At 43.5% G+C, this 102,500-nt stretch overlaps 9 protein-coding genes and 2 non-coding genes across 17 annotated transcripts; 6 read left to right on the forward strand and 5 right to left on the reverse strand.

Annotated features, from left to right (window-relative positions):
• Positions 1-11,557: 11,557 nt before the first annotated feature.
• Positions 11,558-15,161, forward strand: hsd17b14 (hydroxysteroid (17-beta) dehydrogenase 14). The gene is made up of 9 exons (XM_029159286.3): positions 11,558-11,851; positions 11,930-11,968; positions 12,120-12,217; positions 12,399-12,465; positions 12,552-12,643; positions 12,961-13,065; positions 13,146-13,213; positions 13,546-13,642; positions 14,728-15,161. The coding sequence occupies exons 1-9, from the start codon at positions 11,770-11,772 to the stop codon at positions 14,875-14,877; spliced, it is 798 nt and encodes a 265-aa protein (XP_029015119.1). The 5' UTR covers positions 11,558-11,769; the 3' UTR covers positions 14,878-15,161.
• Positions 15,162-15,279: 118 nt separating this feature from the next.
• bcat2 (branched chain amino-acid transaminase 2, mitochondrial) lies at positions 15,280-23,370 on the forward strand. 2 transcript variants are annotated; one of them, XM_029159283.3, is made up of 11 exons: positions 15,280-15,440; positions 16,932-17,006; positions 17,398-17,598; positions 17,759-17,869; positions 18,740-18,859; positions 18,974-19,137; positions 20,186-20,328; positions 20,408-20,493; positions 20,666-20,806; positions 21,476-21,550; positions 21,971-23,370. In XM_029159283.3, exons 1-11 carry the CDS (start codon positions 15,423-15,425, stop codon positions 22,010-22,012), a joined length of 1,176 nt encoding a protein of 391 aa, XP_029015116.1. In that variant the 5' UTR covers positions 15,280-15,422; the 3' UTR covers positions 22,013-23,370. The 2 variants fall into 2 exon arrangements, with proteins under 2 accessions (XP_029015116.1, XP_029015117.1); XM_029159284.3 differs by lacking the exon at positions 15,280-15,440 and adding an exon at positions 15,506-15,635.
• A 418-nt stretch (positions 23,371-23,788) lies between these two features.
• On the reverse strand, positions 23,789-26,717 carry ifi35 (interferon-induced protein 35). The gene is made up of 10 exons (XM_029159285.3): positions 26,622-26,717; positions 26,281-26,307; positions 26,046-26,126; positions 25,406-25,564; positions 25,177-25,293; positions 24,943-25,087; positions 24,758-24,867; positions 24,493-24,676; positions 24,231-24,337; positions 23,789-24,124 (listed from the first exon to the last, which is right to left on the reverse strand). Exons 2-10 carry the CDS (start codon positions 26,293-26,295, stop codon positions 23,933-23,935), a joined length of 1,110 nt encoding a protein of 369 aa, XP_029015118.1. The 5' UTR covers positions 26,296-26,307; positions 26,622-26,717; the 3' UTR covers positions 23,789-23,932.
• Positions 26,718-28,052: 1,335 nt separating this feature from the next.
• rpl27 (ribosomal protein L27) lies at positions 28,053-30,472 on the reverse strand. Its single transcript, XM_029158128.3, has 5 exons — positions 30,349-30,472; positions 29,767-29,849; positions 29,295-29,464; positions 28,345-28,455; positions 28,053-28,145 (listed from the first exon to the last, which is right to left on the reverse strand). The coding sequence occupies exons 2-5, from the start codon at positions 29,845-29,847 to the stop codon at positions 28,097-28,099; spliced, it is 411 nt and encodes a 136-aa protein (XP_029013961.1). The 5' UTR covers positions 29,848-29,849; positions 30,349-30,472; the 3' UTR covers positions 28,053-28,096.
• Positions 30,473-30,752: 280 nt separating this feature from the next.
• rundc1 (RUN domain containing 1) lies at positions 30,753-34,938 on the reverse strand. Of its 2 annotated transcripts, XM_029158117.3 has the most exons (6): positions 34,367-34,938; positions 33,763-33,771; positions 33,422-33,580; positions 33,116-33,314; positions 32,946-33,035; positions 30,753-32,818 (listed from the first exon to the last, which is right to left on the reverse strand). In XM_029158117.3, exons 1-6 carry the CDS (start codon positions 34,751-34,753, stop codon positions 31,956-31,958), a joined length of 1,707 nt encoding a protein of 568 aa, XP_029013950.1. In that variant the 5' UTR covers positions 34,754-34,938; the 3' UTR covers positions 30,753-31,955. The 2 variants fall into 2 exon arrangements, with proteins under 2 accessions (XP_029013950.1, XP_029013951.1); XM_029158118.3 differs by lacking the exon at positions 33,763-33,771 and having other exon boundaries at positions 34,367-34,937.
• Positions 34,939-35,292: 354 nt separating this feature from the next.
• grna (granulin a) lies at positions 35,293-44,770 on the reverse strand. Its single transcript, XM_029158116.3, has 20 exons — positions 44,641-44,770; positions 44,080-44,220; positions 43,459-43,596; positions 43,238-43,366; positions 43,015-43,096; positions 42,139-42,245; positions 41,790-41,943; positions 41,555-41,680; positions 40,734-40,831; positions 40,415-40,651; positions 40,068-40,304; positions 39,721-39,957; positions 39,176-39,412; positions 38,829-39,065; positions 38,482-38,718; positions 37,937-38,173; positions 37,346-37,684; positions 36,977-37,213; positions 36,597-36,845; positions 35,293-36,062 (listed from the first exon to the last, which is right to left on the reverse strand). The coding sequence occupies exons 2-20, from the start codon at positions 44,218-44,220 to the stop codon at positions 35,919-35,921; spliced, it is 3,603 nt and encodes a 1,200-aa protein (XP_029013949.1). The 5' UTR covers positions 44,641-44,770; the 3' UTR covers positions 35,293-35,918.
• An 817-nt stretch (positions 44,771-45,587) lies between these two features.
• On the forward strand, positions 45,588-51,917 carry slc25a39 (solute carrier family 25 member 39). Of its 5 annotated transcripts, XM_029158122.3 has the most exons (13): positions 45,592-45,795; positions 46,552-46,616; positions 47,164-47,269; positions 47,456-47,515; positions 47,727-47,777; positions 48,303-48,412; positions 48,524-48,591; positions 48,750-48,874; positions 48,968-49,141; positions 49,399-49,508; positions 49,853-49,934; positions 50,245-50,325; positions 50,426-51,917. In XM_029158122.3, the coding sequence occupies exons 3-13, from the start codon at positions 47,173-47,175 to the stop codon at positions 50,542-50,544; spliced, it is 1,077 nt and encodes a 358-aa protein (XP_029013955.1). In that variant the 5' UTR covers positions 45,592-45,795; positions 46,552-46,616; positions 47,164-47,172; the 3' UTR covers positions 50,545-51,917. The 5 variants fall into 5 exon arrangements, with proteins under 5 accessions (XP_029013952.1, XP_029013959.1, XP_029013955.1 ...); XM_029158119.3 differs by lacking the exon at positions 46,552-46,616 and having other exon boundaries at positions 45,588-45,795; positions 47,168-47,269; XM_055510621.1 differs by lacking the exon at positions 46,552-46,616 and having other exon boundaries at positions 45,592-45,818.
• Positions 51,918-52,120: 203 nt separating this feature from the next.
• On the forward strand, positions 52,121-55,782 carry rpl3 (ribosomal protein L3). The gene is made up of 9 exons (XM_029159652.3): positions 52,121-52,272; positions 52,768-52,960; positions 53,327-53,495; positions 53,824-53,959; positions 54,144-54,330; positions 54,438-54,700; positions 55,060-55,155; positions 55,244-55,363; positions 55,659-55,782. Exons 1-9 carry the CDS (start codon positions 52,270-52,272, stop codon positions 55,701-55,703), a joined length of 1,212 nt encoding a protein of 403 aa, XP_029015485.1. The 5' UTR covers positions 52,121-52,269; the 3' UTR covers positions 55,704-55,782.
• LOC114861174 (small nucleolar RNA U83B) lies at positions 53,997-54,073 on the forward strand. Its single transcript, XR_003786725.1, has one exon. It is a non-coding gene; the product is annotated as a small nucleolar RNA U83B (small nucleolar RNA).
• LOC114861171 (small nucleolar RNA SNORA54) lies at positions 55,459-55,592 on the forward strand. Its single transcript, XR_003786722.1, has one exon. It is a non-coding gene; the product is annotated as a small nucleolar RNA SNORA54 (small nucleolar RNA).
• Positions 55,783-60,389: 4,607 nt separating the features above from the next.
• cacng2a (calcium channel, voltage-dependent, gamma subunit 2a) lies at positions 60,390-96,338 on the reverse strand. The gene is made up of 4 exons (XM_029159055.3): positions 94,339-96,338; positions 73,753-73,836; positions 63,047-63,187; positions 60,390-62,347 (listed from the first exon to the last, which is right to left on the reverse strand). The coding sequence occupies exons 1-4, from the start codon at positions 94,562-94,564 to the stop codon at positions 61,812-61,814; spliced, it is 987 nt and encodes a 328-aa protein (XP_029014888.1). The 5' UTR covers positions 94,565-96,338; the 3' UTR covers positions 60,390-61,811.
• Positions 96,339-102,500: the final 6,162 nt, after the last annotated feature.

A 102,500-nucleotide genomic window follows, 5' to 3' on the forward strand; every position in this document is an offset into this window, starting at 1 on the left:
ACGCTTTATTAAACAGTTAATATTAACTCTAGTGTCAACACTATCTTGAATAACTCAGCAAATCACAACCTAATCTTATGGTGTGTTCGTCTGGCGTTCTGTATGTGTATGCGCGTTACCTGAGATAAGAGGGGTGTGTGTGTGTGTGTGTGTGTGTGTGTGTGTGTGTGTGTGTGTGTGGGTATGTATGTGTGAGGGAGAGAGAGAGAGAAAGAGAGAAGAGGAGGAGGAGGAGAGCGCCCCCCTTTAGGGGCGTGGTGAGATGGCACAGCTGCGCGCGTGTGCCGGCGAGCCCTTTGAATGGAGCGCGCGTGTCTGGCGCTCACAGGGAAAGAAGCGTGTAAAGGAGTGTGAAGTGGGACTAGCGTGGATAAGGCTTGTGGTCACACAAACACGTGGGGCTATATTCTGCGATATAGTCACGTGATCGCGGAAGCTTGCAGTGGTTGAAACGTGCGCTTGGCGTGGTCGCAGCCGAAACAGAGCACTACACAGTAACACACTACAGCACTTAAGCTAGTAAAATCACAGATTACAACACTTAAATATGCACCTCTTAGATTCACGTAGATCTGTAACAGCGTTACAGTCACGTGATCGCGGAAATACACAGCGGTCAGATCGCGTGTGCAGGAAAAGAAACAACACAACAATAAAACAATTACTGATACCCTAAGAGTTCTACTCTGCTCAGACCTAAGTATGCCTCTGCCTTACTGCTCAATCCTGGTAAGAAGCTCCGGCGTTGCGTGCGTGCGTGCTTGCGCTGTTGCGGTCCGGTCCGGTCCAGGTGTGCGTCGCGGTGATCGCGTCGTGATCAGCTGATGCGGCGGCGAGTGAGGCGGTTACGCTGGCGGTTTCCTGCCGTGTGGCTGGAAGTAGATGGGTGATCAGGCCCGTTCTCTGTGACGATGTCTCCTTTGGTTCAGCTGCTGACTGCGGTGGAGGTTCCAGTCGTGCCGGTGCAGAGGGAAGCTCCAGGTGGGGCAGGGAGCGGGTCGAAGAGAAGAAGGGAGAGAACAAGGGGGAACGGGACAGGGTCGAAAAGAACAAGGGAAGGAGAGATCGAAGAGAACAAGGGTCGAGTCTTCGGTCACGGCGACTTTTATAACCGTGTTTTTGGTCACGCCCGTCCTATTGTTTGGTCCAATCAGAACGGCTGACGTCCAAGTTTCTCCTCCGTTTGTCGCTTGTGTCAGCGGGAGTTGGATGTCAGCGGGGGAGCCAGGTATGGGTCCCCAGCCTGGCACCTGGTTTTGGCGCTGAGATTTGAAATCTCTTTGTTCTCACTCACTACTATCAGGACGAGGACTTTACATGCAGGCCGCAGTGCCTCCTTTGTCTGAGCATGTGGGACCTTAATAATACTTCTGTTAATAACAGATTATACATATGAGGTCCCCCAACAATTGTCAACAATGCACTCTGGTCAACTTTTTAATCTTTGACATCTTTTTACCTTGGTCAACTTTTGAATCATTGTCATATTTTAATCTTGTCTTAGTATGACCTTGGTCATCTTTTTAATCATCATCTTTTTAATCGCCATCTTTTGTCATCGTTTTAATCTTTGTCAACGTTTTCTCGTTTTCATCGTTTTGCCGTAGTCAACTTTTTGACGTCAGCACGTAATTTCTCGATTACTTTTTCTAGTTTCTACTTGAACTCTGACCTTCCGCACCAGACCACCTTCATCTGTACATACGTCAAGAACTCTTCCGAGTCTCCAGTCATTACGCAGAACGCCTTCCTCCTTGATAATAACAACATCTCCAACCTTCACATTCCGCTTTGGAGAGTGCCAGCGCTGTCTGAGGGTGAGGTTTGCCAGATATTCTTTCCTCCATCTGCACTAGAATTGCTCTGTCAAGTACTGAACTCTACACCATTGTCATCGTCATTGATATTATCAACAGTAAGTGGACGACTATTCACGATTGACATGGCTTCATATAGGAAAGTCCTTAAGGAAGCATCATCCAATCTTCCAACACTCTGAGAGAGGGCCCTGCTCAGGACGCTCCTCACAGACCTAATCTGCCATTCCCATGCACCTCCCATGTGACTGGCATCAGGTACATTCATAGTGAAATCACATTGGTTTTCTGCTAGGTAAGCTGTGACCTTGTCTTTGTCCATCTTGTGCAGAGCCTTTGTAAATTCGTTTCTTGCCCCAACAAAATTTGTGCCTTGATCAGATCTAATTTGTCTCACACTTCCACGAATTGCTATGAAACAGCGTAAAGCATTTATGAATGCATCGGTTGACAGATCTCCCACCATTTCAATGTGCATTGCTCTGGAGGATAAGCAGGTGAATATTAGGCCATACCTCTTATGCTCTTTACGACCCTGCTTAGTGTAGAATGGCCCAAAACAATCCATACCACAATAAGAAAACGGTGGAGAAGGGTTGACTCGTGCAGTAGGTAGATCTGCCATTTTTTGCATCTCTGTAGGCCTTCGAGCACTTCTGCATGTAATACACTGGTTGATGTAGTTTGCTACAACTTTGCTGCCCCCAACAATCGAAACAACCATTTGCTCTCAGTTCATTGAGGGTTTGCCCTCTGCCTTGGTGCTGGGTTTTCCCATGACAGTAGCCTAAGATGAGGCGGGTTACCACACCATTTCTTGGTAGAATCACTGGGTGCCTCACGTGCAAAGGTAAGGCAGCCTTTCTCAGTCGACCCTTAGCACACCATCCTCTAAGACAGGATCAAGCTGAAACAGTTTGTGGCTCTGTGGAAGTTTTCCATGTCTTGTTTCAAGTACTTGCATTTCCTCTTTGGTGGAAAGGTATCTTTCTGCGCTAGTTCGATCAGTGCCAGACCAGCTTTCCTTCTGTCTTCAACAGTGACGGGTTCTGTAGGTTTTATTCCTTTTGCTAGTTTCTGGATCCGAACAACAACATTTATTGCTGTATGCCATTTTGAGAACTGTTCAAACCTCTCTATAAACCTGTCCTCCTTTTCAGCTTGTGTTTGCAGTGCCTGTATTGTCTTGACTTCGGGATCCCCTATCAGAATCTTTGGAGTAGATTTTGGTGTGACAATTTCTCTTTCCCATAGGAACTTGGGACCAGTGAACCAACTCGAGTTTATCAACTCTTCCACCTTAAGCCCTCTGGGGGCGTGATCTGCTGGGTTCTGATCAGTCTCGACGTAGTACCCCTGTGCAGGATTAATGGTCTCTCTGATTCGTTGAATGCAATTTGCTACAAACACATGGAATCTCTTCGCTTCATTGTTAATGTAGCCTAAGACCACCTGGGAATCTGTCCAAAAGTATTGCTCATCAATTTTGAGCTCCAACTCCTCCCTCAACATGCTGCTAACTGCTACAGAAACCACTGCTGCAGTTAATTCCAACCTTGGTATAGTTACAACCTTTGTGGATGCCACCCTGGCTTTACCAATGACTAAGGAGCAATCCACCCTGTCTCCACATACTACTCTGATGTAAGAGCACTGACCATATCCATGGCTACTTGCATCTGAGAAGTGATGTAGTTTAACTCTCAGAACCTTGCTAGGGTCTTCCAAAACAAGGCATCCTGGGATTTGAAGTTGTTGTAGCTTCTTAAGGTCATTAAGTCAACTGTCCCATTGTGGCTTTAATTCTGTAGGGAGTGGTTCATGCCATTCAATGCCCCTTTGACACATCTCCTGTAGTACTTGCTTTCCCAGCAGAAGAAAGGGGGCCAGGAAGCCAAGTGGATCAAACATTGAGGCTACAGTTGAAAGAATCCCACGTCGAGTTGTTGGGTTTTCATCTAGAGCAACCTTGAACGTGTCTCTCTTCACATTCCACCTTATTCCCAGCACAGTTTGGATTGGAAGTTAAGTTCTCGTTTAGCTCGTTTAGTGTCAGGGACAGACTCCAAGACTTCTCTGCTGTTGGAGATGAACTTGTGAAGATGTAATTTCCCCCTTGAACACACGTCTTGTACTTCTCCAACAAGTCGGATGGCTGCTTCCAGAGAATCTACGCTGATGAGGTCATCATCAACATAAAAATTCTTTCTGATAAAATTGTCTGCTGCAGGATACTCGTTTTAATTTTGACTGGCCAGATACTTCATTCCATAATTCGCACAACCAGGAGAAGATGCTGCTCCAAAAGGATGGACTTTCATGCATATGGTTCATTGTCGCCTCCCGTGATGACCCGTCATTGTGCTATTGCTCTGGAGCAATCATAACCGAGGAGTCCGACCTTACAATCCATCAGCTCTGGAATTTCGTGTGTTATAGGGATCAGGTGTTTCCACCTTTTGGCTGTTTCAGAGGTGGGAATGTGGGATGGCTCGAGAGGGATAATGTCTCTAGTATAGGCAGGTGGTAAGTTGATAAAGCTTTGGGAGTTGAAAGCTCTTACTCTAAGCTCACTAACCCTTTCACTATGGACAAGGGAGTCTCTGCCCATCATGGTGGTAAGTTTCAACTTAACTGGCTGTTAATGTGCACCTATACTCTGGCATACCTTTTGGTCTACAAAGGTGTTGCTACTTTGTGTATCCAGTAGGGCATACACTAATGTCTCTGTTTCAGGAGTTGTGGTTGTAGAGAGCCATATAGGTACTATCATTGATGTACTCCCACCATAGCTTCTGTCCACACAGCAGGAAAGAGACGACATTTTCTCATGTGACTGCGTAGCCTGAGATGGCATGTCTGCTGCAGAACGATTTTCGTGAAGTGCTGTTGGATGAGTGGCCTTATTCTGGCAATCTTTTGAATTATGCCCTCTTCAAAGACAGCCGAAGCACAATTTGTTGTCTAGTATGAACTTTCTTTTGTTTTGGGGGAATGACTGGCAAATATCTGGCATTTGTGGATGTAGTGGTTTTCTCCACAGTACACACATGCGATTTGATGTGGAGCATTTGTCTATTTGGATTCACCTGGATCCTTGGAGCTCTCTGCCATGTCAGATGGTTTCATCGCTGTATTTGATTTGTCGGACGCTTCCAGCTTCGTGATGAAGACATCAGCCTTTGGGCGCTTGCCATCTTTGAGGGGCCTTTCTTCACTGGATCTCAAAGCGGAAAGGGATGTTACAGGATTACATGCAATTTCTGCTTCTTGTGCCAGGAAGTCAGCAATCTCCTTAAAGCTTGGGTAATCTTCTGTTCGGCGTAGCTGTTTTGTGACATGACGATTCCACCGAGAGGTCACCTAGTCAGGGAGTTTTTGTAGCATCCTCTGATTCTCTTCACAGTCATTTAAAACTTGAAGTCCTTTAACATGTGGAATGGCGTTGCTGCAGGTTGTCAGAAAATCACTGAGTTGTCTTAGCTTAACTGATTCCCTGGATCCAATTTTTGGCCAGCTACTTAATTTCTCTCTAAATGCACATTGAATGATAAAGGAGTGACCGTACCGAGCGTTTCTTACCTTCTTTATTTTGGACTGCAGAACAACTGGTCACCTCACAGTGGGTTGTTCTGTTTTCATACCACTTCTCATTTGAATCAGCCTCAGAGTATGCCTTTAGTTTTGCAGCTATTACTTCAAGATCTCTTTGATTTTCTAGCCTTTTAAGCTCTTGTCTTTGTGCAGCAATTGCTTCTTCTCTTTTAATTTCTGCTTCCTTTGCAGCTAACTGCGCAGCACACTCTGCTCTTTTGGCTGTTATACTTTGCTCATCTGATGAACGGCTCGAACTCTGTCTATGAACAATAGATTTGGACCTCATAGTCCTAAATATTGATTCTGCATACTCCCTGTCAAGCACAATGTGAAGCCTTGCATTTTCTGCACTTGCATCAAACTCATCTTGTCCAACTTCACTCATGCGTACTTTCATTAAGCCCATTAAAACTTTTGTAACTGCTGTGCAGGAGTCCATTTTTCCACGAATATCAGTAGAAGGTGCTAAATGAGATCTTTTACTTTCATAAGAGTCTCTGACTCGTGTCTCTAACTCTTCAATGGCGTCCATCAAGTTACTTAAATCTTGATCAGAGCACTCTTCCTTAAGATTCATACGTGTTGCTCTAACTTGCTCCTTCCAGCTTTCATATAGCTTGATGAATTTACTTTCTCCTCGGTTAGTCTCTTGTTGCTTTAACTCTAGCATCTTTGGGGTTAACTTCCTTTCTCGTGCGGACTTCCTACATTCAGCTTGTAGAGGCTCCTGCTGTTCAACAAGACCATTATCTTGTTGTGTTTCTCAGTCAACTGACATTTTGCAAAATGCTGTATCTCTATTTGGATATAATTTGAAGAAATTAAACCACTACATGTTCTTTTAAGTATAAACAGAATATAGAGACAGACTACTTATTCTCTCCTTAACAAAATAGGCATTCTTATCAACACACTCTACAACTACTTATTTGTGTATTTAAGAATGTCCATAATGTTGCACTGCAACAACGGGTAAGTCAGACCTAATACCTTTGGAAGTGCCAGAGCCTAGCGCTAGAAGTCCACAATTAAATCAACAAGTTTACACTCCGCAGCCACTAGGAAGGATATCGTAATGTTGCCCTCTTGTGGTGGATTCCGACGTTGTCAACCATGCGACGTCAGGTGTCCAGGCGCGAGTCGCTGAACCTCTTCTATGACATTTTTCACGGATGTTCACCGCTCCAGCGACCAGGCTTCCTATTCTGAACGAGCGCGTCTCTTAGCGTTGTACTGTCGGCCGGGTTGGCGGTACGTTTTCACTGTAGCTGCACAGATCCGCAATAATGGCCACGCATCGTACTGATGTCTTTGACGTTCTTTATTTACTCTTCTTCATCATCAGACACCGTGAAAACTACAACAATAAAATGAAATAAATGCTTTGAACATGTACACGACAAATAGCGTCGACAACATTAAACCACAATTACCGTGTGCGCCTCTGGGATTGTGCGCAGAATTACCAGCAGTTAGTGTCTCTCCTTTGCCCTCATGCTACTGACCCACAATGCTCCTCGCAAACTCCCGCCTGTCAGAGCTTAAGGTCTACTTCCTGTTTTAGAACAGTAGTTTCGGTTTCTTGCATCATTCTGTTCACGCTAACTTTACTTCCGGTTTTCAGTTCACGCACCTGTGTCTCATTTGTCATTACTCACCAGGACATTTAAACACCACCTGTTACATTAGTTATCCGCCAGATTGTTTGTACGCAAGTCGTCACTTTCCAGCATTCAGTTGTCAGCTTACCTTGTCTTTGACCCTGTTCCGTGTTCCCGATTTCTGATTCTCTCCTGATCCTGACTGGTACCGTATGCTGTAGATTCTGTTATCGAACCTTGCCCGTTTACTGGAAGTGACTAAGCCTGCTCCTTCTGTGCCTCAATCTTCGTGCTTGCAAGTGTATGACCTGGACTGTCTGAGACTACGATTCCCGTATTAAAGCCCTTTTTACTCATTCCATCTGTCTGCTGCATTTTCGCTGTGCATGTGGGTCCGATCTCTGCCAAAACCTGACAATGCCAGTGACCCGTACATTAAAATAAAGGCTTGGACATACTTTCAAAATAAGAACATTTTGTTTCAGGAAATAATTTTAAATTAAATATGTGACACTTACATAAATGTTAAATGTTAAAATCTAAATGTTAAATCTAAATGTTAAATATTAATGTTAAATGATCAAACTGAATATTTAAGTAGACTCCACCCCCTAAGATCCTAGATCAGTGACGCGAACTCAAACACGTCAAACAGTAGCATAGCTCCGCCCACATCTGACTCTGGATCGGTGCACGAAAATACTGGAGAGAAACCTGAAGTCGAAGCCATCATGGCCGCCAGCTCCGACTCCCTCGGAGCTGTAACGGCAGGTTTGCGGGCTGAGGCTCCGCTTCAAACTGCTGTTCTGTTGTAAACACCATTAATGGGGAGTTAAGTAGGTTTAAATAGAATATTTCTGTGGCGCTGGTGGAGAATTAGTTTGCTAACTATACTAGCCAGGCTAAAAACAAAAGTTTCCAGATCAGACGTAGGCGGGGTTTGCGCACACTGTTTGAGGTGTTTGAGTTCGCGTCTGGGCGGCACGGTGGTGCGGTGGGTAGCACTGTCGCCTCACAGCAAGAAGGTTGTGGGTTCGATTGTCCTTTCTGTGTGGAGTTTGCATGTTCTCCCCGTGTTTGTCCCCACAGTCCAAAGACGTGCATTAGGTTGATTGGCTTCTCTCCATTGCCCGTAGGTGTGAGTGTGTGAGTGAATGGTTGTCTGTCTATGTGTTGCCCTTTACCCGTCCAGGGTGTACCCTGCCTCTCGCCCATAGCCAGCTGGGATAGGCTCCAGCACCCCCTGTGACCCCGGTTTAGAAAATGGATGGATGGAGTTCGCGTCTCTGATCTTAGACCAGCTCTGTTTGAGGGTAGGGGTAGAGTCTACTTGCACATTCATGAATATTCAGTTTACACTCGGCTAACATTTAACATTTACATTTATATTTAACATGTACATTAAGACTTTTGCACATTGAACTAAATGTGAGAAAACAAGTTATAGGTGCTCCTTTTACATTCGGCACCCCATAGATAGGAATGTCCTGTGTAACAGGATAAACGACAAGAACACTTGTTAGTTTTCCTTTTTATTAGTTCACATTCCTGGTTTATGATCCAGATCTCCTGGATCTCCTGCTAGTAGGAGAGTGAGTCTTAGTAGAGAAGTTATGAGACAAGTCTTGGTCTGGTTACTGATAAGGCAGAGGAGGACCCTGGTGAGATTTAGGTTGTGTTACCTAAAAGTGTGTTCACGGTTCAAGGAAAGGAGGTAGAGGCTCTTCAATGAGGGAGTTAAGTTCACATGTACACTCTCAGACTTTGCTGTTAATTTACGTATAAAACTACTACTACAAAGTTGTACACTACTACAAAAACAGAATATTACTGTAATTCTGAAATGCAGTACATTGCTGTAAATCTTTTTCTTGAAATGTCTTTTACCAGTTTTCTACAGTATTAATACTTTAAGGAGAAAAAAAACAGTACTTTACAATATTTTTTGCAATGCATCATGGGAATTAAGAAACTAGCGAGCCCACATGCTTGAGAAAATTGTCCATTTTCCCCCATCTTCACTCGTCAGTTTAATAGGTAAGTGCCTTTTTTTACTTGTTGGAATTAGCAAAGTCCATAACATTTAAAAAAACATTTTGAGGCTCAGTTATTTCAAATTACACTTTTAAGTCACAATTTTACTGTGTGTAATGTGGGAGAGGGTAAGAGTGAGAGAGAGAATTTAGATAATAATTTGATAATACTTTAGAATGTAGTGTATTTAATTTAAAAAAATAAAATCTGTAAATATACATCTTCTGGAAAAGGTGTGAATAAACAGTAATTAATTGCTAAATCTTGGCCAGTATTTTACTGTTATAGTACAAAATCATAGCTTTTTGCTGTATTTACTAAAACGGTACTAAACTGTAAATTCCAGCCACATTAAAGCACTGTTAGTCTACAGTTACATAATGGCAACTATGCTGCCTGTACTTTACTGTTTTTAACAGGACAAAGTCAAAGAGTGTAGGTTAGGTTACATCAGTCCAGATGTGGATTGCTACAATTTTGTGGATAATGATACATCAGTTAATAGAATGGAGGAGGTAGTAAACAAGTTTAATAGGTTCTTTGTGAATATTGGTCTTGGTTTAGCAAGAAACATTTGTACAGACAAAACATCTGATTGTATAAACAATAATACAATTGAAAGAAACTTGAGTTTGTTCTTGAAACCTATAGATGAAAATGAAATAGTGAACAAATGTGGTAACAAAACATCTACTGATAGTGATGGTATAAAATGGTATAAAATCCTCTCTGATTGGTTTGGTTTATGGTTTTAGGTCAAATCGATTAACATCATTGAGAATTATTGACCTGATGGAGGACGTTACAATTTTGAAAAAATCAACCACAAAATATTAATGGATAAGTTAGAAAGATATGGTATCAGAGCAATGGCTCTAAAATGGATCAGATCTTATTTGTCACAGAGGCAGTAACAAAAAAGTTGGGTGAATATCCTTCAAGTGAGTTTGTGGGGTGCCAGCCTTCACTGTATTGTTTTTCTAATCTTTATTATTAGTGGGAAAGCTGACAACAGCTCTCACATTGTAATATAAATATATGTAGTAGTATATATGTAATAGTATGAGACCTGGCAAGAGCGGCGGCTATTTTCTTACGTTTTTCGGCGCGCAACTAGTCCCGCATACTTTAAGCTACAGGAACCATTCAAATATCTAAAATATTCCGCTTTTAAGGAGACGTGGGCTATTATTTTTCTCATTTATATGTTCAAGTTATTAAGCTTTTTCCAACTTTTTTGCACCACTGAAATGAATGGAAAACCATTTTCAAATCCTCAGCTTTTTCTAATTTCAGCTTTAATTACTGCAGCACACTTTAAGCTACAGACACCATTAAACCTACAAAAACATTCTTCAACTATTGAACTATTAATCTATTGTTCAGCTTTTTAATATCTTTAATACTTTCTGGGTTATAGCAGTTTAAGCATAGGGTGGCTTTTGAGAAATTCTAAGCTTTTCAAGCTAGTGTGAGGTAGAGTGCGTGATGTCACAATTAGAGCGTGAGAGCACGCAATTATTTTGCAATGATTTAGAGGAAGTGTGTGTGCTAAATTACAAAAACAATTAGTGTAAGTGGTTGATATAATATAAGTATAGCTAAATATACCAATAAGGTAGTATAAAAAAGCAGAATCTGTGATCAGGAATTAATAGTGTAATGAACTCATCCGTAATGTGCATAGAGCTGCTGTGGCCACTGAGCAGTAGGAGTTGGACCTGTCAGTCAAACTGTTCTGAGCTGAATTACTGATCTACTGCAGCTGCACCGTTGTCATGGAGATGGTTCTTCAAAGGCAGGAAACTCCACAGATCAGCTCAATTAGTTGTAGTAAAGCTGATTTCCACCCCTGCTTAACAGGCTTGTTTCAGCAATTCCTGCCTCGATCAGGAATGGACATTGTAATGAACTCATCAGTTATATGCAGAGAGCTGCTGTGGAGACTGAACAGTAGAGAGTTCGAGCGACAGAGTTTGATCTGTCAATCAAACTGTTCCTGAGCTCAATCACTGATCTACTGTGCTGCGCCGTTGTCATGGTGACGATGCTCCAAAGGCAGGAACCTCTACAGCTCAGCTAAGTCAGTTGGGCTGAAGCTGATTTGATTAAAGCTGAAAGTAGACAAAGCTAAAGAGGATTTGAAAACGGTTTTCTATTCCTTTCAATGGGGCAAAAAAAAAGTTGGAAAAAGCTTAATAACTTGATATGAACTAAATATGAAAAATAATAGCCTGCGTCTCCTTAAAAAGCGGAATGTTTTGATATTTTAATGGTTTCTGTAGTTTTAAGTATGCGGGACTAGTTACGCGCCGAAAAATGCAGAAAATGGCCGCAGCGAAAATAAATTATCAATAAATTATTACAATAAATGCATTATTAATGATAATGATTAATGATGAATAATGAGAGACAGCTAAATAAGTTATATTCGGTCTTAAAGGAATGACATTTTAAAAGTTCTTCTTGACAGTTGGATAAATTATCTGATTTCCAATTACACATGAAGGTAGCAGAGCAAACTTCACGTTTTTAAGGAACTTTGAACTGGACGCTCAAATTGCGCCGATAAACGGTTTTGACCTCATCGTCTGAGAAGTTGGGAGAACCGAAACAGACGCACGACTGCACTGGAACACTGAAACCAGTGTCAAAAACGTTTCCGGGTCTGTTTTGCAGCAGCGCAACGTTGTCGTTTCTCGAGCGGATCTGCAGAAGAAATGTCTCTTCGTTACCACAACAAAGTTGTCATCGTCACTGGAGGATCCAAAGGCATCGGCAGAGGGATCGTCAAAGTGTTCGGTATATTCATTCATGTTGTTAATGCTGCCTGTGATGAACAGAAAGTGGCGCAGTAAAACATTGAGTCTCTTGTTTTAGTGGAGAATGGGGCCGCAGTGGTGTTTTGTGCAAGAGGAGGTTAGTGCAATTTAATTGCATATTAGTCGATAACATCTGAATGAGCGCAGAGACGTGTCCTCTGTTGTTCAGATTACACTTAAACCATATTCACTTGTTGGGCGTGAACACAGTTAGACTGTGACTACTTCATGGTCCTCTGGTTTTCTAGGTGCACCGGGCCAAACGCTGGAGGCACAGCTAAATAAAGCAGGACCAGGAAACTGCAAATTTGTCTCGTGTGACATGTCCAGAGAGGAAGACATCAAGGTAAAGTATCCCTGTCTATGCTGCGGGCAGATTTACAGTCACGGTCACAAGACTGTGCTTGTGTTTCCTACATCACATGACTTCTCATGGTCAAAATACAAGTTTTGTTTTTAAAGAATAATTAACTTATTTGCCTTTTTTTCTGTTGCTCATCTGTTCTGATTCCTGTTTGTTTCTGCAGAGACTGATCGCTGTCACGGTGGAGACCTACGGACGCATCGACTGTTTGGTGAACAACGCAGGCTGGCGTGAGGCTCGCCGTCGTTTCATTTTAACTGCACCACAAACAATGAAGTTGCTTGATCTCGGTCTTCTTTCTAACGGCTCTCTTCAGACCCGCCTCACAAACCTACAGATGACACCACAGCCGAGGAATTCAGGGACCTGCTGAATCTGAACCTCGTCAGCTACTTCTTGGCCTCTAAAGTAAAGCGTCCACGTTGTGTGTGTGTGTGTGTGTGAACATGCAAAACACGGTGACCCCATAAATGACATATGTGAAGGCAGAGACAGGCAGTAAAGATTTGATCACCCCTTCAAATATAATCTGAATGCTTTATTAGTCAGAATAGAAAAAGACGGGGTAGTAGCCTAATGCTATTTTTCCTAAATTGTATTCATTTAAATCTGTAAAATATTTCATTTTAATTTTCAGTGATTATAAAATTCCAAAAAAACAATATATCCTATATGTGGTATGGTGTGTGGCATGCTTTCATCTGCTTTCATTCGTCTGCCTGCAGTATGCGCTGCCGTACCTGCGAACACATCAGGGGAACATCATTAACGTGTCCAGTCTTGTGGCGTCCATCGGGCAGAAAGATGCTGCACCCTATGTTGCCACCAAGGTGAGTTATTGCCACTGTGATGTCGTTTCATTGTAGCGTGGGCTGAAAGGGGAGCTGTAATGCTGGGTTTTCTCCACAAGGGGGCGATCATCTCCATGACAAAGGCCATGGCCGTGGACGAGAGTCGCTACAACGTGAGAGTCAACTGGTGAGAACAACTGGTTTCTTCTTTGTCTTGTCTGCTACAGTTTCATGTTGCCAGGTTTTCACTGAAACATCTGGTGAGATTTTTAACATTCAATTACATTTTAGGTAAATACATAACAGCAGATAACACATAAAATGTCCTAATTTGACAAAGAAAAATTAAAAGCTCTTAAACTGGAGCCGCTGATCATTAATGTTGACACCAAATAATGACTAAATTGGTCTTTACCAATTTTAGCATAGATGGATACATTTTCTCATAAGATGTTTCTGATTCTTTTCATTTTAAGTTTGTACCATGTGTGTTTAACAACACTGTCCGTTGTGTTTTAGCATCTCTCCAGGCAATGTGATGACACCCTTGTGGGAAGAATTAGCAGGACAGACACCAGATGCTGCAGCAGCCGTAAAGATGGGAGAAAATGCTCAGGTAAGTTCCCACACACACACAGTTGCTCGTTTATTGCCCTAACACTTCTGGGTGTGACCTTTTCTGTAGTAGCAAAGTTTCATCCTGAAAAGAAAAAAAAGAATGAGGACAAAAGGTTTTTCAGCAGCAAGAAAATGCGAGTTAAGAAAATGCAGCATGGTAATAACAGGAACTTTAAGTTTCTACTCCATGTAAAATGTAACACAACAAAGGCTCAGTATAAACTCACTCCAAATTTTTATGAAATAGCCTCCCATTCCTGTAAGATTTGTGTTAATGAGCCCAGCTAGAAAGCATGCTGATCTCTATTGAGTTGTAGATGTGGATATTTCTGTGAGAACCTGTTTTTTTGCTATGCAAATCAAAGCTTCAGTCACAATGAAAAACAAAAGGAGTGACAATAGAGAGACACTAAGTCTATGTTTACATGCGCTTCAGTAACCAACTTACTGAGAGAAAACAGGCTTCTCAGCGAACTAGTTAGAATTTTAGAAAACCTGCAGCACATGAGTAATCTGAGTTTCACCTTGCACTTTCATTCATAGAGGAATAAGAATAATCTGATTGTAAAGTGTTCAATTATAGCGACAAAAGCATTCTTGTCATTTAATCCCATAAAGTGTCCTTTGCATGTTTAAAATTATGTCCTCATAGTTTTTATCAGTTGTTAAATTCAGTTATTCAAGCAACGCTTAAAAATGAAAACCCAAATAAATAAAACCTTTATTAAGCGCAGGGTTCACTGAGGTCAGATCAGGGACTTTCCTGTTAATTTACATACATTTGTCTGAATGCAGGTAATGATGATGAAATATGATCCAGGAAATTTAATTAGAGGAATTAATTTGTTTGTTTAGTTTTAGTTTATTGGGCGCCAAACACAGCTCCGTGACCTTTAACACTAACGATCCTGGAAAGTTTTTATGCCAGTGTTTTTGGTTGTAACTATTTTAAGGTTAGCAGTAGATGTAATATTGGTCCTTCCTCATATTCAGATCATATTCAGTTTAGATTAGTGACCACAGTTGTAGGGCAACCACAGACCGAGCAGTGCATAAGAAATGATGTGGTTTGTTTTTGAACAGCTGATGGGCCGGATGGGGACCGAGGCAGAGTGTGGACTGGCCGCCCTGTATCTCGCTGCTGATGCCACTTTCTGCACTGGCATTGACCTACTGCTCAGCGGAGGAGCTGAACTCAACTATGGCTTCAAGAGTCAGATATGTCTCAGTTGAATGCTTCAGTTGGCCACGTTACTGTAATGAGTACTCGATGCTTTTAAAGCAATTTAATGCAATACAATAAGCAGTTATTAATTCATTCAGTGAGCTATCTTGAATTCCTGACCAACTGTAGCAGGACAGGGTCCACTCCCCTCCGATGGTCCAATCAGAACCACTGTCTTTGACCTCTAATGACCTCCCCCCAAGGTGTCCACCAATGACACGTTAGGCTTTTGTCACGCCTCCAGTGACTTTTCTGAATCAGAGTTAACTAGTTAATAAAACGGTCAATCAGGTGCATGTTGTGAATTTCTTTTCGTGTGTCACTGACATTCTTTGCCTACATATTCCACCAAGGCACATGGAAAACGTTTACAAAGTCACAAAGTGTTAAAAACAACCCGACGACATTAAGTGTTGTTCTTGGAGGACTAATATCCCGAAGCTTATTTTGTGGCTGGGGGATTTGGGACTGGAATTTCAAAGCGGAACTCAAGTTGACTTTGTTTGTTTCCACACGAACAAATAATCTCGTCTAACATTGTCACGTAGAGGAGATGGCAGCTCTCCGGACGGTGAGTTCATTGACTAGTGTCTGTGTTATTTGATGTGTTATCTTTTAGGAGCCTCTGAGTAAATGAGTCACCCGAATGACTGATAAGTGATCCGACCGAGCGATAATAAGTCTTTACAGCTGAGCGGCTCACACGGGCCGGTGAGTCTGTGCCACCAGCAGCGAGGACACTGAAAAAAACTGGAAATTATTTTGGGTAAAACCGAGTCATTCCAAAATGTGTTGGATAAATCTGTTTTCCTCGTCAACAAAAATGGACAGCTCGAAAGAGACTTATTTATAGCTTGCGTTTAATGGGTTTTTACAAGCCGAACATACCAATAGCTCAAACTGATACCGGTTTCGTATAATACATGTTTTCGTTTGTCGCGCGGGCTGCGCATTTAGCATGTGTTCCCTAAAAATATCCAATGGCTTAGTAGAGTTCGGCTTAAGACTTAAAACGCGTGTCCGACTGTTCAGGAGACTTGGCATCGGACTCAAACACGCCACGTTTATGCGTATGTTATTATCGTGTTATTATACCACTTGGTTATTATTATACTTTAACTTAACCACTTTAACTAAGTGAAGCTGCTGCCTCGGCTCACGTGTTAGCTTATTTTAATGCTAACGCCTGTAGGTACGAATGAATGAAAACCTGGCTCGTGCAGCGGGTTTCTGCAGACGTGTTGCAACAAATGCTTTTCTCTTCACAAGCTCGGGAAAACTTGCATCATGCGGTCACATGCACACACGGGCTCCTGTCGCTTTTTGCAGGATGCCATCAATTCATTTTAGTGTCATTCACGGTGATAAAAGTATGACAATCATGATTAAAAACTTGGCAAACACAGTAACACGTCACTGTATTTATTATGTCAACTCATTCACTGTATCACAGCACTGTTGTATTTCAAAGTTGGATTCATTATTGCGAGATTACCAAGAAACCAAACGACATCTACTGTGTATGCAAGTTATAAAAGGTAACAGTGATATGGCACCCTGTCCAACTAAGATAAGAGAAGAATGTAGTGGGAAGACAGTGAAACCAGGGGCTGAAGGTGGTTTAGAGGAGCTGAGTGTGGACATGGACTGATCGCCTTCTGTGTACATTTCCAACAGCAAACCACCCTTGTTGCTGGTTCCGTGCTAGTTTAGTGTTAGAGTAGACACTGTTTTCCATTCTGCTCCTTCCTCCCCTCAGCTACTCCCCCAGCTCGTTGTCAGCGCCATGAGATCTATGCACCCATATATCTCACCTTGTTTTGCAGTCTGGCCTGGCTGAATTCGCGCATGACTCTAGTTAGAGTAGAGCACTTTTAGTGATGTGTGATCACATTATTTACCGTGTTGCCTAGTGAAAACCCTTAACTTGTGGCTAGTAGGGCGCTCAGTGGCCAGTGTATTGTCCACACAGCGAGTCAGGAGTGTTGGGCTGGAGTGCGGGTAGACTAGACGTCCACAGTGACCGTAGTGTGTAAAGAGCTTCGTCATGTTTTGTTTGCAGGCACTCCATGGACGATGGGTGGTTCAGGCACTCCCTTTTTCCTGTGGGTCACTGCGTTTTGCCAGTTCCTTTAAGGTAATGAGAACAGTATTTCAGATTAGATCTGTTTCTTTGTTGCCGAGCATGGCATGTATAGTGTGCAATGTGTTTATAGATCATAAGCAAAGGCAAGACCGCTGTCAGATAGATGGATTTTCTAAAAAATGTTGTTTCTCTTGTTGTCTTTCCCTCGTTTTCTGCTTGTTGTAATGATTTAATTCAGTTTAATAATTTTAATTTATTGTGTCTAATTGATCAAATAAGTCAGCCTATAACTGACTAAATAACATTCGACTAATTATCTTATTAAAGCATGCACTGTCAATAACGACAATTTAAAAACAATCACTGTATTCGTCGCTTGCTCTGCTCCTGTCCCGTCCCCTTCTTTTTTTTTTTCCTGTCTCCTCCTCCTTGTCCATCTCAGGCAGCTGACCTCACCTTTGAACGCAACCCATCATGCCATCCGAAGCCGGACCCATCCAAATTGGTGTTCGGCAAACATTTCTCTGACCACATGTTGACCATCTACTGGTCAGAGCAAAATGGCTGGGAGGCTCCACAGATCAAACCTTTCCAGAACCTGTCGCTGCACCCAGCCAGCTCTGCCCTGCACTACTCCATAGAGGTGAGCGCTCTGCCCACATGATTCAGACCTGTCACATGTTTATCTGTTTTTGTGTTTAGGACAGGGCAAAATCTGAAAGGTTTGGGAGATTTAAGAACCCATGTGTGGTTTGGCTGCTCTGTCCAGAGATAAAGTGTGTTTTTGCCTGTCTGCTATTCAGCTGTTTGAAGGCATGAAGGCGTTTCGTGGGGCCGACAACCGCATCCGCCTCTTCAGGCCCATGCTGAACATGGAGAGGATGCATCGCAGCGCAGAAAGATGCTGCCTTCCTGTGAGTTTTAAGCCAGCAACCGTTTATTATCTTCACAGAAACTGTCCATAGACCAAAACGAGACACTAGCATCAAGTTCAGCCACTGTGCGTGAAGTAAACTGACCCACATCATAAATTTTGAATGGGAATACTGTTGGCTTGCAGGTTCTTTCTGGACAGTCTAGATTGTTTGTTTGTTCTAAAGCAACACTTCTTCTGATTTCTGTCTGAATCCAGACCAAACGAAACAAGTTTACGGACGTCAGTGAAACTGTTGCAATTAACTCAACAAAAATAAACTCCATAAGGAGTTGAAGAGTTTAGTAGGCTTTGTCTTGCAGCACTGTGTTAATCTACCATTGTAAGGTTCTTTATAGTTGTTCAGTTCAGCCTTAAACCCTGTCACAAGTGTTGAATTAGCAAACGTCCTCATGTATCTTTTTTTTTTCTTCAATACCTGTAGTAACACGTCCAAGCACAACTCCTTGCTATTTCACTGACTGTTTTAAATGTATAAATTCACAGGGTTTGTCAGGGTCCTTTTACAGACCGACGCCATCTGCAGGGTTATGTAACACTTAGCAGCATGATGCAAGAGTTCAGTTACTCCCTGGAAGGCAGGGCCAGTGAAAACATTTAAAGCATGTTATTCCCTTTTGAGATAGCGATTTATTGTTTTGGTTTATTTAACATAAGCATAAAATATATATCCATCAGTCAACAGAAAATTTCACCAAAAAATATTATATAAAAAGAAATGAAAATAAAACAATGTCTCCCTTAAACAGCTTATGTGTTTAATTGATAATGCATTGTGAAGTATCCAAGACAGTGACATAGCCTGAGCCACAGGTGACCATTGGTGTCGTGGTGTTGTTTTTTCTTGTAGACATTTGATAAAGGTGAACTGCAGGAGTGCATCAGAAAGCTGGTGGAGGTTGACCAGGAGTGGGTTCCTTACTCCCAGGATGCTAGCCTCTACATCAGACCCACCTTCATAGGAACGGAGGTGAGCAAAACCCATACAGTCATAGTTTTATATGTGACTGCTGGCTTTCTGGAGACTGGGTACATGTATAAACTAAAGTCTAAGAGTAAAGTGCTCCTTCTCCCTCTGCTGCAGCCGTCCCTTGGTGTTTCTCGGGCAGGAAAAGCACTGATCTTCGTGATAATTGGACCTGTGGGCCCTTACTTTGCCACCGGGTCCTTCAACCCTGTTTCCCTGCTGGCAGACCCTTCATTTGTCCGAGCTTGGAAAGGAGGTGTGGGGGCCTATAAGATGGGAGGGTAAGTGTGATTTTGTTTTTCTTTTGTGTCCAATAAAGCTGTGACAACTAATCAAACTGCTCCTTCAGTAACTAAAGCGGTCCTTGTCCTTGCCCTAGTTTCTAGGCACAATCAGCTAACCACAAACTGCACCAAAGCCTTGCACAAGGCTACAGGTGCGGTTGTTTTTCTGACAGCGAGCTTCAAGATTTGTTGACCTCAATAATAGTTTTGTTTACTGTAGTTATATTAGAAGGACCTAAATCGAGAAGCAGCTCATAAACAGTGGAATCCAAGCTAATCAGCCACAGTGCAATATGCCAATAAAACAGTAAATGATGTGTTGGTAAACTTGCAGGTTAATTCGAAAAAGATATGATATGAAAAGCAAACAGTGTGAGACTGGTTTCACCGTTCTGTAATCAGTAAGTACCAGTCTGCTACAGTAGCAGATCTGCTTTGTTGTGGGGTTTTCATTCTGCTTGTGAAGCCTAGAAAAGCAGAACAAGAGTCGGCTAGCACTTTATCATTTAAACAATGTCTAGCTTCACAGACAACAACACTTCAGCTAGGCTCTATTTCAACAGAGGCTGTCATATACTGGATTCCCCTACAGCTGCTGGAAACTCTTTCTGTGCACAGCCCTGTGTCCATACGTCCTCATAACGTGGCACCTGTTCAGCTCCGCTGTGATTACATAACACCACTGAACACCCACTCAACTCGCTTAGCCAACAAAATCTGCTCGCCTCTGCTGAAGAGCGGCTTTAACTATGGAGCCCGATTTAGTATCAGGAGCCACAGATTACAGATTACAGTGGAACATGTCATGGTAGTTGCTCTGTACACACAGCAAGTGATACAATAGCATTTCTTAGTTTGCTGTAGGAAATAGTTTAGTATGTGGGAGTTAATTGGAAATCAAAGGAAGTCGCATTCACTTTAGACTGTTGCTACTGTGTTTGTGTCCTACCCTCTGACTTTGTCTTTTAGTGCCTTTCTCAAATCCCTCTAAAATCTGTATTCAACATAAATACACTAGAAATAACCGGTCTGTCTCTCTGTCCAGTAACTATGGGCCCACGATAGCAGTGCAGAGCGAGGCAGTGAAGCGAGGCTGTCAGCAGGTTCTGTGGCTGTACGGAGATCAGGAGGAAATCACAGAGGTCGGCACCATGAACCTGTTCATCTACTGGACCAACGACAAAGGAGGTTGGACTCTTTCTTCTAATGTTCTATGTATGAATATTTGGTAGCGTTTGGTATTGAACACGTGTTTTTGTGTATGCAGAGAGGGAGTTGGTAACTCCTCCACTGGACGGCCTCATTCTCCCTGGAGTGACTAGACAGTCACTGCTGGACCTGGCCAGAGGCTGGGTAAGAGAAGAGACTGATTATTGTGTTCACAGTAACATAGGTCACCTGCAGTGATGAATCTGCAGCTTCTTTCAGGCTCCATATTGAGTTTATAGTATGCTGTAGCTTTGAGATTCTTTGCCTGGTTTGTAGCTGTACAAACCTGCCTATAAAAGTTCACTATGTATTTCAGGCCGAGTTTAAAGTGACCGAACGAACGATGAGCATGAAGGAGCTGCTCACAGCTCTGGATGCTGGAAGGGTCCTGGAGGTGTTTGGAGCAGGGACAGCTTGTGTGGTCTGTCCTGTCGGCAGCCTCCTGTATAAAGGAAAGGTACTGTATCTCCTTTCATACAAGGTGCTTAGTGTTGGGGAAAAAATTGAAAAGGACACAATCAGTTGAGACTTTTTAGGTTTTTTAGTGAGCAGTTTACAGCGAAGGCAACTTCCTCTCACTCAAAGGGAGTGCAGCTTATTTGTAAGGATAGTTCAACCCTGGGGCAGTGCATAGTCACACAATACATGTGAAAATATTTCCCACATCAGATAAAGATACTGTACTACTGTACACACAGGTACTCCCTTTTCTTGCAGAGCAGAAAGGAGAAAACTTGTGAGCACACCAAGGTCACAGCAAACGAGGCTACAGCAAATCAGCTAAATAAATCCCAACAATGTTTCAATGATTAAAATGCAGTATTTTTCCAACAGTTAGATTTTTTTCATTGTTTTAGTTTTCTATGATAATGTTGTCTTTCTTTTTTTAATCATGGTTCATTCCCAGACACCTGCATTAAACCAGGTGTAACCGGTAATTGCCACTAATGTGGTTACTGTAAGTCCACAGCAGGTCGATAACTTCTTACCCAGTACCCCTAGTCTCAATTTGGAAGAGTATTAGTTAATGCTTATTATGTTAAAATTTTACTAAAAAACAAATTGGCTGTCATATTACTACAGTGCGTTACTCTGAGGCTGAAATCCTTTTCTCCTGTTCCCTCAGACATATAATATCCCCACCATGAAGAATGGTCCAGACCTGGCAAAGAGGTTCTACAAGGAGCTTACTGATATTCAGGTAAGTGTGCTTTAACTTCATGCGACACACTTCAGTGACACACAGAGTCTGAGTCTAGCGCCTTCTTATTCATTAAGTCTAAGCTAAGAAAACAAGACCTCTCTAGTGAAACCCAGCATCATCATGTAACATTTAGTTAACGCACAACTACACTAACTGGTAACAGTTCTAAAGTTTTAGAAAATGTTGTGTGTAGAGATGTAGTGTAGCACCTAGAGACAAAGATTTGGATTTAGTTTCATGGTATTTGTTAAAAAGTACCAACACAATCCCTATCTTTGTTATAAGCAAACTTTAGCAGCTCCTAGTGGCAGCAACAGGAATATGTTTGCAAACCAGTTCACATTGGGTTGTCGGGAAATCAAATCTGTTTAATTAATAACCTATTAAATGGTTCCCTCTCTTCTCTGTTGCCCTCAGTACGGACGCACACCTAGTGACTGGGCACCACTGGTCGTTTAAATGGCCCTTTTTGCACACGCCAGCTGTATCAACAGTTAGTCACATAATTCCTGTGTGAACGACCAGCAGCCACCCACTAATGCACTCCTGCTTACTCACCAACCTGAAGAAGGTGGACACTCCTCTCTGCCAGCTTTTAAAAGACTCTCCTTTTCGTGCGGACTAGCGTAGGAATATTGGTGAGTTGAATGTGACGACTTTGGGAAGAATATTTGGGAAGCAATATTATGAAAAGTATGCAGCGGTTTAATTTGATATGACCCCAAAACAAGAAAAGTAAATGATAACAGCCTGGAAAAAAAATATTGGTGATTGATGAAATTATTTATTGCACTAGTATTTGTGCGTCTTTCCAGCTGTGAGTGTCTTCTGCAGGTCACAGTCCAGATGTTGCTTCCTGTAGTCACTTGCATTCATTCATAGTAATGACAGTGGTCATATTAACACTACAAAGAAGCAGTTTCATCAATATTTCATTCTCGCGTTAACAAAAAAAAGCACAGGCGAATATTAGCAATATGTGTCTAGAACCTATTCTGTAAATGCAGTATCTCATGTACTACAAAAGCAAAAATGTAACTAACCTGTAGAACTTGCAACAATCAGTGGTGTTTTTTCTCCTAAACGTGTAGCTGTTACATGTGAGCAGTAGTCAGTGAATGCAGCGTGCGGCTGGTTACCGTCGTGTCTCCTACTCAGTGATGAGGGACTGTTACAGTACAGTAGTCGTCATGGGGCCACGTCACTTTGACACTGATGTTTGCACTGACTTTAGTTAAGGTACGTTACCTGAGCTTTTATAGGAGGAAACGCAAGCGTTTTTATGTTTATTGGGTTTTGTTTGTTAAGAACACGACAGCACAACAACTGAAGATGGAAGCTAAGACAAAGACATGCGAGTGGACGATGGTATGCACACATGCGTAGGATGACCGAAGGGCTCAGACACAGTCACACCTGCACTAGTTACTGTGTGATCCTTATGAATCAATGTATAGTGACAATTGGATTGTGTTATATTAGAGATTTTTAAATATTTTTGTCCTTGTTGTCACATTAGGTCAAACGTCTTCCAAAGTAATGAGACAATGTGAGTGGTGGCTTGCTGTTTCTTAGCTTTACGTCCTTCCTTTGCTGGTTTTCCTGTATTTTAATGTGTTTTATCTTTTCCACACGTACTGTACATCTGTTCGTTTCTTCTAAGTGCCTAACGTCAGTCTGTGCATCTGTAGCTGCTGCTTGTTTTCGGGCGATAGCTGGGTTCTTTCAGTTATGTCAGATTGGGGATTTTTAATGTGCTGTAAGTTTTACTTGGATGTTATTGTTTTTACAATAAATCTCATCTGGGTCAAACATTTGATGCAGTGTTATGCTCATTCAATACAACTTAATACAGATAATACAATAACATAATACAAACTTCTTATGCAACAATGTCTAGACTCTTTTGTAATCTGCTCTACAGGTAACAATACTGACGAAGCTTCCATTAGTATTCAAAATGATAACTGGTACTAATGTGAGTATAAGCACAATTAGAGAAAGGTTCTAATTTAACACAAATAATCTATGAATCAACTATTTAGATGTGGCCATTATTAAAGACATTTCTAAACTGACAAGGCAAATTATACCAATTACATCAAGAGATAATTACACCATTTTTAATACTAATACCTGCAGAGATCACTATATCTGCCTATCTAAGCTACTCATATGTTCATACTTAGCTATTGATTTTTATATCAGAAAGCCAGTGATTGTAATAATTAAACATGTGGGTAACATCTTTATTTCATCTTCTGAAACATGACAACTTGCACTTAGCCCAAAAGGATATGTCAAGACTTTCTTTCCTCGGTTATTAATATGTAATGGTTGGTCTGATAAATGGTAACACCCTGAACCTGACAGTTTTTTTTAAGTGGACACCTCTTCAAACACAGCAGAGGTCTTCTGACCCATCGGGTTGTAGAGGAAAGCTTCGATTTCTCCACCGCCGTTGCCCATTTTCTGGAAGTGTATTTCCAACACATCCTGCAGCGTGTCCTGTTCCATGACATTGGGGATTCCTGTTAGTAAGACCGTCCGAGAGCACGCCGACATCTTGGTCTGGAAGGAAATCACCACACATTAATGTGGCCTTGTTTTACAGAAGTGTTACAGTTCCAGTAAAAAGCATCTTGTGGATGATGAGCTGCCTCTTCTCTGCACTTACCTCTAGATTTGTAATCTTTCCATTTAGAAAAGGAGTCACTCTCACTCTGTGATTATTTTCTTGGAGCTTGACTTCATGGTATTCCACCTCCGTCAGACGTTTGGCAACTAAAGAAAGTAAAAACAGTTCATCATTTGGGACTTCAATGGAAAGAAAAAAAATCAAGTAATCTTTGTCTAATCACCTAGATTTCCTTTCAGTGACCACTCTAGGTTGAACAGGTTAAACTACAAACACAGTATCATTTAGAGAGTTTGCTTACTGTCTTTGTCTAGGAACGCAATAACCACAGTCCCCGAGTCAGGCAGCATGTCACAGGCCTCCACCTCACCGCCTCCGTTTTTGCTCTTGGAGAAGTGGATCTCCAGCTTGTTCAGCATAGTCTCAGTGTCCATCTTGGGCAGGTTGGAGATTAATATGCGCTGAGGACAAATGTCAGTGTCCATCTGCAGAACAGAAACACAAAGTGCAGTTGAGCTCCAGCAGAGGAAGCGGATGCAGACTTGGCTTAGTCTCCTGTTCTGTACCTCCAGCAGGCTGGGCAGCATCAGGTGAACTGGCCTGGCCTCCAACGTGATACGACACTCGCTCCCCAGATCCACCTGATGCTGCTTTGCTTTCAGGATGTTCTTTGCCACTGATGTCAAAGACAACACAGGGTTATCACTGATATAACCAGTTTTTGCCCCACAGACCAAAGCATCAAACTCACCGTCTTTGTCCTCAAACGTGACCAGTGCCGTCCCTTCATCCATCGGGTAGACTATGTGTGCTTTCATTTCGAACTTCTGCATGTTGACTGCCTTGTCTGTTTTACCACTGAAGATGAACTTCTTTTCTGGCACAGCAGTGAACACCTGAAATAGACATGTGCAGTTTTACTAAACGCCCAGCAAATCAGGCTGCTGGTGTGCGCGCGCATGCGTGTGCTGTGAGGTTGACGCACATCGTTCTGCTGTTTGAGACAATCTACTGCCACCTCTTCCTCCCTCAGTGCTGCCTTCACTCTCTCGATCTCCTTCAGCAGATCTCTCTCTTCCAGCAGTAGCAATTCCAGCCTTAGCTACAAGACAAGAGTTCAAAAGGCATGAGACAAAATATGCTGCTGTTCCTCTTTTTATTACATGCAGAAAAGAAAGAAATACTTTTAAAGGGTTGGAGCAAAAGATACACACTTTCTCATTTTGAAGCTCCTCTTCATTTCTCTTTTGTTCCTTTTTTATATCCTCGGCCAATTTCTTTGAACGCTCCTTGAACTTCTGGGTCATGTCCTTTGCATCGTCTCGAGCATCAGCCAGCTCCTTTTGCTCCTGCATCAGCTGATCATATTGTTTCTGTGGATACAAAAATTATTATTAGGGCCATAACTAAAAACACACAGCAGTTTTGTACAGGTAATGACTTGTAAAATGATGTGAAATTAGAATCCTGACACTGTTATTGCTGTACATATACCTGTTTATTGGGTGACTTTAGTAAAGACATGAGAGATCATGACTGATTTTGTTTTATCAGCTAGGATTTGTGCTAGTATATATGAAAATCAGACCACAAGTCATTTAATAAAGCTTAGAACTAAATATTGTATTGAAGAACAATGTAACATTAAAATGCTCACATTTGAAAACTTAAAGAATTGTAGCATTGTAGCAATATTTATCAGTTTATGAGAATTGTCATTGATTCACGTTGTAATCAATCATCACAGCATAGAAAGACCTCAGTCTAATGGCTCAAGATGCTAATTTAGACTTGTTTTTAAACCAAATCGTGTAAAAAGCCTAATGCGGTTCAGTAAATAGTTTTACAGCACACCTTGTAGTTGGTGATTGAAACCTGGATTCCATTCAGCGTGTCCTCAGACGGCTGTGAAGGATCCACCACAAGAGAGAATTCCTAGAAAACAAACACACCAGTTATAGTCTAAAACAGAGGAACTAACACATTATTACAAAACAAGATCTTTAGTTGATCTTTATGATCCAGTGCCCGGAGAATATCATGTGTACAATATGTTTTGATTATTATCAGGAAGGAAATGACGTCTTACCTCGTCTGAAGACATAGTGAAAGTAATCTGCAATATTCGCAAAATATTAGAGGTTTGTATATGTCATCAATCCAATCAGTGCTTCAAATGGAATTATTAACATATGACTATCAAGAATCAGATCTAAACTATAGATAAAACTATCAGACTGAATCTGTCAATGCTCTGTAGGCCCCACATAAACAATGTGACGTCCAAATCCATAAATACATCAAGGTTTGAAAATACGTCCACTGCTATAAAGGTAATGATAAATACCTCCCACCTTACACCACCGAGTTATTCTGTTTTCAGCTCAACTAAATACGTTTGAATTGTTAACGTGTTTTGTCTGAGCTCACCTTCTGTAGAAGAAATCCTTTCTGCGATTATTCTTTCAGTTTTCTTTTCTCACTAACAGGAACTCGAATACGTAATTTCTCCGTTAGGGGGCGCTGCAGTAAATGGGACATTGGGGCTAAGCTCATAAGGTGACTTAAGCATTCACAGCGTTTGAAACCTTATTACAAGTAGAAATACAGACCCAAACCTTGTCACAAGCTTGCTATGTACTTGACGTGAACGATAATTGGAAAAAAGTCAATTTCAGATATACTCTTCTGAGGTATTGGAGTCAAAAAGTCTGGAAAAAAGTGTGGACTGAACCACCTCCAACTGAACATCAGTAAAACTAAGGAGCTGGTGATAGACTTTAGGAAATCTGGAAGACCTGTCACCCCTCTCACTGTTAAAAAGTAAGAGGTGGAGGTGGTGACCGAGTACAAATACCTGGCAGTGTACTTGGACAATAAACTGAACTGGCAAAATAACTCCTTAGCTGAGTGTACAAGAAGGCTCAGAGCAGGATGTACTTCCTGAGGAGGCTCAGGTCCTTTAACGTCTGCAGCTCCATGCTGAGGATGTTCTATGAGTCTGTGGTGGTAAGTGTTGTATGCTGTGGTCTGCAGCATGAATGTAGCAGACAGTAACAGACAGAACAAAGTGATCAGGAGGGCTGGTTCTGTTCTGGGGTGGAGCTGGACCCCCTACATGCTGTAGCTGAGAGGAGGATGCTGGTCCAACTCCTCTCCATCCTAGAAAACACCTCCCATCCCCTACACAGTGTGCTGGCTGGACAGAGGAGCACCTTCAGCCAGAGGATGACCAGTATTAGGAGCTCCACAGGACGACACTGGAGATCCTTTCTACCGGTGCCATCAGCCAGTACAACTCCTCCTCTCTCTAAGGGTTGATCTTCATCTGTGCAATACATGTATAATAAAACTTTAGCTAGTAATCAAATGAGTGTGTTTAGAAGTGTTATTCTTATTTTAAGCTCCCTACCTAAAATCTGTACTCTGGTACCACATATGAATTTATACACCATCACCAACCCAGCTTTCAGTACTATCAATGGGATAAATGCAGAACATTATACATTAAAACTGTTGCAACCAGCTCACAAGTCTGATTTTGGTACCTGAGCATTACTCACTAATGACTGATTCGGTAATGATGAACAGCAGCCAGACTAGATGACAGTGATAATATAAAAACATCATTGTTCCAAATATTTCATATATACCAAGTGCTGAGGTGTGAACAATAAACTTCAACTAAACAACTAGTGGGGCTGTAGTAGTAGTGAAAACTATTTTTGGCCTACATATAAGTGTTAAAACTATAATCCTGTTATGTTTCATCCCAAAATGCAACACTGAAATGACTAAATATGGTCATTTCCATCATAATAAAATACATCTAAAACGTAATAAATCCAAAAAAAAAGTCACTCAGTTTTTTTTTTCAATTTTATTTATTGACAAACCAAGTAATTTTAGAATCTGAGCTTCTGGAAGAACCACTTGTTCTTGCCCGTCTTGTATCTGGAAACAAACAAAAAAGGACAAAAAAACAAACAATACATTTAGCACAGTCTTAAAGATGAGCACATATTGTTGAGTCTGAGTTTATGTGTTAGAATCCATATCATAGAGTATTATGTCCTCTAAACCCGAAAGAACAATTAGGTACCTTTTTCTTCGGAATTCATAAATTACCAAATCTCAAAATGAAGACACTAACCTCTCCTCAAACTTGACTTTGGTCTCCCGCCTGGCTTTGCGCTTGAGAGCAGGGTCCCTGAAGACATCCTTGTTGACAACAGCTTTGTCCAAAGGAATATCCACAGAATATCTGAGGTAAACAGAGTTCAACTATTTAGAAAAAGTCTTGCAAGTCATTTGACAGCTTGTTTCACCGATGAATTTACACAGGAGACACTATCTAAACCTCATGAATATATTGTCACAGCTCAGAAACTCATCCTGGACCTGATTTTCCACAGATAATCGTTTGTGCACAATCAGTGTACAGCCACCACACGCTGGGAAGATAGCTAGTTGAAATGCATTATATTTTATGCACTACTAATGTTTTCTAAAAGTGTAATTAGTAAAACTTGGCAATTGCAAAAGATGATTGCATCAAAACTGCTTCAAAAAACATTCAAAGCTCAATACCCAAAACATGTTTCTAAAAGCAGTAAAAAAACAAAATGAACAGCAGATAATTTAAACTCAAAAGTAAAAGTGAATGTCTGATGAATTATTTGCTAACCTGCAATATAATCTTTGAAGCTACATGTATTAAACAACAACAAACAAAACAAGAGTATGTAGCGACATGAAGCCTGTTGGATTCACATTCGATTCATACAAAATCTGCAGAACAACAATCTTTAGATTTCAGTTTTTAAAATCACAGTAAAGCAGCAAATATGAAATGTACCCATTCAATCAACACAACAGCTCTGCTATAAATTCTTTTAAAATTTTAACCTTTTTCTACATTCCAGAAACATTTCACACCTTTACATGCTAAATCTGTTATCTACATGTTTAAAAAAAAAAAAAGGATACTGTCCAAGGCAGAATCATTGAGATTCACATCCTAATCTAGTACACCTGGGTGTGGTAGCAATAAACAGAATATTCAGTAAGCGAAAACAAGTGTTAAATGCACTTGACACTGACCTGGTGGGCATCAGGTGGTTGTAGTTGAACACCTTGACAAAAACTTTCATCTTGGACCTCTTGGCAATCTTCTTCTTGCCCATACTAGCGGTCACCTTGCGGGGATAGCGGTCAATACCTGCAACCAGAGTGTGGCTGTAGGGACGGTCAGTGGTGCCATCATCAATGTTCTGGAAAAAAAAAAGACTCCAATAAGAGTAAACTGCCTGTGGGAATAGCATCAACTCTAGATATGTTGGTACTTCATGATGCATGTACGATTCAGACTGTGCAGGTCACCTAAGTGATTTAAGTACCTACAAAAAGACTATACCTGCACAAACCCAAGCTTTACCAATTTAACCAACCATGACAATCAAACTTTCAAATCGGACACCAATACCAGAGCTAGGCTCACGTTTAAACTATTTAATCCGCAACACGCTTGCAACTAACCAAAGCTAGCAGCAGCTAGCAACACAGAGCTACATACCTTGACGATGACAGCTTTGCGTCCGGCGTAGCGTCCAGCTAGGACCATCACCACCTTCCCAGGCTTCATGAACTTGCCCATTTCTGCCACAAACAAAACTCTATGAACGGAAAATATTTATAGTAGGAATCCGCAACTATGCAGCAATGTTAGCAACTTTTATAACAATTCACTGCCGAAACTACTCACTAGCTAGGCTAACCTAGCTTTAGCCTTCAGTTATTGGCGATCTTCTAGAGCTTTTAACTAATTAAATCACAACTACAAATACCAAGTAATTATAACTTATGTTTTCTTTTAGGGAATCCTTGACAAGCGTTAAATATACGAAGGTCCTTTAAGAGGCTGTAGACTATGAGTAGCATCTACATCAAGGAAGCTGCCATGTTGAAATTTGTGCTACGAAGACGAAGGGCTATATTTCTGACCAATTTTAACCCTTTGTCAAATATATATACACAAAAATATCAGTCACATATTTGCTACATGGGCAATTACAATAATCACAGTGAAAAAGAAATAACAAATTGGCACAGGTTAAGAGCGATGATTGAGGATTATGTGAAGGGAACGCTCACTCACTGATGCTGTTCTACGGCCACCACTAACAGGAAAGGAAGTACGTAAGATTTCTGTGAACTTTGACCCCCACCACGAGCTATGTCACTTCCGCATGTTGTGTTTAAAAAAAACTTTATTAAAACAAACGAACAAACATTCGTGATAATCTGTGAAAAATTACAAAATAGTGCTCAAGAATTTTGTTAGGGTAACAATCTAAAGGAGGAATGGGAAATAAATATTTAATTAGATTATGTAAATGACTGTACATAAAACATGTGAAAATTCATGAACTCTTACTTACTGTTCAACACTGAACAGACCTTCAAAAATTAGATACCCCCCCCCCCATTGCATCTTTAAAGCCAGTGAGGATTTCAGGTTAATGTGACTGTTTTATATTTATTTAAAAATATGCCTTAGGCTCATAAGCAGCAGAGCAATTTATTTATTGATGTAACCGTCAACAGACATATACATAAGCTTTAAACGTAATAATAACTAAAATAAACAAAACCTACTGATCCAATATTTCACTTCTTAATGTAACTTCACAAAAATTAACAACAATGTATTCCTGTTTTTATGAAATGCTACTGCATTTTGTATATTAATATATTTTGAAATGTTCTACCTACATAAGTGTTCCACTAATATGTTATGAAATAAATAAATACATGTTTGCTAACACATCCATCCATCCATCCATTCATTCATCCATCCAGTCATCCAGCTTAATCCCACGGGGGGCTGGTGCCTATCCCAGCTGGCTATGGGCGGGAGGCAGGGTACACCCTGAACAGGTCGCCAGTCAATCACAGGGCCTTGCTAACTCCAATAATAGAATAACAAAACAACAGAATAATAATAGATGTTTGTCTAAACAATGTGAAATCAGCCAAAGTATCACATACACGAGGATGCAGGAACACTGATGTTTCACCAAAGCATACAGCAAAAATAATATTCATTAATGGCATCTATGGTTTTTACATTCAGTATTCAAGGATCCCACACATGCAACACAGCTTTTTGAGGAAGATACAAAATTTACCTCACAAACAAAAGAAAAGTGTTGTCACTTAGGCTTACAATCAGTCAGTTTGCTACATGTGAATTACCGCTAATAATTAATTCCATTAAAAAGAAATTGATCTGTACTAGCACAGTACCTGGCCCAATTACAAGCCTATTGTTACTATGTTGAAGCCACAGTATCAAAGCGTTCCTGTTTTATATTTCCTACTGGATTGTCTTAACAGCCGACCACGTTACAGTACTGACTACTGTATGCATCCCTTTGCTGCATAGGTCAGGGGACTATCATGAAGAGAGGAATGTAAAATGAGCAGAGGATGCAAAGATCAGAAAGGCTTTACTAAAAAAATGAGGTAATCGCCATCTCCACTCTAAGGCAAGTTTACAGTAAAATTAGCTTTGTCTGCTTGAAATGTTGGTATCTTAAATCTAGTGTGTTATGCAAATTAGGGCTGCTTGAAGCTGAAGCTTATAACCATCCACACACGTGCATACTGATGATATCACATACTTGCACTGTAATTTATCACTGGGTTTTTTGGTCTGGCTGTTTAGCTGATTTAACACTTCATTTCTAAGACTGGCGATTTTCAGAAAGCGTCCTTGATGTTCTTCAGCTGCCGAACAGCCAAGTCCACTGGGAGGTTGAACTTGAGGTGGCTGAGGCGGCCCAGGATGCGCAGGGCTCCTTCAAAGCCGGTCTGGGCCATGTAGCTCCAGGACTGGTAGTGAGGGTGAATCAAAGTCCCTGACTTACACAGCAGGTTGAGCCATGACACGAGCCGCTGCTCGTTGAGCGCCATGCACACCAGCGCTTTAAACTCGGTGTCTGGTCCTCGTTTGTAGCGTCCGTGTTCCTTCAGCACAGTGTGAATGGCCCACAGCAGAGACTGTTTAGGGGTGATAGTCACTGGTCCACCCCCTACAGGCAGACTGAAGGACTGTGAAAGCTGGCGGGCTGGTGACTCGACAAAGGCTTTCCCATTTTTGGAGTGGTAGTATTTAACAAACAGTTCCCATGGGTGGATGGACTTCGTGGCTGGTCTGAAAGGCAGCAGGCATGAGATCGGTGCCAGCACCAGACTCATGGTCTGTGAGGGCAAGAAGAGACCGTGAGCCAACAGGTCCTTAAGAGCAATCGCCAGCTCCTTCCTCACAGACGTCGTCAGCTCGTCTCTGGGCCCCAGTGCTGCGTTGCTGGTGTAGTTGACGACATGCTCGAGGGAGGGCTGTTTGCGTGAGCCCAGGATTCGCACCTTCTCCACACTTGCCTCCAGCTGCTGCAGCAGGGGCCCATAGTCCTGATTGACCGGCTCCTGGGGCCACATGCTCTGCGGTACGTGGCCGGCTGTGCAGCCGAACTGGCTCGCAGCGAAGATCTGCAGCACAGCGAGAGCCTTCTGGATAAGCTGCAGACCGGTTTCCCGCATCTTCTGGGCCTGTTCTGGGTCTACTGCAGTGACAAAGGGACACCCTCATTAGGAGACACTTACAGCAATAATCCTGCCTTAACAGAATTAAGGGGTTAATACAGAATTAAAATTTGGGTCATTTGTATGGTTTGATATGTTTGAACTGACCTTTCTTTTTGGACCCTGGATTTCGTGCATTGGTCCCTGCTGCTTGTGGCTGCGGCCTACCATCTGACAACAGAGGGTTCCCCACCTCATCTAACACAATGAGGCAAACATTATAACTTAGCCGTGCAAACAGAAGACCTCATACCGACTCTGACTCTAAGCTTGCATACCCTGGATAAAGTTGATGAACATCTCCAGGTCTCTGATCTGGGTCTTGAGCTGCTCCACCAGCTGTTCTTTGACTCTGGCTGGGTTCACTATCTGAGCGATGGCGGCGTCAACCCTCTGCCTCAGCTCTTCGGGCGACAAGTTGCCAATGTCCTCATTCAAGTTGACATCCAGCTTTTTGATCAACTCATCAATGATGACCTGGAAGTCACATTTAGGGTGAGCAGCTGGCTCCTCATGTGGTAAATGCAACATCAGGGTTGGACACCCCTGTACTAGTTACAACAGGATTTATCCTGCACTCCCACCTTCTGTCTCTCCATGACAACAGACTGAGGCAGCGAGTCGTAGCTGCCCTCCTGATAGGCGAAGCGCTCCAGATCATCCAGCTGTGTCTTCAGCTGGAAAATTAGATCTTTCTGCTTTTCCCTCTGAGCTTCCAGACGTTCCCTTTTCTCCCGCTCACTCTGATGAGTAAAATCAAACAACGATTTTGGGATTTAATGCAGGCTGACCATAATAAGACTTTGTCAATCAAAGCATTTATTGTTTTGCAGTTGGACGTACTTTAATAATCAGCTGTACCTTATGTTGCTATAAGCTAAATTTACATTTACATACAAGATGAGACATCAGGTATCATACTCACCAGATCCCCCTGAGTAAAGCATGTGACAAAGGTGAAACAAAAGGAGCCATTTAGCAGGAAAACGTATTAAGCGATAATGATACAGAACATATACATACAGTAAGGAGTGGCTATGCAAGCATGAAGCTTTACTGAAGATTAAATGCACACAGGCAGGGAGTAAACAGTGATGGGAACAAAGCAGGTTGTGTGAACACCACTGTGTACACAAAAGCCTACAATAAACAAGCCAGAGGCATTTTCTACGCACTTGCAGGGCTGTGAGTCACACACGTCGTGGCAGAAAGCACTGTTTCCCACCAGAGATAAGATCAAGGAATAGGTGGGTGCAGCAGAGTGTGACACAAGCGTCACAGCTTAATCAGTGATCCTACAGCTACTGGTTTAACATCACGTACGGTCAGTGTGTAAGAGACCTGATTTCTATAAAGTAATACTCTGACTACAATCACTTGTTTTAGTTATGGCCGTTACACAGGAGGTGTGTGGGAACCTGTCTGTGCCCTGGGGCCCATTATTGTCCCTTATAGGAAATGGGGACAATTTAACCATTAAGCCAACTATGAACTAAAGGCCGCGTGGGTCTGATTTGTGAAACCCTTACCGTGTTTTCCAGCTGTTTGGCATCCTGAGCTCTGCAGCCCACAACATGCGGGCAGCCCCTGAAGGCGAACTCCTCCAGCTCCGCCAGCATCCTCTCCTTCTCCTCGCTCTGGGCGTGGACGATCTGCTTCAGTCGGAACTGCACCTGAGCAAAGTGGGAGGTGAGCGCGAGCAGAGAGGAGTTCAGCAAGTCCTGCTCCTCTTCCAGCTTCCTCATCCTGGAGGCCGTTTCCTCCTCGGTGACGCAGGGCGAGCCTCCCTGCCTCGGCTGCCCACCGCCGCGGCTCTCATCCTCGGGATTTGCCACGGCGCCGACCGGTGCCCATCGCTCTCCGGCGCCGGCGAACACAGCCTCGCTGTCCGACGCTGACAGCTCCTCCGTGGACATACTGCAGGGCGGAAGTAGCTGCAGCCGTTGGACGCCGCCGCCGAAGAAGTGGTGAGTCCTTCCGGATGGTCCGTTCGCGTGTTTGCGCAGATAACAACCGTGATCACCGTAGGAGAAACAGGTGCATCGCCATCTTGCGAAGGATGATTCATACGTCAAAGCCCGAACGGAGACACGTCAAGTTAACTAGGAAACTACCGGAAATATAATAGTTTCAAAATAAAAGCGCACACTGTCGCGTAGAAGTTCCATTTCAGTTATTATTATTTTTTTAATTTGTTTATGAATTACAGTCCATCAGCACAGTGTATATAAGATATTTTGCTGGTGCATTAATGCAAAGCAAATCATAGTAATTTAGAAGTTGATGAACCTTTATTGAACCTGTATTTTGTTAACAATTAAACAAATAAATGTGAACGTCATTGATGGTACATTACCTGCTTGTTAATATATTGTAACATATATGTGTGTGTGTGTTATTTCTCATCTGTCCCATTTAATATAATTCTTACGTTCTCAAAGAAGGATTTGAAAAGTTGTAGCATTATATCCCATTTATTCACGTTAATGAAACAAGCATGTAAATCAGCACGTATGTTTCATTTCATTTGAGATATAGGTGAATTGTATTTGTTATGGTGAGTGTTGAATCCCATTAACAGATGCACACTATACAATATTCAGCCACATTTAAAAACACTAGATTGCTATGTATACTTTAACGAAGATGACATTTTAATCATTGTAGCTGCCACAAAATGAATTCACAGATAAAGTACTGCACATAAAAATATAAGCCTGAACAGAAACCAATGGAGCAAAATGAACTGTTCCTTCATCATGAAGTGGAATTAGACAGCTTTGGGACTCATTATAGACAGATAAGTGTATTTTCCCAAAAAAGGCAGTTTAAGGAGAACACACAGTAAGAGACAGCTGATAGTGGACACTGCCTGTGGAGTGTTTCATTTATTTTCTTATATAATGAAGCAGAGTTTGTTAGTTGTTAATGAGTTAATCACAGGTTTATATGTTAGTTTGAATTTAGATGCACAAGAAAAAAACTTTTAACTTAATCATGACAATCATTAAATCCCTTTAAATTATGTTGTATTTGGGAATCACCCGAAAAATTAAACAACAGTTTGCTAAAACAATGATTTTACACAACTAGAGCTCTCTTTTCATTGGCACGGAACATATGCCAGTTGAACCAGTTGAACCTGGTGTTCTTAATGCAGTCACCAGTGTCAGTGCAGGTGTACCCGGCCTCGCAGCAGTGCTTCATGTCGCTGCAGCACACCGCCTGCAGAAATGCCATAGGAGGGAAGAGATGCAAGACTGTTAGCCAGCAGTTAAAGAATGTTATTATGGTGTAAACAATCTTTGTGATGAAATTTCATAATAAAGAAATACTTTTCAAAATAATAATTACCACATAGTGATATTCATTTTAACACCACTAGGTGGCGTAAATGGCTGTACCATTTAATATAAATGTACAATTAATATATGTTTTTTAATGCATTAGCTGGACTTGGATGTGATGTTTAACAGTATCCCATCTACAGTGATGTAACACAGCTTTATGAACTGTTACATAATATGTGTGATTTTCAAACAATAATTACACTGGAGTACATTGTGCTCTGGTCTACAAGAACAATTTATCATTAATATGTCCAATTTTAAAAATCATCAACCAGCACCTGTAAGGCTCACAATGGGCCATGTCTTATGTACGGTGCAGGACAGATGTTAGACCATCTTTTCAGTCCAGCAATCTCACTCTCAGGAAAGAAAGCACTTATTAAAATTTCAAATTCTGAAAATGTCTTACATTAGGCAGTGGACAGCAGCCCCATTTAGTGGCAGACACCCTGCAGCAGGTCTGCCCATCTCTACACTTGGTTTTGTCGTCACATGGCACGTCTTTGGACTTTACAGGACTGGGCTGGTGTTGCTGTTTAGGCAGCAACACAGGTGTCAGTAGAAGAGTCTCCACATGCAACTTCTGACAAGACTTTGAGGCCATGTTGCAGGTGTAGCCCTTTGGGCAGCAGTGTTCCTGGTCTGGACAGCACACAGCCTGGAGAAAACATGCAGATGTTAGCGTTGATATCACTTACTTTACATACGCACGCTTGGCAATGCTAATTACTGCATATTTGCATGTCCAATAGCTGCCATGTTTCCACTTATCTCCCTTCACACACTTACGTTTTGCATCGGGCAACAGCCCCACTCGCCGGACTTCAGCCGACAGCAGGTGGTGTCTTTAGGACACTGATTCAGACCGCCACACTGCTCAGAGCCGGGAGGAGCATCAGCACTGGTGGTCGCCTGAAGCTTGGTGTACCATGGGATCACCACTTCCCCTTTGATGCATGATGTCTTGTGCTCATCACACTTGTACTGTTTGGGGCAACAGTGGCTCCCATCAGAGCAGCACACTGCCTAGAAGGAAGTGAGAGAAGAAGTGCTACTGTCATTTTATGAGTCCTGCTCTCTAGTTCTTCATTAATGCATGCTGCAATAACAGTCTGCATGTTAAGCTTCACCCGATTCAATGATTTTCAAGATGCTCACCTGGGGCAGTGGACAACATCCCCACTTGTGAGTAGAAACCATGAAGCAGCAAGTTGTGTATTGAGGGCAGCTGGTGTGGGCATCACATTGTACTCTGTTGTGAGCTCCTGTGTTCTCCTCCTCATCTTCCTCCTTCCACTTCTCGTCTTGCTCTGCTACCACTATGCCTGTTTCGTGTTTTTGGGTGCTGAAGGCTACTGTAGTGGGTGCCACTGTAGTAAATGCAGGCTTTTTCCGTGTCATGGGTGAGGAGCCTGAGGCACCCTTGCAGGTGACTGTGGTCAGGTCACAGGTGGTGCCAGAAGGACAGCAGTGTTCATGGTCGTTGCAACAGACAGCCTTATAGAAGATACAATTATACTCAGTCAGTCAAAAACATCAACTTATCCTTAGACTAAGAAAAATATTTACACGTCCAGTAAAAATGATTTCATCAAATTTAGATCAAATATTTTTAAACGTATTAGTGCATGTTGCACTGACTGAGTGGATGGCATTGGATGGAGTAACAATAATGTGTAGCTCCACCTTCATTACAATATATGCATTTACCTCAAGACTTTAAAAACAACAAACTACTGTAAGTTGTACCTCTGGTAGGGGACAGCAAGCCCAGTCCCCTGTTTTGGTCTTGCAGCACGTGGTACCATCTGGGCAGCTGGCTGTGGAGTTGCATGGAACATTTCTGGCCTCCACATTCTGCCTAGGGATGACTGGTAGTTTCTCTGCCCATGGTAAAGCTCCTGTCTCACCATCACAGGTCCCTGCAGCCAGGTTACATTGTTTGCCATGCGGGCAACAGTGTAGGAAGTCGTTACAACAGACAGCCTGAGTGTGATACGATTGGACAGATGGAAAACCATAAATGCACAGCTTAACCTTTTGCATAATATGAATTTAAATGGGGGTGGGCATTTATCGCCCCTCCAGGGACACTGTCCTGGTTGTTTTCCAAACTCTCCCTGCTGATCACCTCCATCAGGTGTGTCAATTGCTTTTTCAGCCGCTGGTTGGCTGAACACACCTGATTGAGGTAATCAGCAGGAAAACCAGTAAGACAGTGACCGAGGACCAGAATTACCCACCCCTGCATTTAAATAAAGACTTGAAAACTGCTACAGGTAACTAAGTTGCACCTCTGGGAAAGGACAGCAAGCCCAGCCTCCATCCTTGGTCTTGCAGCACGTGGTACCATCTGGGCAGCTGGCTGTGGAGTTGCATGGAACATTTCTGGCCTCCACATTCTGCCTAGGGATGACTGGTAGTTTCTCTGCCCATGGTAAGACTCCTGTCTCACCATCACAGGTCCCTGCAGCCAGGTTACATTGTTTGCCATGCGGGCAACAGTGTAGGAAGTCGTTACAACAGACAGCCTGAGTGTGATACGATTGGACAGATGGAAAACCATAAATGCATAGCTTCACCTTTTACATAGTATGCATTTATAAAGACTTGAAAACTACTACAGGTAACTAGGTTGCACCTCTGGGAAAGGACAGCAAGCCCAGCCTCCATCCTTGGTCTTGCAGCACGTGGTACCATCTGGGCAGCTGGCTGTGGAGTTGCATGGAACATTTCTGGCCTCCACATTCTGCCTAGGGATGACTGGTAGTTTCTCTGCCCATGGTAAAGCTCCTGTCTCACCATCACAGGTCCCTGCAGCCAGGTTACATTGTTTGCCATGCGGGCAACAGTGTAGGAAGTCGTTACAACAGACAGCCTGAGTGTGATACGATTGGACAGATGGAAAACCATAAATGCACAGCTTCACCTTTTACATAGTATGCATTTATAAAGACTTGAAAACTACTACAGGTAACTAGGTTGCACCTCTGGGAAAGGACAGCAAGCCCAGCCTCCATCCTTGGTCTTGCAGCACGTGGTACCATCTGGGCAGCTGGCTGTGGAGTTGCATGGAACATTTCTGGCCTCCACATTCTGCCTAGGGATGACTGGTAGTTTCTCTGCCCATGGTAAAGCTCCTGTCTCACCATCACAGGTCCCTGCAGCCAGGTTACATTGTTTGCCATGCGGGCAACAGTGTAGGAAGTCGTTACAACAGACAGCCTGAGTGTGATACGATTGGACAGATGGAAAACCATAAATGCACAGCTTAACCTTTTGCATAATATGAATTTAAATGGGGGTGGGCATTTATCGCCCCTCCAGGGACACTGTCCTGGTTGTTTTCCAAACTCTCCCTGCTGATCACCTCCATCAGGTGTGTCAATTGCTTTTTCAGCCGCTGGTTGGCTGAACACACCTGATTGAGGTAATCAGCAGGAAAACCAGTAAGACAGTGACCGAGGACCAGAATTACCCACCCCTGCATTTAAATAAAGACTTGAAAACTGCTACAGGTAACTAAGTTGCACCTCTGGGAAAGGACAGCAAGCCCAGCCTCCATCCTTGGTCTTGCAGCACGTGGTACCATCTGGGCAGCTGGCTGTGGAGTTGCATGGAACATTTCTGGCCTCCACATTCTGCCTAGGGATGACTGGTAGTTTCTCTGCCCATGGTAAGACTCCTGTCTCACCATCACAGGTCCCTGCAGCCAGGTTACATTGTTTGCCATGCGGGCAACAGTGTAGGAAGTCGTTACAACAGACAGCCTGAGTGTGATACGATTGGACAGATGGAAAACCATAAATGCTCAGCTTCACCTTTTACATAGTATGCATTTATAAAGACTTGAAAACTACTACAGGTAACTAGGTTGCACCTCTGGGAAAGGACAGCAAGCCCAGCCTCCATCCTTGGTCTTGCAGCACGTGGTACCATCTGGGCAGCTGGCTGTGGAGTTGCATGGAACATTTCTGGCCTCCACATTCTGCCTAGGGATGACTGGTAGTTTCTCTGCCCATGGTAAGACTCCTGTCTCACCATCACAGGTCCCTGCAGCCAGGTTACATTGTTTGCCATGCGGGCAACAGTGTAGGAAGTCGTTACAACAGACAGCCTGAGTGTGATACGATTGGACAGATGGAAAACCATAAATGCATAGCTTCACCTTTTACATAGTATGCATTTATAAAGACTTGAAAACTACTACAGGTAACTAGGTTGCACCTCTGGGAAAGGACAGCAAGCCCAGCCTCCATCCTTGGTCTTGCAGCACGTGGTACCATCTGGGCAGCTGGCTGTGGAGTTGCATGGAACAGTTCTGGCTTCCACATTTTGCCTAGGCATGGCTGGTACCTTTGTGACCATGGGTACGGCACTTGTGTCATCTTCACAGGTGTTTTTAGCCAGGTTGCACCTTTTACCTTTTGGACAGCAGCCCTTGTGGTCCTTACAGCAAACAGCCTGGGAAAGATACAGACAGTTTGTTCATATGCTGGCGACATCCTTAAAGTCAACAGTGAGTGAAGCAAGAGAAAAGTTGTACCTTTGGTAGAGGACAGCAGCTCCAGCCACCAGATTGGCTTCCACAGCATGTGTAGTTTTCTGGACAGGCTACGGTTTCACTACAGGGCACGTCACTACCTGGTATAATGTCATATCAAAAAACAGTGAATAGGTCACATATCTGAAATGGAGAAAAACTATAAATGAATTAAACATTTATTTGTAATCCTACTATTCTAATCTATTCTATTCTACTTAAAAATAGAAATTGTTTTAAAATATGGCAACTGAAAAATAGGCTCTGTAGGACAGAACATACTACTGTGAGACTGTCAAAGTCAAGTTACATTATTAGCTGGTGCAAAAGAAATTACAGTGAATATTTATCATATTTTTCATAATAAGAATGAGCATGTGATGCCGAAGGTGCGGCTCACTGGTGTGGGTTTAAATAAAATGTTTTGGACAACATACTCTATGTTCACCGTGATTTTTTTTTTTTCATAGCAGGGCATTCTCTAGAGGAAACATTTTGCTTTGCCAGTAAGCCATGCATTTACTGACACACCTAAACCAAATGGAATGAAGCCATGATAAGCCAGAATATCTGTTGCAAGATCGGGGTAGTGGTTCAAATAACTTTAACCCTGTACAAGAAGCCTCCATCTTCTTTTAAAGTGTGAGGATCATTATTAGTGACATTTAATCCCTCAGTGCTAAGCTCTTCACCACACACTTCCAACTGATATATACACATCTTATTTTATTTGTATATTTTTATATTCTAACTTTTAATTTGTAAATGTAGATGTAGATGTGCTAAGTGTTCTATATAATTAGGTGCAAAGTAACAAGCCTCACTTCCAGCTGCCTTAGTAACAGATGACACAGACACTTCCTCTTGTGAAGGAGGAACCGTATTCGCTGTGGTGTCCTGAGTTTTTTCAGATCCACTGTCAGCAGCTGCCTCTGCAGTCATGTGTTCACCTTTAGAAGAAACGCACACAGAGGGAGTTGTGTGAGCACATGCACATATTTAGGTCTGATTAACAATAATGAGGAAGTTATCAAACAAAACAAAAAAAATAATTCTGACCTTTCTGGTTCTCCCACTCTGCTCTTATTCTGGCGGGGAGTTTGTCCCACATAGGCATCGCTGTTTTGGTGGACAAGGAAATACATTTGGACTGTTTGATGTCACAAGCGGTCCCCTCAGGACAGCAGTGTACCTTATCCTCACAACACACGGCCTGTGTAGACAATACACGTATATAATGTAGGTATCATCTTAAAACTAAATGTGATAAGGGAACATAAATTCACGATACTTGGTTATCAAGGCAGGACATGGAAATGCTTCATTTGACTTTATACTCATTCATATTCTCATTCATTGCTGAACAGAATCCCACAGAATGTTGATAACCAGCATAACCACTCTGTACCTTCGGCATTGGGCAGCAGCCCCACTTTCCGTCTGGGGTTTCACAGCAAGTGGTTCCTTGTGGACATTCAGACTTTCCATCGCTGCATGGAACTGCAGTCACAAGTTCTGCAACAAAACAGGTGCCAGCAAGTGGGCAAATGCCCTGTCATTCATTGTAATGTTGTTTTCTATCCAAAAACCCTCGCAGTGGCAGCAACATAGTTATCTTCTCCAACCTTCAACACATTATACTTAGCATATAAGCATAGCAAGGCACTTGTAGCATTATGCATAGAACATTATGACAGTTTCATTTGTTAATCTACCCATCATCAAACCTGCGTATCTAGCACTACCACTTCTGCCGTGTCACATGCATCGTAACCCATGTGACACTGTTCTGGAAAATCACCAAACTCTGGACAGGTACGCCTTCTTTATTTAAATTCTTAAACACAGAAGAGCCGGTACTAGATAGATTGAGCTAATCTTACATTCGCTCATATTAGGACACAGTGGCAATTCCCAATACTTGTTGTGCAACTTTATTAGAAAGGAAGGACTGTCCAACTGTGCAATCACACATAAACGTAAAACTTTAAAACAAAAAAGTCTGTCTTTTGAGGTAAAGCCCTTATTGGGCTGAACCAAACGACAGCATAGTCATTTGCATCTGCCAGTATATCATGTCAAAGCACAGAGACATACATGCATAAAATGAAAGTCATTGTAAAAGGTGCTTTGTAAAAAAGCCCATCTCAGCTAAGCTGGCAAGACTCTTGAAATTACAACATTACATTACATCAGTTTATTCACAAGCAATTTAAATATATTAAAATTTCTTATGGAGCCACTGCAGTCAGTAAATAGGTAGAAACATGTAAAAGCCTCTCACCTCTTTTAATGCAGGAGCGACTGTCTCCGCTACACTGATGGTCCTCAGGACAGCAGTGTTTCCCATCAGAGCAGGGGGATCCCTGACGGAGAGTCATTAGAGGCATCGTAATGGTTTTTCATTTCCAAAAATATCTTGTCTTCTATATTTTTTTTTTGCATTTTTTGTTATAATTTCTCAGTTGAAATCATTTGTGGAAAATAAGTAGGCAGGGTTTAATTACATGAGCTAGAGGGCAGCAGCCAAACTTTGTCAAGGCCCTCAGACAGGAAAACTCAGGTGGGCATCGTGACAGGTCAGGACAGACGTTGTCTTCATCCTCTCCTATGTATGTTTTGATCATCCTGAAGGACTGAAGAGACAGGGCAAACACACCAAATTCTCACTCACAACTACGCCCATGCTCCTGGGAAGATCACTAACACGACTGGTGCTTGTTCTTACTTTGGAGAGTCTGGGGTCACTATAAGATGTTCTTTCCACCCATGGCATGGACACGGTGGCATTCACACAGCTGGATGTGGCTACATCGCAGAGTGTGGCTGCAGGACAGCAGTGGATGTGATCCTCACAACACTCAGCCTGTGGGCAGAGCAGTAGTAGAAACACTTTGACTAGCAAAATGTTGAACTAGCTATCACATAGGCTAAATGAGGTCTGAGCATTTATCTGACTCCTCAAGTAGTTAAAAACACATGAATAGCACCACTGTACTACCTTATTGTTCGTACAATTCAAGAAGCTACAAAAAATGTTCACCTATATGTACATGATGGATAAAATGCTTTACTGAAAGTGAAGCAATGCCATTTTGTTGGGTGTAGAGCAGGAAACACTTAAGACACAGGAAAATCCCTTTTTGAAGTAAGAGAAGTGCTCAGAGTGTGACACACCTACTGGTATTAGGTTGAATTATTACAGGGCAAAACAAGTGTCAGCACAGTTTTACGTACTGTGGTGATGGTAGAGTTTAGCACATTTTAGCCAATGTTTTCATTCAGAAACCTTCATTTTACTGTCATGAAAATGCAATGCAGAACGTGCAGGTGCTACGATCAAACTGACCTGATCGAAGGGGCAGCATTTGAAGCCACTGGCCGGGTCACTGCAGCAGGTTTGACCTTCCTCGCACCGTCTTCCATCTGGACACTGGTGAGCACCAACCAGGGCCAGAACAGCCCAGCAGAGCACAACCCACAGCTGCATCTGCACAGAACGAAAGACACAGACAAGACGGCAGTCTTTCACAAAAGTGAAAGTTTTGTGTAGTTGTACTCAGTACAGTGATACAGTTTATTCAGTTCATGACCTGTACTACTTCCTTTTTGAAGGCTGATTCTGCTTTTTTTAATTTCCTATTGATCAATTTATTTCGCAGCAAATAGAGGTTCAACGTAATAAAATCGAATGTTACTCGGTATCAGTTTCGCTTATATCGACAAATAAATGCGACAAAAAATATCGACTAATAATGAGAGTTCAGTGTGAGTTTCACGAACCAATATCTAACGCATGGCGCTTTATTCCGCTGTAATCAAAATGAAATGTAAACATTACTCGAAATGTCTTTACAGTTCATTAAAATGACTTTCTTCGCTAAGAAAGTAGTCTCATTGTTGTTCCTACCTTAGTAAAAGAGTGACGCGCTGTTGTGAACTGCCAGGTGTTTCACAAGTGTCTCAGCACAAAATGGCACAACTGATGATCATTTATTGTGTTACACTACAGTGGGAGTGTGGGCGAGAAAGGGAGGGAGAGAGAGAGAGAGCGAGAAAGAGAGAGGGAGAGAGCGAGAGAGAGAGAGAGAGAGAGAGAGAGAGCGGTGGTGGTGGTTCCTGATACTCTAGTGCCTTTTATCCACTGTGTAAGAATAATAGTCTTATTAGACACTTTAATCGACAAACTTTCTCACATTTTTCTTTCTATTTTCCTACATCGGTTGGTTTTTACTGATGGACAAACTTGCTTACATGCAACAGCAGTGCACCACAGTGTTGTGATCATCAGGCGGCGCTAGAGTGAAGTGTAGACTGTCAACAGGGAAGTTCGCTTCCGATTCGCTGAGGGGAAAGTCAAAGAGTACTTGACTTTGACAAGTGTGTCACTTTCTTTCTTTTTCTTTTATTACCACGTATTTTATCTTTATCGATAAATTTGGTCGATTAATTTGGCCTTGTATGTAAATTCTGTATTCATGGAATTGCATGACGTGCATTATTTATATGTATGTATCAATGCTATTCAATAAAAAAGTATCTTTAATAAATATCAAATTCCCAATAAAACAGGAAGTAGCCTCTGAGCCTCATACTGTAGTTTTTAGGCTTCAATATAAATACTTAAATAAAGGTAGGCGTTCAAAGTATATACCATAACATTACTTGTTGGTTATTTCATAAAAAAACGTTTCACAAACACGAAAGTAGGTAATAATATACCTCTGTTTTTTATTTTAATGGCTTCGGCTAAAGATTCCTTATTTGAACGCTGATCTGTAAAACATGCGCACGAGCTTCACTCAATCAGTGAGAGGCGGCCATCTTTACCAACAGTTTTATATAGATCTGTGACGTTTTACTTGCACGTTTTTGTGACTACACAAAACCGGACTGAGCCAGCTTCAGGACGTGAACTTGTTTATCTGCGGGTCTTCTACAATGGAGAACTCGACATGCCTCGTGGCTGCAGCGGAACGTTAGCCACCACCGTAACCAACATTTGGTTATCTGAAATGGATGAAAGCGGTCTCATTTTACGACGACGCTGGCAGTCGAAGTAAAGGTGAGCAACAGCAACGTTAGCTCGTGAGTGCCTGTGCTTTTAAAGCTAACAACCTTAGCTAGCTAGCTTACCCACTTCAGCTGCAGCCAGATGCTGCTGACACGAGATGACACATGCCAAAAAGGACTGCATCGTTGCACTTAATGCAGACACATTTTTTATGTTTTTAGTTGTGACAGGTTACGTGTAGGTTTTAAATGCAATGAAGCTAACGCTCGTCAAAATCTCAAGATCGTTGTAAAGCTGTGTTTTCCCCAGTATAAATAGTAGTAATTTACCGTGCATCATTTCCATTCTACGTCCGGTTGTTCATTAATTATATTATTAGGAACTGTTGTTTTATGTTGCATGAAAGTGCTGACAGAATATTTAAAGTGATTATAAGTGCATTATTTCAGTGCAGAAACAGCCATGAGTATCCAACTGCTGTATTAGAGTGAATTTGTATGTGTATGTAGAGTAAATTAGGTATTTTCATAGGATTACACGATGATTTTACATTACATTAAATTGTGTATCTTTTCACTGGAGGACATGAATTGACCTTCTTATTTGTGTGGGGCATAACAGAAAGTCGGAAGCCATGCTTGTTTGGCAAGGCTTCTTGCTTACCAGACAAATGCTGAGATCCAAGTGGTTTTAACAGTTACACTAGGTCTGCTGTTCTTTTTTGAGAGACCTGAGTTCTGTACTATGTTAGTTTATTTCTCTTTTCTTAGTGGCTGATAAAATGCTTATTCCTTTGTTACTACACAGTCTGTCATTCAGGAGTGGGTCAGGAGGCGAGGCTCTTACTGGCTGTGTGGTGAGATTGTAGACCTGTAAGTTGTAGATAAGATATCGTAATTTTTCTACGACCTCATTATGGGAACTCCACCTTGACATATATGAAGGACCAAACTGGGAGTTTGCAACTTTAGCCATTTTCCTCACAACGATCTACTGAAATAATTAGTCAGTTCATATAAGGTAATATAAAATATTAATCACTTTTTTGACTACATTTTTATTACGCAGTAATAAATGGTCTTTTTCTTTTGGAACACAGTAAAGTTTCTATTATCAACTTCATTTTATCTTATTAAATTGTTGGTAAACACTTTTTTCCCAGTAATTCCACAAAATGTCCAATTCATTTTGGGCTTTTCAAGAATTTGCACCACCCTCTTTAGTCTGACATAACAGGACAGTGACCCAGCAGTGTTAGGTTGCGGATCCTTTAGTTGTTTTACATAACAAGGAGATATAGATACCTACCTACAACATGGGGCTGAATTAAAGCTCTCGGCAGGCTCAGAAAACACCCCGGTTATCTTGAGTTAAAATGCAAAGTGTTAATGTGTTGTTTTATTACTCTTCTTTTGAAAGGTAGGCAGAATGGGGGAGCGGGCCGTCAGTGTTCCAGCGGCTTCGATCTCTCCAGTGCAGCAGATGCTGGCCTCTGGCACTGGAGCCCTCCTCACCTCTGTATTTGGTGAGATAACAGAAGCAAAGCCTGAAAATGAACTTGTTTTTCTAAAGGTTTACACTAAAGAAAAGTGCATTTTATTTTCTATTATTTAAATTGTCAGAGTACTTTTTCTGATAATATATTTTGCTTCTGTGATTGTTCCCAAATTGTGTAATTACTAATAATTAAGTCACTCTTAATTATTTACAGTCACACCACTGGATGTTGTGAAGATCCGGCTGCAGGCTCAGCAGGCACCATTTCACCAAAGTATTAAAAATATTTCCTAGTTTTAGATCAAACATTAGTTTTAAGTAGTGCAGCATTGACATTGCTTTGAACAAATGCTTGTGGAGGTTGTATTTGCCTCATTGCTTTCCTAACTTTACTACACATGTCTGCTTTTGCATTGCTTTTAAACCTGTGTTTTTTTTCTATGTCTTCATGCTTTTTTTTTGCCCTTTTGCTGTTTTATTTCAAGCTTTACCGTGTAAACCAGCTTCATGGAGTGGCGTCACCCGCCCTTCCAAATGTAAGTATGTGACCCAGCTTTACTGCATGCTCAACCTTGGTTGTTGCTTAAAAATACAAAACTTCCTGTTCACGTCCATGTGCTTGACTAACAGACATCTGTTGCCTGAAAAAATAAAAGGCATTTGCAAACACATCCCTGTTGATATAAAAGGCCAATGTTCCTTAGATGTAACCTACTTGTCAAAACTGAACCTTGAACAAAATACAGTATATCCATTTTTTATAGAGTTTTTTTGATCGTTTTGTCAATACCCAAATAAACAGGCAGCGTAAGCGCTGACAAGGACACCCCTTTGGTTATCTTCTGAGTGACTCTGAGGTCATTGCCTTTAGGTGTATTTTGATCTTTTTTTTTCTCAGTCTTATTAAATAACCTAATTTAGAATATGGCAGCACAAATATAGTACAGATTTTGTATGCATTAAAATTATCTATTTTTTGCCTTTTAAATTGCAAGATATTTCTGTTATTGTATGCTTATTTAATTAACTCTGTTGACTGGGGGCTGTTTTGTTTCTTTCAGGGAAATGTTTCCTGTATTGTAATGGACTCATGGATCACATCTATATTTGTCAGAACAGAACTAGTTTCACCAGCTGGTACAAAACACCAATGCATTTCAGTGGGACTCTTGTGAGTAGTGTTGGAGTGGTCTCAAAACAAACTGCTTTGCAATATTCATAGTTTATTTGCAGGAATGCAAATATATATGAAATGTATTGTATTTGATTGTTTGTGCCACAGGATGCTTTTGTGAAGATCACTCGTTATGAAGGGCTCAGGTCTCTGTGGAGTGGGCTGCCACCAACATTGTGAGTAGGGGTTAGATATTATTTTAATGTTATTAACAGTTTCAGTTCCTGTGATGAAACTCCCCAAAACACACTCTAAAGATGGAGGTGGTTCTACAGGGTTTCAACAGAGTAATTGCACAATAATTTACACACACTGTATTTGTATTTGTATGCAGGGTTATGGCTGTCCCTGCTACTATTATCTACTTCACCTGCTACGATCAGCTGCGGGACTTTCTGAGATATGGCCTGGGTTTTCAGGGCAGCCATATCCCTCTTGTTGCTGGTGGTTTAGCCAGATGTAAGTCCTTACAAACCAGAAGTAGATATTCTAAGCATAATGTAGTATGTTACTGAATTTTTGATTGTGAAACCTGTATATTTTGTTTTGCAGTGGGGGCTGTGACAGTAATCAGCCCTCTGGAGCTAGTCAGGACTAAGATGCAATCCCGCCGGCTGTCGTACAGTGAGCTGCGAGTGTGTATCCGCTCTGCTGTGGCACAGGATGGCCTGCTGTCCCTGTGGAGAGGCTGGGGACCCACTGTTCTCCGAGATGTGCCCTTTTCTGGTGAGAGAGTACCATAGAATACAGTATAATATAATGAGTAGAAGACAAGTCTTACAAAAAGTCACATTCTCACTGGAACTGTAGTGAAAAATGTGAATTATTTCACATAGAAATCTTTGTGCCATAACATCTACCAACTAAAAACAGTGTTTGATAAATTTTAGTCAAAAGCTCAGAAAATAAATATAGTTGTCACAGGAATGTCTGAGATCATTAATATTACATTAACAGCAGTGCCTGTTTCTGTGCATTTGTAGCTTTGTACTGGTTTAACTATGAACTGGTGAAGATGCAGTTGTGTGAACAGTCTGGAATGTCTCAGGCCAACTTCTCCATCAGCTTTACTTCAGGAGCTATCTCTGGGGCTGTAAGTACTCTTTATTACCATTAACACACTTGCTGGTTGTTGCAGTATATAAACATAGTTGTAATTACTCTTTGTGACAGTACATATGTCTTTTTTTTCTTTTTATTAACATTTATCAGTGAGCTGTAGGACCACCATCGAGATGAGATTACAAGAATGACTGAATGTACAAAAGTATCTTAGAGATGTTGTAGTGCTGTTGTATCACTGACAATTAAAAACTATACACAGAAACCTTAGAATGACTAACCCTTCATTTGTGTCTAATAACATAATGACTGCATTGGCAGAGAGCCAGGCTAGTGTCTGACCCACATTCAGTACAATTCTTTACTACTTTTTAGATTGCTGCAATCCTGACACTTCCTTTTGACGTAGTGAAGACACGGCGACAGATCCAGCTGGGAGAGATGGATTCTCAGGGAGGTATGTTTCTGTTTTTGTGGTGATTTTTACAGTTGTTACTCTTTGGGTTCGGTGGGGAAAAAACGGACCAAGTAATCACAATCCAGTTACAATTCCAAAGATTAACAGATTGTTTTTAAGGCATTTATAATTAATAACAAAAGGGCAAAGTAAAGCATCCAGCATAAAATATTAATATAAGTTTGTGTGTGTTCAATACACAGTTTTTTTATATTATCATATTCATGTATATAAATGTTTAATATGTATATGTTAATATATATATGAGTGTGGAATACTTTTAATAGTGACATATATCTATTCTTTCTAGTTTCTTTTAAGAAAACTACATCCACCTGGCACATAATGAAGGAAATATGGGCAGAGTTGGGCTACAGGGGCCTTTTTGCAGGTACAGACTTACTGTGTTTTGTATTTGCTGGATGGAACTACTTCTACTACTACTACTGTTTTGCTTCTTAATGGACAATATTTGTGTGTTTCATTTCTAGGTTTTATGCCCAGGGTGATCAAAGTGGCCCCGGCATGTGCTGTTATGATAAGCACCTACGAGTTTGGAAAAGCTTTTTTCCAAAAGATGAACGTTGATCGAGAACGACTGACATCCTGAAGGCTGCATCTGCAGCACTTTGATTTCTTAGTGGCAGAAGCACACAGAGACGCTATTATCAGGACATTTAGGAGTCTTCCTAAGCAGAAGCTTGAGGAACAAGAGGATTGAATTCAATATTGTGTAAACACTTTAGGATGCTGCTACCTGAGGCTTGAGAAACCTAAAGTGCTTGAACAATCTGGTTAGTGAAAGACACTTCAGGACCACAGACTTTGTGGTATTTAAAGATACCTTGAAAAGAGATAAAGAAACCATTTTATCACTGATATGGATCACACCGCAGGATGTTTGGGGCCTGAAAGTTGCAGGTTCAGTACTACTACAGTGTCATGAAGACTGATGTTCATAAAGACGCTGACTGTTTTCACTCTTGACATGTTCGGCATTGGCATTTGAATAATAGAATGACACAATTATTGATTTATGTCACGGACATTTGTATAATGATAAATGTTTGATGGAAGTTTTCTCGCAGAACTGTAATTGCATGAATCATTGGGAAATGTTCTCATTCCTGCTTGAGACAAACTGCATGGTGTGAACAGCTCCACTCAACAGAGAAGCTAGTTAATAAGCTGGTCTATCCTACATTGCTAGAGCAGTAGGGCTTAACACTTGAGATTCATCTACTGGAGAAAATATTTACAAATCTGTTTATTTTCAAGTTAGATCTGTCTAATTGTAGCACTTAATGTTTGCAACAGGAGTTTTGAAATGTGAATTTAAAAAAAATACATACAGGTTTGTGCATTTGAATGTAGAGAAAAGCCACAAGGGACATGCAACGTCTGATGGCAAAGGTAAACCATTGTTTTCATCCAGTCTTTTTTTTTTATTTTAGGATATGAATGCACTCAGTTTGGAACTTATTACATTTATCTTAAAAGTAATAAAGTTAAGAGCCTGGCAATACATTCAATTTGGTGAGGTGATAATAGCTTTAGTAGCTTTACAGAAATGTTGATTCCATTATATATTGTTTTTGGTAAATATACTTTGCCAAGTGCCAATTAATATATATGTCCATTATGATTTACTGAAATTCACCTAAAACCTAAATGCTGTAGTGCAGTTTGACAGCACCACAAACTGAATTATGTAAACCAAATCAACATATCATTAAAACCACTAAATATTTTCTGCTACATATGCATGCATTTTAGATAAATTGTTACTAATAAACTGGTCTCTGAGTGTATAAGCAGAAATTCATGGACATCTGTAAGTTAAATACATTTTAAGTTTTGCCAGAACACATGCCACCATTATATGTTGTTACTGGACCATAAGGCAGGACATTAACCTCAAATGTGTAAATAACTGTCTGTCTTTTTTTAATGAATGAAAACAATAAATGTTTTAAAATGTAATGTTGTGTAAAGAGGAGACAGATGTTTTACAATAACAGGAATCAGATAAAAGCAGGAAAAACAATATATCAACATATAAATACAATAAATATTATTTATATTTGGTTAATTACTGCCCTTGAGTGGAAGCAATAAAGGCTTAGAAACGTAATTAATTACGATTGAATATAGCTTTTGCTTGTAAAGTCAGACAGCGACATCAAGTGGTAGCTTACTTTAATTAATTTGGGACATAAAATACAGGGGGCGGGTCATAACGTGATAGTAACGCTGAGTCTCGCGATACCTTATGTGCTTTATAAACCCATGTCTTCCTAACTGAAGGCCTCTTCGAAATCGGACTGGCGACAAAATGGTGAGTAAGAATTACTGCAGTTAGAGTCTAAGTCGCAATCCTTAAATCATCTGCAACATCCGTAAAGTGTTGACTTTCTAAACCACATATGTCACTACTGTAGCTAATGTACGATGGGCTTAAGTATTGATTTGTGCAGTATTTAAGTTAGAACCATATACTGAGGAAAGAATGCTGCCATACCGGCAACTCGTGGCAAAATGGCTGCTACGACTAGGCCGCTGCAAATATTTTAGCGTATGTGTTGATAAAACACGAACTTTTATATTAGAAATACTACATATATTGTACATTGACAATATAAATCTAATGTCAAGCTGAAATGCGCTTGTCTTAGATGGGAACGTGATTACTGGTACACGCGGGCTGGCTAGCTAAGCTAACGAGGGACTTTATTGATTTTTTTTAGCGTAATTCATTCAAAGTATGATAACTCACTACATTTACGTTTATGACCTATTTTGCTGTGAGGCTTAAGTTTTCCTTCTCCCGCAGTCCCACCGTAAATTTTCGGCTCCACGCCACGGATCCCTGGGCTTCCTGCCCCGCAAGAGGAGCCGGCGCCATCGCGGTAAGGTAAAGAGCTTCCCCAAGGATGACCCCAGCAAGCCCGTGCACCTCACCGCCTTCCTGGGCTACAAGGCCGGCATGACTCACATCGTCCGTGAGGTCGACAGACCTGGTTCGAGTGAGTACGATGGGACTTTTTAAAAGTGTATATATGGATGTTGGAAAATTGACAAAGGCCAGTTTTTAGCAGACTGCTTGGTGTAACAAACAAGTTAATGTTGCATTTTTATAGTTTCTAATTTAAAGTTTTACTTGCATGTGACTGATTGTACTGCAGATTGTCATGTTAAAGTGGTCTTTAAGGTTAGGGTTAGGTGTGGTGTTCTGCCTGTGATGAGACACTCGACGGGCGGACAGAAGGTTTTACACCTGCTGCTGAATGTCGACAATGCTGAGGGCGCCCCATATATGCTTTAAGATGACTGTATATCAGCAAATGTTTGAGATTGAGGTTAAAAAACTATACTTTTTTTTAATTCTGCAGAGGTGAACAAGAAGGAAGTTGTTGAGGCTGTGACCATTGTGGAGACGCCTCCCATGATTGTGGTTGGAGTTGTGGGTTACGTTAACACCCCCCGTGGCCTGCGTACCTTCAAGACCATTTTTGCTGAGCATGTCAGTGACGAGTGCAAGCGCCGCTTCTACAAGAACTGGTGAGCCATGTCACAAATGGAATAAGCGTGAATGTTGTGCTTGAAGCAGATGTTAGTTCCTGTGGTTTCACTGAGTGAGTCTAACATTACGGTGGCCCCTGTGGCAGCTCCACTCAGGTGCCATGTGCCCTGATGAGCTCCGGGTTCCTCTGGCCAGTGGAAAGTGCTTCTTAGAAACTGTGCCATGAGCCGAAACCTTATTGGCTGACACCAGCCCCCTTATCCACATGGAGGGAGGGCGAGCAGCTGCGCACAGTGTTCTTCCGCTGCCCCTCTGGGGTTATGAAGGACCTGTGTAGTTATGTTCTTGCTATGCTACTTATGTCAGGTACAAGTCCAAGAAGAAGGCTTTCACAAAGTATTGCAAGAGATGGCAGGATGATGAGGGCAAGAAGCAGCTGGAGAAGGACTTTGCTTCTATGAAGAAGTACTGCCAGGTCATTCGTATCCTTGCCCACACTCAGGTTGGTTTATTAGGCTTTACCGTGATTTTTATTGAGCGTCTGTCTGTGATGAGACTATGGAACCGACACACATGAGGATATTCTTTTCCATGTTGCCTTCCTTCTGAGAATGAAAATTTACATTATTATACAATTTTACTGTATTTTCTTGTCTGACTAAGGGGTTTTTATTTTGGGTGTCTAGATGCGTTTGCTCTCCCTGAGGCAGAAGAAGTCTCACCTCATGGAGGTGCAGCTGAATGGTGGCACGATCTCTGATAAGGTTGATTGGGCTCGTGAAAAACTTGAGCAGGCAGTACCAGTCAACACAGTGTTCACACAGGATGAGATGATCGATGTGATTGGTGTCACAAAGGGTCACGGATACAAGGGTGAGTCTACAGCTACTTTCATCTTGTTCCGTATTGTGATAACTCCGAACTTTCTCTGCACCTTTTGGTTTGGTACCCTTTAAGAATCAATGTCTTTTGATTTCTAGGTGTCACCAGCCGTTGGCACACGAAAAAGCTTCCTCGCAAAACCCATCGTGGTCTGCGTAAGGTGGCTTGTATCGGTGCTTGGCATCCTGCCCGTGTGGCTTTCTCTGTGGCCCGTGCCGGTCAAAAAGGCTACCACCACCGTACAGAGATCAACAAAAAGATCTACAAAATTGGCCAGGGCTACCACACTAAGGATGGAAAGGTGGTTAAAAACAATGCGTCCACGGAGTACGATCTGTCAAACAAGAGCATCAACCCCCTGGTAAGTGGCTTGTATACTGCACTCCTTTTTGCTATGGTCTTAACTGGAAGCGATGTGAGATAAACCTTTATTTTTATTACTTGCATGTGACTGATTATGCTGCAGATTGTAATGTTAAAGTGGTCTTGTAAGGTGTGGTGTTCTGCCTGTGATGAGACACTCGACGGGCGGACAGAGGGTTTTTATACCTGCTGCTGAATGTCGACTATGCTGAGGGCACCCCATACATGATTTGAGACTGTATTACTGCAAATGTTTGAGATTGCAGAATTAAAACAATATAGTCTTTAAACTTGAGGTGAACAAGAAGGAAGTTAATGTGATGTGAGATAAACCTTTACTTTTTTTATTTCCTAAAGGGAGGCTTTGTCCACTATGGAGAGGTGACCAATGATTTTGTCATGGTGAAAGGCTGTGTTGTGGGAACCAAGAAGAGGGTGTTGACCCTGCGCAAGGTGAGGACAACTGGGGGCCATTCTGTATTGTGTTCTGTTACAATTGTGCAAAATGTCTTGTATTCTAAATGACTATCTTTTTGTCCAGTCTCTGCTGGTGCAGACTAGCCGTCGTGCCTTGGAGAAGATCGATCTCAAGTTCATTGACACAACCTCAAAGTTTGGTCATGGTCGCTTCCAGACTGTGGAGGAAAAGAAGGCTTTCATGGTAAGACCCTTGTACTTGAAGCTCTCGTTGGTTGTGCTTGTTTTGGCTTCAGTTGCTATATTGAGGTTAAAGTAGGAGAATTGTATGATCTTGTTCTGCACTGTTCGTAACCTGGTTCAGTCTTTGGTATGAACTTTGGGTTCCATTCCAGTGCCATAGTGAACTCCAGTGAGGCAGGGGAGCAGTGACTTTTTTGTGCTGGCTCCCTGTTCACTCTCTGGGAACACTGACCTCTCTAAACAAGCAGCACACATGTTGTTTTATCAACATGCTGATCCTTTTATCTCTTCCACAGGGACCACTCAAGAAGGACCATATTGTCAAGGAGGAGAGGGCTTAAACTGCAAACTACAGAGTTTCTTCTTCTGCATTGTGTACCATCATGACTGTTTGCAGACTTTAATAAACCATAAAGATCATTCACGTGTCAACTTTTTTTTTTCCTCCAACTCTGAACAGCTGGAACAAATGTACTAAAGTAAGCCTGGTAGTTTGACTAAAGTCTGTTTGCTTTTCTACAAACTGGATTTCACGCCTGCTCTGAGTTGTGATTCCTGCTGTGTTTAAAAAAAAAAAAAAAATTAAGTGAACAAAAAAGTTATTGAGGAATGAAAGCCTTTAGCAACTGTGCTTTCAGGCTTGGTAGATAGGTGGGAGGGGAAGGATTTGCGCTAATGCACCATTTGCCATTTTTTAACTAATTTAAGATGCGTGAACTACATTTTTGGCAATGGTACATAACTAGGTACATGTAGTGAAAGTAAAGTGCCTGGTTTGATTCCAGCACTTTTTTTTTCAGGGTTTCATCTGAAAGGTCAGCGTCAGCTGATGAGAGCAGCCACCTATGCAGAACTGATGGACAGCACAACTGGCTTTAGCTAACATTGCATGTTTTAACTGGTTATGTGTCCTTGAGCTGTAAGGCTTTCATTTGGCTGACATCAGAACTCTAGCAGTCACAGTGCAGTAATTAAGCACCAACATCATTCATTCTGACTCATCACTGCCAAAACTAAAACTTGCACTTCAGCAGGTAACGAATAAGACACAGGGCTCTGCAGGCCTTTTAGAAGTGTCTCACCGACACCTCTGCATATTATTCAGCACCCTTAGCAGAAATGTGGATTTCCAGTAAGGATGTTCAAGGTCCCTATTAACCTACAGTCGAGGGAGTTGAAGGACAATTGTTCTCTGGAGCAGCATTTGAAGAATCTGACATTTCCCTCACCAAAGCAGTTTTGCAGTGAAGGGAAAAAAGGACAAAAGTGTGACAAAAGGCCTGCTGTACATGTAGAAGCAGCTGGAGGAGGAATTGTCGCAGTCATGTAGCTGGCCATGCTGTTACATAATGACCTCCAGAGGCTGTGACCCCTGCCCCGGTGCAGCACATGCAGCGCTGCAGTTCAAAGATCCCTGCTTTACATAATGCCCCCCTTCCCGCTGAATGTGGCACAGAATGATGCTGTTAATTGCTCTCCTTGTCCCACTGAGGTGATGCGAGGTGTCCCAGCAGACACTCCTGATGACCCCGTGCATCTGCTTAAACAGCATCTGTGTGCACTTTTACAAGCGCCTGCCTGCAGTGGACCGTCAGCTGAGAATCACTTAAAGATGAGGATTTCATGTAAGTGTCCTGAGTTCTAATAAAAAATGATGAATGACAGATATCGGAATAGTTGTGTTTTGTAATTTGTTTTGCCACTGCAGCTTCTGTAGTTGTAGCTCTCGTCTCACCCTGGTTGCCCACTGACCTCGGCACTGATTAGATCAGTCCTCCATCAGCTCATAGCATCACTTATCAGAGCCAGGGGCTTGGAAGGCGCTACGCTTTGTGACTTACTTCATATAACTGTATTTCGTGTGTGAGTGTGTGTGTGTATGTGATGCATCCTGAAGTAGCAGCTGTTGCTAGTGGGACGGCAGCCAGGTAACCAGGGTGCATGCTGTGTGTGTGTGTGTGTGTGTGTGTGTGTGTGTGTGTGTGTGTGTGTGTGTGTGTGTGTGTGCGTGCGTGCGTGCGTGCGTGCGTGCGTGCGTGTGAATGTAGGTGTGTGCATCTGTGTGTCAGTGCGTGTCCTGGCATCGCCGTCGGTCGGTTGGCACAGACTCAGTGCTGGGCTCTCCTGCAGAGTGAGGGAAGTGGCTGGGCTGCGCTGCGGCACGGTGTCTGACAGGAGGACAGGCTGTCGGAGGGGACGACCACACACTTAGGACCATTATTACACAGGACGGGGGCCACAGCCTGCTGCTGATCCGACCGACTGCCCGACGACGTCCGCCTGGATTGGGTTGAATTTAGAGCTAGTATCACATTCTGTCAGTTAATTCCATATTTAAGCACCACGAGAAAATTATAATAATCACAGAACATTTACCAAAAGAAGCAGTGTTAGATGTTTCATTTAAAAGATTCTGCATTTGTGTAATCATGCTTCACTGACTATACAGTCAAGTCATGTCTGACCAGTAAATGGGAACTGGTGACATTGACTACCAGAGACACTAAATTCTGCAGCGGTTCAGGTGCTGACCGTTTTATGCGGATCCTTCTCGTGGTCCGTTCAGGCCGGGGCCTCTTGAGTGTGCATCTGTGTAGAGGACAGTGAATGTGAGCGTGGGCCTGCCAGACTGCAGCTCCTGCACCCCTGCACTGTGCCATCAGTATTCCAGACCTGTTTGTGGACACAGCATTCCCTGAGATGAGCGGCAGCGGCCTGGGCCTGTTCCTCGTCCCGCCACCAGGGGGCAGCGCACGGCGCTCCAGTGGCTTCACGCAGGCCACAGCGCTTGATGCGCCGCTCTGGGTCCTTCTCTTTATCTCTCTCTTTTTCCCAACTATTCAGAGCCGGATTTAAAAGCTTCAGATGACTTGTAATACAGCGGTGACGTGGCTCTGACTCCTGCTTGGTGCGTATGTATATAATGCAGGAAATGACGAAGCCTCACGCTGCCTGTGTCAGCAGCGGGGGTGACGCCACTGTGTCATTGCGGACTATGTTTGCTCCAGTGACTTTTTTTTCTTTTTCACTTGGCTGACCATGCTTACAGCTCACTGTTGCCATTCAACTCTGCATGACCCAAAAAATAACCTGGGGTGAGTGCAGTCAACAACTGTTCTCTGGTCAGCACAAACAACAGGCCTCGTTTCACTCCCTCCCTCCCTCCCTCCCTCGCTCGCTCGCTCTCTTTTACACACACGCAGCCAAAAAGACAAACATTCCTCACAACAGAAACACACACACACACATGCAGATCAGGTTGCATTTTTTTTCCCAGACCAGTTAATCCACAGAGAATTAAAGCCGAACGCTGCAGCCCCTTGTCGGTGACTTGAAGATTTGCTTTGGAAGCTCTGGGAGACCACGCAGCTCCCATGGAGGTTTGTTCCCAGAAAGCTGTCCAGTATAGTCAGAGAAAGGTCATTGGATGGTTTGGTGCGAGGTTATGTAACCTTGCAGTGTGCCAGAGACACAAAGGCGGTGTGTTTGCTTTTAATATTCGCAGCCAAGAGGGGACAGTGTGGACCTCAGCTTTCACATTCTCACCATATTAAGCGCCAGCAGCAGCTACCACCAGCGAGCTGATCTCGTCCTGCCATAAAACACCAGGTATGTCCATTCTAGATGGACAGTGCTGAGGCTGAGGGTGGAGCTCTCATCCGTTCTAGCACTGGAGCACCTGCCCTGACCCCTGCTGACATCACTGTGCTCTGCTTTCCTGCCAAGAAAAAAAACTTAGTGTTTACTCTTCAAGGGCATAATGTGCTTTTTCTGGCTTCCGGCTCCACTGTGAGAGCAGAGGATGAAGAAGAGGAGCGTGAGGAAAATAAGGGGGAGCTTCACCCCCCCGCCCACACCTGCACAATGAGCCTGTTAAGAACTGCATAGATCATCGCACAGAATAATTATCTCATCACTGATTTGTAACTTAACTGAGAGTCCATCACAAATGCCGCTTCTCCTTTCCATCCTTAGATGCCATATTTGATGTTTCATTTCACAGAGTTTATGGGCATGTTGTGTTCCTGGGACGTCCAACTCAATGAAATACTTGACAAGGCACCGCGCTGAAAAAGTTATGAGAGAGACAAAGAAGCGATCTGCCTTAGAGGAGATGGAAAGAGACAGAAAAAACCCCGATTTATTAAGTCCTCAGACATATTAAAGATGTGACAGTCAGACAGCTGCAGTCGTCTTTATGAAAAAGTCTGTATCGCTAAACCTCACACACACACACACACACACACACACACACACACACACACACACACACACACACACACACACACACACACACACACACACACACACACACACACACACTCTTTAGGCTTGTAAAATGACTTCTGCTTATGAATTCTGAATGAAGATGGGTCTACATAAAAAGCCAGATTCATTTAGACTGCTGCCACTTTGACACCATTTCCCCACAAATCTAAGGAGAGCAGCTTGTGACAGTGAACTCAGAGAAAATCTGGGTCTCAGCACTTTTTCTAATGCAAACGTTTCTCTCTGTTTTCCCATTGGATGCATCTGGTGGCCTGTAAACACAGTATACACACTATGCTAGAAAACCTGCTGCGAACGCCTCAACTTTATTAATTCAGGCCGTTTGGTGGAGAACCTCTCTTTTCACTCAGCTCACATGCATAAAACAGGCCACGGTCCAGAAGAACACACACAATGCTCTCAGGCCGCTCATGTAGAAAGGTGTTGAACGTCCTTTTAACAGGGAATCCGTCAGCAGACTAGACCAAACCTATGTTTTTATGTCAGGAATGCTTTGTTCAGGAAAAAGGCCATGAGTGTCCCTGTCTGATATGGTTTTGTCTTTGTAGCCCAGAATACGAGAAAGCGTGCACATTCGTGTAAACAGTCAACATCAAATGTAACCTTACAGTGTTTGATCCATGTTACACCTAACAATTCAACTGTTAAAATATGTTGTACTCATTTGACCCCCAAACAACCATGAAGTTACTTTGATGAGAGCAGAGCGTGTGTTAGAGACACACAATGAAACAGGGTGATTTGTTCCCCCTAGGGTTTGTATTTTATTCATCAGGACTTGATGCATCCAAGTATAGGATCATATGGTTTTGGCACCTTTAAAGTATTCATTTTTCAACTTGAACAACACATTAAAAGTCAAAAGAATCAAATTAATGACTAAGGCTGTGTGAGTTTTAAAAATAAAATACATACATACATGTATTTATATATTTATAAAGAAATCAACCAAACCGTTTAAAAAAGCAGTTTTGTTCAATGTCATTTGTTTGGTATGTCTCACGAAAGCAAGAGGGGCAAATAAACTAACTAAATACAAAAAATATAAGAAAATTACATGAAACATGAAAACATTAATATTTGAAAATTTAGCGCTTTTGCTTTTTTCCCCTTATAATTATTAACTTAAGTTTCTCAAGAGCAGATTTGCTGTAATTTAATAGCATGCATTTAATTTCTGAAACTGTGAGTCACTTAGCTTCTCTTGTACTAGTTTATATTTAACTTGTTTTTGTTTTTCACTATGACATCCTCTTCTTTTCCTCCCCCTCTGCTCCTTCCTTCGTTGTTTGGTAGAAGTCGAGTTTGGAGTCTTTGCTTTGGGAACTCTCACCCCCTGTGTTTCCATTAAGGGGTTGAGCTCTCCCGTAACAATACCCCCCCAAAAAAAGAGAAAGTGAACAGGGATTGAGAAAAAGACGAGAAGGTTCTTTGAATAGAATAGAATAGATATCATTCTACTGTCTGTACTGCTTCTACCTGAAGGACCTTCCCATGTTCTCAACCTTCAAGTGAACAGATACTAAAAGAGTCTTTTCTCGTTTCCAACAGCACTTGGTTTAGGTAAGTTATTTTTTTCTTTTTTGCTTTGTTAAAGTGTTTAACTCATGATTATTAACATAATAATTTATTTATAAAAGTAATACATATATATTTATATATATATAGTACCTTTGTTAGAGATTACAGAGTGGGTTAATTCGTACTGAATCCCAAACTGTAACAATTCACAGTTTTAATGCAAAAAATGAGCAAATGAGTCAATAAGAGGTGTCTGTCTGAACGCTGGGCTGGCTGAGGGGGCGCTTGGCCTGTCGCTCCAACAAAACTATTAGATGGCTATGAAATCATGAAAACAATTGTTTAGCTCATGAATGGCTGCCCCCCGTCCTCCCTCCCTCCCTCCCTCCCTGTCAGCGCCCAAGGAAGGAACCCTGCGCAACCCCGTCGGGACCATCTGACCCATTCCCTCTTCTGCCATTAAGTCCAGGAACACAGCAGACCCGTTGAAACTCTCCCAACAGCGGTAATAGAAAAGTCATGCAGCTGAACAAAAAGAACAAATGTCTACAAACATGGAAATCCGCCTGGTACCCACAGGACTTCCCGTGTCTCCTGGTCTCTGCTCCGCTGGCCTGCCCTGGCCTGCGCCTGCTCCCTCATACCGGCGTAGTGCGCCGGTTCGCTGTGTTGGTGTGGCTCGAGTCTTTCAGCTCCTTCTGGATGCAGTTGTGGACTTGCAGGAAGTTGTGGTCCCTCTCGGAGTTGTAGGTGGCGGTGGGCGTGCCGGAGGACTTGAGGGTGTCCCGGGGCAGGGTGTACATGGAGATCTCTGTGGATGGCAGTGCACTGAAGCCCTTGAGGCCCACCGGAGAGGCATCCCGGGAGTGTGACGGGTCTGTGGAGCGGGAGGAGGAGCGTGAGCGGCGCCTGTAGCGGTAGCGGTAGCTGGGGATCCGCGTTATGGCCGATCCTTGGAGGTAGTCGGCTGCTCGGGCCCCTATTCGGAGCTGTCGATGGCGGTCGATGAACATGTGGACGGCCAAAACGCCCACCATCTCAGCCATGATGAAGGAGAGGGCGCCAAAGTAGAAGGACCAGCCGTAAGAGTAGCTGTTCTTCTTTGAGTCGCTTTTTGAAGGATCCCCCGCATTGGCTGATATGTACACGATGATCCCGATGATGTTGCTCAGGCCTAAAGGTTTGGGTAACAGGAGAGCAGAGGGTTACAGGCAATGAGATCACGGGGAAAGCAAGAAAATAAGACACTAGATATTGTTCAGGATGAGCTCATAGGAGCATTTCTTGGGGCCTGATTCATGGATCGTAACAAGTAAATCCAGCCTCTTAACCTTAAAACAGAGTGACTTCTTTGGTTCTGATGCTAATCATTTTGGGTGGAGAATAGAATAAGGCGACATGTCTAATAAGCATAAGCAGTCGCCACTATTCTAGCACACTGTACACTTTGACTTGTGGGAAATGTTTGACATAGTATATGGTGAGACAGATCTCAGAGAAAGTGTGTCAGGGACGACGTATTTTTAGAGTTGGGTCCCTTTGGGTGGCTGGGTGCATGGCGACTGGATCAAGAGAAAACGAAGACAAGACAAACGAAGAAGCGAAAAAAGGCTAACAGCAAAAAAATAAAACAAAAACCTGTGTATTTGTGGCCTTTTAATTATTACAAAAAAACAATTAAAATGTATTTTTGGAGCTAAAAAAACAGACTGCTCAAAGTCAATGAATAAATAAATGTTTATTTCACCTACATACATCTATTATATAGAAATGAGTCCTCTCATCCACTTATACTTTATTTATAAAGATGCTCATTTCAGATGCTAATTTTCCAAGCTGATGCCTGTGTGCATTGTTTCACAATCCGACTCACCTGCAGACACAAAGAAGATCCCAGCGCTGAGGATGATGTTGTGGCGTGATTTGTAGAACTCACTGGCAGCTATACACAGGCCCCCCATGAAGAGCAGGATGACGCTGAGGATGGGGAAGATGCTGGAGGCTCGCACCGCACCTGGGTGGAGGGGGAAAAAGGCGGCGGGACAATTGGATGTGATTTGGTGTTCACGCAGAGAGGAGGACAGCCAGAGGGGCAGCGAAGAAAGGGGGGAAATGGCGCCGATGAAAGGACGGATGAGTGTGAAACAGAGAGAGAGAGAGAGAGAGAGAGAGAGAGAGAAACAAAGAAAGAAAAGCACATTAGAATCCATTTCAGCATCTGCTCCTCGTGTGTGAGCACATCCTAATCAACACCCCATCAGGCCTGTGAAAGACTCCATCAACACTGTCTAGTGAGTGTGTGTCCCCACAGTGAGCCTGTTATCCAACCTTATGTAATCACCACTTGTCTGCTCCTCTCTCACAGCGCTCTTCCTCGCAGACCACGGCGCCGCACGGCTGCTTCACGTCGCACCACCTGAGCGGCGGCGTGCGCGCGAGCCGGGCCGCACTGCAGCGGGATGCGGCCCGCGTCCTTGAAAGCAAACGGCGACCCCGCAGCTTCCCATCAAGAAGCGAAAAGTGGAGGAGAAGTACGATGTGGCCCCAGAGGTCAAGCCGGAGTCAAACTAGAGTCTAGGCAAAGTTAGACATGCAGTTGCTGGAGTTGTGCAGAGGAGACGCTGATGAAGTCGCCCCCCGCTGTCTCTCCTTTGACCACCCTCCCCTCCCCTCCTCTCCTGCTTAACATTCAGACTTAAACTTTCCATCAGGCTGGTTAAATCTTCACCACTTCACCTCGTCTCCCCGCGCGGCTGCCGCCTCAGCGTTTTTCCCAGCTTCTCCCCGAAGTGCTGACACCGAGTTGGGCGACTCTGCGCTGAACCCGACCGCCTGCGCCTCCACGGGGACTCGCCGGGGTTCCTGGCAGACCATCTGCCCTCCTACCAGATGCCGTTCATCGCCCTCCTTCCCCCTAAGCCCTCGGGCCCATCAGGGATTCACTTATGTCCGGCTCAGTGGGAAAAGCCTCCCCGGCCCTTAGGCGAGATGAAAGTCAACAGCTGCACTAGAGAGGCGGCCATGGCGGAGGAAGACCCCCGTCTGATGAGGCTCTATGTTTTCCATCATCCACCATATAATGTGTTTAAGGTTGTCGGGCTGCCACGGTCCCACACCCACGTCTAATGACAGCTAACACCATACTCTACAATCCTCTACACCAAATATGTTTATGTTCTGGAATTGTCATTGAACTGCACGTTTGAAAAAAAGCCAAATGAAATTCACTGGTTTTGTGTGTAAATGCTTCCAAACTGAGATTTCAACCTCATGTTAATGACTCAAATTGTTTAAAAGGGCCGTGTGCCTCGTGCTCCGCTTGTTAGCAGTCCGGACATGTTTGTGACCTGCCTCCACATCCGTCGCTCCCCCGTGACCCACCTGTCATCATCAAGTCATCATTCGGCATCATAATGTGCTTTTCTCTTTCTTTAACCTTGTCTGAAACAGCCCAGCCGCTGAGCCTCAACCTGCGCGATGAAGACGTCTTTAACGCTGTAATTCACGGCCATCCATCTTTCACCCATCTATCTGTCTCCGTCTGCTGCACACGGTCATCGCGCTGCCCCGGCCAACGTTCCTCCACCTCATCTCTCCTTTCCGTCCTTTTCATCTCTCTCTCTCATTTAATTCCCACTCAGTCAAAGCGCAAGACAATTTGAAAGATAAAGTGTCTTTTCACCTTGTCTTTCCCCCTCCTTTCCCCCCTCTTCCACTTGTGTCCTTGCTCGACCAGAAGGTTTACAGTTACCGGGAGGAGGGTTGATTAAATATTAAGCTGTCCAGAGAGTTGACCCTGCTCTGGTGTCCTGCTCCAGATGCTCTGCTTTTCCTAAATCCAACCATCTCTGCCTCTTTTCCTCCTTCCCATCAACCCTGAAGTTATCGACGTGGCCGTCACAGCACAGTACCTGGGAGAGGTCAGCGGGACTCTCTGTGATCCATCAGCTTCATTTGCCAAGACAAATGAGGGATGGAGCTCCAGCCAAATTTATTGATTGTTGACAGACGGGCTGTTTAATAGTGCGAGAGCTCAAGGTGTTGGAGAAAGATCAGAGAGGCAGACAAGAGCAGGAAAGGTTAAAAGTGTTCAGCGTCGTAATGGGAGCACTCATCCGGCAAATACAAGCATGTTGAAGTTCAGCTGTGTCACTTCAAACCTGACTGCAGCGAATCTGCCTTTTTGTTCCACTAGCAGCTGACATTCACTGATGTTTGTGCAACACCGGGCATGAAAGCACAAAGGCTCTTTAAGGTTCAGGTGTAGGCTTTCAATTAAAGCAGCAGTTGAATACGATGTGAAAGAAAGCAAAGGCCATTAAGTGCATTATCATCACAAGTACGTGCCCTTAGATTCACACCAAATATTATGTGCAGCAAATTCCATGTTTAGCTCCTCCACAAAGTGCAGTGACCTTCAACACGACCTCCCAGCATGCACTGGGCCTTCTCTGGGACCAGGCCAACGTGTACCCGGGTACGTGAGCACATTCCACACCTCAGAAGTCCCTGCATAGATTAAATGCCAGGATGCTCTCCTGTACTGTATGAGGTGTATGCACAGAGCTCTTACAGCCTATGCCTCCGGACGGCTTGTTGCCTGAAGTGGCTGCTGAGCGAGCGAGGTGTTGGACAGTAACTATGCCCCGAGGCCTTGCATCTGGCTTTACAGTGGGTACTGTAAGACTCCACCTCTTCAAAACCAGTCCTCCTTTGGGAAGTTTTACATCTTTTCTTTCTATTCTTTAAGGGCTGAGGCTTGAATGCAGCCTGGGGGGATGTTTAAGCCCCCCCCCCTGGGGGAAAGAGAGAGAGACTGGTAGGATGACACACAGACAGGGACCAGTACCTGCTACTGTAGAGCTAATCAAGGAAGTATTATTATAATATTAATTGGGGCTAATATAAAGTCAAGGCCTATAGTAACTTTAGCCTCGCTGTGTGAGAGTACGGCTGAATTGCCATTGTCATCACGTCTTCATCCTCTCTAAACAACTGTGATTCTCATTAACTGTACATCTGTTACAACTTCCCAGCGTATCAGGGAGGCCGGCGAATGCCCGTCATCTCGGCCAGGGTGACATTATTCTGACAGAGGGCTGCTGGGATGGTAAGAGTCCCGGGAGAGCGTGCGCAGTGACTCTCCTGTATGGTGAAACAGTGTCAAACGCCGGCTGCTGAACAACAACGGCCGCGTCCAAATGACAGCTTTGACCTCGGCGCTAATAGCTAACGACAGCGCCGGCCTTCACAGCATCTTAGGTTTCTGAAGCTCTCGCCTCAGCCTACATGAAAGGCTGCTCTCCGGAGCCCTGTGATTAGCACTGAGGTAGTGACTTTGATTTCTGTTGAGGTCACAGCTGTGCAGAGCAGTGCACCTTCCTTTACAAGTCAAACGCGAGTACATTTTCCATCAGGAGGTTCAGAAGGAACATTTTAAAAGTAGTACAGAAGTACTGCAAAATGCGTGTGTCTCTGCATCTAAATGGCCACTTGAACTAATTTCACCACATGAAGCTGCATTAAACTGATTTGAGGTAAACAGAAATAAGGCAGTCTCGGAATTCATCACATCACAATAAAGTGAGGAAATTACTTTAAGAATCAATAATTCATTATATTAAAGAAGGTTAGATGGGAAGGAGGATACTGTGTACTGTCTGTGCAGTAAATATGAAACCAGAGCCTGCAAATACAGGGTTATATATTAAGGGTTACACAGAGACTGAGACAGGAGGATAAAGTTAGTCAAAAAACTTAACATACTGCAGAGTTTTTGTGCTGATTAAAGAGAATAAAGCGAGCGGAGCTCGGCCTGGCCCGGCCCGGCCCGGCCCGGCCCGGCCACCCGCCGGCCCACGTGCCAACCTGCTCACAGACGCACAGTGTGAGAGCGGATACTGCGTGTGCTGCATCGAGTGGCGCGGCTGCAGCTCAGGCTGAAAGCCCAACGCTGGCACTCGTCAGTGTTGCCTGACAAACAACTTAATGAGACACACGGGCGCGTAGCGGCTGGGTCTCTGCACTTGCTCGCCCTCGGCGTTGCAAAATCTTCACGAAACCCCGGGTCCGGACAAGTGATGGGAACATTGAGGAGCTTCTGAGCAGGATCACAGGATGTAGCTGAAAGTGAACTGACTGGCGGGTAAAATGACTTTCCTGCAGGATCAGGAACGGACACACTAAGGTGTCAGACCCTGTTTAATTAGCATCTCGTCAAATTTATTCTGAATTAAAGTTAAAAAATAAAAAGTACAATATGTTATGTTAGTAATATGTTCTGCACCTTCTGGTTCTGGTAGCTCAGCGGATACATGAACTGTGCGTGTGACCTTATAAAGGTGTCTTCCTGCACTTTCCTTCCCTCCGTCCTTTTCTCTCTCTTCCTTTCTTTCTTTCACTCTCTCCTTCATTGACAGAGCTCTGAGGAAAATTGCAAAGGCTCTTAATCAGCCTCCCCCAGCCCTGAATGTGCTGATGTGCAGGACAGGGTCATGCTAATCAGGTACCTCAGCGCACATTGATTTAATACTACGAACGCTTATTAATCCCCTGCGCACGTTCTCCTGCTCTTCCTCTGTACTGAGCCCCTGCAGCATCTTTGTCCTGCTTAAGAGGCTTGTCACCCTGCACCACAGTTGCCTACCATCAGCAGCATCAAACACCCACCAACGAAACACCTCTCAACCCCTGATACTGGCCATTGGTTGTAAAGTAAACACCTTCAAATCAACAGTGCACTTATTTTATTTTCAAATTTAAATGTTCTGACATTAATGCAGATTTGAGCTCAAATCTAAAAGCTGCAGCTTTCACTCATTGAAATTTCTAAATCACAAGAGTCATAGATGAGTTAGTGACATCAGTGTGTTAAATTCATTAATGACTTGTTTTGTTTCCGCATTTTTGCATTTACTTACTTTTATAATTTACTTGGCATTTTCTGCCTATTATTCAGCGTTCAGGATTTAGTGTGTGTCACCCAATGACACTGAGTGAGTGAGTGTGTGAAAATCTCTCTGTGGTTTACAAGGCTTGTATTTTCTAGATAGATTCCTGGAAATTCAGATTTTCCTCCTCAACTCCTTATATATTTCTAATATTAAAAATGAGAAAATTTGTGAACCCTTTGGTGATACACAGCCTGCAAATGTAAATCGATATTTGGTGCTATTAAAACCCCGTCGTTCTTGTAAATGCTGCTCTGTCATGTTAACATACCATCACGCAGTGCCGGGTCAGGGGAACGCTGCTCTCCCTCAGTGAAATCACTGCACTTGTCATGCATGCGCAGACAATTAAAGTTCCCTCTGCAGAACTCATTTCATTTACAGTAATTACCCTCCACCCGGCTCCACTGCTCATGTCCCCTCAGATCCCGCCTCAATGTCTGCGTGACAGCATGTCGTTTGCTGTCAGAGCTTAGCATGGCCAACGTCACGCACCAGCAGGAAGGAAAACGCCACAGTGAGTGAAAAGCTGCACCAGAAATAAAAAAGTGTCTGTCACGTGAGTCATTCTATCAGTTATTCGAATCATCTACGAGAGGCCAAAAAGTAAATCAGCTCATGTTTTTTTATGTATCTAACAAATACTAGAGACATCTGTAAATTATGATCAGTGCCTTTCCTATGACCTATAGAAGTTGTTTGTGTGTGTGTGTTTGCATTACGAGCGGCGGCTGCTTCTCCTTTACGTTGTAGCAGCTGGAGGTCATTTTCATTTGGTTTCTTTCTGATCAGCATTCTCTTGTTTTCCCTTTACTGTTTTATATGTGGAGATAAAAAAGAAGCAGATAATTTACTGTTGTCTCTCACGGCTGTGGGACTTTTCAGGTTGTCGTAGCTCACAGCTGATAAATAAACCCGTGTTTGTGAAACTAATTGCGTGCTGCCATCTTTTTTTATCACGTGTGACAGTCAGTACTGCTCATTCTGTGTTTTCTAGTCTTGCTTTAATATCAGGACATGCTCCTTCATCCCTGTTTGACAGGCGGTGCCTCTTTATTCCGTCTCAATGACAGTAAAGTCTGACTGGTAACACTAACCTGGTCAGCTGATTGGATTTTAATTTACTGGGCCATATCTGTGTTCTTGGTTTATCTCCCATCTCAGTGGGAGGGTTATTTATTGCCTTGGATACTGCTACACCTTATTGGCTGGGACACAGAGTGTGTTTGTCTGTCTCATCTCCCCTCACCTGACATTCAGACCCTTCATCTCACTGTCCAAGCAGACGCACACAATATGTTTCCCAAAAGGCTGTGGACTGGTTGACAAGGCTGTATTGTTTTCACCCACCCACCACCTCTGCGTGTGCTGCTCCAGACCCATTGATTTTATTGGGCAGCAGCAAAGCCAGAGTCCAGTCTGCTGCGAGGCCCCGGGGTAACACAGATTCTGTCATCAATGTCAATGAGTACTCTCAATTCAGCACATGCAAACACTAGGCTGGTTTGGTGCGAAATCACCAGGGAAACTTAATGAGACACTTAATTGGGTGTGTAAGGTATTTCATTTTTGCATTATTTATTAGTAACATGTTCACATGCTGAAACTAGCAGCACCCAGAAGATTTGTGGAGGACCGCTGCTGTGTCCTAATTCCACAATTCACAAATATTAATTGTAACAAGTAAAATAACGTATTATGCAACAGTTCTTGTCACAAAATACAGCGTCAAATTAGACCTTTTGTTCATAATATGTCACCCATAAGCAGCAGGAGCAGCCTCTGAAGGAGACACGCAGTATGTACTGTTCACTGTCTCCTCTGTTTGGTGCTGAGAGTCTTTTGCAAACAGCTGCTTGCTGTGGAAAACAACAACGCTTAGGATCGTTGACAGGCCGGGTGCCAGACGGCAGAACGGGTTCAGATGAGGAGCTGCAGACCTGGATGTGAGGTCTGCTTACTTTCTTACGAGTTGCACATATTACATACTAATTATCCTGCCAGTCAATGTTTGATATTAAGTGCAATAAGGATCAAAGTGGTCTTTAAAATATAACTACTTCCTAATTTATTTAGTATTAGTATTTGAACACTAGAATATAGTAAAAAACATTTTATTATAATTAAATACCCCAAAAGACTAAATGTCAAAATGAATAAAAAAATGTTAATTAAAAATTGCAAAAAAATACAAATAGCCAGAAATGCTCCTTTTTCCAGAATGTGCTTAACAATGTGTGATATTTCATAGACCTAGTGCTTAATGAGGAAAATCATGGACCGACTTTTTAAATGTTAGTTGTGTCCCTGCAACTTGTTCACACATTCGAATATAAACCTGCAGACAGTAGCCGGCCTGTCAGGAAGCTGTAGCTCTGGGTGTGTGTTGTGTTGGCCACAGTTTTTGTCCTGTGTTGTAATTTATACTCAGAAACAAACTTGTATACAAAAGAACGCAAAATAAAACAACAACTACTCAATTCACTGACAGACAGTGAATTTCCTACTGTGAATCAAACACACAGGTCTTTTACATGGTCGTCTTCTCACTAGTGAAGGTTGTCCCGTAGAATCACCTCAGTATTAGTAGCTTGCAAAACCGAACGTTTTCTTCCTCTCTTTCTTTTCCCTCAGCTGCTTAGCACCCAGTAGAGCAATGGATGACGGGAGCTCCGACACAGTATGATCTAAAAACCCACTGGCGCTTTAGTGTGCCTCAGCTGGCTTATATAACCCCGTGTGGATGTGCAAACTGTCTTGCTGTTAGGAGCGATGAGGACTCACATAACACGCACACAAACACACGAGAAAGGAGCTCGTTTTGTGTTTGTGCGTTGGAGGGGGAATGGGGGGGGGGGGGGGGGGGGGGTGAGCGTGTTTTAGCAGAATAGAATCTGATTTGTTTGATTTTTTTTTTGCTCAGCAACCACAGCACCAAATATCTCCCGCCCCCTCACTACGCTGTCTGATGACATCACTGGTGTGTCCCCTCAAGTCCCCCTGGCGAGCACTTGGTGATGTCACTTCTGTCTAGTATTCACCTGAAGTGACATCATATCTGTTGCATAATAACCCCTCCCACCCACTCACGCTCACACTCACGCACATATAGAAAGGCAAATACACTCTGAGGAACTCTAAAACTCCTCTGTATGGAAATACCAGGTGTGTGTAAAGTGAGAATGGGCAGATAAAAATACATCACTGCGGCTTAATTCAGAGGCACCTACCTCGATGCTTTCAATAGTCAGAGTACTCAGAGACATAAGGATAAGTGCTGCACAACTACTGACATGAAATATTACGGGTGTGAGAGTAAAGAGCGTCAGGAAGAGAGAGACAGAGACAGTGAGTGAGAGAGGCCTGACCTATATAAGAAGGAGGCTGAAATATTTATGGATGTGAGTGTCCTAATTGGCAAGCCACTGGGAGCACTGCGGCCTTCTCTTCCAATCACAGCCTGGGAAGAGGTTAACGCACGCACGCGCGCGCGCACACACGCACGCACGCGCGCACGCACGCGCGCACGCACGCCTCCAGTGGTCAGAGGATCAGAGCGCGGCCTCCACACCGCGACCCTGTCATCCGCAGCCTGAGCGAGGCCTCATTATGAGACGATCTGCCTTCGCCGAGGCTCCAGCATTGTTAGAATCATTACCAGAGCTGTTATCATAACTGTTCTCTGTGGCGCATACGGACAGGAACAACCGCTCAGAGCACTAAGTCAAACACAGCCTAATTGGCTGGGCTTAATGTCTAGCGCTGGCACGCACTGCTCGGCTGTCTGAGAAGCCTCAATTACTGTCCCCTGCTGACGGTGACGAGGAGACGGACACTTTGTGACTTCTAGTTTCAAACCACTGCGGGCTGAAGCTGGGGTGGGGGTGGGGGTGGACCACATCAGGGGTCAGCTGAGATACCGGAGTCATTGAAATGACAGGGCTAGCGCCAGGAACTAACTTGAAATGGTGCATTTACTGCAGTTGTACATATTTCATGTGCACTGTTTTAAATATGCTTTTAGAACTATGAACTGTCACAAACTGTACTAGAAGATGATACATTATGGTTCCTTGAAGCTGTTCTACACTTTTGAGGCATTCACTGACATCAGACATCGCACTGGAGCTCAGCACACATGTCAATCACTTCATATGAAAATACTGGGACCTTTTAGGCTTAATATAAATAAAAAAGGGAAAATTCTATATAGAATGTGTGTCTAAAACATGATACTCATATTAGTGAGTTTTGACTAAACCTTGCAGAGGAAAGTGTTACAAGTGTCCAAGTAAACTGTCCAGATACCGTCCAACACGCTAAGCTTTTGCATCAACGCTCTCCAAAAAAGTTTCTTTATTAAAGCTGTTTTGACAGATTGCCTTACAAGAGAAAATATGTCTAAAGCAGAGAGAAAATCCCACCAACGGCACCAGAGCAGCAGAAATATCAACTACATTTTAATTGTCTGTGCCAACATGAGCGGATTATGAAACACTGGGCACAGACATAATATTACCCCACCCGATCGAAGATCATTTGTTGGCTCACTGTGCTCATTCAGTTTATGAAAGTGGCCATTTAATGTCTCTGTTGTTGCTGTGTGTGTTACTTTATCTATGCGTAGTAGTTTTTCATCACTGTTCATTTAAGTCAATATTACATTTAATATGTTGTTATGTGGTGTATCATCAGAGTCGTCTTTATTCCCTTTTATCAAGATATTTTCTCACAGACTTCTAATAGATGCTCTCTGCCAGGTTATCCCTGGTTACGTGCCCAGTGGGCCTGTTCAGTAATCCACCCTCAGCCTAACCATGAAGTACACCCTACAAAAATGTTTACTCAAAAGTACAGAGAAAACATTAATTCAGCTATTGATGCTCATGAATTTTATTATTCTGCATATTTCATTTTTCTGTTGTGCAACTACAGACACATTTTCAGCTTGCATCTGTTGCTACACTGTGACAGTGACCATAGAAATGTCTGTCTCCATCCAGCTGGCTATACTGTGGCATGATGGTAACCATAGAAACAGATGGAAATCATCATCCATTGTAATAACTCAATAAAAGTCTTGGGTCAATGACTACATTAACACCAAACCCGACACCACTGTTAAACAAACATCATCTTTCTTACACAAACGTTGCCCTTTGACAGAATGACTTTAAGACGGCGTGGGGATATAAAAAGGAATACTCAGAATGAGCAAACATACATTTTGGCCAATTAGAGGAGCGTATTGAACCGATGACACTAATGGTACATTATGAACTCCGAGTCATTGTTGTGATTTTTAGGATTAGCAGGCAAATGGGTTAGACAAGCATCTCTGTCTTGCTTGCACAAAAGAAAAGAGAGCAGAAATCAATGGGCTGTGTTTACAGGGTACACAGCCCAATGTAACACTGCACGATATGTTACACACAGCCAAGCAGTAAAAACAGACAAGCAGCTTGGCAGCGCTCAGCCCGGCCGGCCTCGCGCTGAAGCCAGGCAGAGGCAGCGCCGACACGAGCTGGCGACGGAGCAGTCGGGAAGAACCAGAAAGCGTGATATGGCGTCTCGTTGGCGTTTGACTAGAAAGGTGCAGTGTTCTCAATGAGGGAATATGTACACTCACGTAAGAAGTACTCCGATGGGTCCGCTTCATAATCTGTCTCCTCAGGAAAGTGGTCTATCTGTTTACACATCCCTTTGAAGTTTCCTGTTGGCAGAAACAGAAAATTCAATTTGATTCAACGACCAGACAAATTGCAAACTCTTTATAACAATCATCGTCAGTCAGGCTCTACTTCCATTTAATAAGTTTGATTTCCAAAACATCATTTTGGGTTGTGGGATCTTGTGATTAGTTTGTTTATGAGTTGCAGCTTTTCAGGTTGTTTCAGGATGGTTTATATCAGACGAGCCGTTTCACTGGCGGCCGGTTGTGACTCTCGCACAGTGAAGCTCTTCAGAATGCGGACCTGTGCACCGGCCTCTCCGGCAGCAGGTGGCGGCTTGTAAATAAGGGCAGCGCAGCTGGTGCGACCTGGAGCCGCTCCAACAGCGGTGCACACAGAACTTCATCTCTTAATGCTCGTGTATGTGGCTGACACCTTGCCTTCCTACTCTTTTGTCCATCCAGTAAGAACATAGCCCCCCCACTTCCTCCTCGGCACGCAGCTTTTTGGCTTATGATGAGGTCATTAGATGGAGGGGGAGATCAGAAGAACCCTCACGGTGATCTGGGGAAGTCACATGTCTAGTGGGCCCATTCTTTCTCCTCTAATTAAGTGGACAGCTGTTAGTTACCCTGGTGCCAGGTGTTGAGGTGGTGGCAGTGGGCGTGGTTATGACTTTGTGAATTGTTCACATGCTGTGGAAAGAGGGGCAGCTCACTGTAACGACCACTCAGACATCGGAGAGAGACACACTCATAATGGAGCCATCAGAGCCTCCTGAATCTGCTGCCCCACCTGAGTGCAGTGTTTGTATTGAGGCTACTGTACCTGCAGGCATCCACACCTTCTGTCATCTATTAAGAGACGTGGATCAGGGGGTGGGTCTGTGTACTGTATGTGTGTGTGTGTGTGTGAATATCAAATATTCATCCACACAAAACTTTCCACCAAACTAATGAATCATTTGCCTCTCCCTACATGAGCATACAAATATTGGTATTCAAGATTATGTCCTAACCTTAAAGAGAAAAGAGAGATAAATATAGGGAGAGAGGCCCAGGAAGTTATGAAGGACAGAAAGATGGAGTGGGAGGTGGAATACATAAAGTTTGAGTGTCACAGTTCAGGCCTCTGCAAGTGCTGATCTATGAAAAAGCGTTCCAGAGTTTAACGGACCTGCACAGTTTTGACTCTGATCTACGATAAAGTTCCTCCCTTCGTGGCAGAATAAGGATTAAAGTTGGGCCTTATCGCAATCAGCTGGAAGGTTACCTCTGTTAACTAGCACGACAGCATGAAGCTCAAAGCATGCAATGCTCTGAAGCGTTCGCGGAGCTGCAGCTCGATGTAGCTGTAGCGCGTCAGCTGTCAGATCTGCGCTGGTGCACGCTGTAGGTGTAACCCCGCTGCCCCCTGCAAGCACTCCCTCAGGCTGCCGCTTGAAATAACAATATGCTCCCATTGAACTCCCGTGCTTAAACAAGCACTTAAAAAGTTGCGTATCCAGGAGAGGCGGCAGCGTGGCGGAGCACATTTTACAGAACCATGGCTTGTGTTTGCATAGGACTGTGCCGCGCGCTCCCAGCGGCGCCGGCGCCGGCGGCCCACAGAGCGCCACGAGTGTCTTAACAATGTTATCAAGTGGGTGTGAGATCTAGTTTGCAGCTGGCCGTCCCGTCCGCAGTTGTGCGATTTGTAATAGCAGCCGTGGAGAAGTGGCCTTTTGGGGGAACCACTTCAATTAGTGCGCTGAAAGATTTATGTGACACTTAACCGCTCCAAACGATCCTTTTCTTGTAAGACATGTAAACTCAGCAGGCTGGTAAATGTTTTATAATGACATTTTCACAGAGCTCCCCGCGCGTGTGTGAGCGCGGGGCCGGGGTGAGGAGGCAGCTTTGGCAGGGGGACCCCCTGTTGAATGGAAAAGGTGTTGGCGGAGACGCAGGTGGGCGAGTCACATACAGTATCACTCAGGAACCGACACCTGTTGTGACTGAAATACAGTGAACTAGTGTAGATGTGTAGGTGTGATTTTACATTCCTGGAAAAAAACGAAATAAACTGCAGATAGTGGTTGAAAAATAAGATGTGTTAAACAGGAAGTCGTGGTTATAATGTCCTGCTTTAAAAGTACTGATGTACACACACATCAGTTATGTCATATATTAACTCTTATATTTATAGTGCGATTATTCCTTTGTTTTAAGGCTTTATTAATGCTGATTGCTTTTTGAATGGTGTGATTTTTATAATCTTCAAAACTAGGACTTAATTAAATGAAAAGTTGAAAACTTGTTGCATAACTTAAACACATTAGTTAGGTTATGAAAACGAACAGTTTTCATAATATAGTAAAAGCTTCACCAGAGACTGGAAACTGGCTGATACCAAAATAGGAAGATAAAAAAGGACTGATACACTTTTGCTAGATTTTCTACTAAGGTGTCAAATGTTTTCCTAAGTTTGAGGGTTCATGAGTCAGACATAATTCTACCTCAAAGGCAAAGTGATAGGAAACTGTGTGAGGGTTAAGATTGTGCTGTGTGACATTTGCCAGTATTACAAACCAACAGGTTCAGGTGAACTGAGGCTGTCCTGAGACCAGACGAGTGTGGGTTAGAGGCGCCAGCGAGGCTCTGGGTGGGCGGAGGGTTTGACCACACTCACTCCATCAGCCCGGTCCCTGCCGGCCACTGTGGGAATGAGCGATGGGCTCACCTCATGCTCCCCGTGTCCCCTCCTGTCCTCTGCTGCCATAAAGCACTTCATTACCACACGGCCTGGAGAGACAGCGCACTCAAGAGTGGAGGTTGTTGTTGCACAGAGAAGGCGGGGGGGGGGGGGGGGGGGGGGGGGGGGGGCGGGGGAGATTTATAGTTGCCCACCGCAGCGAGGCTCCAGGTCCGGTCCTGAGGGAGGAAGGTTTGAGCCTCGAGCCCATTTTCACGCCCTGATCACAATCACATAACCACGAGAAAAAGCGATTGCACTTATTATGCTTTTTCTTAAAGCAGCTTCCCCCAGCTGGTGTACTGGGTCCAAGGCTTTGGAGCAGCTCCAGCCGAGGAACGGTTCTGCTGGACGTGGAAACATTCCAAGGCTTAAGTGTTGTTTTCTGATGCTGTTGATACCACCAGCAGACCCCGGCTTCTGGTTATTAGACCAGGAGGAGGAAGTGAAAACTCTCATTTGCTTCCTGGACTACAGGAAGGCAGTTTGTGACCTGCTCTTGAAGACTTTTCTTTAATGCCACTACATTTCGTTTCTCCCTTTTTGATTTTTACCTAATCTTCATATTATGTTCCACCTCCATGACTCTGTTCTTTCATTAACTTAGATACAAGGACACAAACTAACACAGATCTTTCCCCCCAATGACACAAAAGCTGTAATTCTCTTATCTTGGCCTTTGTCGCTCTGATTGTTTCACTGCATGGACTTTATATTTAAACGCACACATGCTGAACTGATGCATGAGCAGAGATTACTCACAAATTATTGGAGATAATTAGAAGCATAGCGTTGCCCTAAAGATACATTGTGCAAATCATCTGCAGTGTGTGGTGAGGTCACTGGCTCATGGAGCTCCTCATGTTAGCACAGCATTTAGAGATTATATTTAAATTGACGTATGATCAGAATGCACGGTTCACATCAGCAGGTGTGAGCAAACCTAGACCAATCCTTCCCTCATGCTGGAGGGACAGACTGGGCCGGGTCGGCCCACACACGCAACACACTCCAACACCGATCAAACACGCTGCCACAGTGCTGCAGACAGAGACGACGGTTTGATGAGACAAACATGGAGGAGGTGCTTGATGGAACCGTGGGGGAGGCTGTGGGGTACAGGGGGGGGGTCAGGAGGACTCTCGACTGAGTAGGAGGCGCAGAGACAGACTGAAAGAGAGAGAGAGAGAGAGAGAGAGAGAGAGAGAGAGAGAAAGAGAGAGAGGGAGAGAGAGAGAGATTCAAGCCCACTTCTGATTCGTTAGTGGGCGGAATTCTCAAAAACTTTCCAGGCAGTCACCGAATGCGTCAGCAACCAGACCCCCCCTCCTTACAATCTCCTCCTCCCACCTCCATCCTCAGTCCCTACAGCAGTCGTTGCCATGCGGACATTAGAGCCATTCTCTCTTGTTGCCATGGTTATATCCTATCTGGACCCCTACTAAGGGGAGCATCACATGGACAGAGCTGGTGAGGTGCCTTTAACCCCTGGACGCTCAGCGGTTTCAGTGACACAGCAGGCGCCGTTCCTCGGCTGCTGTTACAGTAGTGGCACAGCGATGTGCAGTCAGGTACGCTCACGTCCTTTCAGGTTGAACGCATACGTGTGAGCGGGATGCGCCAAGCAGACGTGCACGCGTGAGTTATTTAACCTCACAAAATGCTGCACCCTCGTGGGGCTCACATGTACAGGTATGAGGGCATAAATCCCCCTGTGCATGAGGGGCTACACCTTTCCCCCCTAATGAACAGCAGCCCCAGCAGCAGTGACAGGGGCCCTAATCACCTTATTCATCTTCATAATCACACCTTATTCATCCTTATAATCACTATATTCATCTTGGTAATGACCCCGCTAGGGCAGGGAGGCCCATGCACTGTACACACCATCTCTGCTTCTCCCATAACACACACAAACACACACACACATGCATGACACATGGCTGTTACAGGGCACCTCAGCCTGTGAACACAGGACTAGAGCAGAACTGATGTGTGCACATTTTCACATTTTGCACATTTTCAAAGAAGTAGATGGAATAAATACAATAATCTTAGGCAACAAAGGGGAGGAAAGTTGAAAAAGCTAATTATGTGAATTAGCAACCAGAAGCAGGACTGGGTATAAAAATCAGTGTCTCACATGTGAAGATGGGTGAAGGTTCATTTTATGAGAAGCTGGGTTTCTGTCTCCATATCAGAATCTGTTTCAGACCTTACTGCATCAAAACAGATAAAAGTGCATGTGAGAAACTGTTCTGTGGTCAGACGAAGTGAAATTTGGCATTTGATTGGAAAGAGCAGAGAATATATATAGAGAGATTATAATTTTATGTTAATGCGCCTATGTTACAGTTGATAAAGACGTCACAGGCGTGATTAAAAACTAAAGTCTAAGACGATTTTTCCACTGTGTCATAGTGAGATGAATACAATATAAGCAGCTCTGCAGATGAAGACGCGTCTGTGAGGGAGTTGGCAGGTATGTAACAGCAGCTGTAGCTGCAGGTGATGTGGGAGGCAGACTAATGGAGGCAGCGAGGTGCCGTCAGGTTTCGGCTCGTTGGAGGATGACTGACAGATGTTAGACAGTCGTTTGACCTCCCGCAGCTCAGCTCTGAATGCGTTCCCAACAAAGCTGCTCCTCTCTGCCCTGAATTCGGGAAAGTCTGCCACTTCTGACTTGAAACGCTGCCACGTGTTTGCCCATGAGCCGAGAGCTCAGGCATCCGTCTGTGGCGGCGCCGTTCGGGTCTGTCTACTCCTGAAATGATGTCTTGATGAAGGAGGACTTGGAAAGGAGAGGCCGATTGCCTTTGTTATATATAACAACAGAAGCTACTTTTTGGATACTCTCTTCAATCTGATATATTCTCTTTTCTTTATCTCAGATTTTCCCCTTCTCATGTTTTTGGCAGTAATTCTGCTTTTGCTCGTCAGCTTTGGAAGCAAGTTCCTGAATCTTTTCAGCTGGTTAGTTTTAGGGAAGTAAAAGGCATCAGGGCTAATTAATGATTATAATAATCAGGATGCCGTTGCCTGTTGACATCTTGTAACCTTCTAACATTGAGGAGACAAAAAGAATAGTAAAAAAAGAGTCAAAAAGCAGGAATGATGGATTCTGGGTGGATGATTTGGTACAGAGAAGAACAGACATTCATGAAACCTATGTACGTCTGAGAAAATCAAACTGAAATGAAGATTGAAGATGGCTTCTAGAAAAGAATTTAAATCGTTCAGCTCTGACAGTGGCAGCTTGTAGCAGTAGCTTCCGGAAACCCACAACAGGCTTCTCTGTTTGCTTTTCTGCAAGGTTCATCTTACAAAGGCAAGTCGAGCAGCATCACCCTCAGCATCCGCCCTCAGAGATGTCAGAGATGTGGGAGGAATTTCGTCTGTCTGTCGTCCATCTGTGCGTCTCAGCTCCGATGTGTGGACGCGCTGGCTGGGACGCGGTCATGGAGCGGGGCAGAAGCTGCAGCCAAGGGTGGGATGAGATTTCACAGATCCAGGAACAGGAGAACCAGTGAGTCACCAGTGTCATATCAGAATGCGTCACAGCCTTCTGGTCAGAGGGGGTGAAGGCCGTCCACTTCTCATAAGAGCCCCTCAGCAGCAGGAAGAGGCATTCCCAGAAAGCAGGCCAAATGCGCCTCACACTAATAACAGCAACACCCCACCCACGCCAATCACAGTCATGTAATCAGCTCTACGGGGGGAGACCGGTCCGCTTGTGTTTGCGATGCTGAGTCCTGGGAAACTTTTACAACCTCATTTTAACAACTGCTGTTCAAAATATGCTCAGCATCCGAGAGACAATGGAGTCAGGGCGTTTTTTTTTTTTTTTTGCTTTCCGCTCTCAGGGCTGGGTTTTCGTCTACAGCAGCGGCGTTAAAATTTTTAAAAATCCACACAAACGCGCGTGGATTCAGGACGCTGGGAGACGGATGCAGGTGGGTGAGCGGGTGCATAAACAGCCAAACTTCACTGGCTGGACGAGGTGCAGGCCGACAACATGCAGTGGTGCTGCCAGTCCACCAAACCTGGTGTAAAATGATCAGAATTCAGCGTCGGAACAACAATTAGGATGCAGAGGCAGAGTGAATTCATATGCACCGACTCATCCAAAGAGCGAAGTGGACCAAACACAGTCGCTACGATGCAACAGCAAATGAAATAACGGGTCTTAATGATGTTTAATGTCCTGTAGAAAGCTGTCTTTGTCCGTGTTCTCTGCGGTGTCTGCTCTGGTGCTCAGCGTCTGCTATAAAGAAAGGTGCATGTTGGCGTGAGCTTCACCGGCTGTTGGGTGGAACAGGGAGATCAAATGAATGTATAATGTATTCTAGCATTAAACACCTTTGTGTTTTTTGTCCTTTCCAACTTCAGCTCTTCACCTCTGTGTGATTTTCATTCGTCTGCCGCTAATCAGATGGTTTTTTAAACTTGCTTAGAAACACGCGTTATGTTGTCATCTCCAAGTGTGCTTTGAATTGTCTCACCTCAGGTTTGAACCCACAGCCTGGAAAGCACTGCCATCGGTTCAGTTCACCTTAACAAAGCATCGCTCGCGTAGCTGATGAAATACTAAATGATACGACCTCAGTGCTGGCCTTTCGCTGCGATTTACATCAAGCGGCCTGGAAGCGAGCTCACGATATCAGTGCAAAATCTGCACAGTGAGCACAGCGGGACAGTGAAGGCATCATAAATCCCCCCCCCCCAAAACAGCTGCCCATTGATCTTGGAGGAATGTGCCACGCTCCGATTTAAATCAACTGCATTCCCAACTGGAGAAACACATGGATATCTCAGAGGGGGGGAGGGGGGTGGGGGGGCTGTGATGGGTACTTTTACTGGCGACTATAAAGGAACACAAATCAGAGGCAGCCAATGCTGCTGCTCCACGAGATTATAACGATTAGTGTATGAACCACACACAGTGAGACAGAGGGAGGATTGATAGAGAAAGCCACAAGAACAGAGCAGGGGAGATTATTTATCTCTAATTGTCTATTATTGTTATCTGATTTTACGGCTTTTCCTCGATGTTCTATGTCCTTGCCGTGGCAATTGTTTTACAGTGTTACTACCAATTAAACTCATTAGGAAAGATGTATATACTGATGGAGGTGGGGAAAAAAAGGAAGAGAGAGTTGTTCAATACGGAATTAATTTCAGAGGATTTTATGGAAGAAAGCTACTAATTAATATTATTACAATAGCAGTAATCTTCCAGTCAATTTAAGATTTAGACCATAAATTAACATATGGTGGCACATTTTCAAAGTGCTCGTCTGCCGATCCATAAAAGGACAAACTGCACATATTAGATATTATAATGAATCATTTAAGCTCTGAATTGTTTTTCTAAAAAATAAAATTATCTTCCTTTCCTTGATCAAACTTAAAGTTATATAAGCAAGACATCTTGTTTAACGCAATGTCAATAGCACTTGACACAATCTAATTATAGCACAGACCAGTGTCTTACAGGTCCCGAGTCCTGCTGAAGTGCCCTTGAGCAATTTAACATGTTCACCCAGTGTAAGTCACTCTGAACGAGGTGTTAATCACAATGAGAATGAAGAGATGAAACCTTTGACCTAATGATGAAGCGGGGTTGTTTCTCTGGACTAACACCGTTAACACAACTGTGTGTGTACTTGTGCTGCTGTGGGCAGTTTGCAGCTGGTAGAGCAGTATCAGGTTCTGTGTGTACGCGTGTGGGCTCTCGTCCTGTTTGTTCATCTTACAGTTCATATCATGTTGCACATTCTCGGTACTGAATGATCAAAGCCTGTGATGTAGAACAGGCTGACTCACTCTTACGTTCGCAGGGTGTCGGGGGTCCTGATTGCCCTTCCAGCCTGTTAAATGCACTTCACTGGTGCTCTTAGCAACAACACACACATGCACCACCAAAAAACCCAGCCGCCTACACCTCGCTTCAACATCTCACACTGGCATGAAAATCACCATATGCACAGTAGTCTTCTCCTTTTTGTTCTACAGTGCTTTGGTTTGTGTCCACGCAGCAATGCAGCCCTCCCTTCTTCATGCTAAATGTATTCATATACAGCTTTTTCACTCGGGAAGTTGTGATGGACATTTTTTTGTGAGCGTTGCCATTTCAAACCCAGGGCTAAATGTCAAGGGCAGCGTTTGCCGCTGCTCGTTAGGCTCGTTGCTTGGAGCGCGTGGTCCCACCTGAAGGCAGCGGGGCTCAGCCAAGCACGTCAACATCTCTGCCATCACCTGTTATCTGGACGTCAGCGGCCGGACAGGCGAACGTGGAGCGTGGAGTCCTTCTCCCTCGTAGAACTGATGGTTCTGATGATGTCAGAGCGGAAAACGCCGCTCTGTCTGCAGGAATGTTGTGTTTACGGGACATGGCAATGGCTGGAAGTTGAACCGTAATTCTGTTTTGAGAGCGAGGAAGTGGGTACGTCCACAATGCACGACGCTCTGCCTTGATGTGTTTTTTTTATGGGTTTGGTTTTGCTTTGTCATCATCAGGTTAGTTGCTGTACATCAGCACACAGTGGTGTTTCACATCGTTCGGTAAAAGCAATAACAGCACTGAATTTCCCACTGTAATCCAGTGTGATGTGAGTGTGTAAAGGGGCCTCTAAGCCTGTTTTCTTTGTGTCTCTGCTTTCATCTGGTGCCTGATATCCCTCTACTCCCAACGCATGATATTAATCTTAACACCCTCACTCTGCTCTGGTTTGTACAATGCCCTCATCCCCTTCATGTACTCTGTCTCTTCTTGTGCTGTGTGTGTGTTTATGTGTTTACGTGAAGCCTTTCCTCAGGCAAACAAACTACTTGTCTTTTTGTGTGGAATGAGAACCTGCAGTCGGGGAAAACGCTCTTTTTTTAACGCAGGCTTATCTCTCGTAGCGGAAAACCTCTTCCCAGTTTTTGCACACATAAATGCTGTAATGTTTTACTGTTATTAATTTGTGAAGCCGTTGCCAAGTGACCCATCCTCTCATCTACTCAATAAATTTACCAGTGGCAGCAAGACATAACTAGGTATCAAACGCAATGCGTACGCAATAAAGCAGGGGCTCCACATGCTGAAATGCTGAAACACACTATTTTAACAGTTTATGCACTGTCTTCTAGACCATAACTATGATGAAAACCATTACCGCAGTATATGTGAGTGATGTTTGCTGCTTTGAGCTTAATTTAAAGAAAGGTTCATTTAAATGATTCCATCAGTTTCCTTTTGCCCAGTGTCGGTTCTGATTCCTAGAGGTTCATGCAAGAGAACGAAGACTTTGTGGAGACAAACAGGCCAAAATAAATAGGAGACAAAGTCAGAGCATTAAATGTCGAGTGAGTTAAATGACGCTGGATAGTCATGAATCTGATGAGGGACAACAGAACGGTGTGTGTGTTTGTCCTGTTGTGTTGGGGGTAACGGTGACTAATCCTGCTTTATTGTAAGCAGCGTGTTTCCCAAGTGAAAACATTACTCAGTTAACAAATTCACATGATTCCTAAAGCTTCAGACAGGCTGATCGATATCGGTGATTGTAGACCTTTCTCTCTCTGAGCTAAGGAGACTGAAGCCATCAAAACTCTGGCGCAGCGCCATCGGCGCGCTGACTTTGTGGACTCGTCCAAAGGATTTTTGAGCTTTTCCACCAAAGCCGAGCTCCATTTTAAAAGCAGAGATAACCATTAGGTATCAGAAAATGCGTGCTCACGCTGTCAAAGTCACCTTTCCCATCTCTGCCAATTACAGTACGTTCTGTGAGGTGCAATATGGGGAGCTCAGCCCGACATCACACATCAGCAGGAGAGACAAATTCCTGCACTGAGAGACAGCTGCTTTATGCCCAGGATTGCAAATTGAATTGTCTGAGGCAGTTTAATGCATCTGAACATTAAAATGCAGGGTTATTCACTTCTGTTTTATGAAGTCTCAAACTCCACTTTGTCAGGAAATGGAATTGCTTTGCAATAATCAACACAAGCAGTGACTGGCACTCTGCTCCAGAGATTCGGTATTGGCTCCTATAGAATAAGGATCTCAAATGTCTTTAGGTGTTGTACAGAGGACGAGCACGCGTGGCAGGCGTGATCCATTTCTTCCCGACACGGCAGAGAAACACGATCAGACCGGCTGCACCGACATGCATCATCTGTCAAAGACGTCAAGCCGGGCTGTCACCTTCGTCGCCTTATGATACAAAGCCATCCGTGGCTCTCAGTGTGAGAAACCTGCCGTTCAGCCGTTTTGTTATTACACAAATAACGCACATAGGGCTCTCATAGTAATGTACTGCTGGACTCCTGTAGTGGGCAAATGCTGGAGGTTGGTTCCTTTCACACAACGCTGGTTCAGACTAAAGTTCATCAAAATGCAATACAGCCACACAGTCAGTCAGATGGATGTCAGTTCAGTCATTTGTCATAGCAGCATTTTTTCTATTATAATTTTCTTTAGCCTTGATTTGGTGATCGCATTGACCAACCACAGTATTAACACTGAAAATCCCAGGTCACAGCTTCGTTGCCATGAGCTTCTGTATGCGTGTGTGTTAGTGTGTGTGTGTGTGTGTGTGTGTGTGTGTGTGTGACTGGCCCCTGAACTCTTGAAAATCTTGAGAAATCGCCTTTAATACCTTTCTGCTACTCCCTAAATGCTCCAGTCTGTGGTGCTCCCGTCCCTCCCCATAACCCCCCCCCCCCCACCCCTCGGACTGCCCAAGGCAGAATGATTAATTTGTGGCTATTGATTTCTTTCCCGAGCTGAAAGAGAGAGGGAGAGGGAGAGAGAGAGGGTGAGGCAGTGTGAGCTGGGGTCAGAGAAGCAAAGGGGTGAGCGACTTAAGGAAAGGAAGGGGGAAGAAAGGAAGATGAGGGAGCTAGTATTCAGTGTAGTGCTTCTCTGCAGTTCCTTTTTTTATTCTTCTCTTTAATGTAGGGAAAAAAGGCAATGGTTGCTGTCTGGATGCGTCAAACCACCTCCCCTCAGTCTCTCCCTGCTTCTCTCTCTCAGTGGAGATTGGCAATTCACTCGGTGCCCACATGTCATCCTGCCCCGGTGCAGCGGCAAGTAGCGTGGCGCGCTATGAGGAGGAAGCGAGCAGGAAAAAAGCAGGGGGGGGGGAGTGATGATGGCTAGATGGATGGAGGCGTAGAGTCATCTGTTTCCCTGTTTTATTACATCCATGTAAATGCTGCCGGGTACCTGTGTGTCTTTGGCTCCTCATCTCTCATCTCAAGACCTTATATAAGGCTAGATTTTTCACTGTCACCTTTGATTCTTCTTCGCATCCTTCCCTGGGTCTTCAGTTAAATCCCCAAGAAGGAAAATATTTAATATTTTGGCCCCTGATAAAAAGGGGGGAAGGGGTGGCGTTTGAGATGACAGGCCGTATGATCGGCGCTTAATTCTACTGGAGAATGGTTTTAATTAAGCCCGTGCGTGGCCAGCGTCTGCACTGACGAGCCTGTCTCTCTACAACAACCACATATCTGACTGATGACGTTTGGGGAAGAGTATGACCTACATTTGCTGTTTGCAAATCACACACACACAGAGCCTGTCGGACTCCATATAGCTAATGAGAGGAAGGAAGGCTGCACGCTGATTGGCATGCATTCATTTTATCAAGTGACCTTTCAAGGGCGTGTATACGGTGGCTGACAGTTGATAAGATTAATACACACGCAATATGATACCTGGATCAAAGAGGCATGAGCAAATGGAAGATGTGAAAAGTGAAGAGCGAGCATTCTTCTTATCACCAGCCATTTATCACTAGCAGACTAGCAGTTACATCACAGGGTCCGGTTTATGTATACGTTAAAGACCAATTAGTCTTTTACTATGGTCTATTTGTCCTAGGAAATCTGTTGGAAGTGCCATAAAACAGAGCTTTCTGACAGCTACAGCGTTTAATCATGTCTGCGCCGCATGATGAAAGCTGGAGACACAAAGAAACTGCTGTATTTAGAACAGGTTATGTCTGTGGTTTTGGTGCATCTTAGATCCAACTAACAATTTTGACAGGAAAACGTTTTACGTCACATTATACCAAAAAATACAAATTATTGGAGCCTGTTACCAATAAATTAACAACCTGTTGTTACGACCTATTGACACATTTGCTAAATGTTTACACCTGTTGCTAAACTTGTAGTCGCATAATTTAAGTGGTCTTAATTAACATCCCCTGCAGTCAAATATGATTAGAAATGCTTTGAAGTAAGTAAATAACTGAAAATATGTTTTTATTAAATGTTCATGAGCTGATGCCACTCAAACAAACAAACAAACAATCAAAGCCATTTAAGGCTTGGTTTTCAGACGTTTAGAGTTGACAATTATTTTATAATATTGGGACATAAACATTTCAGCTCCAGCCAAGATGTAATGAGACTCTGCCCCTAATTCTCAACATAAGACTGTTTCATTAGAATCAAACGGGCACGATGCCATCAGTGTTTAGTAATCAATGCAGACGTATGGTTTGTGCGGAGAGTCTATAATTGCAGAGCAGCTGTTTTGCTCCGAAGTGATCAAGTTGCCCTGGAGCGAGTTCAAATGTTAACGCTGTGGGTAAATAAGAGGTTCATTTTCACATCCTGTTCACGCCGTGATCCTAAACGCCAGCGCAGCACAGGCCTCGCGACACCTTCACACCCGCTCCGCTGAAGGCACGCGCGCGGTTCACACCTGCGCGACATCTGGACTCATGTCCGAGTGAGGCTTTACACGTGTGCATGTGTATGACTGCTCACTGAGAGCTACCTGTGCGCATGCTGCTATGATCATAAGAGACCCTGTCCTGGAAAGCGATCTGAGAGAGCAAAGGAAAGACACGCTGCTCCTCATTAAAAATTCATCCTGTTCCTTACTGCTTTCAGAGATGCAAAAACATGAAGGTGAGCGTGCACACACACACGCACACACACACGCACGCACAGAGGAGAGGGGGAGGAGGCAACGCAGCACGCTCGACTGGAAATTACATCCTCCTCCTCAGTGGACTTAGCAACACCTTATCCTCGCCTACATCAGGATGTCGAGATGATAACAGCAACAACTTCATTTTGGCAAATTCGCCCTGATTCGTTTTGATCTGCAGATTACTTCGGCGTTGTCTTTTTATCCCGTCCCAGAATCGGCAGCATCGGCAGCGTTTCCGCGCTACGTCTCACTGTACATGCCTCCACAGACGTGAAGAATCGGATGCCAACCTGCCCCAGACACCAGGTTTAGATCATTTCCTGTGGCAACACTGTTAAATCATCGTCCGTCAGGTTAAAGACCCAACTCACTCAATCAAGCCGCTACTCTCAAACCTGAGTGATAGAACAACCAGCAGCCCAATCAATTAGTTTCTTTTCAGTGTTTGGTAGAATTACATTTTTGGAAAACGCACCAAATTAAAGCAAAGCGAACTCGTCGCCTGTCAGTGAACGCATCACCAGAACACAGCCTCTTCCTCTTTCTTTTTGCCTTGAGTCGAAGTGGTTTTCATTTGACAGATACACTCTCATTACAACTGTTTGTTTTCCAACAGCACCATTTGCTGTGACAGTGGGGTCTGCCAGCCCTGTCGACTGCAGTAAATACTCACTCTGGAGTGCAGTAAACACGACCATCTGAGCGGCGTCACACTGACAAGCAGCTCCGCCGCCCTCCCAGACAGACATGGAGGCCAGTTTTGGTTCTTATGGGGCTCAAGATGGCGACAACAAACGTGCCATGCCTCTGAAGAGAGCAATTCATCAGTGAATTGTGATTCATTTTTCAAAAAAAATCTATTCGTTTTAGAACTGATGTTCAGTTGCAAAGGAAACAAAAACTTTACAAAGAATACAAAGCAAATATCTTAACATGCCCTCAATACCCTTCTAATACAAAGACACCACTATATGCAGAGCCATCTGGACCGGATCACCTTCATCCTCTCAGCCATGACAGTAGAACATGCTATCTGTTTCCTCCTTGCCCTCTGTGTTTTCGCCTCCATCTGTCAGTCTCAGTCTCTGCCCTGCTGGTGCTACCTCTAGCCTCCTTCTCTGTCCTCCACCTGGTTCTGGGCAGTGAGTCCAGTTCAGGCCTCAGATCTCAGTCTGGCTAGATGGATCGTGGACTCCCTGTCCCTGCGTGAGCTTCATCATCCACAGCAGCTTTAAACTCTGAGGTAGGCTGCAACTAAAAATCAACACTCTCATAACAAATCACTGGCAGGATATGAAGCAAGAAAAAGTGTTAGTTCACACCAGTTACATAATAACACAGTTTCCAGTGCAGATGAAAGTACTTAATTAATCATTTAGTCAATAACCAAAGTGGCCGTTTGGTTTTAGAATTCAAATCTGCACAATACAACGTGAAACAACAATATAAAAATATATATTATAATGGGAGAATGTATCAGTGCTTAATGCTTTTGACAGTTTTACACTGTGCAACATGTCACTGATTCATTTGATAAGGCTTCATGCTTATTAAATTAAATCAATTCTTGGTCATTTTCTCCCTGATTAATGTGGACCAAAATGACCTTGAATGCAATGCTGGTGCGATATGTCATGTACAAAGTAGTAATGCCCAGTAAAACCTGCCTCAGTGAGAATAGACAACACAATCGAATCCGAAACACACAGTAAAGACCAAAACAAACTGAAATAACTATACAAATATTTTAATTTAGCAAAGAAGCAAACACACCCTCAGTCTGTGCCAGAAACAGAAACATTTCTCTACAATAATAATATTCTTAATATTAATAATATTAATAATCTCTATCACACAATGATCCCTGTTACATTCTCAGAATCGTAACGAGCAGGCGGCTGTAGACTGAGTACGGGTAAAACCTCCAAACAGACTCTAACTCTTCCTCGTCCCTTCCGACTCCGAGATGATGCAGTGTGTTTGGGCTGCATTCTGACACAAAGCAAATACGGCGTAATAGATTGGAAATGAACTGCGCCACAGACAACAGCAATTAATCAAAAGGCAGATTGCCGTACTTTTTCTGTGCGATTGCAGAAAAAATAAAAACACAGGAGTGAATTGCACCTCCTTAAAATGAATGGATTGTATCTGCAGTTAATTATCATTTACTAGTGGGTCTCTTTGGGACGCTTCCACAGCTTAAGGATGCGGCTGCTGGAGTGGAACAGAAAGGAGCTCTGCTGCCATGGAACCACAGATTGGCCTGCTGGTAATTACACTGTCGTTGTAAGAGGATCAATTCTATGTAATCAGAGCAATCTCATTGAAAATCGAGTGGTTGTTCAAAGCACTTTGACATGGAAACTTTACATTTTTAACAATATTTGTTTGATAAACAGCAGCTGAGAGCGAACTGAGGCCATGATTGTGCGAGAGAACTAGTATGAACACGATTTTACTCTTGACCTCTTGAACAACTATTTTCCATTTATTCCATTTCTTAATTCAAAAATTCTTTACATTAATGAATAATTATATAACAGTTTCAGAATATTGTGACAAGTTGTCCTTATCTACTGTAGACTTACATGTTGTAGACAGTATAGATGAATATATAACCTCAAACTAATCTGACATCAGAGTCTAAACATTGTCAATTTACACTTAACTTAAAGTAACTTAAAGTAATAATACCTAAGACAAAAATGCAACCTCGCGTTTGACAGCTGAGGACTTTTCTGAGTTCAGCTCTGTTTGATGCTTAGCTCTCATATTACTGTAACATCATCATTTAAGTACAGTTTACTCCCCAAATATTCTATATGTAATAATTATATTAATTAGTATACTTACACATGTCACAGCTCTGCTTATTTAGAGTACACTTATTAGTATTAAATGTCTTAAATATATACTTTACACACTCGCAACTTTATATAGGATGCTTTTTACACCATCATACACCTGCCTACTCCTGGATGTTTATGGATAGCACAACTTTTTGTCAAAATATGTGTAAAGTTACAGCTGGTGTTTGAACTGATTCCTTTGTTATTGTATCTGTTCTCGTCCTAATAGTAGCTGTGCGTACTATGGTGAGCGGGAGTCACCTTTCAGGCCAACAGAAACTCAATATTTAAACCTTAATATTTATAAGCTTCTCGTGCCAAGGTCCTGTCACAAATGGAAATCTGTTGAGTTACAGCAGCATGACAACATGCAAATGGCCGACCGCAGACCTTGCCTACAGTCTCATCATGCTGTGGCGAGTTGCAGTGCCGCACAGCATACGCACCCAAAGACTAGCCCAGGGTATGTTGGAATTGATTTGTTCTTTGGTCATGTAGGAATAAACCCAGTGCAGCTAAAAATAACGTGCAGATCAAGGCTAGAGCCGCAAAGCGTCCTGCTGATGTGATGAAGAAGTCAGAGCATTGATAATTACTATTATTATAAAGTGACTGGAATGTTGCTACTGTGTGACATGTCCTATCTTTAACCCCTGTTCTGTAATAAATTATTATTTTCAAATTTATAACTGAAGGTCACACTCTGCATAGTGGGGGTGGGGGGCATTTATAGGGACATGCCACTGAAGTTTACAGCCCCTCTGCTGTAGATCAAATCCAACTGAGCCATTAATCACACACTAAACCAATTACTGTGTCATCACACCTGTTTACTGACCATCTCACCTCAGAGCCAATATTACAAGAAAAAGAAGAGTCAAGATAGTTACAGTATTAATTTAGTCTTTGCCCAGTTTGCTGTTTATGTTGCATAGTGTTCATCAAGTGTTTAATGATGCTAATGTGAATAGATGTCAACTGGAAAACTTACTAACTGCTGACGTCCAGGTGCCAGAGTCTGAATAACTGTAATAAATGACAACTTCAACAGTGACACAACCTAAGGTCGCAGTCTGACACTCTGCTGCCTCGGCCTAATCTTGAAATCGCTGGCCGGTAATTCGGCCTTAGTGGGCAATAGAGAGGCCAAGGTGGAGCCCAATAAAACACTCATGTTCAGGAGTGCAGTCCCAGCGGAGCGCCAGTGAAGGGCAGGCAAAATGAATCCCATCCATCGCCGGCTGCAGGCCAGCGTGACATTGCAGAGCCATAGAGCTCAGTCACTTTACTCAGGCCGTTATCAGATGTGAGGAGAAACAGCCCGGTGGTGACAAGATGCTGAGGACGTAGGGCTCGCGTTCTGCTTCAACAAGTGGCCCTGAAAACATCTCCTGTTTGTGCTCCTCTCAGTTGTGATCCATTTGCCCCCATCATTTCACCAGGACACGGGCCGGGGTAGGACCGATCCAAGTGGCTAATCCTCATCAGACTGGTCTATGAGACTCATCACACTCAGACTCTCTGAGTGTGTTCCTATGGCTGCAAACATGAAGAATATTTGTGCACATCACTGCAACTCCCACATGCTCATACATGAAATCATGAGGTAGGATGTCTGAACTGTAATCTGCCCTGAACGACAGCAGTGGTGGGAGGCCAGAAACTTTACTCTCCTCAGTTTGATCATGAAAACTGTTCCGTTGAACTGGAAAAAAAAAAAACGATGTAGCGCCTGTTTGTGCTGAAGCTCAACTTCATTTACAAAGCGGTGGTCACGCGGTCCGACCATTTCTCTTCCACGCCTCCTCAGACTCGGAGTCTCTCCTCCCGTAGCCACTCCGGAGCCTGAGGGTGGCGCTGTAATGAAGATGAATGTCTCAGATTAGCTGTGAATGTATGGCCTACACCTGGCTGAAACGGCAGGGGGGGGGGGGGGGGGTCGCGTACAGATGTGCCCGGGCCGATGGAGGCGCCGCGGACTCCAGGGGCCGATTCATCAGCGCCGCACGTTTGCTGTGTGCACTGTTCATGCCTCACCAGCTGAACTCCCCTCCCTGAAGCCACACGCTGTGTTTGGATCCACAGTCACTGCGCCTCTAAAACTTAAGCCTTTAAAACTACAATGTGGAAAGGACTCTCAACTGATGGTTGATTCTTTTTTCCAAGGACTAAATTGGTTAAAGTTGACAATCACTCAATCAAAACTGCATCCAATCACAATCACAAAATCACAGAAGGAGCAACATGAAATGCCGCCACACATTAATGCTGTGCTTCCAGATATTTACCTTAACTTTATTCTTTTCATCATTGCTTGTTTCCTCACCTAGTTTCATCGATGGGCCGTGACAGAAATGCTTTGCTAAATATAATTAATAAACCAACAGCTGTGGTTCTAATAAGGACTCTGTGGTTACACAAACTGCTCCTTTTCCACATGTGAGATTTTCGAGTTTTTCCGACGAGCGGTGAGTGAAGCAGAGGTCGAGGTGCTGAAGCACCCAGTGTGGGTATTCCCATTTGGCTTTTTCGCAGGTAGCTGGTTACACAAACACAAACCGTCGCCCACCTGTGTCCACTCTGCGAGCCGGATGTGTGGGCCCTCTCTGCCAAACACACAGTCTCTGTTCCCAGCTGCGGTGAGGGCGAAGTGCCCACTTCAACCATTTCTGCCTGATCACAAGCAAGAGTTCGTTTGAGCAGCGCTGGGGGAAAGATGAATACCAGTCATCTTGGCACTTTGGATTAATTGAACTTAGCTGCAAACTGAAGCCTAATTAACATCTGAAATGTGTGGCTCGGTACCTCTCCTCCTGACTCTGTGCCGAACGAGGCTGGGCTTGCAGCGAATAGCCTGCTCCCAGCTGCATCCGCTCCCCACTCTCCTATTTGCCACTTTCTCTCAGATTTTTTGGTGTAAAATGTGCAACTACCTATAATTAAATCTACTCACTTTTTAGGAACCAATTTCCTGAGCAGAAAGTCATGTAAATGAGAATTTAAATGACTTGGTAAGTGAACGCATTGGCTGCCTTTTCCCTGTGCTTCGCCTCCTTTGGGCCAGGCACCCATTCATGAATATCAAATGACAAATCGGAGCTTGTTTCCTGCCATTTTGAACCTGGATTCAAGAAATGTTTTGATCTCATCTTGACTCGTTTTATTTGGCAATTGCCTCACAGTCCAGTCCAGTGGCTGAGACAGATCCATCTCCTCTGTGCTAAAGTACCTACAGTATGGATGGTTAATTCACCACTATTTATTTATTTTATTAAGTTATATCTTTTCATACGCACATCTGGAGTAATCACAGTTTTCTGTTGCTGATACCCGAGCAGCTTCTGAGAAATAGCTGCAATGCCAACGCTGTCATCACCAGTGGAACTGAAAATTTGTATTTGCGTTCAAATCAGGTTCATCACCTCAAGAGGCACTTTTCACTCTGCTGCAGTGTTGTCACTTGATGCTTTGTTTTCATTAAAGGTTCATCATCTGCGCTTTTGTTCTTTTAAATTGTTGAACGGCAGCTGATCGCCAAATGAGCCCGAGGAGAAGTCAGATACTGCATGCTTTCAGCATTTCGCAGCTGAGAAGATGAGCTGATTTGTGACGTTCTGCCGTTCCCTCACAAGGTTACAGCGCCGCGCTCCCAAGTCAGCACCAAATGCCTCCATCGGGGCGTGACGCGAAGCCTGCCGCCTCCGTCTGCCGGGGCAGACTCCGGAGGACATCCTGAAACCTGCATGCGCTCAGGACGCGAGGCTGCGAGCACTGCTGCTGAGCACAGACGGGTCAAAGGTCACATGACGAGCAGCATCGATGTTGTCAGGCAGGTCAGACAGAAATGGCCGCGTGTCCGCTGCCATTATGAAAAAGACCTGAGGAAGATCTGTCCGAACTGCAGGTCCAGCATCCCCTGCTTTTTCTTAAGGTTATTTTGGGTCAACATGGGTGCTTTTTCCTAATCCTACTTTTATTCTGAAAGTTTGTACCATAGCCGAGCAGCAGCGTCTTCTTACCTTCCAAGCAGCAGGTTCTCCACAGGCCAGAGTGGGTCATCACTTCCTCGTTCTTCTTGCTGGTCTCGTTCTCGCTCATGGCCTTGGTCCTGCACACACCGCGGGAGTACAGCCAGTAGTCCGTGCCGACCGCGATGGTCATGAGGCTGAAGGCCGCGAAGGCTCCCACCGTGGTCAGCAGCATCTGGACTCCGCGGTCGAACAGACCCATGTTTCCGCATTCCATGAAAGGGGGACCCCCTTTCCTCTTGATGTACAGGAAGTAAATATTTGAAAATTTGCGGGACCAAATCAAACCGAAAAAACGGGATATACTGGAGCGGAAGGAGAGGGAAGAAGGAGGAGGAGGATGCGGTAGGAACCTTATGGTTGCGTTTGGGTGAGAACCACAACAAGAGAAAAACTGGGGATTGTACGTGGGGGCGATGAAGACGAGGCACTGAGGTCTCTCTTCTCTGCTTATTCTTACTTATACACCCCAAGCAGATGAAAAAGAAGGTGTGCAGAGGCTGATGGCACCTCCACAGGCCTGTGGCTGCAGATGGAGTCCACGCTTCAGCCTCTTGCAGCAAAAACAGAGCTATAAAGGTGAAACTTTAAAGGTTATATTCTATCCTAAAGCCTGTGAGCCTAAACATGTGTGATATTCACCACGAGACCTGACTTGTAAAGGTTATGACAAGAGCTGTGTTAAAATGAGCTCAATCGAGCAAAGTGGCGGTTGGTGGTGTTAAAGTAATGACGAGCTTAAAGTACAACAGTTCAATTCATCTGTCACAATGAGTTACTGTTACGTCTGCGGAGCCTACAACATCACTAGTAAGAATTCAGAATTAAAGCTAAAACTAGTATTATTAATATTATAATTCTAGTGGGTCTTGTCAGTCAAGAGACCAAAAAGCAGGGGGTTAATAAAGTGGCGAGGAAGGTGACGGGCAGCATGGGAATCTATCATATCACTGAAAACAGAAGTAAATGAGTGGAGGGTTTGAATCCAGTTGAGAGGAAATTAAAACAATTCTCTTGGTGTTTTAAAGCGACCTATCGTGTGGAGAATGAGGAAATCAAGGTTCAAGGATTAAATGAATTAATATGCAGGCTTGAACGCAGAGAGAAGAAAAAGCAACAGACAGAAACCTATTTCAACCTAAAGAAATGAAATCAAACGCTTTGATTTTCCTTTTTCCTAAAATTTTGATCCCCAGTTTCCATATGTAGCCCTATAGCTCTGGGAGGGTTTCCGCCGAAAATGGGGGTCTGCGGTCAGAGGAGGTTCGGTCGTCGACGATCCGGAGAGAGCGGGGAGCATCCAGCAGGACGAGTCGACCATCACTCGACATGTAGCCGGCAGGAAGAGGACGAACAGTCGGTGCGGGCGCCTCCGCAGCTGAGGATGCTTGTTGTGCCGTGGATGGAGGATGATACTGCTGCCTGAATATCCAGATTCACCGAGGCAGTATCACACCCAGGACGGTCCCGCTTCTTTAGCCCTTGCGCCATGTAATACGAGAAGAAATAAAATTTGATGGATGTTGCAATGCTCCCGTTTTCCCCTCCTCCCCCTTCTCTTCTTCTTCGCCTGCTTCTTCTCCTTGTCCTTTCTCTCCTCTCAGACGCAGGTTATGCCGCTTTGCAGGAGGAAAAGAATTACACAATCAGGAGAGCGACTCGCACAGATCCACGGTGTTGTCACGATGCCGCTGTCAGCAGCGGCGAACGTTCACTACATTCAAGTTGGCCCCTCTCTCCCCTTTCTGTCGGAGGATCTGAGTCCACGGCAGCTGCTCTTAATTGTACAGCCTCGCTTGTCTTCTTTTCGAGGCGACGTTTGAAAAAAACGACCCGCTGTGTGTGCGCGCGCGTGCGTGTGAGCGCGTGAGCGCGTGCGTGCCCCGCTCTGCAGCAATGGAGGCTCGTTGCTGGAAAGATATTAAAGATTTTTTAATTCCGTTTCTGCGAGTGGAGAGGGCGGAAGGAGGGGGTGTTGGGACGATGGACTCTCGCTCTCTCTTTCTCCCACACTGTGACTCTCTCTCTCTCTCTCTCTCTCTCTTCTAGATGGAGGGTTACTGAATTGCATTTGTGCACACGGGCTGAGATTTATGCGTTTGTGGCTGATTATTGTCCGATCCAATTGTTGCAGCGGTCGCTCGCGCACGTCCCCGCTACTCTTCCCTGAACTAATCTCGCTAAACGTCCGACCTGCGGCTTCACGTCTCTCGCTCCAGCCACTGAACGCGGCGACTGTAGGTTGCGGCTCCCGGCTCTGAAGGCACACATTCACTCATCCATCCTCTGATTAGATGTTTCTCCATGAATGATAATTAGCAAACGAGGATCACTATAGGCTGTAATTCACGCATCGTTGTTCTCATACCGAGGTTGTGGATTTGTTGTGGATTTCAATTCGGTTTTGATCATTTTATAAAAAAAGAGCGTGATAGTAATGATTGTGTGGTAGAAGCACAGATATGATGCGTGTGGGAAACAGACTGTGGTGCTGAAGGAACAGCTCCCTTCAGCTCCGCAGTGCCTCCGTGGAAGATGTCGCCCCCTGCTGTTCATACCTATTTATCACAAATGATACGTAAAACAACTACGGCAAAAGCATCAACCCTAGTTCACAAAGTTTTTGAATTTTTCTTTTAATAATGTTCTAGAAAATAGTAAAAACTGCAGTAATAACAAATTAAAATCAAGTGAATTGTAAATACTCTCTATCTTACATGTGTTTAAGTGTTACCTAATTAAGCAAAGTGTCCCATATAATGTAATACTAACAAATACAGGCTCATCAGAGACTCTAAGCTAGTAGTGAGTCATTGTTCGTCTATCTGTGGCCTTTTGATGGAATGGTCACCTGTACATATTGTAATAGTGTTTTTATAGTGAAGTTGAAGCATCAAATGACAAAGTAAAATACAAACAAACTTTTAATTTTCATTATTTGTTTGTTTTCCAGGCCTAATGACGAGGAGGAAAATGTTACTCAGCTGTTCGTGTAACTACTCATGTCCGAGCCTGTACAGCTTTAACGACTCATGAAAAAGCTCATCATCATGTTTCTGTCAGGCCCCAGGGCCACGTGTCAGGTCCTCAGAGGAGCAGTACAGCCGTCTGGACATCAACTGTTCTGAGCTCAGCATTTATCACCTTCGAGCTGCTCCAGCTGCTTGTTGAAACCTTTGTGTAGATTTTCAACTTTGACATTTTCAGAAAAGGTTGTGGGTTTTAGATAATATCACAACTGGGCCATGCATTATACTTCAACAAATGATTGATTGGGTTTTTGTGCTATCCAATCTTAAAGGGTGAATGAGTTGTACTGGGTGTATATCAAAAGGTGGATCTAATGTTTTGGCTACATTATTCATTTATTGTAAGTGAGTAGAGTACAAAATGTGTGAAACATTGTATTGTTGTATTGCATTCTAGACTGTAAACACAAATTAATAAATTCTAATATTTAATATTTATTACACTAATATTTACAAAATCTTATTTACTTTTTTATTTATTTATTTATATTATTATAGTATATATTTATATTTATTTACAAAAAAACAAATGTTACTTTAAAACGTGTATTTTTACCTTTAGAATGTTGTTTGTAAAGATGGATGTGACTTTTGTTTGTTTTTCTTCCAGTCCATGAGCTCTGACTTGGGACCTCTCTCATGTGTGAGTTTTTTTTATTTAACAAATAACTTTCACAACACATTGTTTTCTGATACATGTTTGCTCCAGGGTTTTGTTTTTGAGTGTTTTGTTGAGGTAGGTGAATGTACTTACTCTTACTGGAGCAGTCCTGCCATGTGTTCTGCTGATGTTGCTGACATGACAGCGTCAGCAACATTCCCACCCATGTCCGCTGAGCCGAGTGCAGCTGAGTGAGCGTTCTGACATAAATGTCCTGCTTTACAGTCTCCAGGTGCTTGTCCAAAGGTTTTAGTGTAAAATTCACCTCCTTCACCTGACCTGCAGTCTTCACTTTGTACTGCGCAGCTACTCCTTCAGAGTTATACTGTAGTAGAGTGCTGGCAAATCAAAAGTTCCCCAAACCCTTCGTTAAGAGACCAAGACTTCAGTCTGAAACACACTTGTGTTAGGTCTTTGTTTGTGATCATTTTGTGTGGCTTGATGAATGTGTTATTTCATTATTTATTATGGATATATTAGTGGTACAATGTAAGTAGTCAATATTTAATTGAGTACTCATACTCATATTCACACTCATATAAGATGTAATCTCAAAAATGAACCTTTGCTACGTTCAACTTGTACTTTAGTGACATCTACTGGTATAATTGCAAAATTACAAGATAAACATTAAAAATAAATTTGTAACGTAAAAATAATTCCTTCATGAAAAGTACATAGAGATAGCGCATTTAGGAGACATGCTACTTAAACTATTCAAATAATAGGACCTGAAATCGTTTGGGTTATTTGGATTAGATTCTTTGTTTTTCACCTGCCAAAGGATTCTAATGTCTTCCTGTTGGTGACAGGGATGCAACCAGCAGGCAGGTTTCAGATGGAGGTTAATATGATGATGATGATGATGATGATGATGATGATGATGATGATGATGATGATGATGATGATGATGATGATGAAGATGAGGAAGAGATTACAACATGCATAAACCACTGTGTAGAAAATGTGGTTAGATTTGTGAGGTTTGTGGCGTTGGCTGTGTTTGAGTCAGGTGTGTCGCTGCCAAAACGGTGTGTCCATTAAAACACAACTCCATGACATTATTCCAGTTTATTTCTTCGTGCAGTAATCAAGAGTGGATACTGCTCGTATGTCTGAAATGACATAACAAAGAATAAAGGTACTAATTATATTAAGCAAGTATAACAAATATTACTAAACAATATGCTAATACACTCTTCCCCTTTAACCACCAAATAATCCGCACTGGATGGACACATTGGGTGCATTCACACCTTAATTTGTTTGCTTTAATGTGTCTGTCAGATGACACAGACACAATTAAAGGACCACTTCACGTTTCCGTGACACGAGAGACAGTTTTACGATGGAGGTCGACCTACGTACAGTTGATTGTTTTTTTTATTAAATTTTTTGCATTCACCCATACATCCATTTTGTACTGCTTATTCCCATGCCGGTCCATGGCAGGGCAACACACAGACAGACACACGCCCACACCTACAGGCAATTCAGAGTAACCAATTAACCTAATGCATGTCTTTGGAGCGCGGGAGGAAAACCCATGCGAACACGGGGAGAACATGCAAACTCCACACCAAGGCACCCGGGTCGCCCCTGGGAATCAAACCCAGGCTCTTCTTTCTGTGAGGCAACAGTGCTACTCTTGCATTTACCACTTAACGCAAATCTTACAGATGAACGCGATACTGTGGGATGAACACAATGCTGTGAGAGAATGCAAGACTCTACTAGACCAGCACGAGAAATTCAACGCGGTGCGACACTGACAGATAAGCTCGATAAGCATGATAAACTATCTGCAAATAAATATATATAAATAACTACTTCATCCTACGGAAAACAATCAGCCGTCTTACCATTCGGGATAACACTGAAGAAAGTTTTGAGTACATTGACGAGTGCTTCGAACATCTGGTAATGGGGAAAAAAGGACACGGCTCCAAACAAAAAATTGTGTCCATCTGATAAAAACATCACAGAAATCCTGGAGTCCAGAGAAAAAATATAGAAAGTTTGGACATGCGTCTGCCGCTAGTGGAAGTTCTCCACAAAGAGTTCCAGGCCCTCCGCAACTCCCTGGAATTCAGCCAGCAGCAGGTGGTTTCCCTCGCCACCGAGAATGAGGCCCTGAAGGGAACGGTGCAATCCCTGGCGGAGGAGGCTCTGTTAAAAGAAAGAAATAGATGCAAAGGTAGGTTTCAGTTAAATTTTGATTGCCATTTTAATGTAACTCCACAATTTGCAGAGTGCTCATCAAGCTGTAATACTAACAAATACAGGCTCATTGGAGACTGTCACACTACATACTGTCACAATTTGCTCAACGAGCGGTTCAAGCTCTGATGATGGCTCCAAGAATGGTCTGCAGAATCGACTCGTTTTAAACAAAGTTTATTACATGGGTTACAAAATATGACCGCGTTACTCCGTCCACTACGCCACTAAGGAAAAAAGGAGATAATGTGATTACAAGATAGATTGTAGTTGATTGATAACTGAAGCACAAGTTAGGAGGTAGGTGGCGGGTTTAAGGTTTGTCGGATTGGATGAGGCTGTATGAAGTAGTGAAAGAGTTTATGGTGAAGGAGAGAGTGTTCCAGTAGATGACGCAGGTAGGATGATTAAGGCTGAGGCCACAGCTGGGCAGCATCCAGCAGGGTAACAGCGGGTGACTTCATGTCTGGGGTTTCTTCGCAGAGCAACATCTGATGAACACAACTTGGCTCTATGAAATGATAAACAGACAAACAAACAAAGAGACAAACTCCCGACTAACGCAGTAATCGTAGCTCCAAAGAAACGTTCACCCATGGAATCTTCTCATACTGTCCTTGGCTTTCAGCATCCAGTTCGAGAACAACAAAACTAATAATCCAACCAAAAAAATGTGTACATCCTTAGAACGTCAAAACACCAGTCAAACCCAGAATCACCGGACAATAGCAAAACCGGCAAAATAACTTACTGAGGACTTGACGGCGACTTAACTCCCAAACGGAAACCTAAATAGAGCGGTACTGGTCGCACAGTATGTTTGAACTCTCAAGCTCCTCCTCTATCGTTAAAGAGGCGTTGGGTGTGTCCTTTCTGTTAGACTTGTAAAGTGGCCTTGATCTTTCTTTGGAAGGTGTTAAAACATTTCTACTGAAAAGAAATCCAGTTGACGTGACTCAACCTTCAGACTATTCCACATGGATGACTGAGTGTCAGGCTTCCTGATATGGCGGACCCACATGCACGGCACTTGAGACAAGCAGGTAAAGTTAAAGACTTTATTCAGATCCAGCAAACAATACAGTGGTCAGTTAACAGGCGATCAGGTAACCAGGCAGACAAAACAGGTGCAGTACAGGCAGGGGTCAGGCAGGCTCAGAATACAAACGAGGTCGGTTCAGGATTCTATCACTGGGTCAATCAAAGTAATGCTGGAAAGTGGTGAAATCACGCGACAATCTGGCAGCGGAATGAGGTGAGTACTGGAGACTAAATACAGAGTCATGTGACAGTGTGTGAAGCTCAAACTAGACCTGGAGGCATTTTAACCGGAAGGGAATCAAAATAAAACAGGAAACAGAACAAAGATGCAGTGAATGAGTCCAGGGTGTGACAGAACCACCCTCCCCAGGGCGAATACCCAGGCCGATCAGGGTGGGTGGAGGGAGGACCGGAGGAGGGACGCAACAAACAGCCAGGGACGGGACGTAAGTCCTCATTAAACTCCGGATGGTCCCGGGAGGTCTGGGTGGGTCTTTGAAGTCTTTGATGAGCGTATCATCCAGGATGTCCCTGGAAGAGATCCATGGGCGCTCCTCCGGCCCGAAGCCCTCCCAGTCAACCAGGTACTGTCGCCCACTACCTCTGCGCCTACAGTCGAGAAGCTCCTTGACCGTGTACACTGGGCCCCCTTCAATGATGCGTGGAGGAGGAGGAAGCGGAATAGGCAGAACCAAGGGGCTGGTGCGAAAAGCCTGGGGCGGCTGATATGGAAGGTTGGGTGGGTGTATTTCTGTGCCAACGTACGTGACAGAACCCTTAGGTTGAGGGTTTTTGGTGGACAGCCAGACTTGATCCCCACCTCGTCGTCGATCTGCCGCCTCCTTGTACCTCGCCTGGGTCTGGAGCATGACCCGACAGGCCCGAAGCCAAGCGCGGCGGCAGCGCTGGATCAGAGCGTGAGCTGAGGCTACACAAATCTCCCTTTCCAGAGAAGGAAAGAGAGGCTGCTGGAAACCCTATGCACACTGGAACGGAGTGATCCCAGTAGATGCGCAGGGTAAGGTGTTGTGCGCAAACTTCACCCACAGAAGTTTCTGGGATCAGGAGGAGAGATCTCTGGACGCGAGGAGACGCAACGCAGTGTCCAGCTGCTGGTTGGTCCGTTCCGTCTGGCCGTTTGTTTCCGGATGGTAACCTGAGGAAAGGCTCACCTCTGCTCCTAGCAAGGCACAGAACTCCCT

This window comes from Betta splendens, chromosome 8 (assembly GCF_900634795.4).
Source record: "Betta splendens chromosome 8, fBetSpl5.4, whole genome shotgun sequence".
Taxonomy (NCBI): domain Eukaryota; kingdom Metazoa; phylum Chordata; class Actinopteri; order Anabantiformes; family Osphronemidae; genus Betta; species Betta splendens.

What these genes read in the sequence shown, in the direction of transcription:
- rpl3 (XM_029159652.3), top strand. An exon ending in GGTCGACAGACCTGGTTCGA is followed by an intron (nt 52,961 to 53,326) that starts GTGAGTACGATG and finishes TTAATTCTGCAG; the next exon opens with AGGTGAACAAGAAGGAAGTT. An exon ending in GGGTGTTGACCCTGCGCAAG is followed by an intron (nt 55,156 to 55,243) that starts GTGAGGACAACT and finishes CTTTTTGTCCAG; the next exon opens with TCTCTGCTGGTGCAGACTAG.
- slc25a39 (XM_029158119.3), top strand. Translation starts at nt 45,750, where the DNA reads ATGAAAGCGGTCTCATTTTACGACGACGCTGGCAGTCGAAGTAAAG. An exon ending in GCAGGCACCATTTCACCAAA is followed by an intron (nt 47,516 to 47,726) that starts GTATTAAAAATA and finishes TTTTATTTCAAG; the next exon opens with CTTTACCGTGTAAACCAGCT. An exon ending in CCGAGATGTGCCCTTTTCTG is followed by an intron (nt 49,142 to 49,398) that starts GTGAGAGAGTAC and finishes GTGCATTTGTAG; the next exon opens with CTTTGTACTGGTTTAACTAT.
- cacng2a (XM_029159055.3), bottom strand. Translation starts at nt 94,564, where the DNA reads ATGGAATGCGGAAACATGGGTCTGTTCGACCGCGGAGTCCAGATGCTG. An exon ending in CCCATCGGAGTACTTCTTAC is followed by an intron (nt 63,188 to 73,752) that starts GTGAGTGTACAT and finishes CCCTCCACCCAG; the next exon opens with GTGCGGTGCGAGCCTCCAGC. An exon ending in GATCTTCTTTGTGTCTGCAG is followed by an intron (nt 62,348 to 63,046) that starts GTGAGTCGGATT and finishes CCAAACCTTTAG; the next exon opens with GCCTGAGCAACATCATCGGG.
- hsd17b14 (XM_029159286.3), top strand. Translation starts at nt 11,770, where the DNA reads ATGTCTCTTCGTTACCACAACAAAGTTGTCATCGTCACTGGAGGATCC. An exon ending in CACCCTATGTTGCCACCAAG is followed by an intron (nt 13,066 to 13,145) that starts GTGAGTTATTGC and finishes TTTCTCCACAAG; the next exon opens with GGGGCGATCATCTCCATGAC. An exon ending in TACAACGTGAGAGTCAACTG is followed by an intron (nt 13,214 to 13,545) that starts GTGAGAACAACT and finishes GTTGTGTTTTAG; the next exon opens with CATCTCTCCAGGCAATGTGA.
- ifi35 (XM_029159285.3), bottom strand. An exon ending in TTTCAATCACCAACTACAAG is followed by an intron (nt 25,565 to 26,045) that starts GTGTGCTGTAAA and finishes TTGTATCCACAG; the next exon opens with AAACAATATGATCAGCTGAT. An exon ending in TGCGTTCCTAGACAAAGACA is followed by an intron (nt 24,338 to 24,492) that starts GTAAGCAAACTC and finishes TACTTTCTTTAG; the next exon opens with TTGCCAAACGTCTGACGGAG.
- rundc1 (XM_029158117.3), bottom strand. Translation starts at nt 34,753, where the DNA reads ATGTCCACGGAGGAGCTGTCAGCGTCGGACAGCGAGGCTGTGTTCGCC. An exon ending in GTTCATCAACTTTATCCAGG is followed by an intron (nt 33,036 to 33,115) that starts GTATGCAAGCTT and finishes TCATTGTGTTAG; the next exon opens with ATGAGGTGGGGAACCCTCTG. An exon ending in TCCAGGGTCCAAAAAGAAAG is followed by an intron (nt 32,819 to 32,945) that starts GTCAGTTCAAAC and finishes TTGTCACTGCAG; the next exon opens with TAGACCCAGAACAGGCCCAG.
- grna (XM_029158116.3), bottom strand. Translation starts at nt 44,220, where the DNA reads ATGCAGCTGTGGGTTGTGCTCTGCTGGGCTGTTCTGGCCCTGGTTGGT. An exon ending in GCTGCTGTCCTCTACCAAAG is followed by an intron (nt 40,652 to 40,733) that starts GTACAACTTTTC and finishes TATCTTTCCCAG; the next exon opens with GCTGTTTGCTGTAAGGACCA. An exon ending in CTTGCTGTCCTTTCCCAGAG is followed by an intron (nt 39,958 to 40,067) that starts GTGCAACCTAGT and finishes TATCACACTCAG; the next exon opens with GCTGTCTGTTGTAACGACTT.
- bcat2 (XM_029159283.3), top strand. An exon ending in CCCTGCACTACTCCATAGAG is followed by an intron (nt 17,599 to 17,758) that starts GTGAGCGCTCTG and finishes TCTGCTATTCAG; the next exon opens with CTGTTTGAAGGCATGAAGGC. An exon ending in CTGGACCAACGACAAAGGAG is followed by an intron (nt 20,329 to 20,407) that starts GTTGGACTCTTT and finishes TTGTGTATGCAG; the next exon opens with AGAGGGAGTTGGTAACTCCT.
- rpl27 (XM_029158128.3), bottom strand. Translation starts at nt 29,847, where the DNA reads ATGGGCAAGTTCATGAAGCCTGGGAAGGTGGTGATGGTCCTAGCTGGA. An exon ending in AACCACCTGATGCCCACCAG is followed by an intron (nt 28,456 to 29,294) that starts GTCAGTGTCAAG and finishes TGTTTACCTCAG; the next exon opens with ATATTCTGTGGATATTCCTT. An exon ending in AAAGTCAAGTTTGAGGAGAG is followed by an intron (nt 28,146 to 28,344) that starts GTTAGTGTCTTC and finishes GTTTGTTTCCAG; the next exon opens with ATACAAGACGGGCAAGAACA.